General features: G+C 43.2%; 1 protein-coding gene and 1 long non-coding RNA gene across 8 annotated transcripts; one reads left to right on the top strand and one right to left on the bottom strand.

The window, feature by feature from the left end:
- Positions 1-41,320: 41,320 nt before the first annotated feature.
- Positions 41,321-114,462, bottom strand: ST6GAL2 (ST6 beta-galactoside alpha-2,6-sialyltransferase 2). 7 transcript variants are annotated; one of them, XM_044773095.2, is made up of 6 exons: positions 114,321-114,462; positions 75,350-76,345; positions 67,190-67,287; positions 65,683-65,784; positions 60,735-60,909; positions 41,321-47,137 (listed from the first exon to the last, which is right to left on the bottom strand). In XM_044773095.2, exons 2-6 carry the CDS (start codon positions 76,290-76,292, stop codon positions 46,866-46,868), a joined length of 1,590 nt encoding a protein of 529 aa, XP_044629030.2. In that variant the 5' UTR covers positions 76,293-76,345; positions 114,321-114,462; the 3' UTR covers positions 41,321-46,865. The 7 variants fall into 7 exon arrangements, with proteins under 7 accessions (XP_044629030.2, XP_044629031.2, XP_044629032.2 ...); XM_044773096.2 differs by lacking the exon at positions 114,321-114,462 and adding an exon at positions 114,132-114,270; XM_044773097.2 differs by lacking the exon at positions 114,321-114,462 and adding an exon at positions 113,256-113,798.
- Positions 114,463-114,989: 527 nt separating this feature from the next.
- Positions 114,990-123,361, top strand: LOC139045481 (uncharacterized). Its single transcript, XR_011503812.1, has 3 exons — positions 114,990-119,058; positions 119,456-120,042; positions 121,755-123,361. It is a non-coding gene; the product is annotated as an uncharacterized lncRNA (long non-coding RNA).
- The last annotated feature ends 20,818 nt before the right edge of the window (positions 123,362-144,179 follow it).

Raw genomic sequence — 144,179 nt, 5'->3', positions numbered from 1 at the left:
ATACTAGGGGAATGCCATACTGTTTCAAAGTCCTCTATGCGTGTGCTAAACTTCCATGTTTGAAAGGTTCTCCCTTATCTTTTTTAAAAGATCATTCATGCCCTGTATAACACATGGACTTCATTGCCTGGGATGTCATAGGCAGTGACATTCAGGATATTTTGAGCCCTTCCTTCCTCTCAGCTCTTTTGAGACGTAGATTAAAACTGTCATTTTCAATTAACAGAGAAGCCCGCTACAGCAGAAAGAGCGACTTTCTCAAGGTCCCTACATGTTGATGACCAGGACAGCAATCAAGCTCTGATTTCCTGTATTTCCTATCAACCTTTTTGACTTCTGAAGAACCGTATAGTGTATCCATCTTCTAACTGGTATGGTTAGTCTATGGGATGAGTTATATGGAAAAGGAAAATAATAACTGCAATTCAAATTCCATCACTCTTTATTGAGGAATTGGAAACAGATCAAAGGAGACCTGACTCTGAGCTATTGCACGTGCAAACGTGGTTGAAAATTGGTGGTAGCATGGAGCAGCCTGCTGAGACATTTTAGGCAGCTCCTCCTCTTTCCTCTGCCCCAGCCCTTCTATTCCCACCATAATTTTAAAATTTCCGTAGTCCTGAAACGGCAGCATGGGATGTTCAGTGTACCAATTCATAAGTGCCAAATTTACTACTTGTGAATTGCTCTGGATACTGAGAAGATCCTAACCTGCATCTGTTTAATTTGCTAAAAGTTGTTTATCTTTGCTCCATGGGATTGCTTTGGGTTTGTTTCTGTTTTTTCAGAAGTGACAAAGGGCAGAAGCCCCACTCTACTCTGATCCTTAAGAGCTTCGTGCTCCTCCCATCCCTAAATGCCTTGGTGGGCACTGCAGGTGAATTTCCATCACTCATTTGCGCACTCCTCCCTCAGGTCTTCCACTGGCTGCCTTCTGCCTATCCTGGCCTGTTGTCTGTCCAGTGCTGTAGGAGGTTGGAGAGGGAGCTGAGTCTTGCTGGAGAATTTTCACTATAGATTAAGCCACAGTAGTCTCAGGCTATGATGGCAATTGATATTGTCTGTGTCTACCATCCAGAGATATTAAGACACTTAGCCAAGGGTCATAAGATTTTCAGCAGACATTGTAAATAAAATTCAAAGTGCTGCAGCCTCTCTTTATATCTCTGCCCATGGAGGCTGGGGGGAGGGAGCAGGACTGACACACAGTGTGCAAATATACGAAACTCTTAAATTCTTGGTTTAGGGGTTATAGTCTCCTTCTTGGCCAAATGGCCCAGAAGAATTACAAACAAGAAATATATTTGCCTGATTTAATTTTTTTTCAACATTTTATTATGAAAAAGTTTAAATATATAGCAAAGTTGGAAGAATTTTATAGTGAACATCCATTTTATGGGTTGAATGTGTCCCCATAAAATGCATATTTTGAAGTCCTAACCACCCACTATGACAGAATGCAACTGTTTTTGGACACAGTGTCTTTAAAGAGGTAAGTAAGTTAAAATGAGGTCATTAGGGTGGGCCCTAACCTGATCTGACTGGTGTCCTTGTAAGAAGAGGAAGTTTAGACACAGGCAGGTAGAGGGAAGACACATGGAGATGACAAGACGGCCATGTCTAAGTCAAGGGGAGATGCCAGAACAGATCCTTTCCTCCCAGTCCATAGAAGGAACCAACTCTGCTGATAGCTTGATCTTGGACTCCTACTTAGCCTCCGGAACTGTGAGAGAACAAACGTCCGTTCTTTAAGCCTGGTTCTTTAAGCCCCACCATCTGTGCTACTTTGTTACAGCTGCCCTGGGAAATTAACTCCAGTCATATACCCACCATCTGGAGTCTACCATTAACATGTTACTATTTGTGCTTTAATATGCACCTTCTCATCTGTCCATTCCTGTCAGCAATATTCCAGCCTGATTTAACTTTTCTCTCTCATTCATTGGCAGTCTCATGTCCCAAAACGATACAGAAAAAAGTTATGGTTCCCACTTGGGAAGCAATGATCCCTTAGATAATTGAGGGATGTCTGTATTAGCATGATAAAAAGTATAAATTGATTTTTACAATTGTATTCATGAAAATATAAAACTTCACGTGTATTTGGCTTCTTGGTATAAAGCAATTCCTGTAGAAACAATGGTGCATTAGGGCCCGATAGCTTCGGTTTGACCCCTGAGCTCAAGCGTTTCCCTCGGGGGAGAAGCTCAGGAGCCTCCACCGGGCAGGAGAGTGGCAGTGGGGAGCGGGAAGTGGGGGATGGACAGATGCTTCCACAGCATGTGCGGAGCGGCACAATGTCACCCCGAGCCTGGGGCACAGCTGAGCAGTTCCAGGGTGAGGGGCCGACCCTGCCCTCACAGGGAGGACAGGGGCTCCAAGGCCTTGGGAGGGGGGGCATTGAAAACGTCCCCTTGCCTATAGAGAGCACAGTTTTGCACCAAAACCCCAGAGACACGTTAGCTAGAAAAGAGAACCCTGACCCGAGAGTCAGCTCTGGTCAGCATCTCTGTCCCAAGGGGTTCAGGCTAAGCTTCTGGTCACCAAAGCTATTCAAGGTAGGGCCTCGGACAGGACTTTAGATGAAGTGGTAACATTGTGGTGTGTTACCAACGAATTTGTCCTCCCAAACATGGTCGACGGGCTCGCTCCTGAACCTGGGCGCTGGAGAGAAAGTCAATTTGAGAGTCTCCTCCGGTCAGAACAGGGCCTTCCTTAACTGCTGACCTGAACTGCTCACAACTGGCCCTGTCATAATGAGATGCCTCACTGACCTCTCCTTGAAGATCCCTGTGGCCCCCGCATCGGTATCACGTACTTGACCCACTCACACCCTTCCAGTGTTGCCCTACCTTTCGTGTGACCTGACCACTTGGTTGCAAGCTCTCGTAGGACACATGGAGTCTGGTACTTACTACCTGTTCCCACCTGCCCACCCAACGCCTCTCCCCATGCTCTGCGCATAATAGGTGCTTCATAAACACGCTTTGAATGGGAGGATATCTATTTCCCTTTCATGGGAACCACTACCTGGTGCTTCCCTTTGTCTCCTGACAGCCCACCTTTCAGAAGGTATGGGCTCTGGGGTGTCCGGAGGAGACAGACACAGGGCCCACCTCCGTGCCGACAAGTCCGCCGGGCAGGTGGCTGCAGTAAGCAATGCTCCCCTCTGTGACCTGGCGCCTTGGCTTTGCGGACCACCCTCAGAGCAGTTCGGCTAGAAGGCCGTGTCCTAGTCCACTGCCAGCTGTGTGTTCCTTGTCCCCAGACCCAGCCACTGGCACCACAGGGCCTTCTCTGTCCATGGAGGGACTTGCCTTGGTGGCAGAGCCCTGCCCGCTGCCGCGGGTCTGCCAGTGACTCCTCGAGGCTCCACTGAAGTAAACCTCTTGCCTGCCGCGCTGCAGTCACTCAGTAACACCAAGGGCTTAACCCACACTCGCAGCTCTGTAGTTACGAGGTGTCTGCAACACACGCACGCACCCACCCCTGCACACACGCACACACACCCCTCCCCCAGGGAAAGCTCTTACTGTCAGCGTTTCCAACACCACGTGCTGTGAGCAGAATGAGTCTTCCCCCTTCACAGTCTAGGCCCTGAGGTTGAGCCTGGGAACATTCTAGACTTTCATTTCTCCTGTGCTCTAGGTGACTTGCAGGGTCCCTGCCATCCTAGTATGCCAGATTTCTTATACGAAGTCATCTCAGCCCATCAGAGGAATCAGGAACTGAACCTCAAGTGGTGGGCATCCTCTGAAGGGGCCTTCTACGCAGATTCGTGCACCCATTCCAGGGAGCCTGTGAACTGAAGCACAGAGAAGGGGACCTTGCCTAAAAGTAAGAGGAAGCCAGATTACTCTTCTTCCCTGGACAATAGGTGTCAATTTATTCTACAAGTACGTGGAACAGGAATTACACACACACACACACACTCTAAACGCCAGAGGCTGAATTCCTCCAGAATAACTCAGTGGCCGTGGCCATGTGCCAATGAACACTTGAAGTGTGGCTGTCCCGAATTGAGATGAGCTGTAACTGTAAAATACATGCTGGTTTCAAAGACTTAGTAAAACAATAAAATGAATTTTTAAAAGATTGTAGAATATTTCATTAATAATTTTTATGTTGGTTATATGTTGAAGTGACAATATTTTGGATGACACCAGGTTAAATGAAACATATTATGAAAATTGATTTCCCCTGTTTCTCTTTATTTTTTTAAAGCCACTTTATTGAAGTATTGCAAAAAGCTGCACTCATTTAATGTACACAACTTGAAGAATTTGGAGATAAGCGTGTACCCATGAAACCACTGCTACAATCGATGTCATAAACACAACCATCTCCTCCAAAAGTTTCCTCTTCCTAACTTATTTATTTATTTTGTGATAAGAACACTTAACATAAGAACTATCCTCTTAACAAATTTTCAAGTAGACAATACAGGCACTATGCTGTACAGTAGGTTTCTGGGACTTATTCATCTTTTTTTCTTTTTTTTTGGTGAGCAAGATTGTCTCTGAGCTAAAATCTGTGCCAATCTTCCTCTAGTTTTCATATGTGGGACGCCACCACAGCACGGCTTGATGAGCAGTGTGTAGGTCTGCACCTGGGATCTGAACTTAACCACTGCACCACCAGGCCGGCCTGCAGGACTTATTGCTCTTGTGTAACTGGAACTTTGCACCCTTTGACCAACACCTCCTTGTTCCCCCTCCTCTAACCGCTGCTCACCACCTTTCTGCTCTCTGCTTCTGTGAGTTTCACTCATTAGGTTCCTCATATAGGGAGGACCATGTGGTGTGTGTCCTTCTGTGTCTGCTTATTTCACTTGGTGTATTGTGCTGTGGGGTCATCCGTGCTGTCGCAAACGGTGGGATTTCTCTTTATGTTTTTAAGGTGGCTAATGCAAAATTTAAAATTGCTCATGTGGCTCACACTCCATTTCCACTGGGCAGAGCTGCTCTGGGAAAAGAACAGTATTTTTGTTAAGTAAACGATTTTGATGGGGCCTTAGAAATGAGATGATAGGCACTGGGGTAAGGTCTGGAAAGAGGGAGAGTGGGCCAACAGCAGGGGTGGAGGTGGGGGAATTGATATAGCAGAAAGAGGAGAGGACAATTTTTAAGAGCAGGAACTTGTCGCAGTTAATTATGCTGCTCGCAAGTTAGTGATCCAAACCTTCTTTGTCCCTCTAGACTTTCAGTAAAGTCTGCTCAGAGGCTTTCAAGGAAATCAAAGGCAAGGGGCTTGCTCTAGTTCTCTGCAGGTATGGAGTGGAGCACAAAGTGACAGGTTGTGAAGAAGAGAACGGGAATTCATCGGAAGCAGAAACCTCTAGGGACAATGTGAATCTCCAGAAGAATGCAGAATTCTTGGGAAGGCGACTGGACTCATGGAGAAGCTGTGGGATGGGCATGTGGGGCTGGAGAGTGGCACAGCCCTACAGAAGGGGCCCACTCAGACATCACTCCCAGGACAGTGGAGGCCCTACTAATGGATACAGCATAGTTTCTGACACCAATCTGAAAATTTGTGAACATTTGGCAAAGTTAAATAATTTTACAAATTAACACCCATATACCACTACCTAGATTCTACCATTAACATTTTATTATCCTTTAAAAAAAATTACAGAACCAGCCCTGATGGCCCAGCAGTTAAAGTTTGGCACTCTCACTGCTTCGGCAGCCTGGGTTTGGTTTCCGGTTGTGAAACGACACCAGTCGTGGGTCAGTAGCCATGCTGTTATGGTGGTTCACAGAGAAGAACTAGAAGGATTTACAACTAGAATATACAACTACGTCCTGGGGCTTTGGGGAGGAACAAAAAAAAAGAGGAAGGTTGGCAACACATGTTAGCTCAGGGCAAATCTTTCCCCGCAAAAACCAAAAACCAGAAAACCACAACAAAAAATTAGACATCTATTTATCTATCTAATCCTCCAAGTATTTAACAATCCATTTTATTTTTGATACATTTCAAAGTAAATTCCATACATCAGTATGCATCCTTCTAAATACTCTGCTAAATAAGCTATATATACGCTAAATGTATATTTTAGGGCATCAGGATATGTCACCCCAAAATATGCCACTTTGGCATAAGGATTATTCTGAGCTGACAGCAATTGAAAATGAACAGATGCAGGGAGAGTTCTCTCCCCTCCCCTTTTCTGCCTAAAAGCAGGGCATAAATTTCCCTTTCTGAGGGAGTCCGTCTCTCCTGTACCAGGAAGTGGAGAGCAACTCTTACCACCGGAGATGAAGGATCAGCACTGAGATGAGTCTGCATAAATAGACCTTACTAAATATCCCTTAACTTCCATTAGTTTCTCTCATATATTTCCTAGTCACTTTCCCACGGTCCATCATCCCTCAAAGCCTACACTCCCTTTCCTTTGTTGAAAAGACACATAAGTCCCTGAGTCTAACTGCTTCTTTGAGTTTCAGTTCTTCTCTGTGAGCTCTTGTGCATGTCAAATATTAACACAAATTTTATTTCTTTTCTCCTATTAATCTGTCTTTTGTCTGTTAAATTTGCAGGTCCCCAGTCACTGAACTTAAGAGAGTAGAGGAAAATTTTTTTCTCCCTGACAATATCATTAACTAAAGTTCAATATAATGTAAACTTTACGTACAATGAATGTGTGATTTTGACAAAAATGTACACCTCTATTACACAAATCCCTACCAATATATGGAAAATGACCTCTCCCCAAAATGTCCCTCATGCCCTTTCCCTGTCAATCCTCACCCCCATCCTCTAGAAGCAACTACTCTTCTGATGTTTTCCCCACCAAAGATTAGTTTTGTCCTTTCTAGAACTTCATGTAATTAGACTCATACAGAGCGTACTATTTTGGTACGATTTCTTTAACTCAGCAAATTTTTTTGAGATTCATCTAGATTGTTGCAAAACACAGCATTCTAAGGGCAGCTTCTGTCACTAAAACAAGCCAGAATTATGGTATTGCTACCAGACTAAGCATACACTATGGAATCTGACAGAAAGATACAGACATCACCACAGTCCTTCTTATCCAATAGTAGCTTTCTGACATTGATGACAGTACTGAAGGGAGTTAGAACACACTGCCCCAAAATATGCCACTTCGCTGTACTAATTATTTTGAGCTGAAGACAATTAAGAAAAAGCAGCTACAGGAAGGGATCTCTGAGCTGCCCTTTTCCACCTAAAAGCAGGGCACAAATTTTCCACCAGAACGGTGTCCTCTCTGGATCTGGAAGAGGAGAACATTCTTATCACTGGAGATGGAGAGTGGACACAGAGGAGAAAGTGTACAAACAAACCGACTAAAATGATCCTTATCCTCCCTTAGTTTCCCCCATATATTTCCTAGTCACTTTCCTACAATTTGCCACGCCTAGCCTGGGTTTCTTTTTCTTTTGCCTGGTCACATGTCCATAATTTGTCCTTCTTTGTTAAAATGGTCTATAAACTCTCAGGCCTATCTGCTTCTTTGAATCTTCCTTTCTTTCTTATAAGGCCCCCATGTACTTTAAAACTATTAATGCAAAATCAAATTTGTATGCTTTTTCTTCTGTGACTCTGTCTTCTGTCATTTTAAGTCTCAGGTCCAGCCACAGAACCTGAGGATAGAGGAAAAGTCTCTTGCTCTCTACAGTTCCAAGAAGTATCTGTGGCCTCCATAAGCTCATTTCAAAAGGTGCAGAAAGTGCAGTAATACTCAAACATCATGTATTCCTTTTGAGGACATTTTATAAATTTCTCAACCACAAATAGAATGCAATACTTCTTTAATCTTTGTGTTTTCATTTTTATCATATCTTGAAATAGTTTATTTCAGAAGTTTCCCATTCTCTCTGCTGAGCAGAGCTTTATCAAGAGCTGCCCCTTCGTCTAATATTCTGGAACTGGTAATATTCTTTGCCCAAATCCGCCCAACTTACATATATAATGTAGACCCATTATTCTCTCTCAGCTTTCATCTTTCAGAATGGAAACTTTTCAGTCCTCCGTTCCCTTGGTCATTTGGTTGCCCCTATAGATTTTCTAGAGTTTTATTATGCCTTTTATCAATATGGCAGTCAGCTAATGGATATTTATCATGAGCTTCCTATGACTGACATGCTATGGAACTGGTGAATAAGACAAATACAGTCCCTACCTAAGCAAATCTTGATTAACTGTTTTCAGGTGAGCAAAGTGTGTGAAGGGAAAGTTCAGATGCTATGAAAATGTAAGACATGGGTCCTAACTTAGTCTTCCTGAGAAGAGGCATCAAGCAGGGATGAAGGATGATCACAGTTGGGTAGTCAAGGCAGACATTCATCAGGCTGCAGGAAGGTGGCTCCCAGAGTTGCAGGACTGGGGAGCACATGCTTTGTTCACCCTTGATCACATGGCATAAATCAGTCTATTGAGTTTTTGGCTGCCACGATTCTTTGCCACTTCTGGTTTGGTGGCCATTGATTCCTAATTCTTAATATGGTTTCTGGAACATGTTCGGTGTCCACTTATTAAAAGACTTTGAATGTTTTGACACTTGCAAAGACAAAAAATGCTATTTTCTATATCAACAAGGCTTTCATCTGAATGTGCATAAATATGGATGAGTAGTAACTTATGCATATAATGAAAATATGCCTTCTTAGAAATCTATTCCTTTTTTTTTATTCCAGAAGTTTCATCAAAAACAATGGAATGCAGTATATTTTAAGGATATGCATTTTACAAAAGGCATCAAAGTCTTTATTAAACTTCAACTCCTTTCTTGAAGAAATAATGTTGTCAAAAAAATCTCGTGAATTAGCTCCTGGAAAGTTCGTAAATGATTTCTTTCTTTTTCTTTTGTGTGTTTACATAAAGGAGTCAAGTTTTATTCCTACAAGCTGTAAATTCTCAAAGAAAGCAAATCACATGTATTTACTAACTTTCCCAAATTCTCAACATCATTTGTTAATCCCTTAAAAACAGTTTCTTCTTGATATAAAGGTAATGGCAGCAATAAAAACACACATTATAGCGTCATTAGGGACTGTATGTTTTGTCCCAAGTTTCTCCTGAAATTCCTCCACTGAATGAGGTGATAACAACAGCACTCCAAAACATACAGCATGGAGGCAGGGGACGAAAGAATCCCAGGCAAGAAATAGGAGGAGATATTCAGTTGGAACTTAAAATTAAATGGGAGAGTCAATGGGCCAGAAAACAGACAAAGAAGGAGGCTGCTTGTCTGTCTGCAGCTTGGAGCAACACCGGGAGTGAGAATTCATAGGGGAGGGGTCTGAGCTGGGTGGTCTGTGCCTGAGCGCAGGTGACAGCCTGAGATAGGATGCAGCAGCCTCCACATTCTCTGAAGGGGGTGTGGTCACTGCTTGGACCCACTTCCTTTGGAGGGAGGGGACTCACTCACCATTTAAGGAAGGAATACAGTAGATACCGTTAATAAACATAGTAGCGGGGCTCTGCAGAACTTACGTACAAAGCGTGGTGTGATTTTCCTTGCTGAACTATCATATATTGAAGTTCGGGAAAGAAACCATCCCGTTGAAGTAGCACTAGTGTACAAAGCCACATGAAATGCATGTTGGCTGCTAAACTATGAGAGATTTCCAACATTCTTTATTCAATAAGCAAACATTGATTGAACGCTTATCCTGTGCCAGGTTTAGAAAATTTTTTTTAAGTTGTTAAATAGAAGGGAGGCAAGAAAGAAAGCAGGGAGGCCAGTTAGAAGGCTTCTGAAGTGTTCCTCAGGGAAGAGGATAGCGGCTTGGATTTGTGGTGATGGTCAGGATCTAACAAAGGTAGAAGACAAGCAACATCTGCTAACGGATTGGACACGGAACGTGAGAGAAAGAAGAGTCAAGGATGATTTTGTTGTTCTTAGGTTGGGCTAAAAGAAGAAAGGAGATTGCATTTATCACGATGGGGGTCTCTGGGAGTGTTTTGGGGAAAAGGTTATACATGTTGACTTTGAGAACTCCATTAGACGTCCAAGAAGAGATGTCAAGAAAGCATTTGGATACACAAGTCTAGCATCCACGTGCTGAACAATCAGTTTGGGAGTCATTGGTATTTAGATAGTATTACAAACTATGAGAGTAGATATGATCCCCTAAAATGTTTCTCAACTTAGTATTTGAAACTGTTAAGTAGATCCAAGAAAAATGAAAGGATGTATTAACTTAAAAAATCATGACCCAATAAATAATAAAGATAGAACTTATAAATGGGCTCCTGAGAGACGTGGGCAGATTTGTAGAAGACTGCAGCTGGCGAATACCTAGCCCCAAAGACACACGGTGACTGTCTAATTTATGCCTGTGGCCCCAAATTGTGGCAGAGTGCCTAAAACATAGTTGATGAGCATTCATATCTGACCAGTGAATGGACGGCTGAATGAATGAAAGCTTAGGAGAAAGACAGGCAGGCTTCCCAGAGCCGGGGCTGCACTGCCGGGGCACTGCAGCTGTAGCCATTGAGTCCCTGGGTCTCCTCACCCTTCTTCACTGGCTGTTGTCTTGGCTATTTATGACCATTTCTCAGGATATGAACTCCTGGCTTTTCTTAATCCTTTCATGGAAATTAAGCTTCCTGTCCTCCTTTCTTTTATAATAGGACTCCATGGACGAATGCTCAGGAAGCAGCAGGCTGAGAAAGACAAGGGTGAATAAACCAGACAACTCTGGGAAAGCTCGGGGGAAAGACAGTATCGTAGGTCTTCCTTCTACAGTCGGTCACCTCCTTGTGTTTTGCAGCGGACGTTCTCGGCGAGGAATACCAACGAGCTGAGGCAGGCCACTAATTTGCCAGATCAACATAATCTCTAGGGAGAAAAGCAAGATAGCATTCCTATTAACTTCAGCAGTGGGATAATGTGAATCTCTCCTCTAAGATGTATGGTCTCTTTTTTGGTTAATTACTGTGGCAAACCTTATTTTCTCTTTAAATTAAGCCCCAAGATGCCTTTAATTCAACTGGGCTGCTACTGAAGAGCAGTTTTCACGGGAAGGAATCAGGAGTCTTTCATCCGAGGAAAAATAAACCACCGGGGGGGCAGTAGCTCTGCCACTGTAACCTCGGAGAGGACCGCCTATTGTCCACCAGCCCGGCGTGGAGGAGCAACACCCCACCCCCCACCCTGCCACTTACAGCCCTGCTCCCAATAGAAGACAAGGATGCCTGCCATGCACAGAGATGGCCTGCCACTGTTCTTCTTGAAAACCGCTGTCCTTCCTCTGCAACGTGAAGTGAGCACCGTTCAGAAACTTTGTGCCTAGAGTGTTGGCCAGGGCAGGTCCTGTGGGCTCTGGTCAACAGGGAAATCAGAAGACGGCTTCTGCTTGTTGAGCATGCACTGTGTGCTGAGCACCTTCCCCAGGTCCACTCACTGAACACAACAACCTGGAGGGTCGGTATTATTAGTATAGCTGGACTTTACAGAAAAAGGGACCAAAGGTGCTTCAGCAATTTACCAACTGACACGCTGCTCGTGGTGGAGTGGGGTTGGCCTAGGCTGCCGGGATCCAGACCATGAACTCAGAATCATGGTAGTTTGGTCCTTCCATGCTCTCTAACTGGGGATTTTATTCGTTTTGCTGTTCAACTAGACTGTAAGCTTCTAGAGGTCAAGGACCTTTCGTGACACTCATCCTGGGACTGGGGGAGCCACCTGTGCGAAAGCAGAGCCAGACAGCTGGCTGCTGCGGAGCAGGCACTGCCCAGCATTCCGCCCTCTGCCGCATTCGCATTGGAACATGCCTAGACTGTGCTTTCCAATGGAAACTCCCACCGTACTGCAGCCCCCCGCTCTTCTGGAGAGGGTGTTCTCTAAGAGCTGGGAACACAGCTTTCTATCTGCCGGCTTACCTCTTCTCCTAACTGACCTCTGGGTAGTTAACAGAGCGTGTCACTCTCAGAGTGCTCTGTGTACTCTGTCCTCTTTTCCTGGATCACGGTATTGACTACGGTGGGATTCACGGGAGGGGGTGAGAGAACAAGGCTGGTGTTCACCAAACAACAACTATTTGTTTATGCATATTTATATCTCTCCTGGAAGATCTCCAAAGAATTGAGACTTGGCGTTTCTCTTCTTCGAATTCCTATCAGCTAGAATAATACCTGGTACACAGTTACACGCTCAGTGCTATTTTTTTAGACAAATACATCACACAAGAACCTACTTACGAGTTTTTTGGTGTGTTCAATGCTGCTTCTGATTTTCCTTTTCTTTTCTGATATTTTCCCTCTCCATTGTGAGTGATGAAAACCAGTATTCTATTCAAGAACTTTCAAAAGATTATAGTAGGGGTAAAATGATCAAAAATGAATTCAGGACCGATGGTCTTAATTGAGACACATTTCATAAATGGCAGTGAATAGTGTCTCCCTGGAAATTTTAATAGTTTATCACCTATTGTTATAAACTGTGGCATTTCTTAGTAGACATGCATATACTCAGCGCACTTTTGAATGCAAAGCTTGGGCTTATAATTATATATTATTGAGTCACAGCGATTTATGAAATGCACGGAAAGAACACCAAAAACAATGCTATTTCCTAATAGACAATAGTGCTGCCGAATTTTTTCTGCAAAACTTTTGATGAATGATATGAATAGATTTTTACCAATAAACTAAGCTGAGACTCTAGTTTGAGTCTTATTTTAAAACTCAACACACTACAATAAGCACTCATTGTGGTTCTTTTGTGTGCTGGGCACTGAAGATACAGTCAATAAAATACACACACACACACGAACACACGCGCACACATGAGTAAGACCCTCAGGCTGCTTAGACCTTAGACTTTCTAAGATTATTTACAGATTATGTGAAAGAAAACAGATAACTGTTTGAACATTGATCTTTTGGAAACACAACCAGGGTATAAATATTTATATGCAAGTAAAGGAATCAATTTTCATTTCTTTCTGATATGCAGCTTTGTAGGAGCTGGGAGCTACAAGGATCTTCTCAAGTGTCCTTTAGAAGCCTGGAGAAAGAAAAGAGGTATTTATTGAGCATCTACTATTGGGCAAATGGCTCACGAATGTTAGTGATAAGGATCCAATAGAGACTTTTAAACCATACAGATTCCTGGGCTCCACCTCCAGAGACAGTGATCAGAAGGTCTAGGACGGGGGTCCAAGAACGTGTATAATGGTGCCGGTGGCCTGAGAACGACATTATGGAAAGTAATTGAACTGACTTTTGTTTTGCCCCAAGAAACTAGCTCCTGACTCTCTAGGTCCCTTGCCTTAGTTGCTAACTTTTCACATGGGCTCCTCTCACTCCTATCAGACTCCTTTTATTTCAAATCCTAGTTTCCTCAGTCCCTCGGCTGCTAGGGGTTTGCTCTCTGTGAAGATATGCTGTCAGGAGTGACGACTGCCTCACACCTGGCCCAGTCTGCAGTGGGATCCTGACACAGGTGCCCTTGGCTCATGGTGTCCCTGGCCCCTTTGGGAGCTGTATGCTCAGCCCCGGGCCCCCTCCTGTACCCACCCCTCTTCCCACCCAGGCCCTCAGCTAGCGTCAGGTTACCCTGTCCAGGCAGAGGGATTACACCCTCATTTCACACTGTGGAGGTGTTTACCCCTCAGAAATCTGAATATGGTCTCTTTAAGGTAATAATAATAACAACAACGTTGACATGAGCATTAATGTGAACACCTGTGTGTCGGGTACTGCGCTAAGAATGGGCTAGGCGTCATCTCACTCATTCCTCACACAGCATGCGAGGTGTTGTGTCACCATCCCTACATTACAGCGAGGCTTCGAGACCCCAAGATTTTCACTGCTTTGCCCACCATCGGAGCGATGGTAAACTGAAGACAGTGTCTCTAACAGAGCAAGCTAAGGCACTGGAACACAAGGGAGCTATCTGGAGGCAGAGGGAGGCGTTCCAATATCAGTAAAATTGTAATTGACTTCATACTCACAAGTTTGACCTTGGCTGGTAGCCAGGGAATCAGGAAAACATAAGGAGACAATCAATATGTTACCTAGGGTAGTGTTAGTTGGGATAAAAAATAATCAAATTCCCCAAATACAAAATGGCTTAAAACAACCCAAGTTTATTTCTTGTTCATGTTCCAGTTCTGAGTAGTTCAGGTAACTGGGGAGCTTGGATCCATGCAGCTATTCAGGGTCCCAGGCTAAGCGAGGTTCTGCCATCTTCAACTTTCAGAGTTGCCCTGGTTGTCTCTATCCAGCCAGGGGAAGAGGAAAGCATCCAGAGCATCACACTGAGAAGTGACTATGGGCCAGACCAGGAAGTGGTACCCATCACTGCTGGTCATAATCTGTTGGCTGGAACTCAGTCATGTTGCCCCATCTAATTGTAAAGTAAACTGGCAAGTACTATCTAGCTGAGTATCCAAAAGGCAGACTAGAAGAAGTTTGATGTGAAGCTAGTAGTCTTTGTCCAGACCATCTTTCTACTTCCCAAATATCCATTCACATCCTTATCCCCACATAGAACACACCTACTCCCTCCCTCACAGAGACGAGTAAGTCCTATCCAGCTATTGCGTCAAGCTTAAAGTCCCCATTCTCCAGCTGATGCACAGCCTACTCCGCCAGGTCTGAATGTAGTTCCATTTGGCTATCTTCTTCCTACCACTCCCAACCACCCCACCGACTATACTCACTCCTAATGCTGAAGCAGGGACAAGATAACCACAGCAAAAATGTCCCATTTGAAAAAGGAAAGACTTTGACATGCAGAAGTCACTGCAATGATGAAATCCTTTCAGGCAGGCATTGCAAGGCCCCTCTGCTCCTGCACGGGGCAGAATTCCTCGATTTGACCCCAGTTCTCCTCTCTAGTCTAGAAGGAACTGCCCTGCTCAGTGATTTCTGTGATTCTGCCCTCTGGGAGGGTTTTTCTTGCTCGTTATTACACATATTCACAGCAGAAGGAAACTTTAGGATATTAGACAGTGCAGGAGAGAAAAAGCACCTTTTTCCTCTATTCTCTTCTCCATGACTGGGGCCCTGAAGATTAAACTGACAAAAGGCAGATTAACAGGGGAAAAGGTTTATTATGTATACATACGGAAGCCTTCATCGAAAAGAAGACTCAAGAAGCAGTTAGACCCAGGGACTAATGTACCATTTTAACAAAAAATGATAAATTCTGGAAGCGACAAGACAAAGGAAAAGGGGTTTGGGATTCTAGGGGTGGTAAATTGTGGGAAGGTAAATATATGGGGGAAACTAATGGAAAATGAAGATTACTTTAGTAAAGTTTGTTATGCAGACCCAACTCACGGCTGACTTTCTATCTCCAGTGTGGATGGTCATTCTCCTCCTGGAATGGGAGAGGCGGGGAACAGCTTCACAAATGGAGACAGACGCCCACTTTCAGGCCGATAGGGAGGGCAGAGAGCTTTTTCTGCATTTGCTCCTTCTTAATTGCCTTCAGTTCAAAACAATACTTACATCAAAGCAGCATATTTTGGGGTGGTATGTTCTGATCGCCTTCAGCAGGACGGTGAACTTTCCTGGTCCACTTTCTGATGTGCAAGTTGGGAGGGCAAGGCTGCAGTAAGGCTCAAAGGCTTCTGTTTTTGGTTTCGGTCTAGCCTCATTGGCAGGGCAATTCTCTCATACTGCGGTCGAGTTTCTTCTGATTTATGTGAGTCCACTCTGTTCTGCGTTCCAGGAGCCCAAGGACAATTTCTAGGTGTAATTCTCAAGCCTGCATTTTTTTTTCTTCTGGGACTCCATGCCTCCTTCAATGCAATGGCGAGGTGTCTTGAAACAATTGTTTCAGGGAAGGCCACATAGTTGATCCGATACTTGGGGATGAGTCACTTTATTTAACTGAGAAGACAACGACTCTTATGGCTCAAAGTCTTTCAGTCTTTTTTCCTAAAACTTCGGAGTCTAGACATTGTCAGCTGTTCTTAACCCCGTGAGACCCTAAACTGATGCATATTCTCTACTCCCTTTTATTTTTGCTTGCAAACTGGCCAGACTTTCCTACATGCCTCTCTTCTTTCAACACATTAAGTGCGGTGAGGAGCAAGCAGCCCACACCAGTGTTCCAGATCTCTCCCACCACTTTCCGCAGGGTCACAGGCTCTAGAAGTACTCGGCCTACATTCCAAGCCATGTTAGGCAACAATTTTACCAAATGTTTTCTCTGGCTCTAACAGGATCTATACCACTGTGGAGCTTAGGCTGATGGAAGCCCTGCTGTTTTCAACGTGTGGCTTCCTAAGGTCACAGGCCTTCCATCCAGCTGCAGAGGGGAAAGAAAGTGGAGAAGGAGTTGTGGGAGGTTTGTAACTGCCAGGCTGGGATGTGGTGGGCGCAAAGCCTCTCACATTCCACTGGCTCGACTCAGTCCTGTGGCCACATGCAACTGCAAGGGAGGCTAGGAAATGAAGTCCAGCAGTGTGCTCTGTGTCAAGGCCCATGCAAACTTACTCATGCCCCTGACTTTCCATTCACTCAACTCAAATCTGAGTCTGCCTACCTTTTATCCCCAGGAGCACATCCTGCTCCTGTCACAGAATTCTCCCCATTCTTACCCTCCCCGATCTTGATGTCTGATCCTGTCCTACTTGCTCGCCTCACAGATGTGAAGCTCCATATTGGTTGTGACTTCCCACAGCCCTGAGTCCCTAAGCCCCCAGGGAGTCCCCTCCACGCAGCAGGGAGTGGAGCAGTTCCTTGCCCTTAGATGCAACGCCCGCTAATAAAAACAAAATAAATACCAATAAATAAAGATGAAATACATGTGGTTTAGTCTCAGAACAATGTTTTTATGCCTGGAAAAGAGAAGCAGCTGGACTTTGGAGAGCATCTAACAACGCTGGCCACAGCTCGGAAGGAGAGCTTGTTCTCGTCACCTTTGGTTGGGCTTCGAGATATCAGAGGAGGAGCCTCCGGTCTCCTAAGAACTTTGGGGATTTGTTTCTGTTTTTTGCTTTGTGGGGTGACGACTGGGAAGAGGTTTTTCTCTGCTGAAGGCTCCTCACGTGTCTCCAGGTGTTCCTCTGTGCCACTGCATCCTGCCTGCAGCCAAAGCTTGAAGGACTTGATAACCCATCAGCTCACTCCTTTGGGAAAGGAATTTTAACTTGATATTTGGGTTCAAGAATTCTTTAAATCCCAAATGCTGCCTTTGGTAAACTTCTTGTCCTGTTACCTCCTCTGAGAGCTGTGGTAGCACACTCAATTCTTTAACCTTCCCGGAGCTCCCTGCCACTGCCCCAAGCCAGCAAGAGACAAATCACAATGCCAAGGCTTGATCCCACCTGCACATCCCATTAGCACCTCCATCCTTCTTGATACGCATTTAATTGAGCACAGTAAATGTTTCAGCACTGAGTCGTGGCAGATTATGCACTCGGGGGCTCCTGTAAGGTGTCTGGGGAGGGAAGGAACATGGACAGGCACAGGTTGTGGTCACCAAGCCTTGAAGGATTTGCTGTCATTTCTCAGTGATATGCCAGGGCCCTAACCTAAGGACAGGGCATCAAATCCAAACACAGATTTGGTTAAATTGTCTAGGCTTCTTTTGGATATAAAAATAACTTTTCTGTATCAAGAATTTAAATTCTAGCCTTTCTTTTAAAGCAGAATGGCCTTAATCACCAAAGAAACGAGGTTGCAAAAAATGCCTATTTTGGGCATGTGCACATATATTCATGTTCCATGGGTCTAAGTGAGTCACATGACCAAAGCCCACAGTCGATGAGACAGAAAAGGGGATCCAACATTTTGCCAGTGGTTTATGGAAAATTCCTCAGCTCCTGTACACTAGTTATGGGCAAAATGACCACATATATGGGTGGCTGGTCAGAGTGTACGCCACACTGCTGTTACCTTGCTAGTGCTGTAATTTGTAGTGATGGGGCATGTGGTAAAACCAGCGGATTCAATGAGTGCAAGCTCATTGCCACACTTCCTGCCCCAGAAAAGGAGTTACCTGGTCAGAAGCCTTGGGAATTGTGTGACAGTGGATGAGGTCTTTAAAAGTTCATGGATAGAGGCACTGACAGAATATTGCAGGCAAGGAATGCAATTCCATATTTGGGATAAGTGATGATTCCAATGAACAATCATACATTCCTTCCCTCTCCACGATGTAGGGGGGAGGGAGAGTGTCCAATGCATTAAACCAGGTGGTCCATTAGCCACCAAGAAGAATGTTGCTAAACCAGTGTTGCTCCCTGCTGTTGATACGTTCAGCACTCAGCAGAGGCTGTTGCCAGGTAAGCCCTGGCGTGGAGGTCCATGCTGTTGAGCCCATGCATGACCACCAAACTTGCCAGTATGGTCACTTGGCTCACAAGTCTATTGGGCAGGTTTGGGGAAGGTGGCAGGGACAGTGACCGACATGCACAGACCAGCTATCTAATCCCGCTGTGCAGTGAGAGCTCCCTCTGTGGTAATTGCTGCTTGGAGAGAATTCCCAAGGGACCAATGGCCTCATGCTATGTGACTTCAGAAAGGTCCATTTCTTCCCCAGAGTAACTTGTCATTGGGTTTTCATTCTTGTTCCTTCCAAGTCCCTGAGCATCCGGTGAGACCATCAGCCGTGACCTCTCCATCAGTGAAGTTCCATACCTCTAGTGTCTCTCCTTGCAGCCATGGTGAACAAGCCTGGGAGGGTCTCCTTCCCTGCCCTGAAGATCACTCCCACGTGGGGCTGTAGTACTGTAGCTGTCCACTTTTGAGTGTGCCAGTATGACATGTGGAATCATCTAAAAACATGACCCACATTGTTTCCCTCTGTTAACTGGTCGTGGGAACCCCTTATTGGGCCATTGGTGGGGTTTGAGGGAAGGGTATCAGTATAGGAGAAAGTGCACCAGAGTTTGAGCTGCTTATTCAAGCAATTTGCTTGTGTCTCTGCAACTTGCTGGAGCCTAATTTTCCACATACCAGTTTCCATTTGTTAATGGAAGGCAGCTCTCTGTGCCCAGCTTTGTGGCTCAGTAACTTAGAGAACACCCAGCTCTTAATAAGCATCTTGGGTCACATAGGAGCTACCAGGGCCCAGTAGCAATCCAGGAGATATATATATTTTTTAAAGGAGAGAAGTTATCAGAAGAAAAGAGTGTGATCTTGTTCCAAAATCCTAAGGGACCATGCACATGTCATCTCCTATCATGGCCAGCTGAAGACCCCAGGGATCTGCTGGGACACACGGCCCCTGTGCAGAGAATCTTGACCAGCAGCCTGGATCTGCTGCAGAGCCTTCTCTCACTGTGGGATCCACTCACATCTGGCAGCCTGATGGATAACTTGGGAAACAGTTTGGAATAGCATGGTCAAATACATTGCCCCTAGAATCTATTTCCATACATATTCCTCAGATTTAACTCCATATAAACCAGCAGCATTCTGTAATCATTTTGATGCAGATAGCACCTTTGAGATGCCCCTGTGGTCTGCAGTGAATCTATAATTGTTACTAGATTCTAATCACAAGTGTGGAAGCATCGAGAGGGGATGGGGCGGGGACGTGTCTGTGGAAGGAGCAGCATCCCCCTGCAAGGTAACTACCTCAGGTGAAGTGACGACACCGTCTTCAGGTGATGGGAGGCTCGGCTCCCAGCCTAGGGAGGAAGGGCTACTTGTGCTGGCAAGGGAGGCTGCTGGAATATGAGATTCCTCAGAATCACAGGAATCTTCCCTAATGATCCCATTCTAATCTCAGGGACTCTTTCTTTCCTGATCCACACCTTAACTTTACATAAGAGACCTGGAAAGGCTGTGACTTCAATTTGTATTGTAGTTCAGACACCTTCAGGATTCAGCTTTGGGTTGGTTTTCCTAAGCCTAGGCTGTCTGGCCATGAGAAATGAGGCATTTCTGTAGGACACTCACAGAAGCTCCCTTTGCCTATGCATGCCTTGAGATGAGAATTTAAGGGACTAAGCTTGTCATCTCCTTTCTCCCAAATCTCCAGTGCAGTAAAAAGTAAGTATTAGATCTCCTCAAGATGGTGGTGTGAGCAGACTCTGAACTCATCTCCTCCCACGAACACAACCAGGTTACAACTATTTTTGGAAAAAATACCCTGGATAGAAAACTGAAAACTGGATAAAAAGAACCCCCACAACAAGGGACAGTCCTGACTAAGGTGGAAGAGGCATAAATTCCTGCTGGAGAGGAAAAAAGCCACCTTGGGAGCAGTGGAGCTTCTCAGCTGGCCAGGCGGGAGCCACCCTAAGGTCCGCAGCCCTCCCTGGAGGAGTGAGGACCAGAGTGGGGGCTGATACTGCTATAAGCATCCTTCAGACTCAGCCCAATTGAGACGAGGGTCTTACTGTCTGGCTTCTCTGGCTGTTAACTGCAGTGGGGATACCCCCAGAAAAGCTATTGGCTGAAAGCCAGAAAGATCTGGGTCTTAAAGGGCCCACGCACAAACTCATTCATTGCAGCAAACTAAAATCACCAGAGAGAAGGCTGACAGTCCTTTGGTGAAACAAAACTCACCTGGTGGGCTCTGTGGACATCTTGGTGAGAGGAGGGACCTCTTTGGAGACTGAGACATTGGCGGGGGCCATTGTTCTGACCTAGTCCAGGCGTGCTGACACAGACCCTGGTGGGTGCCATTGAGGTTCTTCCCTTGGCCTGTTAGCCCAGGGGGCTGCCACACCCACTAGAGTACAGATTTAATCCAGTTCAGCCAGAGCTGGCAGCCACCGTAGGGACTGGCCCCACCCAACACCAAGCCCTCAGGCTACTTTTCAGCCTACATTGACTGGGTGCCTTGATCCTCTACAGGCAGGCAAGGGTGTCTGCCTCTGTGGGGCAGGGCCTGTGTGAGGACCAGGTGAACTGGGGGGGGCATTGGGGCAGAGGTGGGGGCCTCTGCAGTGTGGTGTCGGGGTACGCTCTAGGGGGTTGAGAAGTTTGCATGGACCAGGACTGTGTTGATGGTATGTGTGGTCCTGTGGAGGGGTGAGGCTTATCAGTGGCAGAAGACCTGTGCTTCACAAATAGCCATAAAAAGGATCAGCCCCACCTTCCAAAGCCTGAAACAATTGAATGCTTCCAAGCCTAGAGCCAGCCCCACTCAGCTGTACCCCTAAGAGAACTGACAACAGCCTTGTAGGCCAGAGGCCTATAGCAACTGTAAGCCCCTGAGCCTAGCAACCAGCTACACTGGGTACCAACCAAATTAAGAGGAAAAATGCAATAGGAGAGTGCTGATAGACTTTGTAGCCAATGGTGCTGAGGCTCCCCAAACCGGATTTACAAACAGCTGGCCAGGGAAGAAAAGATTAGACTCCCTGGGTACCTGCAGTAAGAGCAACCCTGCCACAGCAGAAGAACACAAGTAGCCCACAAAGGGGTCACTCCTGGATCATTTGGACTGGTGACGAGAGGGAAGCACACTGCTGGGCCTCATAAGGCATCTCATATATAAGGCCACTTCTCCAAGATCAGGAGACATAGCTGACTCACCTAATACATAGAAATAATCACAGAGAAAGAGGCATAATGAGGAGACAAAGGAATACGTTCCAAGCAAGGGAATAGGACAAAATCCCAGAAAAAGGACTAAATGAAATAGAAACAAGTGACCTACTCAACAAAGAGTTCAAACAAAATATCATAAGGATGCTCACAGATATTGGGAGAAGAATGGATGAACACAGTGAACTCATCAGCAAAGAACTGGAAGATATAAAAAACAGCCAATCAGAAATGAAAAATGCAATACTGGAAATGAAATATTCACTAGAGGGGCTCAATAGCAGAGTAGAGGAAGCAGAAGAACGGATCAGTGAGCTAGGCAAAAGATTAGAGGAAATCACCCAAGCTGAACATAAGAAAGAAAAAAAAATTAGACAGAATGAGAACAGTCTAAGAGAACTCTGGGACAACATCAAGCATGCTAACATTCAGATTATAGGTGTCCCAGAAGGAGAAGAGAGATACAAAGGGGCAGAAAATTTATTTGAAGAAATAATAGATGAAAATTTTCTTAACCTAAGGAAGGAAACAGACATCCAAGTGCAGGAAGCACAGAGAGCTCCAAACAAGATAAGCCCAAAGAGGCCCACACCAAGACATATTATAATTAAAATGTCCAAAATTAAAGATAAAGAGAGAATCCTAAAAGCAGCAAGAGAAAGGCCACAAGTGACATACAAAGGGAAGCCCATAAGGCTATCAGCGGACTTCTCAGCTGAGACACTACAGGCAAGAAGAGAATGTCACGATGTATTTAAAGTGGTAAAAGGATGGGGCTGGCTCTGTGGCCGAGCGGTTAAGTTCACGTGCTCTGCTGCGGTGGCCCAGGGTTCGGATCCTGGGCGCAGACATGGCACTGCTCGTCAGGTCACGTTGAGATGGCGTCCCACATCCCACAACTAGAAGGACCTGCAACTAAGATACACAACTGTGTACAGGGGGAGTTTGGGGAGATAAAGCAGGAAAAAAAAAAAAAGATTGCCAACAGTTGTTAGCCCAGGTGCCAATCCTTTAAAAAAAAAAAAAAAAAAAAGGAAGATTGGCAACAGTTGTTAGCCCAGGTGCCAATCTAAAAATAAATAAATAAAGTGGTAAAAGGAAAAAACCTGCAGCCAAGAATACTCTATCCATCAAGGTTGTCATTCAGAATGGAAGGAGAGATGAAAAGCTTCCCAGACAAGCAAAAATTACAGGAGTTTATCACCAAGAAACCAGTTCTACAAGAAATGCTGAGGGGTCTTATTTAAGTGGGAAAGCAATGTCCACAAATAGAGATAAAAAAATTATCAAAAAAACAAAAAAAAAACCGGCACTACAATCACTTGTAAAGGTAAAAATATAGTAAAGGTAGCAGGTCAACTACCTGTGAAGAGAATAAGCAGGTTAAAAGACAAATGTACTAAAATCACCTCTGTCAATGATAAGAGGGTAGTGGATAGACACACACTAAACAAGAGACTACATATGATTTCAAAAACATAAAATGTGGGAGGAGGGGAGTGAAAAAGTAGAGCTTTTAGAAAGAGTTCAAGCTAAAGAGTCTATCAATTTGATATAGACTGTCATATACATAGAATATTAAATAGGATCCTCATGGTAATCACAAATCAGAAACCTATAATAAATAAGCAGAAAAGTAAGACGAAAGAAATCAAACATATTACTAAAGATAGCCATCAAACCACAAGGGAAGAGAGCAAGAGAAAAAGAAAGGAACAGAGAAGAACTACCGAAACACCCAGAAAAAGAAAAGTAACAAAATGGCAATAAATACATATTTATCAATAGCTACTTTCAACGTCAATGGCCTAAATGCTCCAAATGCCATAGGGTGGCCAATTGCATAAAAAAATAAGACCCTTGTATATGCTGCATACAAGAGACACACTTCAGACCTAAAGATACTCACAAACTGAAAGTGAAAGGATAGAAAAAGATATTCCATGCAAACAGCAAAGAAAAGAAAGTGGGGGTAGCAATACTTATATCAGACAAAATAGACTTTAAAACAAAAGCTGTAACAAGAGACAAAGACGGGCACTACATAATGATAAAGGGAACAATCCAACAAGAAAATATAACATTTGTAAATATCTATACACCCAACATAGGAGCACCAAAATATAGAAGACAATTATTGACAGACATAAAAGGAGAACAGACAGTAACACAATAATAGTAGGGGACTTTAACACTCCACTTACACCAATGGATAGATCATCCAAACAGAAGATCAATAAAGAAACACTGGCCTTAAAGGACACATTACACCAGATGGACTTAGTAGATATACATAGAACATTCCATCCAAAAACCACAGAATACACATTCTTTTCAAATGCCCATGGAACATTCTCCAGGATTGATCACATAGTAGGCCACAAAACAAGTCTCAATAAATTTAAGAAGATTGAAATAATACCATGCATCTTTTCTGACCACAAAGGTATGAAACTAGAAATCAGCTACAGGAAGAAAACCAGAAAAGCCACAAAATGTGGAGATTAAACAAAATGCTACTGAACAACGATTGGGTCAATGAAGAAATCAAAGGAGACATCAAAAAAATTCCTGGAGACAAATGAAAATGAAAATACGGCATGCCAAAATCTGTGGGATACAACAAAAGGGGTTCTAAGAGGGAAGTTTATAGCAATTCAGGCCTACCTCAACAAAGAAGAAAAATCCCAAACAGACAATCTAAAAGTGCACCTAAAAGTACTGGAAAAAGAACAACAAACAAAGCCCAAAATCAGTAGAAGGAAGGAAATAATAAAAATCAGAGCAGAAATAAATGAAATAGAGACTAACAAAACAATAGAAAAAATTAATGAAACCAAGAGCTGGTTCTTTGAAAAGGTAAACAAAATTGACAAACCCTTAGCTAGACTCACCAAGAAAAAAAGAGAGAAGGCTCAGATAGATAAAATCAGAAATGAAAGAGGAGAGATTACAACGGACAACTCAGAAATACAAAAGATAAAAAGAGAATACTATGAAAAGCTATACCTCAACAAATTGGACAATCTAGAAGAAATGCACAAACTCTTAGAAACATACAACCTTCCAAAACTGGACTGGGAAGAAGTAGAGAATTTGAATAGACCAGTCACCAGTCAGGAGATCAAAACAGCAATCAAAAACCTCCCCAAAAATAAAAGTCCAGGACCAGATGGGTTCCCTGATGAATTCTACCAAACATTCAAAGAAGACTTAATACCTCTCCTTCTCAAAATCTTCCAAAAAATTGAAGAGGAGGGGAGGCTTCCTAACTCATTCTATGAATCCAACACTATCCTGATACCAAAACCAGACAAGGACAACAGAAAAAAAGAAAATTACAGGCCAGTATCACTGATGAACATTGATGCAAAAGTCCTCAACAAAATATTAGCAAATTGAATACAACAATACATTAAAAAGATCATACATCATGATCAAGTGGGTTTCATTCCCGGGATGCAGGGATGGTTCAACATCCGCAAATCTATCAACGTGATACACCACGTTAACAAAATGAAAAATAAAAATCACATGATCATCTCAATAGAAGCAGAGAAAGCATTTGACAAGATACAGCATCCATTTATGATAAAAACTCTAAATAAAATGGGTATAGAAGGAAAATACCTCAATATAATAAAGGCTATATATGACAAACCCACAGCAAATATCATTCTCAATGGAGAAAAACTGAAAGCTATCCCTCTAAGAACAGGAACCAGACAAGGATTCCGACTGTCACCACTCTTATTTAACATAGTATTGGAAGTCCTAGCCAGAGCAATCAGGCAAGAAAAATAAATAAAAGGGATCCACATTGGAAAAGAAGTGAAACTGTCACTCTTTGTAGACGACATGATTTTATATCTAGAAAACCCTAAACAATCCACTAAAAAATTTTAGAAACAATAAAGGAATACAGTCAAGTCGTGGGATATAAAATCAATGTACAAAAATCAGTTGCATTTCTATACACTAACAATGAAGTAGCAGAAAGAGAAATTAAGAATACAATCCCATTTACAATTGCAACAAAAAGAATAAAATACCTAGGAATAAACTTAACCAAAGAGGTGAGGGGGCCGGCCCAATGGCAGTGGTTAAGTGCTCAGGTACCGCTTCGGCGGCCAGGGGTTCACTGCTTTGGATCCTGGGTGTGGACATGGCACCGCTTGGCATGCCACGCTATGGTAGGCGTCCCACATACAAAGTGGAGGAAGATGGGCATAGATGTTAGCTCAGGGCCAGTCTTCCTCAGTGAAGAGAGGAGGATTGGCAGCAGTTAGCTCAGGGCTAATCTTCCTCAAAAAAAAAAAAGTGAAAGATCTGTACACCAAAAACTATAAAACATTGTTGAAAGAAATTGAAGATGACACAAAGAAATGGAAAGATATTTCGTGCCCTTGGATTGAAAGAATTAACATCGTTAAAATGTCCATATTTCCTAAAGCAATCTATAGATTCGATGCAATCCCTATCAAAGTTCCAACAACATTTTTCACAGAGATAGAACAAAGAATCCTAAAATTTATATGGAACAAGAAAAGACCCTGAATAGCCAAAGAATCCTGAGAAAAAAGAATAAAGCTGGAGGTATCACACTCCTGGATTTCAAAATATACTACAAAGCCATAGTAACTAAAACAGCATGGTACTGGCACAAAAACAGACACACAGATCAATGGAACAGAATCAACAGCCCAGAAATAACCCCACACATCTATGGACAGCTACTATTTGACAAGGGAGCCAAGAGCATACGATTGAGAAAGGAGAGTCTCTTCAATAAATGGTGTTGGGAAAACTGGACAGCCACATGCAAAAGAATGAAAGTAGACCATTCCCTTACACCATACACAAAAATCAACTCAAAATGGATTAAAGACTTGAATGTAAGACCCAAAACCATGAAACTTCTAGAAGAAAACATAGGCAGTACACTCTTTGACATCTGTCTTAGCAGCATATTTTCAAGTACCATGTCTGACTGGGCAAGGGAAACAAAAGAAAAAATGAACAAATGGGACTATATCAAACTAAAAAGCTTCTGCACAACAAAGGAAACCATCAACAAAATGAAAAGACAACCTAACAATTGGGAGAAGATGTTTGCAAACCATATATCAGATAAGGGGTTAATATCCAAAATATACAAAGAATTCATACAGCTCAACAATTAAAAAAACCCAACAATCTTATTAAAAAATGGGCAAAAGATCTGAACAGAGATTTATCCAAAGAAGATATATGGATGGCCAACAGGCATATGAAAAGATGCTCAACATCATTAGTTATCAGGGAAATGCAAATCAAAACTACAATGAGGTATCACCTCACTCCGGTCGGAATGGCTATAATGAACAAGACAGGAAACAATAAATGTTGGAGAGGATGCGGAGAGAAGGGAACCCTCGTATACTGCTGGTGGGAGTGCACAGTGGTGCAACCACTATGGAAAGCAGTTTGGAGTATCCTCAGAAAATTAAGAAGGCATCTACCTTATGATCCAGCTATCCCACTGCTGGGTATTTTTCCAAAGAACTTGAAATGCAAAGGCATAAAGATACATGCACCCCAATGTTCATTGCAACATTATACACAATAGCCAAGACTTGGAAGCAACCAAGGTGCCCATCAAGGGACGAATGGATAAAGAAGATGTGGTATACATACACATTGGAATACTACTCAGCCATAAGAAATGATGAAATCCGGCCACTTGAGACAACATGGGTGGACCTTGAGGGTATTATGCTGAGTGAAATTAGTCAGAGGGAGAAAGTCAAATACCATATGATCTCACTCATAAGTAGAAGATAAAAACAATGACAAAAAAACACATAGCAATGAAGATTGGACTGGTGGTTACCACAGGGCAAGTGGGGGAGGGCAAAAGGTGTGATTAGACTCACATGTGAGGGGATGGACTATAATTAGTTTTTGGATGGTGAACATGATGTAATCTACACAGAATTTGAGATATATTATGATGTACATCTGAAAGCTATATAATGTTATAACCCAATGTTCCTGCAATTAAAAAAATTTTTTAAAAAGTAAGTATTAAACCCTTCAGTCTTTGAGCTGGTCATTTCCATAATAACATTCTACGAAGCAGCCACTTGATCTCCCCAAAGCTGGCCTTCTATAGCACTTGTTTCCAGGCAACTACAGTTGAGCACTAAAGGCTTTGCCACAACACGCCATGGACTATGAACAGCCCCTTTCCCCCTGGTGATAGGTCATTACTACCTTGAAACTTGTTCAGACCTGAAAAACAATTTTCTGGTGCCATCAGACTTCAATCAGGTAATACAGAAGCCACTCTTTGTACACAAAGGTTTAGAGGTTTTAACGTAGGGAAATAATGCCTTATACAAACTGCTGGAAGAACTATGTTTGTGAAATTCAGGGAAGCTGCCACCAACTTTCTCTGCTGAAGCAGTGAAGCAGGTAGACCTCAAGAGCTTCCTGGGAAGACGCCATAAGTCACACCTCTGCTCACGGTTCTGCCCCTAACTGCTTCCAGAAACTGAGGACCCTTCATTCTCTTTCACCTTTGAAATCTCCCCTCAGTTCCTCTGATTGACAGAGTCTTGTTCAGAACCATGCGGGAAAGGATTTGGGGAAGTAGAGTGCATGGCTTCTCTTCTAAGGTGTAGAGGAAACCTTAGACTGTGGTGTTGGTGATAGCAAGTTGACCGGAGACACTGCTATGCAGGAATAGCTCTTTGCTCTTCCTATGGGAGGATAAGCTTCGATTCAAAATTTGGACAGATTCATGGGAAAATGAATACACAGCGCTTGGGGCAGGAGTTGTAGAAGAACAAGTGAGGGCTCATACTCAGGCGTGGGGAGTTGTTTAACAGCCGCGCATTTTTCCTCTCACAGGATGCATGTTGCTTTGCAAGTGTGCCTTTGCCACCCCTCCCATCCAGAGGTGGAGCCAACTTTCTACTCTGTTTTTCTTAATTTTATTTTTTAAAGTAGTTTTAGGTCTACAGCTAAATTGAGAAGAAGGTAGAAAGATTTCCTATTACACTGTACCCCAATGCATGCACAAGCTCCCCCACTATAACATTCCCCACCAGAATGGTACATTTGCTATAATCAAAGAACTGACATTGACACATCATTATCATCCAAAGCCCACAGTTTACATTAGAGTTCACTCTTGGTGTTTTACATTCTGTGGGTTTGGACTAATGTATAATGTCATGTATCCACCCTTATAGTATCACACAGAGTAGTTTCACTGCCCTAACAATCCTCTGTGCTCCACCCGTTCATCCCTCTCCCTGCCCTCAATCCCTGGCAACCAGTGATCTTTTTGCCGACTCCATAGTTGAGCCCTTTCCAGAATGTCATATAGTTAGAATCATACGGTATGTAACTTTTCTCAGATTGGCTTCCTTCATTTAGTGATATTCATTCAAGGTTCCTCCATGTCTTTTTATGGCTTGATAGATCATTTCTTTTCAGCACTGGATAATATTCTATTCTCTGGATCTACCACAGTTTATTTATCTATTCACCTACTGAAGGACATCTTGGTTGCTTCCAAGTTTGGGCAATTATGAATAAAGCTGCTGTAAACATCTGTGCGCAGGTTTCTGTGTGGACATAAGTTTTCAATTCCATCACCTTTGGGTAAATGCCAAGGGGCACAATTGCTGGATTGTCTAGTAAGAATATGTTGTTTTGTAAGAGACCACCAAACTGTCTTCCAAAGCGGCTGTGCCATTTGGCATTCCTACCAGCAACGAATGAGAGTTCCTATTGCTCCACATTCTTGCCAGCATTTAGCACTGCCAGGGTTCCAGATTTTGGCCATCCTAATAGGTGTGTGGTGGTATTTCATTGTTGTTTTAATTTGCATTTCTCTGATGACATATGATGTGGGGCAACTTTTCATATGTGTATTTGCTATCTGTATATCTTCTTTGATGAGGTAGCTGTCAAAATCTTCGGCCTGGGGGCTGGCCCCATGGTTGAGTGGTTAAGTTTGTGCACTCTGCTTCAGTAGCCCAGGGTTTGCTAGTTTGGATCCTGTGTGTGGACCTACACACCACTCACCAAGCAGTGCTGTGGTGGCATCCCACACAGAAGAACTAGAATAACTTATAACTAGGATATAAAACCATGTAGTGGGGCTTTGGAGAGAAAAAAAAAAAGAGGAAATTGGTAACAGACGTTAGCTCAGGGCGAATCTTCCTTGCCAAAAAACCCCCCAAATCTTGAGCCCATTTTTAAATCAGGTTGCCATTTTCTTATTGTTGAATTTTAGGAGTTGCCTGTATATTTTCCATAATAGCCCTTTATCAGATGTCTTTTGCAAATATTTTCTCCCAGTCTGTGTCTTGCTGTTTCATTCTCTTGAGATTGTCTTTCACAGGGCAGTTTTTAATTGTAATGAAGTCTAGCTTATTAATTCTCTCTTTCACGGATTACGTCTTTGGTGTCATATTTGAAAAGTCATCCCCGTTCCCAGGTTGTCTAGGTTTTCTCCTATGTTGCCTTCTAGGAGTTTTACAGTTTTGCATTTCATAGTCAGGTCTGTGATCCATTGTGAGGTAATTTTTGTGAAGTTAATCTCTGTTTCTAGATTCATTTGTTTGCAAGTGGATGTCCAGTTGTTCCAGCAGCATTTGTTGAAAAGACTATCTTTGCTCCATTGCACTGCCTTTGCCTTTATGTGGGTCTATTTTGGGCTCTCTATCCTGTTGCAATGATCTGTTTGTCTATTCTTTCACCAATACTACACTGTCTTGATAACTGTAGCCTTAAAGTAAGGAAGCATCAAGTCTCCAACTTTGTTCTTCTCCTTCAATATTGTGTTGACTATTCTGTGTCTTTTGCCTCTCCATGTAAACTTTATAATTAGTTTGCTGATATCCCCAAAATAACTTGCTGGGATTTTGACTGGGATTGTACTGAATCTAGAGATCAAGTTGGGAAGAACTGACATCTTGACAACACTGTCTTCCTATCATAAATATGGAATATCTTTCTTTCTATAGCTCTTCTTTGATTTCATTAGTCAGAGCTCTGTAGTTTTTCTCATATAGATCTTGTACACACTTTGCTAGCTTTATACATATGTATTTCATTTTAGGGAGTGCTAATAAAAATGGTATTCTTTTTAATTTGACATGTCTCTTGTTCATTGCTGGTATATAGGAAAGTGATTGACTTTTGTATATTAACTTTGTATCCTGCAACCTTGCTATAATTGCTTATTTGTTCCAGACATTTTTTTTTTGTTGATCCTTTTGGATTTTCTACATAGACAATCATGTCATCTGTGAGCAAGGGCCATTTTATTTCTTCCTTCCCAATCTGTATACTTTTTATTTCTTTTTCTTGTCTTATTTCAATAGCAGTGACTTCCAGTATGATTTTGAAAAGGGGCAGTGAGAGGAGACAGCCTTGCCTTATTCCTGACCTTAGTGAGAAAGATTCAACTTTCTCACCATTAAGCATCATGTTAGCTGTAGGTTCTTATGGATATTATTTATCAAGTTGAGAAAGTTTCCCTCTCTTCCAAGTTTATTGCCACTTCCTTGTTTTGATAAATTGAATGTGGCAGATACTGTGCTAGCTCTGGAGCCTGGGTCCCAAGGAGCTGGCACCTTCCGCCTTCAACCTCTTAGACCTCTGCCTAAGGGAACCTCTCTGGCTGAATAGAGGAGAAATGAGGAGACTCAACTGACTGCCTGTGCCACTGGTCAGACAGGTGAATGAGACAAACCACCCAGCTTGGGTGACTCTCCAGCTGAACATAGCCCCCCATAGCTCCAGGAGTGCGCCCAGGAGAAACTAGCAGAGGAACTGGCCAACTAACCCTCAGAAATGTGAGGACTAGTATATGGCTCTTTTTTTTTTTAACGTAATCTTTCATTATCATGTTTTGTGTTGCATTTTTTGGTCTTTTTTTTTAAAGATTGGCCCCAAGCCAACATCTGTTGCCAATCTTCCTCTTTTTTTCCTTCTCCCCAAAGCCCCCCAGTACATAGCTGTACATTCCAGCTGTAGGTGCTCCTAGTTCTGCTATGTGGGATGTCGCCTCAGCATGGCTTGATGAGTGGTGCCATGTCTGCACTCAGGATCAGAACTGGTGAAACCCTAGGCCACCGACGCAGAGCACGTGAACTTAATCACTCGGCCACGGGGCCGGCGCCCAGTGTGGCTCTTGGTTTAAGTCATTGCGGTTTGCTATGCAGCAGCAGATACACCAACAGTGGAAAAGCTCAAATGCAGTGAAAAGCTGAGAAGGAGAAAAACAGTAACTGTGCTATTTTCAACACCCCTCTAATTGCTCACTTCATTTTGTTTAGTGAGTGTTTGAGCAGATTCTGACAAGAGTCATTTAAAGATGTTTAACCCTTTCCCTGGGGTAATAAATTGCAGATCTCCTGATAGCAGGTACACATTCTCTAAATGGGAAAAAAGGACAGAAACAAGAAAAAGTTAAAAAAACACGTTTACTTGTGTTTTCTCATTTCGTGAAAGAGGATTCCTGCAGAGCTTTATTTAGAGAGACCTGAAAACAAATCATCACCAGAAAGACTTGGTTTTATTTTACTTTTAAAATTTAAACAGATGAAACTTCTCTGAAAAAGCAACCATCTGCAATGTTTAGCATCCGTCAGTGTTCTCTTCTATTAGTTATTTAGATATATTAGACTGAGGAGATCGAAATATAATAATACCACCAACAATTCATATTCACTAGGTGTCAGCTCTGTGCTAAATAATTTATATTTACTGTCTAAATTAATAATTGCAATAATCCAATGAGTAGATACTGTTATTATCTCTATTTTACACATGAGGAAACTGAACTTCAGAGAGTAGGTAATTTGCACAAGGTCACAAAGCTGATTTAGGAGCTAGGAACTGAATCTTGCCTTTCTAATCAATAAAGTGATCCCAAGTGCTGGCCATGGGGCTTGGCTGCTGTTGGTGGTGACATTGCTAGAAGCCTGGGCACTGTGCTAGCCTTTATTGCTGTGGACATGTAGGGGCTCTGATCTCCATCACACCTGGACCCAATAAATGAATAAACAAGAAGCAGCACGTGGATTTTCTTCTATATGTGTGTGTGTATATATATGAGAAGGAGATTATAACATAAATACAGTTTTCTATCCTATTCGTTTACCTTAACATTATATCATGAACTTACCCATGTCAATAATTTTCTTTATAGCCATGGTTTTCATGGCGGCATGAATTCCCTTAAGGCTTTCATTCAGTCACTCTATGATGTTTCACCAAATTTAGGACATAGAAGAGCCTAGGACAATTTCCTTGGAAATACTATTAATTCACGGTGGATGCCCCCATGTTTTTGACTTAGGGCAAGTCCCAGGGTTTATGCTTGCATTCTTAGACAGAAAGGTCTTGTTCGTTAGACAGAAGGTTGGGTGAAAAAATTACAGACTTTGGGTAAAGAAGACCTGAGCTCAAATCCTGCTCTGTCACAATGACCTCGGTAAAGTAAGAGCATTCTGGAGCCTCAACTCCCTTATATATCAGATGGGGCTGATGATATCTACCTCCCAAGGATGTTGTGAGGATTAATGAGATAATGTTGGTGCAGCATCTGCTACATACTGAATGTTCAGTGTGGGTTTCAGTGTTAACATTTATGTGAATTTCTTTTTCCAGATTATTTTTCTTTGGAAAAGGGAGAGGGCGGCTAGTTTTCAGATACTGATTATTTGTCTCATAATGTCTGTTAAATATGGCTGTGTAGTGTGCCTGGTAGCCAATATGGTGCTGGAGTGGACTCCTTTTAACAGTCAATAACACAGAAGCAGCACAACAAAGTGACTAAGGGTATGGAACCAGCTGCCTGGATTAGATCCTGCCTCTGCCACTCACCGGCTTTCTAATTTTTACTAAGTCACTTTGCCTTGGCTTTCTCATCTGTCAGATGGAAAGACAATGGTACTCCTCTGCAAGATTAAATAATTAATACACGTGATGCGGTTACGATAGGACATTAGAATGGAGTGCTTAACCAATGCTAGCTCTTATTACAAACCTCTTCATCATCACAGGGGTTGTCACTCCCCAGGAGCTGCTTCTCTAGCACTTCACCCTCTGAGCAGCTCCCCAGGGTGTGTCAGTCCATAAAAACAAGCACAAACTCCTCCCGTCCACAGCTCCATTTACTCACCTATTAAGGGAAGAAGACTTCACTTGACTAGAAGAACAGAATATATGGTTCCATTGTTTTTATTGCTTTGCTGATGGTCAAGAAATATTATCATTGGGTTTATCCACATGGCATTTTGGATTACCTGTTTGTATTTCCATCCTCTAAAACTCAGACTACCTTCATCAATAGGAGTTTATTATTATCTCCAAAGGGAAGACTCATAAGAATCTCCATGGATCTTTATTTTCTCTGGCTTACTATTTGACTTTGATTTGGATATACACACACACAGACATACATACACATTTCCATGCAGAACCCCTGAACTGAAACTTGAAGCAATTGCTTGGATTCTCTCGCCCATACGTTCCCATCTCTTGCCTTCAATCTTCTTGTGCAGTGTTTCTCAAACTAGGACCCACAGACTCATCAGCCTGCTGAGATGTATTTCCAAGGTTTGGTAAACTTGCTCTATGTGTATTTTAAGTTGTATGCTTTCATTTCAGGGACAGTCAGTGAACAAGTATGATAGGTTGAAGGTGTCTGCAAATCCTTTGCTGCCCGTCCCCTGGGAGGTGGGATCTCATTTTCCTCCCCTTGAATCTGGGCTGGCTTTAGGGACTTGCTTGACCAATACATGTGGCAGAAGTGACATTCTAAGTCTTCTGGGGATACAGTAACAGAAGTCTTCACCTTCTAACCCTGCCCTCTTGGTAAACTCTCTCTGGGAGTCCTGGGCTGCCTTTTACAAAGTCCGACAACTCTGAGACTGCCACGCTGGAGAGACACATGTAGACCGTCTGGTCGACTGTCCCAGGAGCGTCCAGCCTTCCGACCACCCTTGCGAAGTGACAGACGCTGCATGAAGCCGTCTTGGAGCCCCTAGACCAGCCTGCCCACAAGCTGAGAGCAGAGATCAGAAGAATCACTCGACTAAATGCGGCATGAACATGTGAACAACAAAATTACGAGATTTGATAAAAATGGCTGCTGTTTAACTTTGGGAGTAATTTATTAGGCAGCAATAAATAACTGGCCCAATAGTGTACATTTATTCCAAATCATCTCAATCTGGATCTACAAATGTTTTCTGTAAGCAACCAGACCATAAATATTTCAGGCTCTGGGAGACATATGGCCTCTGACATGATTACTCAATTCTGCTGTTGTACAGTGAACGCAGCCATAGACAATATGTAAATGAATGAGCCTGGCAGTGTACCAATAAAACTTTACAAAAACAGATAGCAAACTGGATTTAGCTGCAGACCATGGTTTGCTGACCACGCATTGTCATGTATCAGTATTTGCTCTTTTTTTTTTCTTTTAATATTCAAGTTGGCACTGTGTGGTACCACTTTAAACATGGGTTATTGAGACAAGAACAAAAATTTAATGCCAAAATGTCAAAATATACTATGTGAATAAATATTGCATAGAACAACATATCAGGAGACAGGTCTATAACAGCATAGATAAAAGAATTTAAAATGAATTTGCCCCAGAACAGTCTATCCCCTATTCATGTGATTCAACTTCAACAGACAATATTATCTGGCACATTAGTGAGGTTAATAGGAGTTTAATTAATTTGACAGCTTATTTCTATTTAGTGTAAAACCATCTTGTTGTCTAGTGGTGTGGAAGCTGTAAGCGCACAGAGCTCTTCCTTAGTGTACGTTGGAACACACCACCCCAATGTTATTATACTAACGATAATCTGAGGTGGCAGTGTGGGTCCAGAGGAATTCTTTTCTTTAAAAGCGCTCTGTACCTTTGTCCTTGTGAAAAATACAAGAAATACTGCCCATAGGACTCATGTCCATGGTGTTAGTCCTGTGGCAATCATTCATTGCTCTCCGGCTGGTGTCCACGTGCTGAGTTTTCAACGTCAGTATGCACTATCTCTACCTGAGGTATTTCCGGAGCCACATTTTGATCCAGAACTTCCTATTTGGTGGCCATTTCAGTCAGCCCCATAGACCCAAGGCGTCTTTCTGGTTTCTTTTCTATCTGGTCTGCTTAGCACTTTTGGTATAAGCAGTGCTTCTCAAACTACATCCCCTACCGTGCTGATACTCAAAGAGCCAGTCGCTCAATTTAAATTAACAGCTGTTGAGACAGAGGCATCGCAAGGCTCCTTTTGTCCTGCCGGCACGCAGCTGGACAACATTTCCCAGAGCCCCGCAATCAGGGAAGGGCATGGGACTGCTTTCGGGCAGGCGACTGTGGGCAGCAGTAACACACACCATCTTGAGGCATGGCCCCTAAATCGTCCTGTGGGATCCTGCAAGCTCTCTCCTCTCATCCTGTGGGTACATGCAGAGGATGCGTGGAGGGCTCTGAAACCCTCAGGGGATGGGAGAGGCTCAGGTCGGAGGAGCCTGTGTCCCTTCTCACCACGTGGAAGGATGTCAGCTTATACAGCCTGTTGAGCTATCACGTAAGCAAAATCCAAATCTGATATTTGGGAATCATTTCAGCAACAACCTGCTTTGCTCATGAAGCAGTCATTCCCTAATTTCCAGGGGGGAATCCATGGTTATTAATGGACTTTCCTCCTCAATATAAAGTACGTCATCACTATTTTTCTCTTAAACCTTTGGTGTCATATATTGCTTGTCTACTAATGATGCCAGCAAATGACAAAACAAACCAACAAGTAGCAAAGGAAGACAAATTGTAAAGTAATAAATTTTCATTCTTAGCTCAGCAATTTGTTCTCTTGTTCTGCAGGTATGTCCATGGTTACGATTTTATATTGAACACATATGAGAGACAGATTTTCTGCTGAAATAAAAAATTTCTAGTATAAGAGATGAATTTAGCATACGATTATTTTAAAGTTTCATGAAAGCCTTCAGACGTTAAAGAATCATTAAGTTAGAGCATGATATGAATAAGGAGCAAGTCCCTGAACCATGACGCTTTCTGATTTGCGCCTCGCCCAGAAGTTGGCCATCTTGCAAATTAGGCATGTGGTGACAATATGATGAAACAGTAATTTAAGGTTCTCCCCCCATAATTCCTAATACCCTTGGCTCTTTCCCCAGCTCAGGGAGCTAAGGCATGTCACCGCCACTCCTTAGGGAAGGAATATGACTATAAAATACAGAGAAATAGAGTTAGATTTTTGGCTTCTTTCACTAGCCATAGTTGGCTTTTAAGACAAAAGACTTGGAAAAATATGCTATCATAAAGAGCTAGTGTTTATCTATGTCCAGATTGGCTAAAGATTCTCCAGACTGAGGGTAAAAGAAAAGCAGGAGAGGAATCAAGAGAGTTAGACATGGATGGACCCAGAACAAACAAGGAGCCGTTCCCTGCCCCTCCCGACCCCTCCCGACCCAGGTGAAATCCAAGGCAGGCGGCGAAAGAATCCCAAGGAGGGTAACAGACCCCCAAACAGGAAACGTAGACTTGCTTGTCCTGGAGAACCGTAGGAGTCAGCACGCTGTGCAGCGCTGCCGCATGCCAGGATGGCCAAGGATAGCAGACGTGACTCCACAAGCAATGAGCCAGACACTCTCTGGTGTCTCAGGGGCCAGCGAGACACAACTGGGAACGTGAGCCTCAAAGGGGAAAAGAAGCAGCTGGCAAGGGGACCAGGCTTCAGAGGCTGTGAGACCGCGGGCGGAGGAGAGGCAGCGGACCTGCTTGACTAGCCTGGAGCTGGACACTGGGCAGCAGCGTGGACAGTTCAGACAGACAGACTTCCTCCTGGTGCTCACACCATAAGCAGCTGCTCCCTCACATAGTCAAGAATGTTATTTTAATAAAACTTTGGTTTTATTTTAGAGTAGAAATAAGTTTGAGTGTAATTCTTATAAATAAAATCGAGTATAAATAAATAAGGTTTATTTATACTTTGTGAAGATATAATTTACACGGCACACAATTCACCCTTTAAACCATACAATTCAGTGGTTTTGAGTATTTTCACAGGCTTGTGCAACCATCACCATTATCTAATTCCAGAACATTTCCATCACCCCCAAAAGAAATCCTACACCCATTTGCAGTCCGCCCTATCTCCCCTCTCACCAGTCTCCAGGAGCCACGAATGCACATTCTGTCTCTGCGGATTTGCCTAGTGCTGGACATGTCATGTAAATGGAAACATACAGTCGTTGTCCTTCTGTGACCGACTTCTTTCACTTATCATGATGTTTTTAAGGTTCATCTAAGTTGTAGTGAACATTACTACTTCATTCCTTTTTACAGCAGAAAAGATTCCATTGCATGAATATATCACATTTTCTTTATCCATTCCTCAATATGGACATTTGGATTATTTCTACTTTTTGGCTATAATAAACAGAGCTGCTATGGACATTCATGTATACAAATTTTTGTGTGGATATATGTTTATAATTACTTAGGGTAGTGTATTAGTTTTTTATGGATGCCAGAACAAATTATAACAAACATGGCTTAAAACAAAAATTTACCATCTTACAGTTTTGTAGTTTAAAAGTCTGAGATGGGTTTCAACAGGCAAAAATCAAGGCGTCAGCAGAGCTTCATTCTTCTCTGGAGTCTCTGCCTTCCTGGTTTCTGGAGGCTGACCACACTCTTTGGCTCATGGTTGTCTTCTTTCACCATCAAAGACACAAACTTTGGGCAGAGATCTTTGCACACTGCCATCTCTCCGGTTCATATTTTGCTCTAATTACTTTAAGAACCTGTATGATTACACTAAGGTCACCTGGATCATCCAGGATAACCTCCCTAGTTTAAGGTCAGCTGACTAGCAACCTTAATGCCCTTCACCATGTGACAGAACAGTCACAGGTTCCAGCGATGAGGATGCAGACATCTTTAGGGGTAATTATTTTGCCTACCACAGGTTTGCACATAGGACGCATTGCTGAGTCTTTTGGTCACCGTATCTTTAATTTTTTGAGGAACTGCCAAACTGTTTTCCTAAGTAGATACATCATTTTACATTCCCACCAGCAATGTATGACAGCTCCAATTTCTCTCCATCCTCACCAATACTCGTCATGTCTGTTGTTTGACTATTGCCCTCCTAGTGGGTGTGAAGTGGTATCACATTGTGGTTTTGATTTACATTTCCCTAGTAACTAATGATCTTGAGCATTTTTTCATGGGCTTAATGTCCATTTGTCTATCTTCTTTGTAGAATCATCTATTCAAATCCTTTTACCATTTAATTGGGCTTCTCGGCTTTTTATTATTTAGTTGCAAAAGTTCTTTATATATTCTGGATACTAGACCTTTATCAGACACATGATTTGCAAATATTTTCTCCCATTTGTGGCTCCTATTTTCACTTTTTTGGTGGTGTCCTTTGAAGCACAAAAGTTTTTAATTTGATGAAGTCTAATTTATATATCTTTAAATTGCAGCTTAGAAGAAAATCCTGGAGACAACAGTACAACAGTCTTTAAAAAGTGGGGTATCACCATTACTTTCGATGATGCAGAGGACAATTCTGGGTGGAAAAAATGGTAGAAATTAAGGACTTACTGAAAAAGTCATTCAGAAGAGAAAGCCTCTGAATATGACTTTTAAGAATACCTTAAATGACTTGTTTCACTTATATTTTGCTTTCCCATATATACAAAGGCGATATGTAATAAAAATTTATGTTGAAATCACCTAAAAGCTTTTTCAACAAATTTAAAAGTTCTAAGTTACTATTGTTTACTGGAAATATAATGTGAGCACAGACATAATTGTAAATCTTCTAGTAAGCATGTTAAAAAAAACGTAAAAAGGAACAGGTGAAATTAATTTTTTTCATTTTCATTGAGATACAGAAATTAATTTTAATAATATATTTTTATTTAAAACAATATATCTAAAATATCACTTCAAGATGTCAGCAATGCAACAAAATTATTGAGGTATTTTACATTCATTTTTTCATACTAAGTCTTAGAAACCCAGGGCACATTTTACACTTCGTGACTCAATTCTGATGAGCCACATTTCAAATATTCAATAGTGACACGTGGCTCATGGCTACTGTGTTCACCAGTGCGGCCCTGAGTTCGCACTAGTTTAATTACAGCATTTTCTCTGCAGGGGTACACAACAGAAAGGCCCACCTTATACTTAATGATGTCTTAGATTAGATGAAATACAGTAGTTTTTACCATGTGTTGGGAAGGGGATTCAAGATAGAAATTGTTTAGTTATGGAAAAAATCGTTATTTCTTACACATACCTGCTAGTAGTATAGGTGGGAGCCGTCAGAGCCCCCTGCTGGCTCCATATTTCCTGAGCTCTGGGTCAGCCTCCCTGGTGCCCACAGTGTGGCAGCAGCAGTCACCGCTCTGCTCTTCCTCTACTGGGGTGCAGCACGGCAGCCAGGCCTCTGAACGTCCTCCCCCAGGTCTCAGGGCCCTCCTGTGCTCCCGCAAAGCTTTCCTAGAGGAGCATCAGAGCAGCTCCAAAGTGCCCTCCGCAAACCCCTCAGGCCAGCATCGCTTTCAAATAGCCAAGGGGCTTCGGCTGCTTGAATCCTTCTTCTCCATCCTTATGAGTGTCAGAAGTCAGCAATGACAGAAGACGTATTTTCCAAAGTTACTGATTTTTCATTTACTTCGACTTCTGCGGTCAGTTTCTCAGCTAGTGTCTCATGATTCAAGGGAAGTCCTGTTTGTTTCTCCAACATGATACAATGTAGTCAGGCTGGTAGCTGGGAATAGTTTCTGGCACTTTAGTCCCCAACGCCTGTGTGCTCTGGACCACGTCAGAGGTCCTCTTTCACTGGGATATGTCAACAGAGAGACCAGCTTTTAATAACAAAAAACTTGTACTTGACTGGCACACGTAGTTCAAATACATTTGAGTGTTCTGGCAATTTAGAGAACTTGAAAAGCCTGGGTCCTCTTAATCTCCATCAATTTCAAAGCACAATTTCTCAAAATATTCAAAGGATGATTATCCTCCAAAGCGAGCGCACGCAGCGTTTCAGGTTGGGCTGTTCGAATGGGAGAGCAGCTCTCAGGGAGGCTGGGCTGCCTTAAGTCTACCACAATGGCTGCGAGCACGGGCTCTGAAGTCAGACAAGCGCTGCAAGCCCAGCTGTCATTTCCTGGCTGTGTGACCGCAGGCTGATGAACCAATCCCTCTGACCCCAACTTTCCTGGGGCTAATATACTATCTACCTTAGAAGCCGTTCTTGTGAGGACCTCACGCACACCATCCACCACAAGGATTGCCTAAATAGTTCTCAGTAAACTGTATTTATCATCCGGGGCCGGCGAACCTTTTCTCTAAAGGGCCAAATAATAAACATTTTAGGCAGGGTGGGCTGTAGGTTCTGCTGCAACGACTCAACTCTGCCTTTGTTTGTAGCAGCCATAGACAACAGGAAACAAGTGAGCGTGGCGGCTGCCCATAAAGCTTTATTTACAGAAATAGGCTGTGGGCCGTAATTTATTGCCCGTCTACAGGCAGTGAGGGGCCAGCAGACGTTTCTGCAGGAGGGCCTTCCTCCAGCCAGATTCTGGGCACCAGGGCTTCTTGAACACAACGCTTCAGTGCATAGGGCTATGTCCAGTGAGGAGCCTTTAGCAGATTTGTTTCTGAATTAATGACTTTGCTATGCAACCAGCGTTGAAGATCCCTGGCACTTGTTACTCCTCTCACCCCAGCCTTCCCTTCCCCTCCCCTCCCCCTCCTTCATGCCCACTCCTTCCCTTGCTCCTCCTCCTCCAGCCCTCCGCCTGCTGCCTGCAGCATAACCTCTTCCTTCCCCTGATCCCTCCGGGGGCTGCTGGTCCCGGGCTGCGGGTCTCCTGCGCATGCGCCTCAGGGTCCCGGGCGGCTCCTCCGCGCTGCCCTGAGTGTGGAGGAGCATCCTTTGATGGTCCACCTCCGGTCCTTCCCCATCAGGGCCCTCGAGGCCAGGCCTGCGTTTTAATCACCAGCAAACAAGCAGCCATCTTGCCAGGAGAGAAAAATGACGATGACACACAGGTGGCAGGCGTCCTGGCGTTCTCAGCTCGACCGTCAGGATGCTCACGCAGTCCTCACGTCAGCACCCTGAGCTCCCCTTCAAGGGGGCCGTGGCGTCCTCACCAGAAAGCGCAGCCGTCTGGGAGTCTCTAGGAGCCTAATTAACTGATTTTCCCTTCACATGGCGAGGATGAAGATACCAAGGCTAATTTGACACTGGGGCGGGTTAAGGTGATTGCACTGTCTCCACGCTTCCTCTAATGACTTACGTATATTTTCTAAGACTTACAGCCTTGTCACACTGGGAAATAAATTAATCAAAAGGCGGGATTCCTAAGTCAACATCAGGATACGGTGGCCTACATAGGCCTTGCTTGACTTTGCGCGGCCATTCTCCCTCGGGGCGGCGACCTCCGAGGAGGGACACCGGGGACCAAGGACCCCGGCCTCGGGCGCTGCGCCCAGCTCAGGGCTGAAGGCAGGCTGCTGTTACGTCTTTACAGTCCGCTAATTAGATTTCTTCGGCTGTGTGCCATTTTTTTCTGGGGACGGCTCGCTATTTTGCCACTCACTCATTTGTATGTGCAACTTCTACAACTTAAAACAGAAACTTCTAGACAAAGGAAAAAACGTTTTATTTACAAGAAAAAAGTCTGTACACTGTGTATACATACAAATATACAAAACCAAAATAGAAAATATCAAAGTGTTAAAATGTGTACAAACACTTTTAAAATGTAACTCCTGGAAAACCTCAAGACTTAATTAGTTTGAAGAGTACACATTTCATTTTAAAAACTATCATACGAAAAAATTCTCAAAGCTGCTAAAAAAGTTCACTGGTTTCCACTGGAAAAATTTCATAAGTAACTCATCTAGAGTAAAACAGAACATGTAGTATTACAAATGTTAGGTTTTAACACTACCAATGCAGTTAATTTGTGTGAAATCTACCTAGTAAAAAGACTATTTTTCATAGAACCAATACATGTTTCTCCCCCTAATCTTGTAGAGCCATGAGCTACAGACAAACTTCTCATCAAAGTTCAGTTCAAACAGGCTCTGAGCAGGAGACAACCTTTAGGTAGCGGTCCTCCCCTCACAGTGTCTTTCAAATGCTTCTGCCATACTTTTTAATGGAGCCAGGATGTGCAGAATATGAGTGTGGGAAGACTGAACGTTTTTTTTAACAGGACATACAACATTTGCTTCCTTCTTTAAAAAAAAAATGGTGTTTGCATAATTAAAATAAAATTTACTGTAAAGATTTCAGAAATAAAGTTTGATGAAAAAAGACAACATAAAACCAACCATGTGTGTAGGTATGTATATATACAATTACATAACTATATCTACATGCATACTTTTTATAACAAGAGTAAGAACTGTATCAATGTCTTTAATTCTTTAAATTCTATTATTCCAAGCTTGTAGAGGAATATGCTAGATTCTTTTTTCTTACTAAAAGGCTTCATTCATTTAATAAAAGAGGAATCAGAACTTACAATTTATTTCCTTGAATTAACAGAGAAATATCTTTCATTTACCAATTGTGTAAATAATGCCTGAGTGACAGAAACATGCAGAATAATTTCACAATGGAAATATCCAGAGTATAAAAAACAAGTTTGAACTCAGGCACATTTTACCTAAGCAATTAATTTCTAAACATAGCTGCCTTCATCAGTTGTGTAACCACTGGGTAGGAGTCCTAATCTATCAGAAAGGGAGAAGTTGCAACAGACAATATGACAGAATTCATTCAGAGACTGTCTGGCCCATATATGATCGTGCACTTCTCCATGGTCCCCTACCTCCTTTTTGTCTCTTCCCACAGCAAGCAGAAACGGAACTAGGTCACTCTGGCCGCCACCCTCAAACACATACTGTACTGGTCTCTAAGAAACCTGGACAGAGAACTCGCATCATGTCATTTGTGTACACAGAATTCTTATATCACATACTATTACTCACGTGAGACTGATCTCACTTAATGCAGCCAAACAGGACCTTAGGAATTCAGTGGTTGTAAGTGTTCCTGCCCGAAGAGTCGGCCAACAGCATAAGGTATTAATCTGCTCCACCAGAATGAACTGGCTCGTAAACGTACAACAGAGTTCCCCGTGGTAGCTTTAAACAGTTGCTTTTATTTCCTAATTTTGAAAATGCTAACGATTATTTCAGCATTGCTTTGTCCAGATGCTATGGCTACAATGACAGATGATCACTGGAGAGTCCAGGATTGATTAAGTGTCTGGCTGAGAGATCGAGGGCACGAGACACGTGGAAAGTACCATTGCTGAAACCGGGTTCCTTGAGCTCTGCGTCCAGGCAGACAAGGAAAGATGTGCAAAAGCCCCTCACTTGGCCCTTTGTAATGCACACCCCTGATGTTGCTTGATGCTTACATGCAACTTTTAACTGTCCACCTCGTGGCCCTGTGCACAAAGATCTGGATATGAGCACCCCTGTAAGGGCATCGTGGGGAGGCTAAGACACACAAGGCCAGTACTGGTGTTCCATGTGGACAGTGAGGATGCTACACCTGTCACACCGCACCCTTGTACCCAGTGGAGGGACTGGGGAAATGAGTTAGGGAGACTCTAGATGAAGGTGAGTTGTCATTCTTGATCAACATTTGTTTTTGTGTGATAACAACCAAAACAAAAAACGGTCAAGTGAAGTTATCCTAAAACACAAAGCAATGTGACTTTGTTAGTCCTGAGAGTGAAAAAAGGGACACCTAATGGCTTCTGGTTGCGCAAGGATTTTATCAGTGTCCCTTCACAAAAGCAGATGGAGGGTTTTGGAAGGACAGGACCTGGGAGAAGTGTAGCGGGACACCATCTACTGTTAATTTCTCCATGGAGGGCTGTGTGTAAATGCAGCATGTAAGGACTTGGTCAAAGCCTGGCAACATACTACCACTTAGGGCCAATTTGGCAATACTAGAAGCAGGCATCATGTTAACGCTAACTGCCTAATGTTTTTGAGAGGCTAAACAATTTAAACTTTTAAATAGAAGAATGCCCAGCCCACGCTATATTAATATGTGTACCACATTTTCTGAATACTTAACAGACCCTGATTCCCAAGAGTCTTTAAGGCCATAATAAATTCAAAAATTTTAATTAAATCTCCTTTATGTTCTTCAGTTTTTCTGAAGACAGAAAGTGCTTTTAAAACGTACATGTGTTACAATAAAATGCTATTTAAAAATCTTTGAAGTGTTTTCTCAGGCTTTTGAACTTGAATATTTACACTGACCCCAATAAATTTTCCTCTAACCAAGTTCTCATGTCACCAAAGGAGGTTGTTCTGGATAATAAGGATGTCAGGAAGGAAATCCACTAGGGACACTGTCAAAGGAATGTCAATGTCTTGGGCACCTGCAGGCAGAGCCTGGAAGGCCCAGGGAGAAACAGGGCTGCGGGAGGACCGCTCACCACGACAGAGCCACCTCTCCAGCGACTTCGCCAGACTCCCAACTCCCTACACACGCCTTCGGGAAGACGAAGCTCTTCCAGGAAATCAGAAAGAAAAGTGGCTTGACCATGTCTGCTCAGAAATGAGCTAATGTGTGAGACAGAATTATCCATCCTTTCTCACAGATCTAGAAACAAAGCTCTCCATTGGGCTTCTAGTGGATACTGCTGGGATTAAAACTTTTCAATTACTCCTGCTTCACTATCACAGTAAGTCAGAGGAGAGGAGAGGTCTGCTACCCACTCTGATTTCTGTGGAGGGGACCGACCAAACGAAGCTGTCTGTTTCTGTAAACCCTTCTTCTCAAGAAAGTGGCCTCGAGAGTGCTCAGGAAAACACCAATCCTGGGACAACAAAACTTTTCCACTAAACTCTCCTGACATTCCCATACTTGCACGGGAGAACATGTTTAATTAAGCTGCTACTGTCACTGCAGGAAGACGTAACCGCAGCACTGAGACGCGTTCTGGTGACATACTGAAACAGCACGTTTAATTACGGTATTCTAGAAAGTTTCTGTTTCACTACTTTCACAGCAAAAAAAATGTTTTTCAATGTATCAGTGACAAAAAGTTGAGGTTTAAAAAAAACAAAACTGAATATAGCTAACACACTGGGATGACAATTTCCCTCTATCTTCCTTTCCTCTGAAGCATACATGTATTTTACTTGTTGTTAAAGAGCAATGCTGTCACACAATTTTATTTACTTACATGGCTTTGTTTTGTTGCTTTTATGTTGTTATGTTTATATAAACATATCTATGAAAACAAGGATGGGATCCCTAAATGTCTGTCTGTAGGAAGAATTAGTGAAAATTTAGTACATTGCTGCTGGGCTCTCAAAGCTGACGTTAATCTATAAGAAATGTGTATAAAGGAGATGGGTGTGCATCCCCAGAAGCACAGGGGGACTGCTCCGCCATCCTTCCTTCCAGAGTGGGAGGAGCCCCCACAGGGCGTCCTAATGTCAGTGGGTGTAACTACGAAAGGAGCTGAGGAGCCTGGCAGGTGAGAGGTGCAAGGTGAGAAAGCTGGAGCCGGGGACATCCTGTCCACTGCCACCCTGGGCCCCGCGCAGCTGCCTTTCCTGGCCAGTGACATTCCTCTCCGTCTAGGTGACACTCCTAGTGGAGTAGGGGACACTGCAGGTAACAAAGAGTCTCCTCGATGATGCTATTCTGGGGCTGGCTTTGCCCTGGACTTTAGGACGGATGCTCTATGGTCCTGACACATGAAGAGCACAGCATTCCATGGGCACTGGGCAGCAGAGAGGGGATGCAGCGGTTTGGAAATGTGCACCTCGTAGCATGTGCTGAGGATTTCTGCCATTAAAATATACACATCTGAGTGATAATTCAGATGTTCGCACGAACGCTAGATCTTTAATGATGAACACATGTACAAGCACACTAGCACACTAGAGACTACAGACGCTGTAGCCCAAGGCGGGTGTTTCCCGGTACAGCCCATTTCATAGGACCAGGTGTATCACTGAAATCTGTAGCTGAAACCAACCCTGGTCAGTGGTGCCCAGGGCCTAAGAAAAGCTTAACATTTTTGGAGGTATACTACCCATTTGCTTTTTTTCTAGACATCTTTTTTTTTTTTGCATCTTTCTTGAGCTTTTTTTTCCTTTTAATTCCATTTCTATATCCAAAGCAGTAATAAATACTCAATGGCTTAGAAAGAGAATTCTCGTGACCACCACTACATTACAGTTTAAAGATGCAAGACTACACTGCCTAAAACCTATCTTCAAGTATTCTTTTATGACTTAGAGTACAACAGTAGTACCTTATTGCACATTGATTCCCAAGAGTCCCTTTTCAAGAGTGTGGAGCGGCGGAGCTGGGCGCCGGGCAGCGCACGGCCTGGAGCCCCGGCAGGACCACCTTGCCCTTGCGGCGCAGGTCCCCCTGGGCACCTGTGTTCAGGCGCTGCACCAGGAGCTTCTCGTAGAGCAGCGGGTGGTAGGCGCCGAGCGTGCAGGCCGCGTCGTAGTACAGCTCGTGGTAGTGGCAGAGCTCCGTCTGCCGGACAGAAGGGATATATTCATAGACATGCACCTCGCTGCACATGGACATCATGAGGAGGATTCCTGCAGCAGAGAGAAAATCAGAAGCGATGAACACCTCCCAGCGGAAGGGATCATGTTTTGGAGGAGTGGTGGCGGGGGAATGACTGTCCAAGAGACACCTGCTCTGCACTCCCTCATTGCCTTTAATGTGGCAGTGCTGTCATTTCCATTAAGTGGCCTGTGTATGGTTCACAGGCTCTGGGGGCATAATAAGATGTAATACTATTAATATTCACTTGTTCCGTTGATTACTGTGGGCCCGGGACCAAGAGAGGAAAAGACAAAATTACTGAACTTGAGGAGAAAACAATCAGTGACAGATTCGTATCCCCAAGTTAGAATATCACATATTACATCCTACACACAGGTCCCATTTGATTTGCGATAGCAGAAGTGTTATGTTCCAAAGAAACACACGCTATAAAAAACTGATTATAAAATAGCTGCTTGATTATAAAACAGTTGTTCGAATGGAAAGAGATGGAGTTGGGGACACAGAGTTTAAGATTCATATTAACAAAATTATTCTCATCACTGGAACTATCAATATTAAACTTGCTTTAATTTCTTTTTTTTTTAATGTTTCAAACAGACAGCTATAAAACCTCATCATCATTGAGCAAATCTAGTTCTTGATCTAGGCTAAAGGGCTTTCTTGTCCTAGAACCACCAACACTTGTGTTAACATCCTTTAAACTTCAAAAAATTATATGCTTATTCTTTTTACAAAAGGGATATTCTTTGTTATGAAAAAACACAATGTCACATAGTTAATTCCTGTTATAGGCAATATCTATCTGCGGAGGACGATCATATTTCTAATTAATCAACCCTGTTTGCATCATGAAAATCCCCACACCTAGAGAAAGTCCTGCATAAGGGACACTGGGAGAGAAGAGAGAAGGGATCCAGAGAGGCTGCCCAGGGAAGGCGAGGCCTCACGGCAGAGGGGCTGCCTGGTTGACCAGGGTGGAAGGGAGACAGGCAGGGGTGCTAGTCCAGAAACCACAGTGGCATCCTGTCTAGAAGACTTTAAAGATGTGACTTGAGAGCCAAGATGCATCGTTGTGGTTGAGAGTAAAACAGCTTCCTAACAAAAAGAAGGAGATTATTCAGCTTAAATTCTATGAAGTAAAGTTGTTCTCAAGAGTACTGTCAAAACTTCCAGTTACTGGTCAGTTCCTCTGCTTTTCCTCCCAGTTCTACCAATTTCATCCTCCTCTTCCATGGATGAAGCTACCGCACAGCTGGGGTCCCTTCTTTGGGCTGGCTGAAAGTGACAGTGATTCAGGTGGAGCCAAGAGACAACAACCCAGGCCCAGGGCCTTCTTCCTGAAGTCCCCAAGGGGGCTGGCCCCAGCACCTAAGCATGAGCACAGGCAACAGAGAAGGCTCCCTCCTCTGATAAGCAATTACTGCTGCATAAACACTTCTCCTCTTCCTCATAAAATCATCTATAAGGAACTGACACGATGACTACGAAAGCTACGTGCCCAGGGAGGAGTAAATTCTCCTTGTATTCCCAGTCACTTTAAACCTCAAACAAACAGGAGCCCCTCTGATGTGTGTGTTCTCTCTTTCGAGTGTCACAGGGCCTGTGGCCGTGGAGCTGAGGATGGCTTCAGCGTTTGCCAACCAGGGGCTGTGGAACAAGCTCTTGCATGTGGCCCCAGCAGTGGCTGCTCTCCCTGCCCTGGGCACGGCACCTGGCTGTGCCAGCTGTGCACGAGAAACCACAGCAAAGGACCCTAGACATCCTCCACATCCTGGACGTCACCCATTCGCATATTTATTGCAACAGTTTTCCTGCAGATGGCAGTGAAGAGGCTTCGAGAGTAACTTTTGCACAAAGGCATCTTACAAACCAGCAGTGGAAGTGTACTCGGAAACCTCAGGTCTCTGCTACCTGGGCTGTACTGTGACACAACAACACAACTTCACCCGTGGGGACCGTGGTCAACTGTGTATGAGTTGTCACCTTTACAACTCTGGTTCTGAAAGCGGATGGCTTTCAAAAGTGAATGTTATACTTAAGAAATATGTTAGTCATGTTGCTGGCCCTCCTAAAAGCAATTCTCAAATTTCAGCATGAAAACCAAAGGCCTGGGCAGTTTGTTACAAGGCTGATTCCTGAGACCTGTCCCCATTACCAGAGATCTGGGTTCCACTGGTTTACATTGGGGTCCTGGAAATGGAATTTATCAACAATCCTAAACTTCTGTGGTGAAGGCCATTTAAAAAAATTCTGATCCATCACAGACCAATACTTGTGTGAAATACAGTAATGATGAATTACTAGAAAAATGATCACATATTTGGATGCCATGCTACATCAAATTGCTATAAAAGTTTCTAAATACTTTCAATTCTACAGTGATCTTGTTGTAGACCAATAACGAATGTTCCTGGACCTCTGCTGGCCTGCTGCCCATGCTGGTCCAACACACATATCCTTTGAACAACTCTGCTGGAGGGGATCCCCAGGCTGTCTCCTGAGCTGGACAGCTAATCTGGAGGTGAAGCCCCCACACCCAAGTAGGGAGAACCTTGGGCAGTCTCCCTAGATGTCCTCGCTATTGTCTTGGGCTCCAAGAGCTACTAGATCCTTGAATCTGATTATTTTTTTCTAGAAAGTTCCCAAGAGATAATTTTTACTCTTGCTGCTAGTTAATTATTACATTTTAAATCACGTATTTGCTAAATATAGAGTACTGATTTTTGTCATAAGACTAGACAAAAAGTTATAGTTTCACTACAATAGTACATTTTAGCATTTTCATATATAAATACTTTATATCTTAAAATAACTTCTGGAGCTTCAGCAATACACAAACCTGTCAGTTAAGACAGTCCAAACTGAAGGCCAACAGAGGTTAAGAAAGCGTGGTTCTTATTTTGAGTTATCTCTATTAATTCCTCCCAACTTTTGCCTATCCAATACACATTCAGCAACAATGGATTCCCACCTCGTTTCGTACTCTCATATGAACTGGTGGCTTCCTGTAACTATGAGCCTTGGCTTAGAGCATCCAAAAATTTAAGGAATAGTAGAATCTGCTCTAAGTGTTTAAATGGCAGGCAGTTGCAGTACTGATACTGGAATTGGTATGGCAGCACCTTCAAAGGGAGGGGAAAAATTAATTTACCACTGGGTACATGTGAAAGGTGGGAAAGGTCTATGGTACCAAAAGTGGAGAATATTTATTACTATTTTAAACTTTTTTCAGACAGCATGGTCAACTCATTTGGCATATGCATCTCTGCTTTTTAGTTTATTAAGGCCTATAGTTTATTAGAATTTATAATTTATGTGTAATAATACATAAATTTGAGTTTAGATTCAGATTCCGTCATATGATAAATACTGAACATCTTTATTGTTAAATGTGGTTAAATCTACACAACAGTTTTCCTAGAGTTAACAGTACTTAGCAACACACAAAATCCCGAAGAGGAAATTTCTTCACGTTTTCCAAAAGGAACTGGGTAGACATCACTGCTGGAGTGACATCACACCTCAGGCACAGATGAGAGTGGGTGTGTTTAGTAACAAAGGGTATGGGGGCAGATACTGCAGGGAGGCAGGGTTGGGACATCCAGAGCCTTCAAGGACTACTGGAGGCCTCTTTTTGATTAAATTCAACAGTTATTAAACTGGGTGCAGCGCTAACTACTGAGGAGTTAGAGAAAGTTTATTGAAGGAAAAAAAAAGCAAATTAAAGAACTAACCTTTAAAAACTGGTGGCAAGCCCATAACCTACAATTCTTAGGTCAACTCGAAGAAAGTGTCTTAAATATTGTACGAGAAAAATATTTACGCGCCACCACCAGCTTCTCTTCTGAAACGCTGTGATGCTGAGCCCTGTTATCCACAAATGAGGTAAGACCAACACCACCAGGCTCTCCGACGTCCTCTGAATCACCAGCAGCAAGGTACCACGTGCAGATTCCCTAACCCATCCTCAGGTTTGACGAATCACTATGAGGACGAACAGGACCCAGCGCACCTGGCTATGATGTATTACGGCTACAGGATACAAGTCAAAAACCAACAAAAGGGAAAGGGCCTCCTCGGGACGAAGTTCCAGAGAACCCTCCCAGAGGAGTCACACAGGATTTGCTTACTCCCCCTAGCAACATATGTGAAATGTTGCCAATCAGGGAAGCTTTTTAGAGACAGTGCTCAAGGTTTTTATTGAAAGCTGGTCATGTAGGCAGAATCTGCCTGGCACACACCAAAATTCCAGACTTCCAGAAGGAAATCGGTGCTCAGCACCAACCACACTGGTTGCACAGAGCAGGTGAGACACAGCGAACCACTCTGATCAGTTAGTGAGGTGGGAACCCTCTGCGATCCAAGTTCCCAGATGTCAGCCAAGGGCCAACCTTGCCAGCAGTCAGGCCTGCCATGTTGAATCTCTTCTGCACAGACACCATATATGTATAATTCCACAGTATCATGTTACTTCGTAATCATTTCCCCATGCCAGACCCACATGAGGAATTCACATCTGGTTATGCTAAAAATGTTATTATTTTTTTCATTTCCTTTCTTAGGACTGCTCAGGATTACCTTAAAAAGCTAGAATACAAAGCTATTCAGTAAAGAATCTTTTAAAAGTCACTTAAGGAACTTTTATGTTAAATAAGTTTGTTTATAGACAACCAAAAAGTAACTGCTTTCATCACTAACAAAATTTTACCGTTCTCACCGTGGAGCTGGACTTTGGATAGACAAATCAATGTGTAGACACTTTTTAATGCATTTCTCTAAGCCAATTGAATGGGCATGTGGTCAGTTTTTTAAAAATCTTTAAACATAATTCAATTAATGTCAAGTTTCTTTGGCCAGTTTTATAAATGAGTCCATACTAGGGATTCATTTGAAGAAAAAAAGTGCAAATGTTTTCCAGGCAATTATGACTCAAGAGGAATTCATCTGACAAGCTATATGTTTTTAAATATTGTATAACGCAATATAATTATCAAACCAATTAAAAAGCATTTCAATTGGTCTTAATAAAATGTCACATTACATGACTCAGCATAATAAGGAGTCTGAACACTTACTTGCTCCAAAATTTGGATAAAAAGCAAACTTCAACCTGTGTTCAGATCATCACAAATTCTAAATGAATGAGCTTTCCCCTATAAACTCTACTTTGCATATATAGATGTATTTGATGTGTTTCCAGAGTCTAGTAGAGTTTAATCATTTAAACTTTACCTTAATTGTGATTACATTAAAATTATCTTGCTTTTCACCTGGAAAAATCCTTAAAGTAACATCCAAAATTATTATGAATAATAGAATTTTCTCCCTGATGAACACATCCTTTCAACATGCGGCAAATAAGCTATGGATATAAACAGAACAGAATGCAACTAACAGGAAAAATACTGGCTTCCATCAATTCCCGCGAACGCCTGGACACAGTTCATGTGTGAGGTGAATGAAGAATTTCTGAGAACTGTCAGCTGAAAGGCACATTTGTGAATGAATGGTGAGGGGAAGGCTAAGCATGGAAAAGACCAGCCTAATGGAAATCTAGCAGCTGTTTCGTGGTTTCTCTACAAATTTATCATACAATGGAAATTATGAGAACTGTACCTTAAGATTATTTAAAGAGCAAAAGTGACTTTTTAAGTGAGATTTCCAGAACATATGTGTAATATTTTATAAATATTAAAAGATGCTTTGGAAATCTAAATTTGATGTAATAAATAACAATAAAAATTTAAGCAGCATCCACCATATTACACAAGAGCATATAATGCAAGAATAAAATTTGAAGGCCAATTTTTAGCTCATTTATACTGCATTATTTGATGGGAACACACAGTCAGGATTCATTATTTATAGCGAAATACAAAAGGTTGCACCTAATCAATATAATTGTGATACACTTTACACAATCGTAAATGTTGATGTTAAGTGGCTTATTATTTCCTATTGTGTTATTATTTTGTCTTAATCACGGATCATATATTGGAAAATAAGACCCCCCGAATGCAATATAAAATAGAAAACAAAGGAAGTTATGACTTGTTTTCAAGCATATTACTCTTGTGCATACATTAAATAGCCTGAAATTATAGTGTTTGCATCCGAATTCCAGAAATATTACTTACTCTATAATCAGTAGTGGCTGCCTTATTTTTATTTAAAAAAAAAACCTTTAAGTTAAGTTATTCTAACTTTTTTAAGTTGGGGGAGGTGTTGCTGGATTCTACAACAAAAATATTGTTAACTGTAGATTATAAGCAAGTCCCATCTCTGGGCTGCTGGTCAGAACCCGTGTTACCAAGCCCGTCTGCCCGCCGGTGCTCAGCCTGAGCCATGGGTGGTGTCTCACGTCTCCTGCTGCACGTCGGTGGAGACCAATCCCGACATGCTTTATGATCCCAGGTCAGCTCGCTGACCTTCTATAAGAATATCTGTCTTTATGAGAGCAAAATGGAAACTGGGATTCCAAGTAAATTATTCCTTATCCTCAGTAAGGCTATGGTACAGTCAAAATGACTGCACAGCACCAAATTACAAGCTAAACCTCTAGTACCCAACTAGGAATGAAAGAAACACTCCAAACGTGAACAAGCAGCTCCCCAGTGGGCTGAGGGTACGGAACCTAATGAGACAAAAAGGTTGTTCCAAACAAACAAGTCTTTATGGATCATCTAAATTACCTTGATCCATGTGACTTCCTTTTAATTTTAAAAATACATGTGCGGTCCAAGAGGAGTAAGAATCTCTTTATTGCTTCTCTGGAGAAGAGGATGGTACATGTAATACATTTCCAATGTATCTACTAGTGTGCCTCTTTCTGTGAACTGTAAGGACAAATATGGACTCTGGTAGAGATTCAAAGAAAACGCTGTATATCAACACTTACCAACAATCATCAAAACATCACACCCTTTGCTCAGCACTAATACTCTCGGGAACTTATTCTAAGCAAACAGTTGAAAGGAAAGAAAAGTCTACACAGTCACGTATAGAATAAACTACAGTATGAGGACATGTAGTGAATTATCAATAACATTGATAGTATCAAATAATTTGAAACAAACTGAATATTCAACAACTAAAGACAGGCATAAATTACGATATACCTATTTGATGTAATGATATGGTGTCTGTGATATCAAAGAATACAAAACCCTATTTTCACCTTGATTATGTATCTTAATGAAAGAATGGTCTTTTTATATTTGGGAACATCGTCTTAATTGACCTAGCATAAAGTTTTAGATGAGGTACATCACAAGAATAGTAAATAGTAAATATTAGCTTTTACGTTGGGCACATGAGAATTCAAAGACAAGGATACCATCAATATCTTCGTTTTCTAGTTGAAAGAATTGATGTTTGGAGACATGAAGTAACTTGCTCAAGGTCACATATTCAGTTGACTGGTGGAGCCAAGATTTGATTCTGGTCTCCACAGAGACCAAGATCTTAACGAAAGTGAACACACAAAGTGATACAGGAGGAGATGGGCATCCTGCTACATGTGAGACCAGCAAATTCAAAGGTGAGAGTCTATAAGGTGACACAAAGCACAAATTCCGACTCATTTTTTCATCCACTCAGTCATAAGCAAACATTTATTATGCACCTGATGTGTGGTGCCATGCACTGAAGGAGGCTCGCTCATTATAACAACATTAAGAATAAGTAAGCCTAGATGTGGTCAAGATTTGGAAGAGCAGAGAGTGAAACAAAATTAGGATGGCAGTACTAGGGGATGGGGGGTTATTTAGTGTTTTAAAAAATGTTTAAATATTTAGTTATAATGCTATTTTCCCTTTTTATAAGGCCAACAAAGGAGATTCTTCAAAAAAAAAATGTTGTAAAGAAAGACACTCTTTTTCCTTAAGGTTTGGTGAAAGCTTTGGGCCAATATCTATGTCAGGATAAATAATACCTCTAAATCTCCTGAGACTTACATATGTTAATAAAATGAGATTTCTTTAAAAGTTAGTCAAGTTTTCACTGATTTCCACATAATGACCTTGTTACCGAAAGTCAAAATATATTTGCACAGTTATAATGTTTTGAAAAACAGTTATTAGTAATCAATGTGCAACTTCAGATTAGGTTTCAGGTTTAACTGCAGTAAATATTCTTCTGTTTAATAATGATTTTTCAAGTATTTTGTTTGGTAAAGTTGTCTGGTAAGAACAGGGATTTAACGTTAAAAAGGTAGAAAATGGTTTAAAGATATTCATTTAGGAATCTGAGAGGACTAACTTCAGTATACATCATAGATATTAAAAGTTTAATAAGCATCTTATTCATATTAAAGTAAGCTTGAAATGAAAGTATAGTTTAATTTATTTAATATTAAAATGTATTTATATCGTCAATATTATAATTGTGCACCTATGTTGTCCAATTCAGTTTTACTATAAAGAAAGCATAATAAATTATTAGCTTTGATAAATTCTTTATGTATGTGAATTTCAAACTTCTGAAATGTTTTTCCAATAATAAGATGAGTTTCAGTGAAGAAGCTCTTAATATTTGCTTTTTTCAATGCTAGGTCAACGTGTTCCTCAAATCCTACAACTTACTGCTCTTTCTCTGTAACCAGAAAAAGCAGTGCTATTATCTGCAGATAAAACAAAAATTTATTTAGTTGCAAACTAAGTGTTTGTGTCAAAATCTGATTTTACTAGGACATCTTGACCAAAAGAAAACTTCTCTATAGGAACTGATAGATCCCACAGAACCCAGGAAAAGGCACAGCCCAGTCCTCTCAGGCATCGTGATCGACGACAACGCTGACACAGAAGCATCTCTGGGCCCGCTCTAACTAAAGAACGCTCAGAATGGTGCACTCAACAAAAACTGCTTCTAGACTTTTCTCCCCTTCAATATTTACTGCTTCCCTTTTCCCAACAGAAGATGTGTACGCGCACACACACACACCAGCCACAGCTCCTATCCAACAAGGTGAGCCCACAAGATCTGTGTGCCATCAAGGAGCCTGCTGGTGCTGGGCTAGGGGTTGCTAATGAAGGTGCCAAAAGGATGCTATGCTTCCTGAAGTGAAGATGTTGGCTGAACCATCTGCCTGAATATCACTGAGAGGATGCTTTCCTGAAATTAATGAGAGTTGGGACATCGCTTGCTGGTACCCAAACTTTCACTCCACCGATCAGTATATCCAAAAATCTAGGTCTCAAGATGATAGAACCAACCAAAGAAACAAAAATCCACTTTTAAGCAGGGCATTTACAGTCAGCTGTTATGTATCATTTCACAATAAGTTTTTAAGACATAAAAAATGATACCACAAGTAATGATGGGAGTACATTTTACAGCTATGTCTTCAAAGAAACAAAAAGAATAGTATATTTACAGTTAAGAATCTAACGCTGGAATATAGGATTTAATGTTACAAAGTTTAAAAGGACAAAGATATAAATAAGCTGTATTTTCAGTAATATATTATTTTAACTAAGCATAAATAAAAATAATTATTCCAACTGTGTTTAAACATTGCCAACAAATAAGGGACTGAGGCAAAGTGAAGTCTTAGAAAGAATCCTGTGTTCCCTACCAAGTCAAATGCATATCACCTTGATGGCATATTTATTAATACAGAACCTGTGGACCAGATTTCTAAAGTTTCCTCCAACTTTAGGATTCTAAGAAGCAAGAAGAGCAGTTTTCAAAGTCATGTTTGTGACATCCTTGTGGCCTCCTGCGCGCTCTCGCTCTTGGATCCCTCTCTCTGGGGAAGCCAGTTGCCTTGTTGTGAGGACACTCAAACAGCCCTATGGAGAGGTCCATGTGGTAAGGCCTCCAGCCAACAGCCAGGGAAGTGAGCCATCCTGGAAGCAGATCAGCCAGCTAGGGTCTAGACAGCTCAGCCGAAACCTCGTGAGACATCGAGCTGAGTCATCCTGCCAATCTGCTCCCAGATTACAGACCCACAGAAGCTGTGTGAGACAATAAATGCTTATTGTTCTTCTCAGTATCTAAGTTTGGGGGTAATTTGCTTCGCAGCACTAGATAACTAATACACAAGCCCTCTGGAGGATTCTGATGCATGCTAAACTTTGAGAAGCACTGAGCCAGAACACTCATTCATTCATCAAGTAATTATTTTTTGTACCTACTATATGCCAGGCTAAGAGCAGGACCACAGTGATGAGCAAATACTTCTCAGCCTTCGATGCATCCTGTTCTTTTCCTCCACTGCAAATATCACGGTTTGCAATTACGTTTTATCTGTGCACACACCTTCATGATCTCTGCCACCCACCACATTGCAAGTTCCAGGTGGGCAGGACCTTTGCCTGGTTTTCTCACCACCACCCCTCGGGGCACAGCCCTGTGCTTGGCACACAAGAGGTGCTCAATTAATATCCATGTTATCCATGTGGTGGATGACTTTTCCCTTCCATCTTCACTGCCTTCTTCCTAAAGGAAGAATTCAGGCCGCAGGAACACGCCTCTGAATAGCACCAATAGCATTACCACTAAGGGGTTCAGGTGTGTTCCACTGGGACTCTAACTGCTGTTTGCTAAATTTACATAAAAAGAAACATCTTTTGTGTTCAAAACAGTCAACTTTTAGAGTCCCTCTACTTTATACATGCAGCTTCATAAATACATATAAGGGAAATGTATGCAGTGGGTTTAGAAATATGAGAAATTAAATGTGAGACTATTTTTCATGTATGGATGAGCATGTCAATAAAGAAAAGGGATTCATCCTGCATCACCTCCAGGTGGAGACCTGTGCTCATCAGGAAAGAACATCAGAGAAACTGCTGCAGTAGCTTCTGCGGTGGAGACTGTCCTCTGACCAGCGCACCTGGGAGAACCCTCGACTGCATCCACTGAGACGTCTAACCCCACTGCACGGCTCAACCATGGGTTCTTTGGTACAGCAACTGACAGGAGAGGTCAGAGTCTGGAAATGATGACGTGGTGCGACAACAGGTCAATAGCTTTCAGTATGACTTCAGAACACGAAGGGGCATTTGGAGAACACTTTTTGATAACAGAAATAAATGCTTATTGATTTTTAAAACTTCTTATGGCAGATAGATTGAGATGTGGATGACATCATTTTAGCGATGTTTAAGAACATCAGATAAATTATAAAACAGACTCTGTCTCAGCATATTTCTGAGCAAGATCAAAGAAGAGGTATAATGATTGCACAACATCAATGAACACCCGCAGGGTATTCATTCGGAGGGTGACTGGGTGCTCGCCTGGGTACAGCTCTCCCAGGCTGTATCTCCTGCCCATTGTAGTGAGGGGCTCAGACTTAAATATGGCAAGGGACAAGAGCAGCAAATAAATTCAATGATGTCAGGCCACGTCTTCTACCACACCTGTATCCCACCCACCGAGCACAGCCCGCCCAGTAGGACATAATGATCCCTCATCGACACGCTCTTTTTCTTTTGTGATAAGCAAAACCAAACAGTGCTGTCCTAGACAACTTTCTGAGACGACAGACATGTTCTGGCTGCACCACCCAATACAGGAGCCACCAAGGAGAACGTGGCTGCTGAGAACTTGAAATGGGGCTAGTGTGACTGAGGAATTGATGTTTCCCTCTGACTTAATCCTAATTAATTTAAATTTAAATAGCCACATATGGCTAATAGCTGCCATACCAGACAGGACAGTGCTGGAAAATAATAACAACTGCAAACTGGCCCACTAACTCATCTTTAGAAAGGTTTTATGATTTTGCCCATTTCTCATATGAGCATATTGAGGCTCACAGGATTAAGTGACTCACCCACAATCAGAAAGCTAGTAAATAGCAAAGAAGAATTCATACTCAGCCAATCCAACCTATGCTCCTGCAATGACATCAAACTACAATCTCCCTTCTTCATGTAAAAGAAGCTTTAAAGGCAACATCAGCCTACAAAAACTCCAAACTCTGAGTATAAGAGCTGTGACAGGAAGCTGGCCACAGGTGGCATGACTTCTTTCGACACAAACACATAGGAAAACATTCTTCTCCAGCTATGAGTGTCTAAGTTGAATCTTTCAAACAACATGTCGATAGTAAGTCTATCTAACAGCCCCCCACGGTATTCTAAAACTTTTGCTCTAATCAAATATCAGCCACATGAATTCACGAGAAGGCAATAATATGAAAAAGACTTTATTAAACTTCTGCCACATCCTATTATGCTAAGCATTATTCTATCCCACTTAACCTTTGCTGACAAACAAGATTATAGTTTCTTTCCTAAACCAACAGGATCCTACAAAACTGCACAAAAGATAAAGAACCTAGGATTTCAAGAGTGATTTTGGAATAAAGAGTATCAATGGTATGACTTTAAAAGGGGGGTGCCTATGCTCAAGGAAAATAATATACAGAGTTGTATTGTAAATTTTGTCTTGAATTCTACGTAAAATATTTCACATTATCACAATATCAGAAACTCACTACAAAATCCGCAAGCCTCAGTTCAGATGCTTGTGTGCCTGGTAGCCATAACCAAACCAGTGTTACCTATGTAAGTTTCTCCTTCATTCACGGTGACCCACTGGGCACCCAAGTTAAGATGCAGGGTTGTAAATTAATTGAAATTAGGGTGGGGGAACATTACAGGTTTTTGTGGACAAAATTAACATCCTTTGGTTCTATTACAGTTTTCCTATTGCCAAAGGGATCTGAGCTATTCCTTAATAATATGCTACTTAGGTAAAATCAAAGAAATAATGGGGTGATAAGCCAAAACACAGGAAAGAAATGGGGTAAGACCACACACTTTGAGTATCAAAGCCTGGCTGCAAAAAAATATAATAAGCCAAGTGTGATGATCCTGTTATATAAAATCCACTTTTGGATTAAAGCTCAGGGACCCTGGTAGAGAAAGCTATACCAGGTCCTAGAATTAGTCTCATCAAAGCCTGGACCTACTGTCTTGCAACATATGGCACTATCCCATGGTCACCAGTTTAGCTCCTCAGTCTGGCACCACGTCAGCAATGTGCATGGGAGTGGGTGCCAGGTCAAAGGCGGTCAAGGTGGGCTCTATGTGGCCTCCCCTTGAGTCTGTGTGCCCTTGACTGCTCTGACCCACAGAACACAGCACAAGTGACACTGTGCAAGTCTCTAGGCTCGACCTTAAGAAACTGGCAGTTCTATTTCTTGTCTTTTGGAAAACTTACCAGGACCCCCCAGCTTCCGTTTAAGAAGTCCAATTACCCTGAGACCACCACACAAAAGACCACATGTGGGCACATGGTCAACAGCCCCAGCTGACCCAGCCTCCCAGTCATCCCTTCCAAGGGGCCAACCATGGGAGCAAAGTGACCTCCACCACCAAGTGACCCCCACTGATGCCTGCGGAACAGAAGGATCACCCAGCCAAGCCTGTCCTGACCCACAAAATCACGAGAAAAAATAAAGTAATTCTTGCTTTACACCTCTAAATTGGGGGTCTGTTATGCAGCAAGAGATAATTGGAACAGTGTTCCTACTTTCTTCAGTTAATCTATTCTCCCTCTAAAACTATTAATTAATTGTACTTGTTACATAACATGACTATATTTATTAAATATTAAGCTTAACCCTGCCTAACCACCTAACCATTCCAATTCTTAATATGTACCTACCAATGAAACCAGAAGATGGTGGGTTGGGCTGAATCTTCTCCTTAGTGTTCTCCTGGATAAAGTCCCAAAGCTGCCATATAAATTTAGGATGAAGGATGTAAAATGGCTGATTTGGGTTTCTCTGACGATGTTGAACATACGGGGTGAACAGGTTGTAATCTGGCTTCCTGTACCACTAAGAGAGAAAAAAAAATGAACACAATCAAGAACAGCGGGCCACACTGTGAAAAGAAAAGACAGCACCCAGGTGGGTGGGGAGCCGATGTAGAGGCTGAGAGGCCAAGGGGTGGACGGCGTGGCAAGGTAATGACTCATCATTTCTACAGCACCTCCTCACTGGATGAGGGAGCTGGGACTCTGGTCCTGAGACACTGATGCTTATTCTTCAGTAAAACGAGGGAGATGGCCGGGCAGGGTCAGTAGACGTCTCTGTAAAGGGCCGCATAGTAACCACGTTAGGCGTTCTGGGCCATACAGTCTCTGCTACAACTGCTGCACTCAACTCCGCCATGCTCTGCGAAAGTGGCCACACATAACGATACACGATGCCCAGGCATAGCTGTGTTCCAATAAAACTTTATTTACAAATATAGGGCCAGATTTGGCCCATGGCTGTGGTTTGCTGACCTCTGGGCTCAGTCAGTCTACTTAAAGTATGTCTTCCAACTCTAATCTATAGTGACAGAAAGCATACTAGTTAGTGCCCAGGTCTGGGGTGGGGCTGGCAGGACTGAGCACAGGGCGCAGGGACTCTCTGGAGTGATGGAAACATTCCATATCTTAATTGTGGTGGTGGAAACATGACTATATAAAATTGCTAATACTCACAAAACGAACACTTACATTGACTGTACATAAATTATATGAAAAAATAAACAATAGGTTGATCTTTCAAAAAAAGTCTTCAGAAGCGTCGCAGGTGCCACCATGAATGGGATTTGGAAAAGGAGTGTGGGGGAGAGGCTTAGCTCATAGGGCTCTGAGGGGCCCACGATCCCTTCAAACAGACAAGGTGGATAAAAGGTGGGTATAGATTAAGATCCGAAGTAAGATTCCATGGTTGAATGAGTTCTATGGGCTTAAAAACTTTGAGAAGGACAGGGCCAGACCACCTTTCGTAAACTATGGTCTCAAGCCATGAGATAGCGGGAGGGAAGCAAGAGGAGCAGGGGACTGTCAGTCAGTTCTTTACCGCTCCTCCTCCAGGTCCTCATGTGACCGTATCAGAGCACAGGCCCCACAGAAAGCAGTTTGTCACCTGGATTTCAGCACTGTTGTTGCCCAGAGCCACCGAGGTGGACAGCTCTGTGCCATGCACTTGGATGTAACCAACAGAGGAAAATAACAGGCCCCACAGCTAGAAGCTGTCAGCCTTTCCACAAACAGCAAGAAAGCTGTCAGACTTAAAACCAGAGGACCTCAGGCTAGGAAAGCAGCTGAAAAGTTCAAACATCCATTTGATGTCTGATTCTCAATAGGCTATACATATGAGAATGGACCAGAGAGCTGTCTCAAAAAACACACGTAGAGGCTATATGGTACACTTCTAGAAACGGGGCCCTGAGAGAGAATTCTGAAAAATACTCTCCAGGTGACTCTGATGTGCACTCTGGTTAAGAACCAGTTAGCAGTCATGCTAGGTATATGTCCAGCCTCAGTCTCAAAGAAGAACACAGACAGAACGCTCCTTCCAGAGGGACCCATTCCACCTTGGGCAGCTCTCTTGGAAAGTTACCTCTCGGTGGAGCCAAGATCTGTTCCCCGACATTCATCCTAAGAAGGGTGCATTCTCTTGAGTCATAGCAGAAGTCGAAAGACACTCACTGGCACAGCTGATAGCATCTTTCATGAGGCTAAATGATCATCCATCTTTCCCAGCCCTCTTTAAAAAGCAGGTACACTGGCTTTTCTTCCAAGGTTTCACCTAAAGTAACTAGCTGCTTGTTCAGAAAGGCAATGATGTGCCAGAATGTCACGATTATAACTTGCTTATATTTTGATGGCTAGTAATAATCTTGTTTATGCTATATCATATATGATATATCACAAAAAGGCTTAGAGGCAGCAGCTAGAGTGGACACTTAAGAAAAGCCTGTAACACATGTCATTTAAATAATAATGAGCTCTGGATTCACAAAGTTTAGATTTCCTTGCCAAGCACTTCCAATATACAGGCATACCTCAGAGATATTGCAGGTTCAGTTCCAGATCACCACAATAAAGCAAATATTGCAATAAAGGGAGTCAAGTAAGTTCTTTGGTTTCCCAGTGCATATAAAAGTTATATTTACTGTATACGTATATCTTATGTTTAATACTGTAGTTGATTGAGTGTCAATAGCATTATGTCTAAAAAACAATGTACATACCTTAATTAAAAAATACTTTATTGCTAAAAAGTGCTGACCATCATCTGAGCCTTCAGCGAGTCATAACCTTTTTGCTGGTGGAGCCTCCTGCCTTGATGTTGATGGTGCTGACTGATCAGGGTGGTGGTTGCTGAAGGTGGGGGTGGCTGCGGCAAGTTCTTAACATAAGACAACAATGAGGTTTGCCACACTGATTGACTCTGCTTCATGAACAATTTCTCTGTAGCATGCGATGCTGTTTGACAGCATTTTACCCACAAATTTCTTTCAAAATTGGAGTCAACCCTCTCAAACCCTGCTGCTGCTTTATCAACTAACTTTATGTAAATTCTAAATCCTTTGTTGTCATTTCAACAATCTTCACAGCATCTTCACCAGGAGTCGATTCCATCTCAGGAAACCACTTTCTTTGCTCACTCCTAAGAAGCAACTCCTTATCCATTAGTTTTCTCATGAGATGGCAGCAATCCAGTCACATCTTCAGGCTCCACTTCGAATTCTAGTTCTCCTGCTGTTTCCATCACATCTGCAGTTACTTCCTCCACTGAAGTCTTGAACCCTCAAAGTCATCCATGAGGGTTGCAATCCACTTCTTCCAAATTTCTGTTAATGTTGATACTTTGACCTCTTTCCATAAATCGCAAATGTTCTTAATAGCATCTAGAATGGTGAAGCCGTTCCAGGAGGTTTTCAATTTACTTTGCTCAGAACCATCAGAGGAATCACTGTCTATGACAGCTATAACTTTATAAAATGTATTTCTTAAATAATAAGACTTGAAAGTTGAAACTACTCCTTGATCCATGTGCTGCAGAATGGATGTTGAGTTAGCAGGCATAAAAACAACATCAATCGCATTGTACATCTCCATCAGAGCTCTTGGTGACCAGGCGCATTGTCAATGAGCAGTAATATTTTGAACGGGATCCTTTTTTTTCCTGAGCAGTAGGTCTCAAGAGTGGGCTTAAAATATTCAGTAATCCACGTTGTAAACAGACGTGCTGTCATCCAGGCTTTGTTGTTCCATTTATAGAGCACAGGCAGAGTAGATTTGGCATAATTCTTAAGGGCCCTAGGATTTTTGGAATGGTAAATGAGCATTGGTTTCAACTTAAAGTCACCTTCAGCATTACCCCTAACAAGAGAGTCAGCCTGTTCTCTGAAGCTTTGAAGCCAGGCACTGACTTTTCCTCCTGAGCTATGAAAGTCCTAGCTGGCATCTCCTTCCAACATAAGGCTGTTTCATCGACATTGAAAATCTGTTGTTTAGTGGAGCCGCCTTCACTGATTCTCTCAGCCAGATCTTCTGGATAACCTGGAGACATCAGCACTTGCTGCTTCTCCTTGCACGTTTATGTTATGGAGGTGGCTTCTTTCCTTCAACCTCATGAACCAACCTCTGCTAGCTTCAGACTTTCCTTCTGCAGCTTCCTCACCTCTCCATCTTCACAGAATTGAAGAGTTAGGGCCTTGCTCTGGATTAGGCTTTGGCTTAAGGGAAGGTTGTGGCTGGTCTGATCTTCTATCCAGACCACTAAAATTTTCTCCATATCAGCAACAAGGCTGTTTCACTTTCTTTGTGTTCATTTGTTTCTTTTTGTTTCATTCGTGTGTTCACTGAAAACAGCACTTTTAATTTTCTTCAGAACTTTTCCTTTGCATTCATAACCTGGCTGTTTGACACAAGAGGCCTAGGTTTCGGACTGTCTCGGCTCTCAACATGCCTTCCTCATGAAGCTTAAGCATTTCTAGCTTTTGATTTAAAGTGGGAGATGTGAGACTCTTCCTTTCACCTGAACACTTAGAGGCTGTTGTAGCGTTATTAATTGGCCTAATTTCAATATTGTTGTGTCTCAGGGAATAGGGTGGTTCAAGGAGAGGGAGAGAGATGGAAAAATGGCCGGTCAGTGGAGCAGTCAGAGCAAACACAACATTTTATCAATTAAGTTGGGTGTCTCATATGGGCATGGTTCGTGGTGCTCCAAAACAATTACAACAGTAACATCAAAGGTCACTGACCACAGATCACCAAATATAGTAATAAAAAAGTTTGAAATATTTTGAGAATTACCAAAATGTGACACAGAAACACGAAGTGAGCAAATGCTGTTGGAAAAATGGCTCCAGTAGACTTGCTTGACGCAGGGTTGCCACAAAACTTCAATTTGTAAAAAACTCAGTATCTGCGAGGCACAATCAAGTGAAGCACAATAAAGTGAAGAAGGCCTGTATCTCAAAAGGTCTTGTAACTGCCTGGAAGGTGACGCATCCGTACCACAAGGAAAATTTCTGAACTTAATCAGCCCAACCTCTAGTGTAACTAGGAATTTCTGAACATTTAGACGTTGCACAACTGTTTTTGTTTTAAAAATCCTTTAGAGCAAAAGCCCTTTTTCTTTAGATGGATAATGTTCACCAAGTATGCTACTGGAGCTGGGTACCACATGGCAGGAACACACATGTATTTAAGTGGCGCCCACTATCAGTTTCATTCTGTCAAAGCTTGATCCCTGACTTGCTCCCACTATTACTCATTCACCTGTCTGACCGTCAGGGTAGAGGCCCAAAGAAACACTTACTAGGTTAAGATTTGCAGAGTAAGGAGCGGGGTCCCAGGCCACCAAAATGACATCTTTATACAATGAACTGTCAATGAAGTGATGGTTGGGGTTGGTCAGAATCTACAAATACACAGAAAAGTCATTTCAAAACAAGTGTTTGGTTCTCCAAAATTATATTTTAAAAACAGATGAAAATTTCAAAAATGAATCATAGCAAGAAAAACAACATCCCTCAAACTTTATATTTCCCTCTAGGGGCGGGAGAGAGGCTGGAATTGCATGCTAAAGCACTCAAAGAAATGTTTGGGGAAATGAGGGGTTTTTTTTAATCTACCAGTTCTTACATTTTCACCAGCACTGTCCTCATCTCTAGTCGTATCGAATCAGCTCCTGGAAGCTGTAACTCCCCAGCTATTCTGGGCCCCCTGGCCTTTCCCACCACGGCCTTCCCAGGTGATCTGGAGAGAGAGTAGCAGGCGGGGATGAACTGAGGCCTGAGGCACCTGCAGAGTGCCAGCCTCAGGACAGACAGCACAGGGAGCCAGCGGACCTGTGTCAGCCCCGGATGACTGTCTCCCTCTGTGGCCCTACCTGCTCTCAGATGAGTCCGTCAATCTCACCTGCCAATCATCTTTTTTTCAACAAGTTTGGGGAAAAAATAATGTATTAATTTTACTGAGTTTTAAGGTGTGATTTTTCAGTTTTTAAGATGCACTTTTTTCCTTCACATAATATTTCTGAAGTTAGGCTATATCTTACAGGTGGCATGTACTTTAATTTGATGGGGGTTATCTCCTCCTCTCTGAAACGCTATTAAAGGAATGGCGAATCTTACAATCAACAGCATCTATGAATTAAGGAAATATGGTAACTGGTTCTTACTTGCTGCAAGCTGCCTGGCTCTGGGTACCACACAGAAAGCTAATCTTTTGTTCTGCAACCAACTTATGATAAATCACACATTGCTTCGTTTTTTCTATATAGTTTGAAACTCTAGAAATTGTTGTGGTTTATTTTGAGAATAATTCTGCTATAAGTTTGGTAAACATTCTTATTAAAGAAAAGAGATATTTTCATTTTCAATTAAACAATCCATTTTCATTTTTTAAATTTTCAAATAACAGACTCAGGTTTCCAAGCTACCCTACTGGCACTTGCATTCTGTCCCTTTGCTTTTCTTCCCTTCATCCCTTGCATTTCTGTCATGATTTCTTCTAAGTTTAACTGTTTTTCCCTCAGTTCTCAAAATGCAACATGCTAAGTCTATGATTATATACATACATATATATATTTTTGTATCTACTTTGAACTTTTCTTTTGATCTTATTTACTCATTTCTTCCTATTCATGTCACACACAAATTCCCATTTTTCTACATTTTTCCACATTAATTCTTTATAATTACAAGACCCAGAGAAATAAGGTAGATTGTGGTCATGGATAACTAGGTAATTTCTCTTCACTTATCCAACTAAACGACTTACCTATAAAAAGCACATCTGTGAAAACACTCCATCCGCCTTACCTGGGAATTAATGATGCGCACGGTGGTTTTATTTCCAACATCCTTCTCATAGCCACGTGTAGGAGCAGAGTTAAATCTCAAAACTGCATCATGAGAATCTAAGGGCACATAAGTGACAAACTTACTTTGTTTTTTTCTCTGTAGAATCAACAAAATTCTGTTTTGCAAATCTTTCAATACCTGAAACCAATCAGATGCCACTCCTAGAGTTAAGATACCCATAACCAGTCTACTGCCTATGTAGAACGAGATCTTAGCTAGGGGGCAAATCAAGATGGGAACATACAAATCCATTACAAGTGGTCCCATCTCATCTAAGTTATATTTAGATACTTATGTGTTCACATTCTTTAAAGGTGACATGCTTTATGCAGCCATTCTCCTAAAGATTCCAAAACATTTTGAAGATGGACTCTGTAGGAGCAGGTAAGGATGCCATAAATAGGGGCTGCTCGTCTGCAGTTTGTTATTGCTTGTAGAGCATGGAGGCTGCTCAAGGTGCCTCTAAGGCTGCTGCCTGCACTAAGATCAAGTGTGACTCTCATACAGTGACAGCCACAACCTTCAACGCAACTTTATCACTTTCGGGTGTTGGTTTGTGCTTAAAAAAGAAAACCAGCCCTGATTTCTGTGCATCTTTACATATTGTTGACGATGCCAAGACCCATATGAGAGCAATCTTAGAACATTCTGCATTCCCAGCAGAATTCCCAGTCTGACTTATTGCCGCAGCCCTGGAGGATGGGAGAGACCACTAACAGTACGGCTACCAAGGCTCCTTATATTCTGCAGTGGCACACTTTGTTCACCAAGCTTCAACTACAACATAAATCTATGTCTCTCTTCATTCAACTTGACAGTCAGACTTTCCTAAGTTCTCTGAGGTCCCGGGGAAAGCAAGGCTCCCACTTCATGGAGGCTGACAAGGAGATGAGCATGAGGTGGAGAAAGATGGGCTCACTTGATTAAGGAATGGGAATGGAAGACATGCTCCCTTTCCACAAAGCAGTCTATACGCACACATGTCTTGAAATTTCCCAAGCCAGCTAATGTGTTTCCCAGAAACCAGCCTGAAAGCAGAGTTAATCAGCAATAAGGAAATTTTTATGGGCTACCTTTAGCTTCAAAAATTCCACGCACATTTCAAGTTTAACTTGGAGCAATGACAATGCCTGTTTGTGAGAGTGAGAGGCGAGAGACGAGATTATGTTTCTTATTTGCCAAAGAGCCTGTGGATACACCCTGCATTCACCACGACCACGTCCCACACAAGTCCCTACAGCAGCTCGCCTCCTTCACTTGCGTCCTGCTAGCCCCTCCTGAGCAGACTCCTTGGGAGAGAGCTCCCCACCCTCTAAGTAGTGGAAACTCTGCACGAGCGCCGCCATTAATGCCAGGTCACAAAAGATGACTTTTCTGACAAGCCCTGAACTCAGAATTCAGATTCCAGTTTTGACTATCAAAATCAATACACTTTCAGAACACAAAGAATGCATAAAGGGTACCTGGCTACATCATCAAAAAACCCCATAATGTTCTTTTAGAGGAAATTTTGCTATGAGCTGCCACCTGTTTCAGTAAATAAAGCACTGCCACACAGACACTCTCATTTGTGAGTCTATTGTCTGGAAGGGCGGACTTGGGTTGTGACAGACACTGTGTCTGACAGACCCTACAATATTTACTATTTGGCTCTTAACAAAACAAAAAGGCTTGCTAGTCTCTAGATTGTAGGTGATCTACGCTTTGCATAAATGATGCCAAAAATCCTGAACACTTTCGATTTTCTTTACTTCACAATTTAAGCACTTGCTCACCCCTTTTGGGTAATGAATTGCTTTATTATTTTTATTGAATAGTATTTTGTCATAAAAATTCAAATGACATTTGAGCCAGACAAATTAGATTATCCAGAGCAGTGGCTCTCACTTTTCGGTCTCAGGACCTCTTTATACTCTCAAAAATTACTGACAACCTGAAGACCTTCTGTTTATTTGGAATACAATTTTCAATATATACCGTATCAGAAAGCACAGTAGAAAACTTTAAAATGTTTATTAATTTAAAATAACATGTTTATGAAAACTAACTGCATTTTCAAAAAAATAGTGAGAAGACTGGCAATGTTTTAAATGTTTTCAAATGTCTGGGCCGTCCAGCTTCTGAGAGGACAGCTGGCTTCTGGGACCTGCTCCGACATTCAAGCTGTGCACGACGTCACTTTAGCTGAAGCCTGCGAAGGCGCGGACGGATCGCTGAGAACGGGAAGAATACTGTCAGTCTTCCCAGGTTACTGGGAAGATTCTTCCTTGATACTTCATCAAAACTTGACAAGTGCTGGCTGCTTAAGAGTTAGTTACAAGGTGGAATGTGAAATAATATCAATGAAATTTCATGCTCTGTTACACTAAAATCTATTAGTTTATCTTGCTCTTATAATGGATGATTCACACGTGCATAATTTTATCACATCATGCAATGATCGTTTAGAACTATTAGTTCAATAAGTTACTCAGATCTTTCAAATACTGATGTATTTCATTATACACTATCCAAAAAAATCACACTAGTTAATATCACTACGGATCTCATCAGTTTTTAAGCATGAGCAGCTTCCAAACTCATGGTTGAAAGCTTGAATTTTGTCACTGGCAACAAATACTGCCAGTTATTTTCCTAAAAGTGACAGCCTCACTTAATTCCTTTTTGAGAAAATATCTGCCAAATACCCAAATATGAATAAAGTATGACTGTCTGTCATTTGTTTCGAGTAAAAATTGTGTTTCATGACAAAGTGGCTAGTTCTGCTCACAAGTCAGTCACACCGTGCCTTCCACTGCACCAACGGTGGCATGCAGAAGTGCATTTCACAGTATCGCCCACCTTGCCTCAAAAACACGCGTACTCAAAGGCTGAGATTCAGTGAAACCAATAATTTTACTGCTTCATTGAGGACATCCATAAGGAAACTGGCACTCTCTTCTTTTACTGCTATGCTGGCAGAGAAAAATACCAGGACACTTAGCATCAGTGGGTATCACTGCCTTGATTTGTATTAAACAGCAGTTTTATCCAACAATGCATTTGCACCATCAGTGCAAAGGTCAACAGTTATAAAGACCTCTGAGTATTATCATAAAAATAGTTTTCACTTGTGACCCCCCAACAGGGTCTTGGGGACCCCAAGCATAAGCATAAGCAGACCATACTATGTGAACTGCTGACCCCCTGACAAGGCAGAGAGTGAGAGGAGGCTCCAGACAGTGAGGTGACGGCCAGGGCCTCAGAGGTCATGAAGACAACAGCAGGGCAGGAAGCGTGAGGCTTGCACTCCTAAAGCCCGGCTCTCCCACTACACCCTGCGGCCCTTAGGCACAGCCTGTCTAAACGGAACGCGGACATGCCAGGGATGCCAAGCAGTGATGCATTTCAAGTCAATCAGGCAGTAATTCCAAACTAACTGTATCTCTCCTGAAAATGTTCCAGATTTTAAATGCCAGTGTTCTACACTGAGGTGTGTTTCAAGCCTTCGAACAACTTCACAAGGCACAGGGCACAGAAATGCTGCCTGGCTTATCTCCTTTGGAAGTGGCACAAGTCTGCAGAATTCAAAGGCCAATTTCGTGGAGGAGCCAGGGAGGTAGAGGCGGAGGCTGTGGATGGAGATTGAACCTCCTTCAAGCTGCCAGTGAGCAGAACTGGATCAGGACAGGGGGTGAGGGGCGTGCGGGGGAGGACGAGCTGAGAGCGTGTCTATCATGCAGACTTGTTTTGTAAATGTATGTCTGGCTGTGCATCTCCTTGATAATGTGCCTTAAAAAACTAAGCTGTCCATTCGCATTTAGAAAAGGAGGAATGATCAGACAGCAAGCACAAGGGGAATAAGGTAAAGCATCATTTCTGCAGAAGGCATTTCCAGGCTAGAGCGGATTCACAATGACCTTGAGAACAGAGCCAGGGTACGTTCACTCACTGAAGGAAGATGAACACCCTTCAAAGAGCAGCCAGCCAGGAGGTGCACCAGCACTAAGTCCCCGCCTGCCTTGGGCACTACACTCCACCACCTCCTCCTCTTCTCCTGCACTCCTCCAGAAAACGAGATCTGAACAGCCAGGAGCAAGCACCTCTAGTCTTTAGGGAAAGGCCTGCCTGCCGAAGAGATGATTCATCTCTCTCCAGCCTCTGCCGCCCCATCTGGCTCACCTCCCACCCGGACTTCTGCAACCTGACTTACCTCACCGGTGCCCTCAATTCTAGGCTCTGGAGCAATCTCTCTAAAATGAAAGCTCAGCCATCCACCCCTCTGCTTCATAGATCTCACTGCCTCTGCACCACCAGCCCAGGACTCAGAGCTGAGTTTCTGGAGACCCAGAAGGAGGTCTGAACCCAGGTTCCACCCACTGTAGCTCTGCATGCCTCCATTTCCTTATCGGTAAAACAGGAATAATCCTGTCCATTGCTTAGGGCTGCAAAGCTTACAGCAGTTAACCCACGAAAGCATTTAGAAAAGGACCTTGTCTGCAGTAAGCATGCTATAAGTGGCTCCTATTATTACAATTATTCAGTAAAGTCTAATTTCTGTAGAATAATGCACAAGAACATCCATCAGCTGACATCCTGCCCACCTGTCAGGTTTTTCTGTCTCCTCTCCCCGTCCCAGTGCCTAGTGCTCTCCATAGCTCTGATCACACACACCGCACACTGTGCTGTTTCTCACCTCCCCGTTATGCTGGCCTTTGGCCCGGATTCCCCTCTTCTGAGCAGTCTTTGATAACCCCTCCCCCGATGAATCAGCCCCCATGGTGGGTTAGGATTCCATTGTCATTTCTTCCCCGTCAGACTACATATCTCCCGTCCTTCTAACCACAATATTGGAACTGTCTGTTTACGATCTGTCTTCCCACTAGACTGCAGAGGATTTGAGGTTTAGGTCTGTGTCTTATTCATCTTTGTGTCACTAGTGGCTAGTATAGTATCAGGCCTCAGAGAGATGGGAATCGATAAATAATCAACGCTTGTTAAATGACTGTATGATCTGCTTTCCTGCTTTTTTTAGGTAAGATATCAGGATACGCCAAATCCCAAGCACTTACCACCAAGTACTCTGCGCCCCACTCCCTGCACACTCGTCTCCCCACTCTCCCATTTCCCACACTCTCCCAGCTACACAGCTCCTGATCTGCCACCTCCAGGCTACTATTGTTCAGAGTAGACATTTCTCTTCTGTAGCCTGTGTCCACAGGACTGTCGCTCGCTGATCTCACTACCAAATTATTGTTTATACATATGGGTGAAAAAACATCATCTCCTGACTCTAGGAAACACTGTTCCAAGTTTCCAAAGCCGTTCAGTTTGCTCTTCAATGTCATACTGGAAGTGGAGGTGTTTACAACTGCCACACCATTGTTCTCAGAAACATCCCATGGTCTAACTGCCTGGGAACAGGGGAGACAGGACCCCACTGCCAACGTAGCAACCAGCAGAGGGAGCCAGAGGGCAGCCAGGAAGCAAACCTGAGGCGCAGGGGGGTCTCCCTGTCCCAGAGGGATTTGCTGAGCGTTGAGGGACAGTTCAGCCCGCAGGAGGCCTCCGGCAGGGCTGACTGGGGCTAGTCGCAGGTACCCTTCTAACTCTGCCCTCAGTTTTTCATAAGACCATGACCTTTTGTAAGTCATTTGATCTTCATTTAGTCAACTCACAAGTAGATATTCAGGGGCCAAGATAAATTTGGCTGACTAGCAGTACAGCATGCCCCATTATTCCCAGAGGCCTGAAGGAAGCGGCTATACGAGAATTTATTTTTATTAAGAAAGCCGTTAACAACTATGCGGTAATAAGCCCGTGTAAATTCAGGTGAGCAGGAAGGAGAAATGTCAGCACCTGGCCCGCAGGAGCACTGATGCTAAGAGACACCAGCTAACAAAAATGAAAGACTTTTCATTTTCACAAACTGAATTATGCTAAGGCTACATATGCTTAAAATGGAAGGTACAAAATTAGATTCAAAGGAATCTAGGCAAAACAACAAAGAATTTTTAAAAAACTTCTGTGCATTCTTCAGCTCTGACTCTACAATTCTAATCATGAAGCTGTGTGTAAGTGCATACAATGTAAATTAAATCTAGATACTAGAAACTAACAAAGATATAACTGACATTGCATGTTCCCCAGAAACAGGTAATTCCCAGTGTCTTTCACACTCTTCCAAATTCTGAATGGAGTAGAGTTTACAAGGCTCTGGTCAGGAATATTTACGCCAGAATAAAGAGCAAGGGAATTCTCTCTGACATAGCAATCCAAATACGCAGCTCCGATGCAGCGGTGTTTAAACAAAACAAAACAAAACCAGAAGCAAGCTACTGCCCTTAGAGCATAATACTTAATTCCTTCTTACATTATTAATAACGGTCCTGGGAAACGAGGAAGAACTGTGGTGTTACTTCGCCCCAGGGACCTCTAAACCACTACTCTTTCCTAATCAATTGCAGGCTGCTTGGCTCTCGCTTTGGCCACATGTGACACGTGGACAGTGTTACTACGAGCCTGCTATAATGTCAGCACAGGGACACTGGGACCCAGACCTCAGGCCCAGACTTGTGCCTTGCTTTTTTAGCTTTTTAAAAATTTCACATTCAGGTTCATGCTCAAGAACATCTGAGATGAGGTCCAGGCTGTGGAACCTGATTATAATGGCACCACCCTATTTCAAGACAGCTCTGAACATCAGCCACCCTTCAAGGACACAGAACAATGAACGGGTCCAAGAAACAACAGTTACTCCTTTCTCACATGTGCACAATGCCTCCTGAAAGGCCCTTCTGGATTAGTTAGGAGTTAACTGTCTAATATGAGGATGTATTAGACACCATTGTTTTACCTCTAGACTGGAGGCCAACACAGTGTCTGAGTCACTTTTGTTTTCTTGGCATCTAGCACAGAAGCTGCCACATGGGAGGGGCTGAACACATTTGTAAAATGACTGAATGAGTGTAAAGGGCCAAACTGCCTGCTCACAGGTACAGCAATGGAATCAGCCTGGGCATAGAGGGAAGTCTAAGGTCTTAAGGCATCCAGAGGAAGAAGGAATTCTGCACTCAGACTGCATTTCCCACCTGCCCTCCTGCCCACAGATTTCCAGCTCCAGACTGCAGTAGCAGCTCCGACCTGAATTCTCAGCCTCGCCAGTCCCCACAACCACAGGAGCAAGGCCTTAAAATAAACCTCTCTCGGGTAGCCTGCTGGCACAGTGGTCAAGTGAGCACTTTCCGCTTCGGTGGCCCAGTAGTTGCGGTTGGGATCTCGGGTGCGGACATGGCACTGCTTGGCAAGCCATGCTGTGGTAGGCGTCCCACATATAAAACAAAGAAAGATGGGCACCGATGTGAGCTCCGGGCCAGTCTTCCTCAGCAAAAAGGAGGGTTGGCAGCAGTTAGCTGAGGGCTAATTTTCCTCAAAATAAATAAATAAACCTCTCTCTCTCTCTCCATATATATCCCATCGCTCTGTTTCTCCGGAGAGGCCTAATACAGGAACTATGAAACAGAAGCGTTCCTGAGCTCTTGACGTGGATTTGAAGGGAAGCTGCCAGCCCAGGGTGTGGTGGCGCTATCTGCCATCTTGGAGAAGGTCTCTACCAGGCGCACTGGCCATGACCCAAAGGCTGGGTTGGTGCCAACGGGTGGGACGTGAGAACCCCCTGTTCCGACAGGAGCGACGTTCTCAACGGTAGCCGGGCGCCCTCAGAGCCCTAACATCGGTTTAGCCCCTAAAGTAACTAAAATCGTCGTCACGTCTGCTTCTCTTTGGAGCCGACACCCGGACCGCCGCTGCCCTCCTCTCGTTTCTCCCCCGTAACTCTACCGCAGGGCGGGCTCAGCATGCAGCCGGGGGCCAGGCAGTAGCGGAGGACCGAGACTCGGGCGGCGCGGGGGCGCGGCGGCCACGGGCGCTGGCCTTGCCCTCCCCTGGCTCCCGCGCCGGGACCACCTCTGCTCTAAGGCCGCCCCAAAGAGCACCGCTGCTGGGACGCCAACCGGCTCCGTCCCAGCGAGGGACAAGCACCCTAGGGCTCTGGCTGACGTCGGGAACTCCCCGGCCTGCCCCGGGAGCTCCAGACCGCCCGCGCCCAGCACGCCGCCGGGGGCCCGCGCCGAGACCCACCTATCTCCTCGCCCAGGGAGGAGTTGAGGATGGCGCCGGCCGACATGACCACGGCGCAGGAGCGCAGGCCGCGCGGGTGCAGGCGGCCGAGCGGCACGCGGGGCACCAGGTGGCGCCAGCCCAGCGCCGCGAAAGGCGCCTCGGAGCCGTCGAGCGTGCGCACGCGCACACGGCGCCGCAGCGCGCACAGAAGCTGGGCCCGGCTGCGGCCGGCCGCGCGCCGCCCGCGGAAGCGCACGCCGTGCCTGTTGGCGCCCAGGTAGTCCTTCATGGCGCGCTGCAGGCGCGGGCTGAGCATGCGCGAGGACACGTTGCCCTGCCACAGCCGCTGCAGGAAGGCCCGGGACATGGAGGCGGCCCGCCGGGCCCCGCCGCCCTCCTGCACCGCCCGGCTCCCGGCTTGCGGGCCGGGCCCCTTGCTCGCTCGCCGCCGCTGCGCCGGGCCTGCCGGCAGCACCGCCTCCCGCCGGCCGCGGTCCCCGGGCGCTAGGGGCCCCGGCGTGCCCTGAGCGTGGCTGTGCGCCCCTGGCTGACCGGCAGCAAAGAAGTAGTCGTCGTCCTCCTGGTAGAAAGCACTCTGAGATTTTCTCCCGATCTGGGATGCCAAGAACTCTTCTGTACTTTCAAACCCATCTTGCCCCTCGGCCCCTTTCTGCAGGTCGCCGGGACCCGCGAGAAAGGGGCCAGACGGGCGTCCCCGGAGCAGCGCGCTGTCGGCGTCCACGCCTTCCGGCAGGGAGGGCTCCTGCGCGGCGCCCATGATGGCCCTCTGCTTCCCCTGCAGGGGCAGCAGCCTCCGGGTCTCCAGGACTGAGAAGGAGCTGGGCGCGGGCTCGGCAGGGCTGCTGTCGGTGAAGTAGATGAAAATCACCACGAAGAGGAGCCCCCACGCAAATATCCCGCAGAGCATTCGTTGTCTCCATTGCTTCAAGTGTGGTTTCATGGCAGGTCTCTGGGGTCGGCCCCTTGTGTCCTAAAGCGGTGGGAGGAACGAACCTGAAAAACAGCGAGGTCTGCAGTTAGCCAACGTGGGACACCCGCTCAGACATCGCTGGGGACAGTCTATCTGAGCAGTGATTCTGCAGGGAACGGATAGAAGAGACATCAGACACCAGCATTATCTGGGAACTTTGGCTAAATTCAGGTGTCATATTCTCCCCACTTCAGACCGCTGGAAGACGGACGCTCCCGCATCTCAGCCACCCATCCCAACAAACCCTCCCGGCAACTGAGTTTCCATAATTCCAGTTTGGAAAAGCAAACCAGGAGAGTCAAGCAGAGTTTGCCCACTTCTACCTGCTTATCAGACCACCAAAAGGCTCAAAGCTTATATATTGTACAGCGGCACTGCTGTGCATTTCTAAGGGGTGACAACCGTATCTGATTCTTCATGGTCTCCCCCAGGCCCAGGAGGCTGCCTGGAACATACCAGAAGTCCACTTATGGTCCTAAATAAGCAACGCTTCAGTGACTATGGCTGTGGGCAGATGTTATGCCAGTGTGTCTGTGGACTCAACAATAAATGCTCTCAAATAATGCCTTCCTACTTCATTCTCACCATGAGTCTCTGATGGAGTAAGTGGGAAGTGTGTTCAAATTTTAAATAAGGAAGGCCATGAGGAGAGAGCTTGCTCATTCTAGATAAGCCTCAAACGAGAAAGGCTGAGAAAGGAGGCAGAGAGGAAAAGTATAAGATCAAATGTAAGAGACAAGGAACCTCTCCTTCATACAGTATTGCAACCCATGTTTACTGCTCTGCTGCTATGTGGGGAGCACAGTGCTTGGTACTAGGGGAAACAATAAAACATTAATAAGAAATGCACCTAACCTTCAGGAATGTAAGCAAAATCCCAGAAGGGAAAAACATGAGGCATTTGTGTGGAATAATAATTGAGCTTGCTGGAGCTTAAAGCTGAGCACTGTGCCCGAGACAGGCGGACACTGAATAAATACTGGTTGAAAGAAGCACCTGAATCTGTGTGTGTGTGCGCGTGTTGGGGGTGGGGGCTGTGTGTCTGCAGGAGTGCATGGTTGTGTGTCTGGATGATGGGGTTGGAAGAAGTAGGGAGGCCACTCAGGGAGAACTTAACTGGAAAGCAACACCCTTCCAGCCATGGGGGCCTGGAGGGCCTGCTTGGATGTGTGGGCCACACACTGTGTGGAGAATGGGGAGGAGGAACGTGCTGGTTGCATGGGCTTTCAGGAGGTTTCTTTGTGGCAGGGAAGGCAGGGGCAGGGAGGAGTGCAGGGAGGCAACCGGGGGAAGAGGAGATCATGGGTAGAAATCGGACACTCAGAAAGTCCAGTGTGATGGGAGCAGCTCGCAGGGGGAAATCAGCGAGTCATCCAATCCTTCCCAGCCTGGGGGTGGCCATAATGCCACGGCTGGGGTTTTCACTCACATAAGACTGAAATGAAGATGAGTGATACCTACGTCAGTGTAGTCATGTGGGAAGCTATACACTGTCTTTGGTGGAAAAAAGGATATACCAAAGTAAGAAAACCACATTTGCTTTGTGGATCTGCAGCTGATGAACAATGTACACAGATTCTTTGACTCTCATCCCATGGAGAGATGGAGTCGGTGTCTCCTCCCCTTCAATGAGAGGAGGGATGTGTGACTGCTTTGATCAGTTACCAGGCCCAGGTCCAGTGGCTTCCACTTCCTGCCTCTTAAAACGTTCCCTTTGGGGGAGGCCAGGCACCAACAAAGACGCCTCTCTAACTGGAATCCGCCATGCAGTGAGGAAGCCCAAGCTAGCCGTGTGGAAAGGCCACATGGACTGAGAGATGCCCGGCCACCCCTGAGCTGTCCCAGCTGTCGCAGCCCCGGTACCTAACGTGAAGAGTGAAGAGGCCACCTGGGATGTCCAGCCCAGTTGAGCTTTCAGACGATTCCAGCCCTGGCCAGCCTCGGACTGTGACCACACCAAAGACCCCAAGTGAGAAGCCAGCTGAGCCCAGGCAATCCACAGAACCGTGAGTGATAATGACAGACCGTTGTTCTAAGCCACTAAGTTTTGAGGTGATTAGTCACATCAGAATATCACTGGAACAGGCTCTCCTAGAAAGGCCAAACAGGAGATGCCAAAGTGCCTCCACCATTGTGGACTCCTGGAGATGAGAGTCTAGCCTCTTGGAGTGATTACAGAAAGCAACATTTCCTTATATGTATAATTTGTGGCTTTTTACAAAGTGTTTGCTTTACCTTGTATTCACATGAAAGCAAGGCTGTAGATTTCATTTACAGTCATAAATCAAACATGTGTATACAGAACATGCTTTTGTCAAGTCAGAAGCACTGATGCCAAGAAATGAACATCAAAGAAATAATACCTACAGTTAACTTGCCATGTGCCAGACCCTGTACTTACCACTTTCCCAAGGTTATCTCCTTGGTCTTCCCACCACCTAATAAGGTAGGAGGTACTCCTATAACCATTTTGTAGATAAGGCAACTGAAGCCCAGAGAGGTTAAGTAACTTGCCCAAAGCCAGAGAGATAGCAAGCAGCAGATATTGCATACAAACCCATCTGCTTGATTCTAGGGCTCACACTTTTAACACTAAGTTCTGATTCCATCTGATCATACCAACCAAGCCTATATATTCTAAATAAGGCTTCTTAAACTATCTGTGGCAAAGGATCATCTTTTTTCCCCAAATTATCACAATTTGCTACTTTTATATTTGCATTCCTGAATGTCTTGGCAATGTCCAATTGTTGTAAAAGTTTCTAAATGCTTACTGTCAAGTTCTGCACAGATCTCATTAGGACCTGCTAATGAATGGGCCCACACTTTGAGTAGAATCTGCTAAATGATCTTTCTTAACCTGTCCGCTCAGGAGACAGTGCTTCAAGCTGTAATGCCCAACCTGAAGACCTAGAAGCTGTTTCCAGTGTTTCAACATTTCTATTAGAAATCAGAAAATTACCCTCAATAACAGTCATTCTGCTTCCACCCCTACTGAGTACACCGCAACAACTCTCACACTAACCGCTGGAGCTAGCACAGCCCCACGCGTTACAGCCTCTCAAAGGACTGCCCCCACCTCAGACAGCAGCCTTCAGTGGGGTCCCCAGACCACCTGCACTTCTGACTGTTTGGGTACCAATCTGGGAGGGTCCCATGACACCCTGCAGGTTTTGATAATTTGCTAGAATGACTAACAAAACTCAGGAAAGCACTGTAACGATCATAGTTTTTTTGTAAGGGATACACAGAGTTCAGTGTCTGGGTCTAGAGAGTCCCAAAGGCAGAGATTCCATGCCCTCTCCCCAGGGTGTCAGGGAATGTCACCCTCTTGGGACATCAATGTGTTCACCAACCACAAAGCTCCATGGAGCCTTGGCATCCAGAGTTTTTATTGGAGTTTCATTAAATAGACATGATTGATTGAATCATTAGCCACGTGACTGAATTCAATCTCCAGTCCCTTTCCTCTCTCCAGAGGTCAGGCTGGCCCGCGTCCCCCAGCCTCTAACACCAGGGTTGGTCTTTCTGGTGACCAGCTCCCATCCTGAAGCTGGAGGGGCCCACCAAGAGTCACGTCATTAGCATACTAAAGCCACTCCTATCGCTCAGAAAATTCCAAGGGTTTTAGAAGCTCCATGCCAGGACCCCAGAACAAAGATCAGACAAATCATTATTCCACCACAAGGCTGTAGTAGGTAATTTGAAAGGCAGTCTTTCTGCTTCTGGCTGGAAAGCCTCATTAGCTGGTTGCTCTGCCCTCAGCAACAGCTCTGGGACTTATTCTGGTGGATTCCTAAAGATGGGAGGTTTCTTACTTCAGCATTTGCCTGAGAGACTATTTTTAAAACAAAAAGTCAAAAGGTGAGGTGTGTGCAGAGTTGCAGGAGGTGAAACAGTGGAAAGGAAGCTTTGTCTGTTGCGAGGAACTGAAAACCTCTGGCCTCGGGGCTTGGAGCTGGGGGCCAGGGTCCCCCAAGCCAGATAAGCCTTCCTTCCTGAGATCAGCAGAGTCAGGAAGCCTTGGGAAGTGGAGCTGAGAAAGTGAACCTGCTGTATCTCCTGGCAGCATCCAGAGTATCATGCTTACAGACGTCACTACACGGAAACGCTCCTTCCCAGCCGAAGGCACGCGGAGTCTTTCTCTTCACGCGGAGATGACGGACACGAAAGGGAGGGAGAACAGTGAGAGGAAGCCTGGGGGCGCAGAGAAAGTACAGGAAAAGCCTAGCGGGACACAGGGGCTGCTGTGGGGTCAGGCCCTGCGACGGTGTTCTCTCCGACCAGCACGCAGGGAGGTGGGAAAGGTGGCATTTGTGAAGCTCTCTGAGCACCGTGAAAGGAGTATTATCACAAAGCAAAGAATGATGATTTTTCACTAGGAAAGACTGACGTGGCTCCTAACGCACGGGGATAACAGAAGGGACGGGCTAGCTGTCTTGCTCAGGATTAGGCTCCAACTCTGAATAATCCAAAAGCCTTCCCTGAAAGCTCTGTCGCTGCAAACCTTCTGCTGCCAATTCAAGCAACATTCTCCAGAATGGGCAAATCTCAGGGCAACAGCAGATCCTCTGCTGGCAAAACGCTACGGAAATCATGACACGCACCATAGGTCCCAGTCATCAGGAATTTGGTAAAAATCCAGGTTAGAGTGAGGTGAAGGACATCATCAGTTTTATAGCCATTCTTTTCCTTAAAATGACCATACTGTCCAATAGGAAGAAATGTTTGGCTAAGCAAGAGAAAAACAACAACATTTTTTCTCTAATATAGCACATCTGAATATTACAATGATAGAGCTTAGACAAAGACGTGTCTGTGATACTGTTGCTGTATCCCTTTATTAGCTGGAGTGATATCAACCCCATCAGGGAGATGTAAGAGGCCCCTCCACCACATCATCTGTCCCCAGGCACCAGCGAAGACGTGCTCCCTAATCATATGCTCAGGTAGCTGTCGAGGACGGTTTACGTGGCTGAGGATGTTGAGTTCTTGCCAGTTTTCCCCTGGGAAGAACTGGTGAGATTATGTGCATAGTTTGTATGGTGTGGCTTTCTCTTCTTTCCCATAGCGATTCTAACGTTAAGCTAAGGTTTAAATTCTGTGGATATGTTCTGCCTATTTGACCTGCTTTTCTCCATTCCCACCTTTCTCGCACTTTCTGTTGCCTGTCTAGCCAGGGAACTCTGTACGGTAACACCACAGCAATGATTACAGACAAAATAAAAAATGACCCCTACTAGAAGTTATTCTGATTTTTCCACCTGCTGGAACTTCGGTGCCCATATCTTAGACATTAAGTCTCAAAGAAATGAGCCACATTTTTGCATAGATATTCAAAACAGGACAAAAGAGTTTAAATTCTCCTTCAAATCATTCAGAAGGAAATCACATTTTCCAAAAGGCACAAGTTGTCAGATGAAATTATGAAATGTAAGCACTGCCACAGATGAACATTACAATGAGCTCAGGGTTAACACAGCCGCTTCTTATTTTGTTGAAGGGTAAAAAGAAGTTACTTCTGGGCTTTGCCACTTCAGTGACGTCCCTTTTAAGTCCTGAGGTTGACAGGCTTGATCCCCAGTTTTCTTGAACGGAGAGTCCTTTTTAACACACTTTAACTGATGTGCCTGCTACTGCTGCCATCTGGCCAGGTTTTCATTGGTCGGAGAAACGGTGTCTTTTTTCGTGTAGAAGTTGTCTGAACTGATCTTAAACCTAAGCCTTTATTTTCACATTGAAATAATAAAGAAGATTTAGCGTGTAGCGAGAGTGAGACAGTCATTTATCTTAATAGCCTTCAGGACTCATTTTCTTTCAAGAATCATTTTTCTAAAATTAGCTATCGTCACATACCCAAGAAAACACTCAGTCTGCAGAAAAGGGGAAGGTACCACCTCCAGTGGGCATTCTTCTCTATTCACAACCTCATCGGCTCCTTTTAAAAATGACCCCTTTTCTCATCTTACCTTTTCTTATCTTCTATTTTGTAAGAAAGCCTCCAGATTGTTAAATGCATAACACTAAGGGTCCGCCCCTCAGTTCAGTCCTTCTCTGGTCCCAGCCCACTCTTAAGCTAATGTCCTGAAGAACACAAAGAAAAAGGTCAGCCTGGTCCAGTAGAGCTCGTGGCGGGAGGGATGCGACCCCGCAGAACTGCCAATTCACTGTCCCAGAGGGGCAGCCCCACTGCCGGAGGGGAGGTGAGAGCCCTGAGGGTGGGCGAGGCAGCTTCTTCAGGCCCAGGCCAAGTCTCCTCGTGCCCGGGGGCCGCTGCTATCTTGTGGGGGGCGTCCCTGCCAGGGCTGGTGGGCTGGGCAGCTCTCCTGGCGAAGGCACAGTTTAGAACATTGGTGCAGGGCCTCGAGGGAGGGGGGACACGCGGCCTGTCCTTGCCAGGCCAGCAGGAACGTTGGGGAGGCTCCAGGCAGACGCAACCAGTTGTCGCATGGCTAGGTTAGGATCACGAGCAGCAGTCTGGTGGTAGTCAGGGTGGCAGGTGAACTAGCAGCAGCGGTTACCCGACGCGCCTTGACCACACGTCCACCGTGTGCCAGCCCTGGACGGAGCACCTCGTACGCACTGTCTCATTTCAAGTCTTCATTCTCAGTTTAATCTGTACAACAAACCCCTTAGTAAATGTTGTTATTCTCATTTGGTATATACAGAAACCAAAGCTCTAAGTGGTTCCCTTCTTGTACGTTGTTCCAGAACCCGTCGTTTTGCTCTATATCACGAAGCCAGGGCAAGCGGCACCATGCTTAAAATTTTAATGAGATTTTTTTTCTCTCTGCCACAAAGTGCTGTGCTGCTGGATTTCAGGCTAGCTCCCTAAATTGACTGGAGGGCCATGTGATTCCCTGACATCCCTGGTTTTGTTCGCTGAATCTTCCCAGTTAGACCTCAGAACCCACACCTCCCCGTGCTCGGCATTCACCAGAGAGCTTAGCCTTGGCGTGCCAGCCAGCTAGATTCCTCCCAGTCAGAAAGGGATGCCAATTCACCAACGTTTTCAGAGAGGAAGCAGGTGTGAAGGCCCATGATCTCAAGGAGTTCATTATCCAGGTAGGAAGACAAATGATTCTGATGGCTTAGTTTCTGTCCCAGAACCAGTGAATGCTCAGAAGAGTGATATGAATTAAAGTAATCCTGGAGTGCTTCCAAGAGGAGGGGGACTAAAGCTGGACATTGAAAGACACATCAGTATAGAAGGGAGTCAGCCATGTCCAGCCAGTGGAATACCTGAGCCAAGTGTGCCTGCGATGAGAACATGCATGGTGCACAGCCTGGTGACCAGGAGTGATGGGCTAAGGCTGGACACAAGTGGGCCACCCTTATTATGATGATAGTATTATCTTCCTAGGCAAATAATCTCAGCAGTACAAGTTTTTCCTCGAGTGGCAGGGCAGATGGGAAATAGTTTAAAGGCAAAGACTCACATATGTGAGCCACTCTGGGCAGCTTTTAGCTTTCAGAACTTTCTGCAATGAGGTGGCAGGTGCTGTGGGGCCAGGAGGGGGTGGAAATGATTCCAGACATCTATTATTGGTTATGCAGAGACAACACAAGCTGCCTACTAGCTAGGGTCTGCTAGCTTCCTGAAACAGCATTCATCTGCTTTAGACCTGGTGGCCTGTTTGTTTTATAAAAATTAGCACTCAAATATTTACACTTTGTACCAATAACATGCCAAGGCTTATGACTGAAAATGAAATTAGCTTCAGCACTGATGTTTTCTAGTTAATAAGATGGAAGGTTGTGTACCTGCCATTGAGATTTGAAAGTTTGGCTCTGATTCCTCAAATGTAAGTATGCTTCAGGTAAGTGTTCATGGCCAGCAGGTGGCTCTTACAAAGAAGCCTCTGTACCAGCAGCAGAAGCCACTTTTTCTTAGGAAAAGCAAGTCCTCTGCCCTGGTTGGAGAGAGGTCCGGAGCGTCACTGTGGGCTGGCAGTGGATGGGTTTGCTGGCACACCTCAGATGACAAGTCAGGGCACCATCCTTGGTCTACCCACTGGGTGTGGAGAGTGAGAAAGACGACTTCACCTCTTGGGAGGAGCAAAGGCAATGTGCAGTTGACCGGAAAGCCCTATGGTCAGACAGCCTGTTCAGACCCTTGCCAGCTGTGTCGTTTTGGATAACTCCTTTGAGCTGCAGTGTCTTCATGGAATGTGAGCCATAACGCTGCCTGGATCACCGTTGCTCTGTGAGGCAAGCATATGCCATGCTCAGCACGGTACCCAGTGCAAAGCGAGAGTTCAGTCAGTATTATTTCAGTCCATCTTTTGAAATCCTGTCAAAGTGAAAACGTGGTATAACAAGCATGCATTTCACAGGATGAGTTATAGGTCCTGTTAACCAGTAGGCATACCTCTCTTTAAATGACCCCAAACTGATGTGCCCTCCTTTAGATAAACACTAGCACCTAAGTCAGGCTCATAAGCACTAGCTAAAGCCTGCCCGAACTGAAACCTCTGCTTCAGTCCTAAAAGGTAACCCTTTCATGGACTGGATGTCAGATAAATGTCTTCTGATGGGTTCACTGTGCTGATCAGCTTATTATAATTTATGCTGCTATAAATCAACCAACACTTATTAAGCCTAAAGTAAGGCTGAATATACTTCATATGACGCTTTGCTCTTGGGGAACTGAATTAAGCTCTTGGGCAAATTAAGATTTAAATTCTTGAATAACAAAAGAATGAACGAAAAGTACACTAAAGATTCAAATTCCAAAGTCTCTCTTCAGTCCGGACAATAAGGCCTCTCACAAGGACTCAAAGAAAGGGTGCTCGGAAGCACCAGGGCCTTCCAAGGCCCCAGAGGGCGCTCGTTCCTCCCATCAGAAAGAAGCTGTTTCATGTGACAAGAGCCACATGTTAGAAAGAAGCTAAACGCGTTAGCTCCATCTCCACAGATCTGCGCAGGGAAATCTCAAGTGTAACGCAAAGGGAAAAACAAGCTGGAAAAGCAAACACACAGAACCGTGCCATTTATGTCAGATTTTAAAACACCAAGACAAACATCTGCCTGCAGCTGCCTGGAGGAGAGAGGAAGGAGACTGGTGCGGGGATGGGAGGGACGATGCTCGCATCATTGCTAAAGTGTTTCCTTTCTTATAAAGGAAAGATCTGAAGCCACGAGGCAGAATAATGACGTATTAAATATGGGTACGTATACTCAGTACATCATTTTCTCTATTTACACAGATTTAAATTATTTATGATTTTAGACATAAAGTTGTAAAAATAAAAGTTGTAATGAAAGTTGTAAAAACAAGAAAGAGAAATCATTAATTGTGTTTATAATATACGTCTCTATTTCCTAATCTCTTTGGGTGATAATTCCTGCTAATACATTAGAACAAAATATAAATCTAATATTTTACACTGGATTCCAGCTTTGCTTAAAACTTTCACATGAAGAGCTGGCCCGGTTAAGTTTGCATGCTCCATGTCAGTGGCCCGGGGTTCATGAGTTTGGATCCCTGGCATGGACCTACACATCATTCATCAAGCCATGCTGTGGCAGCTTCCCACATACAAAATAGAGAAAGACTGGCACAGATGGTAGCTCAGGGCCAAAGAAAAACATAAAACCTTTCATGCGACAACATTATCGGTCTAGAAAAGACTAAGACTAACTTCAAGCTACAGTGATTTCAGAAAGCTCAGATGCACACTGAGCTTACAGTGAAACGAGGATTCCAGCCCTGACTCTTACTATCCATGTGATTTTGGGCAAGTTACCTTACCTCTTGCAGCCTCAGTTTCATCTTCTGTAAAATGAAGATAATCCTGACCTTAAAGGGTTGCTACGGAATAACATATTTTAAATGAGAAAAAGCGAATAAAGCACTTATTGTTACTATCATAAAAAATAAGCCTCTAAAACTATCAGCTGTGCTGTGTGGTCGCAGGCTCCGTGCTGAGCGCTGTGCAAGGGCGGTCCCTGGTGTAACTGTAGGCACTCAGAATGAGGACAACGACAATGCTGGCTCTCCTCACTTCCTAGGGTTGTTGAAAACAGCCAGGAGAAAATGTAGTTAAGAACATCTCAAATGTGGACGTCCTACAAATTCATTCAGTTGTCATGATATGAAGAATTGTCAATATTTAGATTTAATTATTGTGTCAAAGTAATCTTAGGTGATTTTTTGTTTCATAAAACAAGTGTAAATAAAAAGAGGATCCTGGCATACATTAAAAAAATCACCTTTGCAGATGTAGAGGTGCCAGTGAAAATTGTGGGCAAGTGAACACTTCTCGGCAAGTGGTGATGGTAGTAGATTGCTGCAAGGATATTCAGTGGCTTTAGCACTGCAGTCTTCACCCTCCTGAGATTTTCTTTTAAGGACAGAACTTTTGAAACCTTATTAAGAGAAAACACCAAGTTGCCAAATGACCTAACACCATGCTCCTTATGATAGGACACGTTTTCCACAGAAATAACAGGATAAGCCAGCATCCTCCTGGGGTGGTAATTCTAACAGAAGATGTGAAATGGGAGACATACATTAACTTTTATATTAAAATACATATACACACATATATGGAGACAAATATAAAATCAACTTGAAGATTTAATATAAAACATGAGAGCTCAAAGAAATCTCTTAGTGCAGAGCTTTCAACTCAGCCTCTGATTTTCCCAAGCTGAATGTTCTTCTCCTCCACCCAGAGTTCCCCAGTGGGAAAGCTGAGAAGCTGGGGCGAGACTCACATACAAGGCTCCCCAGCAGACTTAGGAATAACCGAGACATAGCTCAGATGCTTTCTCTCTAGTCTGCTTCTCTAGTTGTCATTTTTCAAAGCCAATAAAAAGTTGCCAGATTATGAAATAATTTCTCAAGTTTCTAACTCTGAGGATTAGCTCGCACTTATAATATGCTCTAATTGCCAACAAACCCCAGTCATGGCCAGTCACTGAGTCACAGTTCCCATGTGAACAGCAGCACAGACTGTTTTTGTATCTGTGTGTGTACATGCGAGCACAGTGCAGATCTTCCATTACACATTCACTCATTACTTTATTCATAAATTCTACAGGTATGGGGATACCTACTACACACTGGATTTACGTATACAACGTTGAGCAAATCAAATATAACTTCTCCCTTACTGAGCTTACAGTGACATGAGAAAGACAGAAATTAAGCACACAAATCTTGCAGGATCCTGCGCAGCCTTAACTGATTTTTTTTCACCACATTCCCTTTTGCCCCATGGCCTTCCTCCGTTCACAGGGATAAACATAAACTCCCATGCCCAAAGGAGAACTGTTACAAAGGAACTGGGAGAGGATTATGTCTATTCTTGGCTTTTAAGTTCAAAAACTGTATTTCAAGGCGTGGGGAAGGGGAGGACAAAAATTTGGAAGAATACTTACTGAGCCAGTTTTCTCTTCCCCAAGGGGAGATAAAAACTATCCTGGACTGATAGAAAAGGAGAATGGGAACTGAAACAGAAGAATTAGATACTCAAAATCTAAGAAGCTGAATTTAGATAAAGTTGCATTTCTTGAACACTCGTGGATGCGGATTGAAAAAAACCACCTGCTACATGAGTGGACGCTACGATTGTGCTACGTTTTCTGTCTATTAGATACTGGCAAGGGTCTCTGAATATGGTTCTAACATCCTGCAAACCCCAAACCCACCGGGTTAACACCAAGAGGAAGAGAACACCGGGACCCTGGGTAAGTGTGGAGACTGGATGTAGAGAGGATGCTGTCCCACTCTGCACCTCGAACCTTGGGATGGGGAGGTCTTGCAGGGATTCTCTACCCCACTGGAAATGCTAGCACAGCGATGAGTGTGTGAGCCAGGGTTTTCTGTGCCCAAAAATGCATGGAAGAAAAACCAAATGCAGCCCCGAAAGTAGAGAGAAGCTACAGACATAAAGAGGATTTTGCAGGCATGGGCGTTGGGGGGATGGCACTAGGGAGCAGCAAGTACTGTATGTAACGCACCACAAGGCAGGGGACCAGGAGACCCAGTGCTCAGACAGCAAGTGGATGCTGACTAAGGACAGACAATTCCCCTGATGTCATGAGACTGTCTAAGTTCCAGGAGTTAGAGGGGAAACAAAGAGCTAAATCACCTATGCTTATGGCGACTTCATTTAATTTAATCAACTAACAAACATTGCCTGGATTGGCAGTTAGATTTTCCAATACTGAGTGGAATGGGGTCTCAAAATACAGCTCAAGTTGAATTCACATAAAGTTGCATTTCTTGAACATTTGTGGGTATGGACTGAAAATATACACCTGCTGCTACATACACGTATGGCTAGAACTGTGTCCTGGTGGGGCCGTGAAAACTCCGTGACTAGCAGCAGAGCATTGTCTGATAAAGCGCCAGGAGAGGGGAGGATGGCACAAAAAGAAACGCTGGGTTCTGTTCTGCCCTCCACAGGGTCGCTAGCAGTCGGAATCCACTCGATGACACTAACAAATAATTGTGCTATATTTTCTATCTAATGACGATTCCCACGTTTAAACCCATAGCCTTGGTTTCTCCCCTGAACCACAGAGCCATATAACCAACTGCTTAAATGTTTTCTAGGAATCTTAACCTTCATGCCCAAACAAAACATGTGTCACTCTCTTTTCCTTCCTTATTCTTGCCATCCAGTAAATAGGATGGCCATTCGCCCAACTGCCCAGGTCAAAAACTTTGGTTTTGTTCTTGATTCTTCTTTCCAGTTAAACCCATATCCAATCCCAGCCACCAGCAAACCTTGACAGCCGTAGCTCTAAAATATGTCTGGACTTGCACAACTGGTTGCCTTTTCCCCTGCCCCAGTGTGGTCCTAGCTGCCTCTTCCCTGCTCTGGCTATCAGCCTGGGAACAGGTCTCCCTGCTGCCTCTCTTCTGTGAACGCGCCAGGCAGCAGAGTGAAACTTTTAAAACGGAAATTTAATGTAGCTGGTTGCTTGCTCTCAACCCTCCTTCTTCCCTCCGATAAGACACATTTGGTACATGGTGTGTCCCCCCGTCTCTCTGACCTCATTTCCCACCACTGCCCCCACCCTCGATGCCTCTCTTCCGGCCCCTGCTGCTTCTTGCACACACTCAACTCCCACCTGCTGCAGGACCTTTGCACAGGCCATTCCTTCTGTCTGGAGCAACCCTCCTCTAGAAACTGGCCTGGCTTCCCCCTTGCTTTGGTGAACTCTCTGCTCTATTCCGAAAGGCTTACGTGCAACACTCTCTCATCCTCTCTAACCCACTTGGCTGGCTTTATTGTCATTTCTGGTCCTGATCACCACCTGACATGTTCATTTGTTTTCTGCTTTTCTTCGCCAGCGGGCCGTGAGCTGCAGGAGGGAGACCTGTCTTTCCTCAGTGCCCAGACCAGAGCCTGGCCCAGACTAAGTGCTCAGCCACTCGGGCAAGGAGACCGGGAAGGAAATGAGGGAGGGGCCACAAGACAAATGACTTCAGGGCAGACTGGAGATTGGGGGAACCTGGGAAGGTCATGTGGAGGCAGTAAAATTTAAGCTGAGAACAAACGGATGATGAGGAGTTAGGTACTCTGGGGTGGGGTGTATTACAAGTAGCAGAATAAGAGCTGTGACGGGGAAGGCCGGCAGGAATCGCAGGCCGTGTACTGGAATTTGGGTTATGTGCATGGTTATATAAGAAATCCTCTTTATAAAGATCAATCCACTTGTTAATCTACAAACACACCGTGATATGGAAACATTGGCTTCTATGAAATATACGGACAAGAACTTGTGAGAAACACTGTAATTTTAATGTCTTTATCACATCTAATGACAAACAAAATGGAATGGGTTTCAGCCTCCCCATTAGAGCTCAGTAAAAATTTTCCCTCACAAATAGTTTTAGCTAAAACTCAACCACATACAATTGAGCTATGGCAACTCAGAAGTATGACTTCTGGAAGTTAATTTTTGTGACACAGGGAACTAGGAAGAAGAGGGAAAGTGAAAATAATGATTTATCCGCATCCACCCAGCCTTGATCGATTGCACGGAACTTTCGCTGCTCCAGCAGGACCGAACATTTCCAGTCATCACCAACTGAGGAGGCACCAGTGCCACAGGGTGGAGACCCAGACCTGCTCCAGAGAGGCGGGCCAACTCTTAAGATGTCAGGGACAGAGACTGAAGGAGGGAGAGAAGGGTGAGACCACAGTCACGGCTAAATCAGCAGAATTCGAACTTACAGCTAACCAGGATGACATAGGAAAATACACATCAAAGGAGCGGAAAGATGCTGTCTGAAATTGGGTCTCTCTGAGATGACACCATGAATCGTAAAATGTTCTGATGAATTCTAGTTCAATCTCTCTGCTAAACAAGGACTCTGGTTATCTCCCCAGCCCAGTCTAGCCCAGCCCAGGCCCTTTTCTTACTGCTATAATTTCTGTATGGCCTGCAAAAACACTCTTTCTTCTAATTTGTAAATAAGTCATGGTATACAAGCTGCCCGCCTACCCTTGATGGGAATATATACACACAAAATGTATGTAATAAGCATTTGTTATATGTCCAGGCACAGTGCTAGATGACAGGGATTAAAAGGATAATACAACCTGGTCTTATCCTTTATGATTCGTTAATTCAGGGGCAATAACTGCTAAAGTTGTCTTCACGGTACCTGTGTCAGCCAAGAATATTTCATTATTAAATGGAATTGATGTTCACTTATTCTTACTTCTTACTCTTCTGTAAATATACAAATAGTAATTACAATTAGGGTATTTGTATCTAATTTCCATGCTGAGTAAATGAAAGGTCTCTGCAGAAAAGAAAACCTCATTGATCCACCATGCACCAACTCAACAAACATCTCTTCTAAGGCACACACTCAGACATAAAATTATTAGTGACCATACTATATATTTCATGCAGCTTAAATGAGATGCTAGTACAGCCGCACCACAGTTATCAAGCAGCGCGGATCTCTCTGTTGCCTCTCCCTCCAGTGTGCATTTGCTCATTTTATTTCTGCTCTTGGCAAGATTTAAATAAAGGCGTTTTTTTCCTTTGCTCTACAAATGTTTACAGCAGCTATATTGCACTGACTTACCAGAGCATTAACCACAGTACAAATGAACGCTCCCCAGATTGCTTTTTGAAAAAAGAAAATGTTTGTGATCATTCCATCACAGAAACACTCAATTCATCTGTCTAAAATTTATTTAAAATGTCAGTTGAGTTTGATAAAGATCTATATCTGAATTCATTTCTGAACAGTGTAGTTATTACTCTGAATTCAAAGGAAAAGAATATACCCTAAAATGTGTTCTGGCTCTCTCAGAATGTAAAGTTCAGGTTAAGCCATGTGTGGCTACTGTGGGTGTGCACTGCGTTATGTGCTAAAAATGCAGTTCTGACTTGGTTGTCCTTCTCATTTTAGTAAAATTTTTAGTCCTATTCTACAATGAAACAAAATATCAGTTCTAAGTGAAAGCAACTAAGAAGCCTGGGTGGAGATGAAGGTAATCTTATTATGCTTTATGTTTTGATCTAGGCACTAAGCAAAGGCTGGTTATTTGGGAAAACCAGGTTTCGAAATGGAGGCAGGGCAGCAGAGCAGGCAAGAAAATGGACACAACTTTAGAGAAAACGGATAAGAGAACTATTTTAACATAATTAATTTCATAGGTAAAATACATTTCTATTTTCCCAACCCCCAAATAAATAAACACAATAATACAATCACGAGTGCATTGCTCAGAATGCAAACGTGCTACCTGTCTTGGAAAAGCCAAAGAACGTGAAATCAGTGGTGATATTTTCTCCCTCCGTCCTGGAGACTCGGGAGATTGAACAAAAGCTTGGATACAAAGACTCCAGCTTCCTCTGAGGAAGCCAGGGTCTGGGGAAACGAAGCATGCGACCTGTGGTTACAAAGCCAGCTGGAGGCAGGCACAGAATGAGCACACAGGTTTCCTGGTTCAAGCTCACTCTCTTGTTCTGTCTGTTCTCCACATTAACTGATGGAAAGAGACTGAAATACTCAAAACCTATGGAAATCTACCCTACTATCAATATGCTCCTCGTCATTGAACGATACTAAATAGGTGGGATCATGGATTTTACTTCCAGAGTTTTCTCAAGTTCTGTAGCTGACCAGAATGCTGCAGAAATTGAGAGAGGAACCTCAAGAATAAAATCCCTACATTGTAAAGTCTGTAGAGTCATTCCACCGGAGTGCAAATTATTTGGGGCAGTATAGATGGTCCCTTGTTTAAGGCACAATGCTACTGAGGTTGGCCTCAGAGCACAGATCACCACAAGGTGGCATCCTGGGCACCAGGGCCGAGCCCCTCATGGGCAATGTGCACCCGAGGAAAATACACTGGCAAATACAGAGAAGTCTGGGTCCGCCATTTGCTAACGGTGGGACCTGGAGCTCCGTAATTAACCTCTGCCACCCTCATTTCTCTCAACTGTAAAATAAGAAGAGTAATTAATTGCTCTGAACATCTCACAGGGTAACTGTGGGGAGAGACAGAGACTGGGTACGAAAGTGACGTGAAGCTGGGAAGAGCTCAGGTTATTATTATGTGCGTGTCCTTTCTTCTTCTTGGTGAAGACAGCACAGAAGCTACAGAACAATACTATTTCTCAGTGTGTGGTGCCTGGTGCTCGGAATCCCTAAGGATGTAAGATAAAAATGAAACGTCCTGGGTTCTACCCTAGACTTGCTCAACCAAAATCTGAGGTTAGGGCCCACGAGCCTGCACTGTAGAAGCTTCTCTTTCAACAGCATGCCCTCAACAGCCAGAGAGGCCGGTAAGAATGGGCGATGCCGTCCAAGTGTGCCACAGGTGGTGGTCGGGCAGGAAGCCCCAAACCACCCACAGATGCCTCTCTGACCACAATCTCATAATTCCGGTTCCCTCTACCTAGACCAACCTCCACCACAACACCTGAAACCCTGGAGGCCACACACGATGCCAGGCACACCTCTACATGCCTTTGCAAGGGCTGTTTTCTCTACACGAAAACTGGAGTTGTCACCTTTTAATAAACAGCTTAAGCATCCTTCTCTGACATTCCCTGGTCATTTCCTGTGCCACTCCAGCACTTCGCACCTATTTCTCCCTCAGGCAGAACCTCTAAATGACCAGTGGCTGGCACATATCTGACTTTCAATGCTTGCTGAACAAATAAACGAATGAAAGAAAAAGTACAGTATTAATTATACTTACAAAAATTTTACCATAGCATTTAACACTACTTTCCTTTGCAAAATGTATTCAAATTTCCATTCCATAGGGAAAAGATAACAAGGAGTTGAGTCACAAACACCTACATTCAAATGCTTTTCCAAAAGAAATGTCTTCACTTAATAGTTGTATCAACATGGGCAAGTTATTAAACCACAGATCAGTTTCTTCAACTGCAAGACTGAAGTAATACCACACAGCTTAGCCAGCCTTTAAGAGGATTTTAATTGAACTCTATACGAAAGGCAATGAATGTGTTGCCAGGCACAGATGCTTGAAGAATGTTCACTCCCTCTTTTCTTTTCCCTTTTTCACACTTTCTAAAGGGTCTGTAACGGTCTACAATAGCTACGGCTTGTAACAAATCTTGCAAAAGGAACTTGTGCACTAAATTTCATCTCTACTCAGTAACGTGCTGACAAATGTTTAACAACTGGCTCTCGGGGCAGGGGGTTCAGAAAGGAAACCTGATTTTTAGCATTTGCCCATTTCCATGGTGTAAATACTTCTACCACAGCCAACTCCAAACTAGCAATGTGACGTCACCCAACACAGGGCTGGGAAGAGATGCGCAGGAGTTCATCATGGTCTGGTACTGGCACCACACAGATACATTAGGTGTAAACAACCCCAAGAGAAGAGGCGATAGCAAATGTAATAAAATAATTAGGATGTCATGAGTTTTGAGTACTTACTACCTTTGTTTTTAATATAATTTAATAATTGGCTCACAGAATTCCTGAAAACTTACAAGCCAGCTCCACACACCACTATCTCACCCTATCAAGAAGATGCTGACTACACGGGGGTATTAATTCTAGGGCATGAGGTTTTTCATCCTACCTAGATGAAAATAGACACAGGAAGTACATGCTTAGATTTTGTACAAGGATGAAATACAGCTATGAACAGCACGAATCTGTACGGAACAAACGGAGTGCACACAAGCATTAGTCCTGCTGGGCACGAGCCTTGGATGGTGGGAGAGAAAGCTCAGTAGTACCTAACACACTGCCAGCACCCAGTCAACAGGAGGGGCGAGAATAAACCTGATTATTGTGGCTCTTGTCTCCATCACGTCCTCCTTACATCCATTTATGTCTGTGTTTTCATTCCGGTCCACCCTAGTTGTGAGACATCTTGCCATGATGCGACAATTTGTAGTATCGATGTCAGACACCTGACCCTCTCACTTGACAGATGAGGAAACTGAGGTACAGGGAGCAAAGCAAGCTGCCCACACGTAGAGATGTGGAACTGGAAGCCACGTCTCATGTTTTTATAAAACCACTGTGCTCTGCAAAGCCCTTAAGGCACTATATTTTATTTGCTTATTCATTTATACGGACACTGACTCATTTCAAAAAAGATAATAAAATATATTTGTGCCTTATAAAAATTTTTTTACAGCCTGTTTAATTCTAGAAGTGACATTTAATGACTCTGGCTTGCATTTGCATTAGGTTGTCTTTCCAACAAGAAAACGGTCTCGTTTAAAGACTTGCTCGGTAGTGGGAGTGGTAAGAATGAACTTTCAGTAAAGGCTTCCTAGGCACCAGGTGTGGTGCTGCATAAATGACACACAGGGCATCCTGTAAACACAAGAACAGCCTGGGAGTTAGGCAGTATTACTGCCTCAAGTTTATGGTGAGGAAACAGACGCTCATTGAAGCTGAGTCCATTAGACATCACTAGGGCCTGGGACTGGTGCAGTCCCACAGGACCCCACATTCTGAAGGGCCACGCTTGGTTTAATGCTCTCCTCTCACTGTCTTGAAGTTCTTAACTAACTTTCCCTTTGAGTCTGTGTTTGTAAGTGAAGTCTGATGGGGGAACGGGGCCATGAAGCATGCACGGGAGCAGACCAGACATGTAATGAGGGTGCAGTATCTGTGTCCACCATTCCTTGCCATGTGCAGCATCCGTGATGTCCCATGAGCATAGAATTCCAGTAAGCCCACACTGCACGGGGGAGTTCAGTAAGACTCAAAGGGAGTCCATGGTAGCATGTCACCTCTGTGACTAAGTGGGGGGATCCAACAGCCCTGAGAGGCTGCGCTTTCTGTTAGAACCAGAACTTGCTTCAAAAGCGAAAAGAAGCAAGGGTGTCCCAAGAAACACAATCGGCCAAGGGCCCCTATCATGTCCTTTCCTTTTCCCTGTATTAGCCATCCATGTGTGCTGAAAATGATGACACAGAGGGAAAGCCCTGCCTTCCTCAACAGAAATCTGCAGACAGACTGTTGGAAGAATGTGCATGTGTCACGAGGTGAAATAAAAACAGCTGAGTTAGTATCGAGCTGTGTTCCCACTGTTCTGGTAAGAACGAAACACATACACACGTGCCAGCTATGAAGTACAAATCGTGCAACCTCAGTGCTTTTGCATAGGAGTAAATGGTCTTAGATTTGCATTTAAAGCTGGTATTGCACAATATAAAGATGAATGGTAAAAGTCATGCTAATAATTGAATTTTAATTTTTCTTTGCTTAGAAAATCAAAAACACCATGACAAGTCAAGAAAGGGAAAGGCAGGAAAAAGCATAAAACAGTCCATTAAGGGCATTTTTCCCCTGCTTTTTGAATAAGGGGCCCCAGATTGTAACTTTGCAATGGGGCCCCTCTGCCTGCCTGGATGTCACACAGGTTGTAGAGTCAGATCTGAGCCCAGGCTGACTCCAAAGCACCTTTGTTTAGACACCATCTTATTCAGCCTCCAGGAAAGCAGCCGGCTTCCTATAGTTTCAGAAAAATTTTGTCGTTATTGTACTGTTAGCACAGTACAATAGCACTGTTAGCACTGTTAGTACAGATCTGGACATCTGACAATTAATTGTTTATTTCCTTTGGCTTTTCTTTCTTTTTTTTGGTTATTTTCTCTGAATCATTTAAGCTATATTTTCTCTCTTCACTGAGCAAGTATTCACTTTGAGCCAGTAACGTGTAAATGTTATCCAACGCAGTATCAGAAAAGCATATAATTTTGGAGACAAAGATGGCTAAGTCATTTCTAAGAACCTTAATAAAAACAAATAAATGAGGATTTTTATGTAACTTCAAAGTCTTTCTGCTCCTTTGCCCAGTACTTAATTACCTCTGTAACCAGAGTCTGTATTTTATGGCAGGTGTAATCTTTTAGAGGTCTGGGCTGCTTAGGAAGGAGCAGGGACTAAAATGAGCATTTGGCTGCTAAGCAGGCATTCTGTTTCAAAGAGAGCTTGTTCAGTTGAACAGCAAATGTGGACTAGAAGCAGCAGATTAAAATTCTGTGTGCTGAGTCCCACAGAGGACTCAGAGTCAGGGAATTTCCAGGTCATGACCTTTCTGCATCCTCCAGTCCCCCAAACCACTTACTGGGTTATAAGTTTCACAAACCATAAGTAACTTCAAAGAATAAGGTATTATATAAGAAGGTAATGCAATACAAAACAACAGAACAACCAAAACCTTTAGGAGAGCTGCTTAAGAGCCAAAACAATTTGCTACACAAGCAGCCAGTTTCATTTCCCTTGACTACCGCACTGCACTCTAAAAGTAATAGTACAAATGCCACCCTTGCGCCCATTACAGATGTGTTGGTTGGCACTTAAAAATACTGTCTGTCAAAAAAGACCCAGATCATTTACTCTCATCTTACAGAGGAGGAAACTGAAGCCTGGAATATGGTTAACTTTTTTGTTAGAACAAAAAGTCGGAGAAATCACAGACCTAAATGTAAAATGCAAAACTATAAAACTCCTAGATGATAACACTGGAGAAAATTTAGATGACCTTGAGTATGACAATGACCTTTTAGATGTAACACCAAAGGCACAATCCATGAAAGGAATAATTGATAAGGTGCACTTCATTAAAATTAAAAACTTCTGCTCTCTGAAAGACAATGTCAAGAGAATGATAAGACAAGCCACAGACTGGGAGAAAATATTTGCAAAAGACACATCTGACAAAGGACAGTTATTGAAATTATACATAGAACTCTTAAAACTCAACAATAAGAAAATAAACAATCTGATTAAAAAACCTCATCAAAAAAGACATACAATTGGCAAGTAAGTGTATGAAAAGATGCTCCACATCATAAGTCCTCAGGGAAACGCAAATTAAAACAACCAAGAGATACCACAACATACCTATTAGAATGGCCAACACCAAAGGCTGGCCAAGATGCGGAACGACAGGGACTCTCATTCATCGCTGGTGCGAATACCAAATGGTACAGCCCCTTGCGAAGACAGTGTGTCTGTTTCTTACAAAAGTACATGTAGTCTTACTATATGATCCAGCAATCATGCTTATTGGCATTTATTAAAAGGAGTTGAAAACTTATGTCCAGACAAAAACCTGCACACGGATGTTTATAGCAGCTTTATTCATAACCGTCAAAACTTAGAACGACCAAGATGTCCTTCAGTAGGTGAGTGGATAAATAAACTGTGGTAACAACCAGACAATGGAATGCTATTCAGCACTAAAAAGAAATGAGCTATCAAGCTATGAAAAGACACTGAAGAAACTTAAATGCATATAACTAAGTGAAAGAAGCCAGTCTGAAAGGTTACATACTATATGATTCCAACTATATGACATTCTGGAAAAGGATACAATTATGAAGACAGTAAAAGATCAGCAGTTGCAGGAGAAGGGTGGAGGAGGAAACAGGCAGAGCACAGAGGACTCTTAGGGCAGTGAAAATACTCTGTGTGATCCTATAATGATGGGTACATGTTGTTATACATTTGTCCAAACCCACAGAATGTACACCACCAAGAGTGAGCCCTAATGTCAACTGTGGACTTTGGGTGATGAGGATGTGTGAATACAGGTTCATCGATTGTAACAAGTGTATCACCTGGTGGGGGACGCTGATAGTGGGGGAGACTGTGCATGTGTGGGGGCCGAGGGGATATGGGAAATCTCTGTATATTCTGCTCAATTTTGCTGTGAATCTTACACTGCTCTAAAAGTTTTAATTTTAAAAACAGTAGGAAAAAAAGAAGACAATAAAAAGAATAACTCACAGAAATGCCCCCAAAGTGAAGGCCCTGGAATTTGAGACTTAGACTGTTGACTCCAAAGCCCGTCTCTCTGCTCAGGCTGCCCTCTACAGTTTACAAAGAGCTTTCACATACTGTGCAAATCAGTGCCATATGGATTTCAGATTAAATGTCCAATTCTGACCTCAGTTATGCTGAAAATAAACTTTTCACAGGTCATAAATTTTTAGAACCTGCCATAATAAACTAAATATCTGTGTACAAGTCCCAAAGCAAGATAACTGTCCTGCAAACCTCAAGTAGTGCCCCAACAGAGCTTGTTAATGCAGAAGTACTGACAGGACGCATCAGAGAAGGAGACGAGAGACTGGAAGCCGAAGAAAGGCAATGAGAATCCAATATAAAAAACTGTCATCAGTCTACCAACAACGCAGAGTTTGGGGGCTTAAGAGACACTTGGAATAAGCCAACTTGTTTTTCTTCTTAAGAAGGAAATTTCTAACCCCAGAACATGCCTTCCTTCTATAAATCTCTGTTCCCACACATGTTAATTACGGTTGAAGAGCATGAAATCAGGGAGTGCAATTAAAAAACACCTATTAAATACATTATTCATTGAAGGAGTGCCAGTACATTCTGCGTTAAATTACTAGTCAGATAAAAAGTAGACGGGTGGCAATCCATTGCTAGATTGCAACCAACCCCTGTCTACCACAAAAGAAGTTTCTTGTACTCAACAAGTATCTATCAAGGTATTTGCTAGGCCCTGGCCAATCAGATAATGTGGCATATCTAAGAATTTTTGGAGGATTTGGGGGTGGTGACAAGAATATCCCAAAGCAGGGACTCCAGGAGATACCAGCAGCACTGAGAAGTCCTGAGGAAGATGCTCTGACTCCCTGGAATTTGCCATCTGGAAGGACACCTTTCCCGCAGGTGGAGCCAGCGGGCAAGGGGCTGCGCATCTGGACCTCTGGCAGCTTCCCCTGTGCATGGAGCCTTGCCTCTTCCCACTCAGATATTCCGGGAAATACCAAACTCAGACAACTCCGTTAATTTCCTTCAGCAAACAGAAAACACATTTCATCTCATCTTTTCATCTTTTCCTCCAGAAGCCCCAAACAACAACGGCCCTTCGAACTCAATGATTTAACTGTTCTGTCCTATAAAGCCTGCTGAGATTGGGCCGGGGGTAGACCCCAGTTCCTGCCGCAGCCAGGGGAGAGGCTGACAGTTTACATAGTGCAGAAGCCCCCTCCCGCTGCCTCAGCTCTCTGGGAAGGAAGGGAGCCTTCAAAGCTGTCAGTCAGACCCTTCCAGAACGCTGAAGAACCCTGTAGAGGGAAGAAAGGATTCATCTGCTTTTCAGCCCTTCTCATTAACTTGACTGATGGCCGAGGCCTCCCTCTTGCATTCCGCATAGCAGGGATCCCAGGCTCAAGCTGAAGATCCCCACGCCCCCTCCCACCCACACCCACCCCTTCCTGACAGGAAGCAGGAGTGCACAGAGGGCCCAGCCCAGGGGGCACCTGACCTTTGAGCCAGGAGACAGATTACCCTTTAGGTATTTATTTGGGAAGACTGCAATCAGGCCGACCTCTGTGATGAGCCATGTTCCACTATGCCTGGTGTGGCCGACCAACACAGGGAACATGCCTGGGTCGACTGCTAGGTGGCCTTCTGCAAAACGGCCAGTGAGGAGAGGGCAGGAGAGGCAGCTCTGTGCAGGCAGTCACCTGCACTCAGCCACTGTTGAGACAAGGAATTCTTCCAAACAAAGCAGAGCGAGATCTTCCCCACCTCTCATTTGGCAGAGAGAGCTGAAGGCATTATGCATTTCACCCTGCAGGATGCTAGTCTTCCCTTCCTGGGAGAAGGCCTTTCAAAAAAAGAATAAAGACAGGGATTTTGGTGTGCAAACTGAATGTTTAATAGTAATTCAGTAAGAGGACCTGTAAAGTTGAAATTCCCAGTTACTTCAGATATTCATGAAATGTAAACACAGTAAATGCAGGACTTCTGGTTAGATCCATATTATTCATTACCAGTTTCTAGGAAGCCACAAAATTGTGCTTACTTTGAAAGTAAGGCTCACTGCCTGAGAGTAAACCTTCTCAAGGAGTCTACAGCAGTGGAAAAAAAAGAAAACCAAACCAATAAACAAGCAAAACACAAACGCATTACTGAAGCCTTGGCCCAGTTCTCTCCCACTCCCAACAGCTTGGGATCCATTTGAAACTAGTTCCAATATCCAATGGTTATGAGTGTCCTGAAGAGGACAACGTAAGTTGGTGGGTTGGTTTTATCAGAGGGTTGGGCATTCCCGGCTGGCACCAGAATTCCAGGACACAGTATCAGAATTTTCTAACCACATCCAGTCATCAAAAACTATGTCCAGGACAACAACATAATTGAAACCCAACTGGCAATGCAAGCCTTAGGAAACTGGCATAGCAGGACTCACGAGGAAAATGAAAAGAGCTGGGGGGTAGTGCGGACATCGAAGGTCATTAAGAAAAATGAAATAATTTTCACAGATTTTCAAAATTTAATATGTTACTTTAAATAACAGCAACACTCGGATGCTCTGGGACCAACCCAGACTTCTAAGTGGATTGAGTTTTCTTACTTGAAGAGCTCCCGTTGCCTGGTGCGTGACTCCAAGCACAGACACGAGTCTGTGCTGATGCTACGCAGTCACCCACAGCCGGGGTGGTGGGGTCACCAGACTGAAGGGCCAGAGTACCACAGTCCACAGCGCAAATGCAATAGCCAACACACACCAAGTCATTAAACTCCACTCAACTTGGTTACGAAAGTGCTTAACACAATTTCCACGGGTGCGAGGAAATCTACACTTCGGTTCTTTTTACTCCCAAGCAGTCCCTTGTATCCTATCACATGCAAACAGAGCAATGAACTCGTTTATTCAGTGTTCCATGTATTTTTTTTTCTTTTTGAGGAAGATTAGCTCTGAGCTAACATCTGCCGCCAATCCTCCTCTTTTTGCTGAGGAAGACTGTCCCTGAGCTAACATCTGTGCCCATCTTCCCCTACCTTATATGTAGGATGCCTGCCACAGCATGGCTTGACAAGCAGTGTGAAGGTCTGCACCTGGGATCCGAACCAGCGAACCCCAGGTTGCCGAAGCAGAATGTGCGAACTTAACTGCCCCCATGTATTTTTTTTAACTCCCTGTGCCTTTGTTAAATTCCTGCAATGTTCTACTTACCACTGAGAATCACTAACGGTCCCTAACTTCCAACACTTCCACCACTAGTAACATTTTTTATTTTAATTCTACTGTGTGTTCAGAGTAAGGGAAAGACTCCTTTAATTAACTGACTCATCCCAGGCATGCTCCTAGCCCCGACTCCACCTTTTGAGAGATTGCAAAATTCAAAACAAAACTCTCTTAAACAGATAGTGGGGAAAGAAATGCACAGCACTTAGCACTCAAGGGGATATGTGTCTGGGAAGATACTTTGAAAATACACTCTAATGACACAAATGCACACAGAGTCTCTATCCATGGAAGGTGCCCTGGGAGCTGTCTCCTGCAGGGAGCACTGGCAGAAGGAGGTCATGGGCACGCTCTGACACACGGGAAGGCGCAGCACACCGCCTTCCCCACGCCATCAGCTAAAGGTGTGTGTTAGTTTCCCCACCTGCACCCAGTTGGCCTGAACTCAGGGTCAAGGCATTGCATTTATAATTCTTCATAGACGGCTGATATTTTATACTCTCCCAGGTCTAGAAGTACTTTTTCCAAATTTTAATATCTATTCATAGATGATTCATGGGCAGGCAGAAAAAATCGCAGCACAACAGCCAAACGCTGTTGAGCCCACTGGCTCAGGAGCAGCCTGTTATCACACCAGGTGCTGATAATGTACGTAGCTCTCGTTGGAACCTGAAACAATATTTATGAATCCAAGACAAAGTGCTTTTATAAAATCTCCCTGGACAGAACCTGATTTATTTACTAATTACTTACCAATTACACGTGTCCCTCACTTCTGAATGCTTTGTTAAAGAAAAAGCAAAGATGCCCAACCACATATGTAATAATCACGAAAAGAAATGTGAATTTCAGGTTTTCCCTGTGAAATTCACAAGGGGCATAAAAATGATAAGGCTGATGGTTAACTCTGATTTCCTAACACTGCTAGTAAATGTGTTTCTCCAAAGTGATGAACTGCAACTCTAATCTATGTACAGAATGGTTCACCTGACCCATGGACCCACGTCTATAGAATGTCCTGTTCATAAATGGATCACTGGAATTGGGGAAGCTATATAAATGGGGATTCAACTTTAAAAGAGACAGAAAAGATCCCATCCTGTCCCTTTTTAGAAATCATGTAGGAGTAGACAATAGGCCTCCCAATCTGACAGGACTCTTAGCTCCATTCATTCAACAAACAGTGATCAAGCATCTACTGAGCCCAGTACCTCAAGATGTGCCAATTAGCTGAGACAGAGTCCCAGGGGCTGCCTACTGTAAGGACCTTACAGTTAAGCAGGGGTGAGAGAGAAGTAAACAGCCAAAGATAACACAGAGGAGTAAGTGCATCACAGGGGGATGATGCTATAGCAAAGAAGGGGAGCGTTATGCATGTGCCCGTGTGTGTATGTGAGAGAAAGAGAGAGGAGGGAGAGAGAGACAGACCAAAAGCTTGCTGAAAGAGGAAGAAAGAACAAGCTCCATCCTTAGCTTTGCCCTAATATGGTCAGAGGAAATAGCCAATGGGAAAGTGGAGACAAAAAACTGGGGCCCAATCCAGAAGCACACAATGTTCTAAAAATTCTACACTGTGGCCTTTATGCAAGCGAGCAACAAGAGCATCTAAGGAGAGGAGAAGGTCCCACGATCAAGCTTCGAGTTTAGAAAGTGACTCTGCCAATCTGGACAATGCATGGGGTGCAGGAGGTGAGCAAGAGTGGATGGAGACATTGTAAAACAAATTCCTAACATAAAATGCTCTTTTTGCTACTAACAGTGGAGAGCTTCCCTCCATTCTTCCTGTAAAGAATATGATAAACACTAGAAGCTGGAGTCCAAGAAACGCTTGCCCTCCAGAAACTGCAAATGTCAGTCTCCATCAGGAGAGAGACTCTGGACAGGCCCAGGAAGCATCATCACGTATCTTCAAGCCTCTTAAACAGCACACGCCCAAGGGCACGTTGTGGAAAAGCCGGCATTTTCAGCAGCAGGTAAGACAACACAGCTTCACCTTCAGGAGACAGAAACCGGATCCTGAGACTCGCCGGCCTGTGAGCTCTGGCTGCCAGAGGCTGCTCCCGACCAACTGGTTCCACTGGCGTGTGGCTTTGGGTTTAAGCCAATCTCTCTAGCCTCAGGGAAATCCCAAATTTACGCAATAGAATCTGAGTACATTAGATCTTTATTAAGGAATCTGTCAGTCTTTTTACTTTTTAAATTGCATTTCCATTTCTTATTCTCTTCCTTTCTACTAAATTTTAAGATATCATTCTACCTTTTCTTTAGATCCCTTTGAACTTTAGTTTTTGGTAATAAGTTGGTCAACGTGTTCCAAGTACAGGCCAGGCAACTGATAGGCTGCGCTGAGCTTTTAGATTTTTTAATTTTTAGATTTTTATTTATTACTTCCAAACTGCAATGCAGACTGTCTCTGTGAGGACAAAACCTCTGAAGGCTCTATATGACTTTAATCTTCCATGTCCTGCTGAATTTTTCTATGAGCTAGTTTCCTAAAAACATCTCCTAAGAGTGTCACTATATTACATAAAATATCTCACAGAACTATTCATCTGTCAGTGTCCACTGGCAATATTAAAGGATTCCAAATTCACAATGCAGAGGCTACAAGTTGCCAAATGAAATGAAATTCAGTTAGTAAAGAAAATTTTGTTTTTCAAGTGTTTTTTCCATAGAAATGCTATACGTTCAGCTTTATTTTTAATCAACTGAAATATATTAAAATATATCTTTAAGATTTAGAGCATAATGTATTAGTTTTTAATACATTTTAAAACTTATTTTTGATCCTGTGGTTGGAGAGAACTGAAAGGATGATCTATAGCATCGAACAAATAGCAAAGCCCAGCTATGCACTTCATACAGTGTGAAGGTTTCCAGCAGAAATAAAACTTTTCTACTTTAAGAGGACAACCTATATTTCATTGCTGGTTAACTCTGCCTTAACACTAGAAAAATACACTAAATTGTTAAAAAGTTATTTGTTTAAACTTGAATGTAAGCAGGTGACACAAAGCTAATCTATTCTATTAGAAATCAGGATAGTGGTTATGTCTTGGGGGACAGTGGCCAGAGGGGGCATGAGGAGGCTTCTGCGATGTTGGTAGTATTTGTTTCTTCATCTAGCCGGTTACACAGGTATGTTCAGTTGATGCATACTCATCAAGCTTCCCCCCTAGGATGTGTGCACAGCTGGCAATGGCATGAGATTTAATAATTAACCTTCCTCTGCGGTGATCCGCTGGTTGAGGAACACAGCTGAAGAAAACAGGACAGGTAAACCAGTTGCCCAAAAACCAGCGTAAAACCAAACCTTGGAGAGAGTGACACAGTTTCCTCCCTACATGCATTGACACAAGAAGCACACGACCAATACAGACACGCTTGGACGAAATGAAGAAGAAAATGAGAGTTCTGAACTCGCTGGTGGAAAGAAGCAAGTGGCAGCTGGCATGGGGTGGGGGATGCAGGAAGATGACACGTTTCCACAGACTTCTTTTCCTCTCACGAGTTCCATTTGACATTATCCGCTTCTGGTTTGAGGACTAGCAGGGAAACAGACACAACAAAGGCCACTTCTTACTGACTAGAGCCCTGATTCCAGGGTTCAGCACATCCTCCTAGGGCCTATTTGATCTGCAAGCTGGGCAGAGCCACACTTGCTCTTCTGTGTCCCTCAGAGATCCCAGAAGGTGGTTTGGGAGCACTGTTTCACCTTTATCTTTTGTATTCGAGGTTGATGAAATCTGATATGTGAGCATACATGTAGCTGACAAGAATAATGCGACATGAAGGGCCAGCCCTGTGGCATAGTGGTTAAGTTTGGTGTGCTCTGCTTGGGTGGCCTAGGTTCGTAGGTTTGGATCCCGGGTGTGGACCTACACCACTCATCAACCATGCTGTGGCGGTGACCCACATAAAAATAGAGTAAGACTGGCACAGATGTTAGTGCAGGGCTAATGTTCCTCAAGCCAAAAAAAAAAAAAAAGAGAAAGATTGGTATGGATGTTATATCTGAGCGAATCTTCCTCAGCAAAAAAAAAAAAAAGAGAGAGAGAGAGAGACTAATGTCACGTGAAAGTAAATGCAGTTCTGTGAATGAAAAAAAAGTTAAAAAAAAGAAAGACATGCTCTAGACTTGTGTTGTTCAATGATGTCACTACTCCAGGCACCCTGAGTTCAACACCTGCTTGTAGCGTCAGTTTCTCTGGTAAACGCTCCATCCATCTCCCATCCCACTAACATGAGCTCGGAGGCCACGACTCAGTTCCTGCTTTTCCTCCATCCACAAGCCATCAGCACCAATGAGGGAAATTTCATCTGAAGGACACAGTGAACGCACACTCCAGGGGACTTTACCTGATCTCTGAAAAAAAAGATGTGCTTAGCAACTACACAAGATAAACAAGGGGAACCTTTAAATACCTCATTGCCATCACCAATCCTTGTTTTCTACCCACAATATGAAAAAGCAATATAAAGCAAAGAAATAAAAACACACGTGACCTCCCTCCAATAACCCTGTCCTCTATCTCCCTCACACAGAACTTGAACTTGTACTTGAGAAAAAAGAATATGTGGGTTCACAGGAAATGTATATCCTGGAAAGCAAATTAATCAATCAGTCCAGCAAGGATGGGTCTAAGGAGCAGCCCTGCTGGAAGCTGAGCAGGGACCGGGCGGACAGCACCCCGGCACCTGGCCGTGTGCTGCAAAGGCCCACGTGGACACAGTAATTCCCAGACCAAATGTGCTGGCCATTATGCAGGGTCACTCTCCATATTTTTACATTATAAACTCACCTCTCACTTGCAATACTATGTGATAAGTTTAAGAAAGATCTAATTTGGGCAACTGAGAGGCAGGGATCCATGTGCAGATTTGGGCTTTAAGGTGAGTTTAATTTTGCCAGAAAGACATGCACACCATGCATCTGATTGTGTTCACAGAGTTCCACATTCTAACTGGGTTATATATAAGCCAAACAACAAAGGTTCCTTGTCTAGGATTCTTTTGAGTACCCCTTACAGGGCACATTATTAAAAACCATCTGCTTTTATTTTACCCACTTCTGGTTTTACATCTAACATGATGCTTACCAGTCATGGAATACTGAAACAACTCCAAGCCAAAAATTAATTCTTCCCTTTCTGTGTATGTATCCAACTGTGACACGTGGGGTATTACTGCGGTATTATTATAATACAGCATGATATGTTTTAACTGTGTGGCGGAAAGTATAGTAAGGCAAGTATAGAAATGTTTGCGTTTAACTTATGGAAGCAATCACATTATTTTAAAGTCACACCTTACAGACATTTTCCTATTACTATCAAAGTCAATTTCTGAAACTCTGCCACCTCAAATAGTTAATACGGTAATCTATTTAACGATGTTCTTTGAATGTTGTTATAAAGTACCAAGAACTGAGCCAGGCAAATTACTTAATTAGTTTGACTCTTCCAGCTATGAATTTTGAACATAGGGCAGAGGAATATAGTTTGTAACTACACTGTGACTCAAAGGGGGAAAACTGCCCCTTGAAAAATGGAAATTATATACCTACATACACATTATATACATAAATACACACATATTTATTAATATAAAGTAAACAATGTTGCCCTTGTTAGCTTCCCATTTATTCATAAATTGCTCAAAAAATGCCTCGAGAATTAGACAGTATAGTATTTTTTTTAAAAATAAAACACTTGGGCTTATTGCCTTAATTCTCTTACCTAAAGTCTACAGTGATGAGAGGACATTACTATTCAGGGCAATTTCAAACACTTCTCTCTTCTCCAGGTGGCTGAGTCACCTACATTATCTGGCCAACTTCAGGTTGACCTGAAACACCTAAGATGTCCCATCTCTTCGATCCCAGCCAACAGCTGACTGACACACAGGCCGCAGGCAGCAGCCCCGGCCGGCTCTCTTGGACGCCCTGCCCAGCAGCCTCCCTCAGGGGCTAGTCTCCACCGCCAAAAACACCCTGCACGCCACGAGAGCCACCTGAAGACAAAGAACACTCACAGAGACACGCACTCACACAGGCACACGCACACATCTCCTCCTCATAAGAAATTACGGGTGCAGTTTAAACGCTAAACATTTTTGATATCTTCCCACAAGCCTCTGATAACCTGGAACATACCCTTCCCACAGAGATAAGTAACCGGAGAAAGAACGCTCTGCTCTCAGCCTGAAGGCCAGGGTCCTACACCCGATTTTGTTACGCGGCAACAGAATGCTGACAGTTGATGCTTAAGATTTCTACTTCAAGTTCCCACTCTTAATCGCTCATGTGAAAACATATTAATGCAGGGACTTAGTCCCTCGGTATTTGTGACTGTGTGTGTGTGCACGTGTTCTTTTTAAGGACAGTCCTCTTTATTCATATTGGGATTACTCGTAGGATGCAGTTTTCCCAATTTTAAAGTATAATTTACATAGCAAGGTCCCTCTTCTAATAGTAAAAATGAATTCATTCATCTAATCACGTACCTATAGGTCCATATTATATTTGGGTTAACTGTATCATTTGAAAACAAATCCTATATTAATTGTACTTTTTGGTATCCATTTGTGGTCACAGGTACAAATATAGGTTTTTAGCACACAATTATAAATTTATATTTCAGAAAAATCATCGCTACACTTTCGAGGAAGTTACTTTTCAAATTTGTTTTTGAATAATGGAAGCTAGTGGGTTATTGGTGAGATTTACCCTTTCCCAAATTTAATTTATAGTTAAGTCACTTTAGAAACCACAACAATTACCAACATGCAAGGACCTCTCTACTTGAAAAAACTGTATAATTTGAACATGGAAAACCAATTATTTTAAATTTAATAAAGCATTTTCCTCTCAGGCTTACATACTAGAAGCAGCCTACAGTAGAACTTAATGTGTGAATTATAAACTCTGAAAACAGAGGCTTAGAATCAAGATATTGCAGGACTTTGCTTTCCAGCGTATTCTCTAACGCTTTAGCTGATATATTTCTAAATGTCCTAGAAGACTACTTTCTGAGCTTGCTCTCTTCACCAACCCAATACCTCAAAGCATAGGAATAATTTTCTCAAATCCTAGCCTAAATTTTTCCTTGGGAATTTCACTTGCTCTTCCAGCCTTCCCACAAGCCCAAATTTCACTCTAGTGCAGTCCTGACCGCCTGGACATTCCACACGGCAGGGCCAGCAGGCTTGAGCCTCCTTCTGCTTCCAGCTTCTGGTGGATACACGGGCTGTCTGTCTGCCTGGCTCCCCTGCCAGCCCCTCCCACCCTACACAATCTTCCTGACCCAGCAAGCTCCGCCGTGGGGTGAAGACCTGAAGCTCAGTTAGTCCTTCTCTGGCCCTGACCCCACAACTGGGGGAGGCATTCCTGTTCCTCTGCGGTAGGCTCTCCGTCTAACAGCATGGACTCTGGAGACACATGGATCCACGTCCAAATCCCAGCTCTCCATCTTCTCACTAAGGGACTTCTGAGGAAGGCACTGCACTTTTCTGAGGCTCAGTCTCCATGCCCGTAAAATGGGGATGATGATGGTACGTCCCTGGGCTGTGGCTAAGGTGTACTTTAACAACCTCTCCCAAGTTCATTATCAGCTGCTCTCATTATTCTTTGAATTACTCCTCCCCTGGGGCTACATGGTGTTTGAAGGGAGGTTCAGCACGTTGACTAAAGGGTAATTTTCTTTTGAACGTGGGAATTAGCTTTTAAGTGTGCCAGAATACACAAAGATCAATTTCGTGGAATCTCAGCACAAGACGACACCTTGGAGAGGACTGAATCTAAGCCTTCATTTTACAGCCCTGGAAACTGAGCTCTGGGAGGCTCAGACCGCCTCCAGTGCGGGTCCCCGCAGGGGCAGCCCTCCCTAGGACTCAGGTCTGAGGGCGCCGGGCAAGAGCTCTCCTTGCTGCTCCGCTCTGTGAGAAAGTCCAGTGCGAAACTGCAAACCCCACCCTCCAGCCTTCTGGCTTGTTAGAGCCAATGTCAGCCTTGAATTCCGAGTTCTTTCCCAGAGAAGACCACAGGGGGCAGCAAAAACCAGGAGGGGGGGCACAGAACAGCTCAGCGCAGAGAGAGCTCCCAGAGGGTGGGTGGCATTTCTCTGATGTCATCTCTCCTCCACAGAGCAATTCCTCGCCCAAAGCAGGAGGGACTTTGCATTGTGGGACAGCCCGGAACCTGCAGGTGCCAAGTGAAGACAAGACAGTAGTGGGGCAACTGCTGAGACCCAGCTTTTACCAAGTGGCAGGTCTAAGACCCACACTAGTGCTTGACCAATCCACCGGCGACTGCAAAGCCTTAGGACTGCCCAGTTCATACCTCACACCCTTCAAACATACAGCCACCATTCTGCCCACAGGCTAGGTGGGTTCCAAGCATTCTAAATTGCACCTGTTCCCCAACAATTCTGCGGGGGGGAGGGGGCTTGGGATTTCATATCAGGATGGACTTGGTAAGGGCACAATAAAGCCAGGTTTCTCTGACAGCTCTGTCTGTGCCCTGTATACTTAACAATGTTTACAAACAAATCTCTCAGAAGCAGGAAGGAGGGCTTCCAGGAAAATGGCAGATCTATGGACTTGAAAGTCCGACGTTTATCCGCTAATGGTAGCTGGGCATCTTCCACAGCACGCTCAGCCCTTGGCCTTGACAGCAACCTGTCAAGAACAGTGGAAAACTTCTGTGTAAATGTTCACCTGCACTTTCCTGATCACAAAATTAGTTATCTACTCTATGTAATTATTTCTCGTACAGTCAGTTGTGAATTTCACCCCATAGGTCTTTTTAAAAAGAGGAGCTTTCAATGCTTAAAAACTCAAAACTTGACATACACCTACCATGAGGGCACTATCTTTCACTTAGAAAGTTAAGCAAGCTAAATAAAATACTTCATGTAATTTAAACAATTAAAATGTAACATCATATAACAGAACATCCAAGAGGGGGGAAAATACAACATACTTAAAGGGAATGTGAATATTAAAAATAGACTGTCCGGGGCCTGCCTGGTGGTGCAGCGGTTAAGTGCACACATTCTGCTTCGGCGGCCCAGGGTTTGCTGATTTGGATCCTGGGTGCGGACATGGCACCGTTTGGCAAGCCATGCTGTGGTGGGCATCCCACATATAAAACAGAGGAAGATGGGCACAGATGTTAGCTCAGGGCCAGCCTTCCTCAGGAAAAAGAGGAGGATTGGCAGCAGATGTTAGCTCAGGGCTAATCGTCCTCAAAAAAATAAATAAATAAAATAAAAAATGAAAAAAGACTGTCCTTATCAATGCATAAGATACTTTTATTCAGAAGTAAAAAGAATGAGGCACCAAATCTGAAAATTAATTGAAAGTTTCTCAAAGAGCACATATCTCCAAGTTTTTGGAAAGGAAGCCATCGTTTATTTACCTAAGCAGTAGGTGCAGAAGCCTAGGACTGAGTTTGTCATTTTAGGGAAGACTTAAGCACTTGAGAAATGCTTGGATAAACTGTAGAACCAGAGTATAAAATTTCGGTTAGTATAAGCAACAGATCAGAGACTCACACACTTAAATCATCTCAGAAGGAGGAGAATCTCAAAAAAACCTCCCGAAACAATCATCTACAGGAATTCTCAGGACCCACTTCACTGTTTAACCAATCTCTCTGGCTGGCCGTGATTCCTCCCCCAGACCCAACGTAAGTCTTCACTCCACAGAGTAAAGCCTTTCTCTCTTAATTATCTTCATCAGAAACTGAGCACAGTTGATTGCCCTTCTCTGCATAATAAATCCACCCATGTATTTTCAAATATTAAATTATTCGAAATCCTTGAATCCTCCAGGCTAAACATCCTCATTTCTTAATCTTTACTTCCCAGATCACATGGGCCACATAATAAACTCACCAAACGCTGGTCTTGGCTCCGAACTCTCTCCAGGAGTCTCCACGTCCTCTCTAAATTGTGAGGCTCAAAACTTCACTAAGAGCTTAGGCTCATATCACAATCTCTACAAGAGATTTAGCTCAAAATTCCAGAAGCTTCAAGTGCACTAAGCAAAAATGTAAAATGCTACAATTTATATCAATCACAATAAAAACTGGATCAAAATTCCAACACATTTGAGTGCCTTCTTTTAACCTGGCTGTAAATGTCAAGGCAATTCCCTATTATTTTAGGTTGTTCTTCACTTTGATCAAAATATCCATTCACCATTGTCAACAGTTTTTCTAATGCATTCGTAGGAAATACAGGCCTTCAAGAGTACAAATTTTGGTTGTTAGTCTCAGAAAAATAATGGCGGAAGGAGAGTGGGTAAAAAGTTCAAGGCCACATATCATTTTTCCTTTTAAAAGAAGTGTGAACCCTAAATTTGCAACAGCAAGATGACATAAGATTTCAAGTTTTGAAATTTTTCGTTAGTCACAAATTTTATTTCAAAATGGCAAAATATATTGACCAAAATTATTTAAAAATTTAAATGTCAAGTAACCCGCATGAGGCTTTTGAAATGTGCAGAAAGTACTTAAAATGTGCTGCAAGCCCGCCCACAAAACCCTCACCCCAGCAGACAGTCCGAGGCGCTGAAGACGCCCTGCCCCTCCGCGGTCTGAACGCCAACGGCACAGAAACAAAGATTTCGACCAAATATGGTTTGCCTCTCGCTAAATTTTCAGCATGACCAGTAAAAATAAGTTCACAAAAATCCAGCCAATCATTACTTTTCTCCCAAAGTGCTTCTCGGATTATAAAACAGCTTTGAAAGTTCAGCCTGCAAAAACAAATATGGTACTAAGAGGAGAGACCTGGAAGGCAGTCACAAAAAGTCTCATTTAAATTCCTGGAAAGCACGGCTTCTCCAAACAGCGATTCAGCTCGCTTTCCAAGGCATCACTTACTGCGAGCCACGAGTTCAGCTGCACTCCGTCCCCCAGCGCGGTCCAACCCGACCGAGACGGATGTTACACCCCGGACTCAGAGGAATGCATCAAACATCCTCTCCGCACACGGCCAAAAGTCAAACGACTCAAAAGCTGGAGTTTTCCCCGTGCAAACGCATAAGAATTAATACCAGGGTATTTAGGATTCTAAAGATCCCTTCCACCCCTAAATATTATGGCTCCAGAAAACTAGAAATCAATAGAACACACTTTTAGCGTTAAGAAGTCCAGTTTTGCATGGGGGTGGGATCAAGAAAGACAATTAAAAATCTCAGTTTCCTTCTACCGCCAAAATAAAATAAAAGATCACCATTAACTGAGCCACAGGAGCACAACTGTGTCCTCCCGTCCCCAAAGCTCAAGCCCTCCTGTTCGCTCACCCTCTCCAAGAATTTCCTGCTTCACCCCCAAAACCACCCTCGACGTCCTGCAGACAGAGGTCTGGCTCCTGCCGCCGAGTCCAACTCCGTCCTGAGCAGTGCACAGGCTGCGGCGACAGAGAGGAAGACGTCGCCCCAACGTCCGAGCCCCCTGCCCGCCCTTACCAACCTTCCCCAGACGTCGTGCCTCGCAGCACCCGATACCACCGTGCTCGGCGCTCCTTGGCCTCGCGGCGATGGAGTCGGCGACTTGCGTGTCACATTTTATTCCCCGGTACCGCTCGGGCACGCGCGCCACGCGCTCCCACACTCGCACGGACGCCAGCTGGAGCGGGGACCTGGGCCGGGGGCGCCCAACGCGCGCCGCGGAACTTGGGGGCTGCGGACGCCGAGCGCGCGGCTCCGATCCTCCTGCTCGTGGCCGCCCCCGCCCCCGCCTAGCAGCCTGCTAGTACCATCTCGGGAGCGACCCGCGTTCGCGTCCCGGGCGGCCTGTGGGATCACCTCCCCGGGGCCAGAGCTGCTCGGCGCCGGGCGGCAGCAGCGGGCGCGGCGGGCGGCTCGGCCTCGGGGCCGGCGCGGGGCTGCGCTCAGCTCCTCGCCGCGCGCCTCATTGTTCCCGGCAGCGCGGCGGCGGCGCGGGCGGCGGGAGGGACCGCGACCGGGAGCCCCGGGGCTAGGCGGAGGGTCCGGGCCCCTGAGCGAGGCTGCGCCGCGCCCCACCCCCGAGCTTCGCGCGCCCCCTCTGCTCGCTCCGGCCCCCTCTCCCTCCGCCATCGCCTCCATCCTCCCCGCGCCCGGCCTGGGCTCACCTAGCGGGCAGGCGCCGGGCCCCGGGAAGTTGCGCTGTCCGCTCCCCATGCCCCCGGCCCGGCGGCCCCGCCGCCGGCCAGCGCAGGCGGGATGCAAGGCGGGGCGCTCCCCGGCTGCGCGCCGAGCCCTGATTCTGGCGGAGAGTGACTGGAAGCGCGGGCGGCGCAGCTGCCTAAAAAGGCGTGCCTTCCCGGCCGCCGCCTCCAGCCAGCCCGGTTCCGCTGAGGGTTACCTGCACAGCTCTGCCGGGCGCCGCGCTCGGCACTCGGCGGGCACTCAGGTCCCCGTCGGCGGCAGGGATGCAGGAATGTGACCGGCTGTGAGTGACGGGGAGGGGAGTCCGGGTGCCTGGCCCCGCGGAAGTGAGTCTTTGTGTACCCCGCTCGAACACACCCTCCTGCGGCGCCAAAGGCCGGGCTACCTGCGCGCGAAGCAGCGCCCGCGAGCCGGCCGGGTTCGGCGCGGGGGAGCGCAGCATCCTCCCGGGCCCGCCGGCTCCCTTTGTTCCTCCCGTTCGGCCCGGCTCTGCGCTGCCGCCTGGCCGTCGCTCCCGGGAGCTTCTCCAAGGCGCCCGAGAACTGCTGTGGACTTGGGAGCGGGCACCTTCCACTTGGGAAGGGCCGCCCACCGAGTCCGGCGCAGGAATCCCTAGAGGCCCCCGCCCCTCCCCGCCGCCGACCCCTAGCCCGGGGAGGATGGAAAGTTCTCGGGACGGTGGCGCCCAAGGCTGCTCGCTGGGCGCGGGTGGAACCGGCCGCGGGGCGGGCGGCGACCGGGGGCCGGGCAGCTGGAGCCGGCGGGTGGGGCCGCCGGGAGCCGAGGATCCGGTGTCCGTCTGCTCGCGCGCGGAATGTCCATTTGTCACCGCGGCCCTCTTGCTCTTCCGAGGCGGCCGCAGCTGGTCCCGGGACCCGAGACCGCGCCGCCCTTTGTTTGCCTGTAACACGCTCCTTTGAACTTCAAGGTGGCGCCCCGCGAGCGCGCAGCGGCAGCGGGCCCCGCTCCCCACCCAGTGGTCCTCGCGGACCAAGAGGGCTGTTCAGGTGTGGGGAGCCTCCAGGTGGAGCAAGGTTGAATGGGGTGATAGTACCTGGCGGTGCCCTTCTCTAAGGGACAGCAAGTGGCTCGCCGTGCCCTCCATCCCAGGTCCCTGCTGGGCTAACATTTTAGAGACACAAATCCTTCACTAAATCACTATTTTAAAATTCGTGTGTACACTCATCTGACTTTTTACAAGAAAGTAATTAACTAGGTAACCAGTTCATTCAGTGTGTATTGAGTGCCTACGTGCTGGGGACTCTGGGTTGGGCAGCAGACAGGCAAAAATCTCTTTCCTACCCTCAATAAGCTTGCAGAAATTTTTAAACATCCCGGGGTTGAACTAAAACTGGGCAAACTGCATTGTACTCAATCAAAAATGAGGACCGAAAACGGTTTGTCAGTATTTCTCCGATTGTGGTAAAGGTTTCGGATACCTGGAATTCTGCGGACCTGCATTAAGGGACCATGTGTCACACGGATTTAAAAACAACAACTCTGTTACATAAATATACGTACAGTGTGGCTAAAAGAAAGTAAAAAAAAAAAAGAAATTGACGTGATAGAGTCTCGCAGCTAGCGGGGGTGGGAGAGGGAGTCATGGAGAAAACTCCATCGCTGTTGTCTGAGGGGCCCTGAGCAGGTGGCGGACGCTGGGCCTGGGTTTTCCCGTCCGTAGAGAGCATGTGATAGTACCTACCTTCACGGTTTGTTGTAAGAAGTAGAGAGTATGTGTTAAAGGGTCACCCCGAGTGCCCGGAATGTGATACTTAATATATTGTAGACATTAATAAATTACAGTAACCGTTATTAAAACACTTTAACCATGACGTAGAAAAATAATTTGTGTTCATTTCTTATAGTGTATTTGTATTGTATACGCTTCCTGTTCCTTTGCATAAATACTGCAAAAGTTAATGTCCTGACTACCTTAAAGAAATCTTAATAAGTTAAATAAGAGTGGCCAAATAACAATTATGTTGTAGAAAAGTTACCGCCTGAGGGCAAATATGCAAATCACTGTTGTAAAATTTTAAGTAGACTGAGTTTCTTATTTATGGTTAGGGCAGTAAACAAAGTGGGACTAAACTGACAATCCATGGCTTCCTAAAGAAATCAGAAAGCCGGTTGATAGACATAAAACTATCAACTTGTGATTGTTTCTGTCAAAGTATAGTGATAAATAAAATATTTTGACATCCTTTAGTTTAATTCTTAGAGACACCCCAAATAGGAGCAGATTATTTAATTTTTTTTTTTTTTTAGGCTGTAGATTCGTAAGAAATTCCTGAGCTCTTCTGGCACTTTAATATTCATTTCCTTAAACAAAACAAACCAGGGGCCAGCCCATGGCCTAGTGGTTAAGTTTGCACACACTGCTTCAGGGGCCTGGGCTTCACTGATTCGTGACCCTGGGCACGGACCTATTGCACCCCTCATCAAGCCATGCTGTGGTGGCATCCCACAAAGAAGAACTAGAGTGACCTGCAACTCAGATATACAACTATGTATTGGGGCTTTGGGAAAAAAATAAAAAGAGGAAGATTGGCAGCAGATGTTAGCTCAGGGCCAATCTCCTTACAAAAAAAACAAAAAAACAAAAAAACCCCACCTTATTCCTACAAATAGAAAGCATCAGAAACCTGCTTGGTATTATCAATTTGCTCATAAAAACCTGAAATTCCTTTTTTGTTTTTAAACTCAGAGTTCCTCCACTTTGTATCCACTGTTGCCCAATGAGGGCTGTGTTTCACAGGAACGTGCCTCCCATTGTCAGGAACTGGTCCTTGGTTAGCGGTCAAATTGGGAAGCTCAGGGAGTCTCCCAACTGAGAGGTGTTTGAGTTTGGGTAGGAAGTGAGAGCACCTATTTTCAGACTGTCCCACTGCTGAATCTGGGGTATTTGTTTTCACTTAACTACTATTCCTACAAAATACATATTTCTCTTCTGTTTATTTTACCATTCGATTCTTCACAATAAACCCATAGATTATTTTACAGATGGGGAGACTGAGGCTGACAGATATGTTTAGGACCATTTTCTCTAAGCATAACGGCTTCAGTTCTGATTTACCCGAGATTGCTATTCTGTAAGTGAGATTAGTACCTTAGGGAGGAAAATCACCTTTGGATGTTTTCTTTATTCTTAATCAGTGAAACAAAATGTCAGTGTGAAAAATGAATTTCCGATACTCATTTGTTCAGAACCCATTATACATTGCTAAAATCAGGAAGAGACATTTTTTCCGCAGCCTAGCCAACCCACAGATTTTTTTTAAAATTTATTCATTTAGTCTTTAGAAATGTTAAAAGGAAATGGACCACTATTAGGAAGAAACAGCCTGAGCTATTTGGATGTGTGGAGGCCAGGATCCTAGGCCTGCAGGAGCTTTCTCCCACCATCCCTTCAATATTTTCAGATGGAGAGAAAAAAAATCTTTGTTGGCATCAGCCATGAAAAAGGAGCCTTTTCAGCATCAGATCCGGAAGAGAGGACACTAAAATGCAGTTGCTGCCCTTAGGCTTGCTGGGGTCCACGGTCTGCGCCACCTCCATCCTGGTCCCTGGGCTCCAGTCAAGTAAATGCAGCCATCTTCAGGGTGGGGCGGGGGTCACAACCTGACCTCCGATTGGCAACAAGCACCTTCCCAACAGAGCAGGATAAAAACATGACAGGGTGTGAAAGAAATTTTCTTTTCCTAAACTTTTCCTTGGAGTCCACCATCTAATATTAAAAGGTCAGGACTGAAAGCTAGGAGATCTCGGTTTTAGTTCTGACCTTGTCACCTTGGTGAAGTTATTCAAGCTTTGTGTGCCTCAAGTACTGCATTGGCAATAGGGATTAAACCCATTTTATAGTTCCCTACAAGAATCTGAGCTTCTATTGCAAGCTTATAAATATTCAGAAGGGCACAGCACTTCACAGTTTATGTATAGACTTTCTTGTCCATTATCTCATTGGACTTTCCACAGCTGAATTGTAAGTGAAGGTGTGAGGGGATTGGGGCCATCTAGAGTTGGCCCTGCCACTTCTTAATTGTATGGTAATAATAATGAGAATACCTAATCAGTAATATTTTAAGGCCTATGCTCTAAATCCTTTGTAAGTATTAACTCATTTAACCTTTATAACAGGGGTTTTGTAAACTTTTTTGTTTCTAAATTTTATTTTGAAATAATTTCAGACTTACAGAAAAATTGGATAGATAATACCTTCTTCCAAAATTCCCCAAACATTGACATGTTACTGTGTTTGCTTTTTCATTTCTTTACCTCTGATTTATATTTCTCCCTGAACTTTGGAGAGTAAGCAACTATCATAATTAGGAAAATAACATGGATGATACTATTGTCTAATCTCAGACTTTATTCACATTTCACCAATTCTCCCACTAAAGTCCTTTATAGCAAATAAGAAATAATGATAGTAAGGCCCAAGATCCAACCAAAGATCATCTATTATATTTAGTTGTCCTGTCTCTTTGGTCTCTTTAATCTGGAACATTTCCTCAGTTTCTCTAACCTTAACATTTTTGTTGAGTTTAGACTGTTTATTTTGTTAAATGCCCTCAATTTGGACTTGTCTGTTGTTTCCTCACAATTCAATTCAGATTCCATTCAGGTTATGCTTTTTTTCTTTTTTCTTTTTGGCCAGGAATACCAGAGCGGTACGTCCTTCTCAGAGCATCATTTCAAAATTAGGCATTATGCTCATTTGTTCCAATAGTAGTGAGCTTAACTTTTATCACCTGGTTAAGGTGGTGTCTGCCAGTTTTCTCCACACTGAAGTTGCTGTTTCTTCCTTTATAGTTTAAAAAGTAATTTCTGTGGAAATTCTTTGAGGCCACTTAAATATTGTTCCTCCTCCAACTCGTATCACTAGTTTTAGCCTCAATTCGTGATTCTTACCTGCAACAATGATGATTTTCTAGTTCCATGATTCCTTGACACGTAGTGGTTGGCATTTTGTCACAAGGAAGCGATTTTTCTTTTTCCCCATTTATTGATTTCATAATAATCGTTTGATGTAAGCGTTTTTGTCACCCTCTTTCTCAAGAAGAAGAAACTGAAGGGTCCCAGAGAAAGGAAGCAAATTGTCCTGGATCACACATCTACTAATTGTGAGTACCTCAGGCAAGATAACAACTCTCAACCTATTTCCTCATCTGTGTAATGAGAATAATAATCCATGTCGTAGAGCTGGTAGATGGATTAAAAGAAATAGTGACTTCAAATTGCCCCTTCCAGTTGAACATATGGTAATTGTTCGATATGCAATAGCTGTTAGTGAAAGCATGAGGGTATGCCCATTTTGTAGATAAGAAAATCTGATTATAGAGGGTAAGAGAGATGCATAAGATTATTTGTAACCAAACAATGGTCTGACCCTGAATCCATTTCTTCAGCAACTATTTGTTGAGTGCCAGCTGTCTGCCAGGTTCAGTTCTAGCATCTACAAATACAAAAGTCAATGGCAGAACAGGTGCTTGCTCTCACTACCTCCTATTTTTTTTCCAGGTGAGACTGACTATACAAACCGAGAACATCCAGACCATGTATAAAACTCTGACCCCAAATTGGCAGCAACCAGACGAGGAAGCCAAACCTCAGCCTTTGTACAATTGGCCCCAATTAATCAGAGCTTAATAACTGCCAGCTTCTCAAATTTTTGTCCCTACTTCTCAAAATTTTGTCCCAACTTAGGACCATACACAGAAAGCCAAATATGTTCCCCTAGCAATCACATAGGATGTCCCATTTCTGGTTAGCCCATGGTTCTGAGCTGAGTTATGTCTCCCTAAAATTCAGACGTTGAAGCGCTAAACCCTGTGTCTCAGAATATGACCATGTTTGGAGACAGGGCCTTTCAAGAGGTGACTGAGTTAAAATGAAGTCGTTAGCGTGAGCCCTGATCCACTATGACTGGTGTTCTTGTGAGAAGAGGAGCTTAGGACACACAGGGAGACACCAGGGACAGCCTCTCACAGAGAAAAGACCACATGAGGACACAGCCAGAAGATGGCCATCTGCAAGCCAAGGAGAGAGGCCTCAGAAAGAAGGAACTTTGGTGACACCTTGATCTTGGATTTACATCCTCCAGAACTGTGAGAAAATTAATTGCTGTTGTTTAAACTACCCACTCTTTGGTACTTTGTCATGGCAGCCCTAACAAATTAATATCCTCACCTACAGGCCAACAGTCTCAATCAGGGCACCCCTGAAACCTTCCTTTTTCCACTGTAGAAGCTTTCCCACTCCCCTGCCAGCCTTTGAGTCTCTGGCAAATGTGAATGATGATGCTGACTCCTTTGCTCGAGAAAGCTCTGAATAGCCTTTGCTTGTTCTCATTTAGGTGGTCTTCATTTATTTCCACACAAGGAGAGGGGGAACCCAGGGAAAAGTTGCCAGAAGGACAACTAATTGCATCCCCAGTGCTTGGGAGGATGTGGAGATGGGCTGAAGACTAGTCAGGACATTTCCTTTTTAAAAATAGTCCTACAAGAACAAACAGCCCATATGTGATGTTTCTTTGATTACCTTTTCAAAGACCTCTCTCTAACAGCTAGCAATATAATTAATTAAAACCTACCTCAAGTGCTGGATAATTTTCGCATTGATTAGCCCTGCAATTTGTTATACATCTCTCACAAAACACTAATCATTTTAAGGTGAAGCAGCCTGTACTGACACACAGTTACACCAGAGTTGAAAACACCATTCGATTTCAGAAGTCTAAATGCTACAGCAATTTAAATTTTTTTCAGTCAGTGATAGAAATGATACAAAATAGCTTTAGCTATAGAAACTAATGAATAATAATAGCACTAATTTAAGAGACATCAGAAGCATGAATATAAAGTGGAAACTTTGGACAAATTTTTTTTAAAACCTACACATTAGTCTTTTAAAAGAAGCACTAAGCTGTCTAGCTATTCTCCCCAACATATTTCTAGGTCTTGTCTAACACAGTTTAAAATCAATGCGTGCTTCCCAAGAGAATTCTTTCGTGACTAGGATTGATTTTAAGTTATATATTAAATAGCACAATTTAGATAGCCATAAATTTCTTAATTCAAAAATCAACAAAAGTAAAAAAGAATTGCCAAACTAACCTGTGTTATATTACATGCAAGTGTAGGGGAGGCAAAAACTTTTCCTCTACCCTTCTAGGTTCTTTTGGCTGGTTTAAGAATTAAATTGAAACAAGACAGATTAATGAGAGAAAAAACAATTTAATTTCATACAGACGGGAGCCTCATACAGACATGAGACAAGTGAGGCAGCTTTTATGTTTTTTTAAGACAAAGAAACAATAAATTGTATGAATAAGTGAACTGACAGGACAAAGAAACTTAGGTTTGGGTACTTACCTAAGTGGAGACTTAGAGTAGAGTTTGTTTGCACAGCCTTCCCAGCCCTCAATTCCCCATCTCTGCTGATAAGGATGTCCCCTCACCTTCGGGTGCAGCAAGAGTACCTTTTGTATTGGAGATTCATGTCCTCCTTTCAGAGTGTCCTTCTTGTACCAGCTGTTTCTCAAGTAATTTTAACTCAAAATAATCAGTATACCACTTTGGCATGTTTTGTGGCAGACTGCCCTGAACCCCAATGCAAGAAATAATTTTTAAATTTCGAGTGATTTGACTAAGAGGAACCAATTATCCCGTGAAATGTAAAAATATTAGAGGACAGATTGATCTCTTCTGCTCTCTTAGTTCACCTGCACTGATGGTGGCAGCATTGTTGAGATACAATGAATAATTAGTTCATCTGAAAAGTTTAGCATTTTAAAAATGTGATCTTTTTTTCTTTCTAGTTTACATAGGTTGCGGAGGATGAGTCATTGAGAAATGATACAAGCAAAAGAGCATTCATGTTCATGATTTTACTTTTTTGGAAAATAACAGTATCCACGTAAGAACACTCTTGAAGGAAGAGTTCAAAGACGTCAGCAAGGTTGTCCTCGTGCAAATGGGCTATATTCCATAGGCTTCTTCTCTTCCTGGGAGAGGAGACAACCTCTGCGTGTGGCCCGCGGCCTCCAGGCCTCTCAGAAACGGCTCCTGAAGTCCAAATCATTTTATAATAATGCTAGATATTATTTTCCTTTTTACTCTCACTCTCTCATGAGCATACAGTGGAGTTTTCTAGAGGCTGTGTGATTGATATGCAGATTAACTGCAGAAGCAGTATGAGAATTCACCCGTATTTTAAGTCAGACATGAAAGCAATTTGCAAAAAATGTGAAGCAGTGTGATTCTTCTGGGATTTTATTTTCTTTTGTTTTGGAAAATATAGTTACTTTTTCACAAAAATATGTCACTTATGTTAAAATGTAATAGCTTCTTATTGTTGTTATTTTTAAATAATGAAATAATTAAAATTTCTCAGTATTGATTTTGGTAAATATGCAATAGATACAACTGAGATAAATAAAAGCTCTTTGAGGTCCTCAATAGTTTTTGAGTTGAAAGAAGTCCCAAGATGAAAAAGTTTGAGAACCACTATACCAGAGAGTTGGAGTACAGTTGACCATGAGAATGTTCTAGAATGTGGTGAGGTTCCCTGGCTCGTTGACAGTAGCCTGAGCTCCACCAGTCTGGCTTCTGCTTAAGCTCCCTCAGTAATTGCCTAGAACCCTGGCCACTGTCCCCCAGGGCTGCATGGCCTGGTTTCCTGCTGCGTCCCTCTCCCCAGCACCACCACCTCCCCTGACTCCCTGTGCGCAGGGCCACCCTGCCTCAGCCTCGGCTTCCTCTTCTTTTCGCTGCCTGCTCCAGCTCATTTCTTTTCATCCTTCACACCTCAACTTATATCTCATTATCTCAGAGAAAACATACTGATACCCCAGACCATGTTAAGTCCTTTTAAAATATAACTTTATGGCACATAGTACTTTTGTTGCATGTAACAAAACTATAGTGATGTTCAACAAATATTTATGGACTGTCTTCTCTATGCCAGGACCTGTTCTAGGTGCTGGGAAATATCAGTGCAAATACAATAAAGGAGCCCAAGGCCTTGTGGAGCTTGTGTTCTGGTGCAGAGTGGGGAAGAGACAGACAGTAAGCAAATAAATACATAAATTATATAGTATGCCAGATGATAATAAGAGCTATAGAGAAAAATAAAACAAGAAAGGGAGATAGAAAATGCTGGGAGTGGGAGAGTTGCTGTTTTGAAAAGTCTGATCAGGGAAAGCCTCATTGAGAAGGTGATGGAGCAAAACTCATTGCAGCGGGCCCAGGAGAGAAGGAGAGCAGAGAACAGTAAACAGCAATGATAATGGATGCTATTTATTTATAAAATATTATACAGAAGTATACACTTTTAAAGTATAATTATATCCTTTTAAAGTATGATTATATATTTTCTGTGGCTTCTCTTTCCCCTGCTTGAATCAATAAAAGCAAGGATGTCGTCTGTTCGAGTCAGTGCTGCATTAATGTGCGGTAGATGAATCTGAATGAACACACAAGCTCTGCCTCCACTTCACCTCCCATTCACTCCTCCGCCCGGCGCCATGTGGCTTCCCCCTAACGACGCGGTCCTCTTTCTCCTAAAGTCTGGCTGCTGTTCCTGTAATCTCCATGGGTTCTTTCCCTCGACTTGTCCCATAAATGGAGGCTCTCCTTGGGAGTGGGCTCAGCCTCTCGAGCATTCATCCTCGGGGCACTAGAGGCACCTGTAAGACCATGTCCCCTGCATGAAGCACCCACTGACCTCTTCCCCAGGCCAGTGCCAGGCATGCATCTGCCTGCTGGGCATTGAGAACTCCTCAGGCCTACAGTTAAACTCGTTATCCTTGTCTTAGTCACCTCGGACTGCCATGACAAAAATGCTATAGACTGGGTGGCTTAGACAGCAGAAATCCATTTCTCACAGTTCTGGAGAATGGAAGTCTAAGATCAGGGAGCTGGCAGAGTCAGTTCCCAGTAAGGGCCCTTTTCCTGTCTTGTAGCTGGCAGCCTTCTTGCTGTGTCCTCACGTGGTGGAGAGAGGAAGCTCTGATCTCTCTTCCTCTTCTTGTAAAGACACTAATTCCATCATGAGGCTCCACCCATATGACCACATCTAAACCTAATTGCCTCCCAGAGATCTCACCTGCAAACACTGTCACACTGGGGATTAGGGCTTCAATGTAGGAGTTTGGGGGGACACAAGCATTCAGTCCATAGCAAGGCCCCCACCGTAAACTTGCTTCTTCCCCAAGGAGTCCCATTTCTGTTTTTAATGGGCAGAGTTTGTGGTCCCAAGGGAATGTGGGTAATAACTGTTACCCTGATGTGCTAATCTTAGAAAAATTGCCTGGGTGTGTACACCAAGGAGCATAGATTTGACTTAGTAAGGCTTGACTTAAAAACAAAATCTGGGGGCCGGCCCCGTGGCCGAGAGGTTGGGTTCGCGCGCTCTGCTTTCATGGCCCAGGGTTTCGCTGGTTCGGATCATGGGCACCAACATGGCACCACTTGTCAGGCCATGCTGAGGTGGCGTCCCACATAGCACAGCCAGGGGCACTCACAACTAGAATATACAACTATGTACTGGGGGGCTTTGGGGAGAAGAATTAAAAAAAAAAGAGAGAACATTGGCAGCAGATGTTAGCTCAGGTGCCAATCTTCACACAAAAAAAACGCCCCAAAATCTGAAAATAGCCTGGAAGGTACAGGCTTAGCCTCTCAAACTCTAAAAGGAGCGATGTTTTTGGCTATCAGTACTAAATGTGGTTTAGCGTTGACAGAGAAATGAAACAGTGTTGGATACCAGCAGTGTGTGTTAAAGATTAACTGGACGTGGACTAAAACAGAGCTTTACTTTATCCTTGTCCCCTAACACTAATGAAAAGAATTCTAAACTCAAGTCACGATATGGCTTGGTTAATAGCATCACCCTCCACCCAGTGACCCAAGCTAAGAAGCTGGAAGTCAAACACACTCATCCCTTTATCTCTAATATCTAATTGAATTCTTTAACTCCTGTGTTTGCACCATCTCTTAAAAATATTCCTTTTCACTTCTATTGCTTTAGGTCAGATTCTCATCATCTTGCACCCAACAGTGCAGTCTGGTCTTCCTACCTCTAATTTCTCCCCAGTTCAGTCCATTCTTCATGGCCACTATATTGGATTCCTAAAAATATATATATATTTTAATATTAGTTAATAATATGTGTATATATAAAATATGTGTATATTTAAAAATGTTTTATAATTATATAGTTTTATATAATCACATATTTATATACATAAATATATATTATTCATATATAATGTATACATAACATATAAACATATGTGAGTTTATCTATCTTTATGTGTAGATATGTCTACATATCTTAGAAACATATCTATACACAGATTTGCCAGTCTGTCCTCCTCTCTGTAAAATCTTTGGCTCTCTAATGCCTTCAGAATAAAAGCTAAATGTTTTTAAAGTGGTATTCAAGGTCTTCTGCTAGTTCAAACCTCACTTTCCAGTCTTATTTTCCTGCCATTTCTCATATGTATGCAATTTTTTTTCATGTTGGAAAAATAACCAAATTGATTTTCTTTAAACAAAATATTCAATTTCACTGTGTCTTCATTCTTTCTTTAATTAGGCCCCTTGTTCACAAACTGTGTGCAGAGGTGTCCAGGATACCATAGCAAACTCACTGAGATGCTACAGGATATTTTAAATTTTTGAAGGAAACTCCGTTATACTTGATACCTGTGGGATAATGTAGTTTGATAGTCTTGACATTAGATTGCGCTACATTGGTATTGATGATATCATATCTCTTTAAAATTGTGTTTCTGACAGTTGTTGTGATTAAAAGTAAGTGTCATATGAAAATCAAAGTGGAACCAGAAATGAAGGCAGCAGTGTTCAATCTGATTCCAAGTTTGAGATGTTGTGCAGTATTCAGTAGGCACACATATTATTAAATAATTTTAGATATTTAAGAAAAGAGTAAAAGTACTTTTTTTCTTCAATTTATATGTAATGTTTTCAAATAGCTACAGTCGGTTTTTGTTATTTGTAGTAGTTATGTTCTGGAACGTTCCTGCAAATGTGAATTAGTGAATACTGAATCATTGCTCCTAGGCGAAATATAGAATTGGTTTCTACAAGCTCCTGACCCCAACATTTTCATTAACTAATCAATTCATAAATGTGTTTTGTTTGTGTTTCTGTTTCAAGACGTCTTATTTAATATGTATTCCTGACTCAGTAACGCTGAACTCGCAGCTGACAGCATTATAACACGTGCTGGACGGAAGCTCATCTAACACACATGTTTTCTTTGTAAGGCACCTCACAGCTTTCTTGTGCGTAGGAACGTAGACAGTACTTCAGCGCTACACTTGGGGGCATTTTAAACAGTGAAATCATCATCAAAAAGCCTAAAAATGTGACAGATACGGCACTTAATAGACCATGAAAAGGACACATGTTTACAGTATGAGAGCTGAAACAAGAAGGCAGAGCATCCCCTTGCTTGACCTCAACTGGAAATGTATTCGTTACCTGACTCAAAATTTTCAACACTCTGTGTATGTCTGTAGATGACCATGAAAGTGCCATGGGCATTGACTTTGGGTTTACAAATATATGTTAGCAAATAAGTGAATTTGCATACACAGAATCTGTAAATAATGAGGACTGGCTGTACTAAGATCTTAAAATATATATACTTTTTAAGTTGTTTAGACCTAACTAATTAATAAATGGAACTGGCAACTTGAAAATTTTCTGAAACACTGATGGCATTGTAAACTAAGAAAGTTTGAGAATCTTTGGTTTCTACTCATCTTCTCTCCTCCCCAGTTTATTGGCATCTTAGTCTTCTTTCCTAACCCAACTTGGCAAGCCCTTCTTATCTGATGCCTTCTCCATGTCTTGAGTTAACATTAGCCACTTCCTCTTTTGGCTCCCGTATCCACAGTATGAAGATCCATCTCTATCATGAGATTAGTAACTCTGAAATCCAGTGAAATATTTCATTCTTTTCCCACCTTTGTTTCCCCTCAGGCCATAATATCCTAGTTCCACCAACATTCTTCTGCTATGTGAGAAAATGACCTAATATGATAACCTCCTATAGGCAAGAAAAACAAATAGAAAGTGTAATTCACAGAATGACAGAAGACATTTGCAGCACTTATGAATCAGTAAGAAATAGACAGCAACTCTATGGAAAATAAACAAGATAATCCAACAGGTGCTTCATACAAGAGGATGTACAAGTGACCCATAAATCTGGAAAGATGTTCAACCTCCTCTGTAATCAGAGAAATGCAAATTAACTCTGTGATTATTCTCTATAACAGAATGACTGAAATTTAGTAAAAGACTGACAATGCCAACAATAAAAAAATAAGAATGTTTGTAGCAGTATCATTTTTGTTTTGTTTTGTTTTGTTTTGTTTGAGGAAGATTAGCCCTGAGCTAACTACTGCTAGTCCTCCTCTTTGTGCTGAGGAAGCCTGGCTCTGAGCTAACATCCGTGCCCATCTTCCTCTACTTTATACGTGGGACGCCTACCACAGCATGGCTGCCAAGCAGTGCCATGTCCGCACCGAGATCCGAACCAGCGAACCCCGGGCCGCCGAGAAGCGGAACGTGCGACCTTAACCGCTGCGCCACCGGGCCAGCCCCCTGTAGCAGTATCATTTTATTACCCGAATCTGAAAGCATTCCAGAGTCCTCCAACCGTAAAACTTAAATGAGATGAAATATTCATGCATGGAATATTATACAATAATAAAATGAATAAACTATAGCTACTTGCAACAACCTGGGTGAGTCTCACATACAGAGTGTTAAGCAAAATAGTTCAGACACAAAAGAATACATATTATTGGAGGGTTTCGCATTAGGACATTGAAGCCTTTTCGTAATGGCTAGCTTAGATGCTTGTCAGGTAACTCCAACATCAGTGACAGGTTGACGTCTATCGATTGTCTCTTGTCTTGCCTCATTTAGTTTGATATCTTCCTGATGTTTCGTATGGCAGTGATTTTTTACTGAAACCTGGATATTTTGGATACTATAAGATTCAGGGTCTTATTTACATCCTGTGTTTTAGTAGGGCTCCTCTGACACCACTCCAGGGAGGGGAGAAGGGACGGTACTTTGTCACTCCCAAGCAGTGGTAAAAGTCTCCACTTGGCCTCGCGGGGGCAGCTGGGACTCCCTGGAATTGCTGGGTGGGGGTGGGCTTTAGGTGCCCTGTAGCCCTCTACTTGATACTGCCTTGGCTCCCAGCATATTTTCTTTCTTGGGGTGTTAAAAATGATGGATCTAAAAGCATTTCTCTGTCAATAATCAAATCATAGCTGAGAAGAAAATAATGTATTTACACCAGATAACTATTCTGGCTGATTCTTTCTTGAGAGGATAAGATAGCACTACTGACAGAGAAAGGCTTTGTGAATGTACAGCCAGCAGTCATTTAGGCAAAGAAAAGGTTCTGGTTACAGGTAACTTTGCCAATTGTTTTATTTTGGTTTCCCCAGAAGCAAACCTTGAGACAAGTGCAAGTTTGTTTGGAGGTGATCCCAGGAAACATCAGTAGGAGGGGGTGTGGGGAAGGAAGGCCTGGCAGGGAAGGCAGCCAATGAAGAGTGCTTGTGAAGCAAATAACCAGTGTGGACACTCTGAGCTCAATCCTGTGGGGTACTGTGGGCACCAGTGTGGTACACACAGCTTGGAGTGTGAAGGAGCCAGGGGTTTTACACATTAGCTCCTGTCAGTCTCTGTTCAAGGGCTGCCTAGGTGGGGGAGGTGGTGAGAGTGGTGTCAATTCTTTGTTGCTGACCAAGAGGACTATAGCTGTCAGAGAATGTCCCCAGGCACAGAGCTGACATGATGGCAGCTGGAAGTCAGCCTGGTGCGCTACAATGGCAAGGCCTGATGGAGTATGGCAGAACACCAATAGCATCAGCAACACTAACCAAGTGGGTATCTAGAAGGTACCCCTAATGCTGCATTGGCGCATTCGGTACACAATCTAAAATACCGGGATGAAAAATTGCTCCCTTTAGCTCTAGCCCTCCCTCCATGATTTTTTCTTCTCTATATGTTGCAGGAATACTGTTTAGGAGGGGTGCTTATCTTCCCCGTGTCTTGTTGCAGCATCTTCACTACCCTTTTTGAGAACTTTTGCTATTCCAGTCTTCTTCAAGAGCAGCCCCTAGTGCTCTCTGGCAACCCAACGTCTCATCTCTCTAAGATAGTTTCAGACAAATCCTCAATGAGATGTTAGCAGTTGAGTGCGGTACCACTTCAGGCTGAGTTACATTCTAAGAGGGGAATGAAAGGGTGTCGAATGGGCCATTTCAGGCATACGAGCCTCGAAGAGTGGCTGCCCGTCGTAGGACGGGAGGGGAGTGCCAGCTTCGCTTTTCTCAGGCCGTGCTAACACATAACAATTACAAATGGGTCAGCACCACCTACAGCTGTTCTGGAACTAGTCTACCTCTGGTTTTGGGTTAAGGACAAGCAGTGTCCCGCTGAAGATTGGATTCAGCAGGTGAGCCATGTGGATGAGTAAATTAACACTGGAGCCTGGGGCTCTAATCAGGGACCTGGGAGGGAGAGGGCTGTCCTTTCCTGAGCCACTGAATGCTTTGGGGGAAAAGAATGTAACACCTCGGTTCTTCATCTGTCAGGAGATTGGAAATAATATTGAACTACCACACTGGGACATTGTAAGAATCAATTGAAAATATAATTGTTTAATTTCCCCTACGATCACATAGGTGCTTTCCTTGCTGGTGACAATATGATGCTTTATAAGAGGGAAGTGCCATTTCTACTTCTTGGATGCTGCAAGCCTTAGAAAAATGTGAAAGTATGAAGAAACCAATGTAAATGTATGGAGGACACTGTGGTCCCTATTTCCTGAAGGGTAGTAGCAATATTACCCTTTCTTCATGTTTTATCATGGCGTAAAATTTAAGAATATGGAACCAAACAATGAAAACTCTGTTAAAGGCCTTAAGTGTATCTGTCAAAATACTCACATAGTTAGAAGCACCCCACCCCGAAAAAGAAATCTGAAATTCATTTGAAGATACTAATCCCTTTTAAACTGTCCTTCTCTGCCACCTCTAGTGGTAGTCAAAAAGTAATGTACTTTTTGACTTAAGAAACAGGATTCAAAGCCAGTCTGTAAAAACAGGCTAGGACTTTTCCCCAATTTGGCTTAGCTTGAAAGTAAATATTTTTGGGTAAACACGCAGCATTTTGTTTAGTATTCTTTTAATGTTAGATGAAGAATTAAAATGAACAAGAAATTGGTTTTAGGAATTTACCTCCTATAGCCAAAATTTGGGATCAGTCAGCAAACTGGTTTTTATTTAGCATTTGTATTAATTTCCTAGGGCTGCTGTAACAAATTACAACACACGCAGTGGCTTAAAACAGTGGAAATTTATTCTCAGCTGGTTCTGGAGGCCAGAAGCCCTAACTCAGGGTTTTGGCAGGGCTGCCCTGCCGCCAAAGGCTCTGGGGAGAATCCTTCTTCACTTCTTTCAGCTTCTGGTGGCTCCCAGCATTCCCTGGTTTGTGGCTGCATCACTCCAATCTCTGCTTCCATCTTCACTCGGCTGCTCTTCTGTGTGTCTTCTTCGTGACACTGGTCATTGATTTAGGGCCCACTCAGATAATCCAGGATGACCTCATCTTGAGATCTTTAACTTAATTACTTCTGCAAGGACCCTTTCTCCAAATAAGGTCACATTTGTATATTCTGGGGTTTAGGACTTGCACATATCATTTTAGGGACCATTATTCAATCCACTATAGCATCTCTTTTTTCAAATTAAAAAAAATTGTGTGATTAATTCAAAGTATTGTAACTTTTTAAAAAAAATAAGGTGTAATAGACATATAACGCAATATTAGTTTCAGGTATACAACATAATGATTTAATATTTGTATATATTGTGAAATGATCACCACAGTAAGTCTCAATAACATCCATCACCATATATAATTACAAATTTTTTTTCTTGTGATGAGAATTTTTAAGATTTACTCTTAGCAAATATGCAAACAGTATTATTAACTATAACTACCATGCTGTACATTGCATCTCCGTGGTTTATTTATTTTATAACTGGAAGTTTGTACCTTTGACCCTCTTCACTCTTTCCATCTGCCCACCCGCCCCCCCACCTCTGTAAACCATCAATCTGTTTTCTGCATCTATGAATTCATTGTTGTTATTGTTTCTTAGATTCCATATATAAGTGAAATAAAATGGTATTTTTCTCTCTTTGTCTGACTTATTTCACTAGCATCACTTTTTTTAAAAGATGTATTTCATAGGGTTAAAATTGTAGTAAAATTATGGTTATATCAGAAAAGCAAGCTGTTTCATTTTTATTTATATTTTCCCTTTCCAGCATTTCTGCTCTTTGAGAAGACAACATTACTTAAAGGTTTACAAATCCATTAAAGGTTTACAACTCCTTCTAAAGGTTTCCCAATGCCTGCCATTCTCTGTTGGTGCAGGAAGCGTTCTCCACAGGCAGGGAACTGGGCACCAAGGACTGAAGGACTCTTCATTCAGTCAGCTCCGTGACCTCAGAGGTTAGAGGCCTCAGTCACCTCCCTCAGACCAGTCAGGAGGAAGGATTCTGATCGGCAGGTCATGCGACCACGCCCTCAGCCTCCTAATGGGAGCGTAGGCAGCGCTGTGAGCCAGGACGCCCAGCAGGCAAAAGCAGGAGCTCTCAAGGTTTCTGCAAACAGGCCTCCGATGGGGGTTCTAGGGGAAGGGGGAGGGTCTGTTACCACGGAGAGTGAGGGAGCAGGATAGTTCCCCAGCTGATCCTAAACCACACTTTACAAGTTGATCTGCTCTCCTTTCCATGTGTTGAAGCTCTCTCTCCTTGGCACGTCTAGACAGCCTGATAAGGAATTCCTTTTTGTGACCATAGACACCCCAGGCCACCCTGGGTTGCCACTACTTCACCCTCAAATAGAATAACTCTGATGCTGCGTGCGCAAGTGAACTTTTGGCCACTGAGCTTCCCACGTGGCTTCCTCACTGGGAAAGAATTGCCCAGCAAGGCTGAAACAATTTTCTGATCTGCTTGACTGTAAATAGAATAGTTGGCATTCTGTTTGCATATTTCCGTGTCGTGTGAGCTTTCTAAGGGCGAACCAACATCCCCAGTTCTGGTTGAATTTCAGGATTCATGCTTCTCACTTCTATTTACAGTTCAGAGGGCTAATTTAATTTGAGTCCTTCCTGGTCCTATCAACAATGGCCAAAAGGTTGGGGTCACACATTACAGACATGGCTGTTCTACGTCAACTCCCATACTTGGTGACAGTGGTGGTGGGGGTCATTTTTTGTGGGATGGGCGAGTACCTTAAAAGGTGTCTCTTTTACCCCAATGCCCCTGTTACCTATGCTTTACACACATTCTCTCTTCTTTAAAGTATATGGAAGTACTGTTTTAATACCTAAGGGAAAAAAATGGGTCTGAAATATTTTTAAAAATGAAAGTTAATTGTGATATCTTTTACCTCCAAAACGTTTGTGAAATTAATATGTTATGATTGTTAATATCACATTTTATTATAATTGTGTATTCATATACTGTGTGTCCACAGCTGCACAGTAGACTTCGTGAGGTCAGGATGGTATCTTCAAAATCTCTGTCTTCCTTTTCTGGCACAGAGCGAACTGGACTCTGATAAGTTTGTTATTCTAGCTCAGCACCAGTCAATAGGACTTTCTGTGAAGATGGAAATAAGCTACATGTATGTTGCCTGACACAGTAGACACTAGCCAGAGGTGGCTATTGAATACTTGGAAAGTGGCTAGTGTGATTAAGGAACTGAATTTTTAATTTTATTAGTTTTTAATTAATATAAATTTAAACTTAAATGACCACAGGTAAAGCAAGCAGGATAGAAGGTGTTAATGAAAAATAAAAACGATTAGGAAAAGAATTCATTTTAAAACCTTGTGACAGAAACGACAGGTTCCTAATCTTGAACTAGTCACTTTGGTACCCCTCATCTACTTCTTTCTTGCTAACCCCAATTTTGTTCAGGCCCCGGGAGGTCCTCTGCTTCCTGAGCTTTCCTCCAGCCTCAAGGCTGTAAATCTTAATTGATCAAATCCAGAGGTTCTTAACCTTGGCAGTGCAATAGAATCATTTGGGAAGACTTTTAAACATCTGGATGCTTAGAATGTATGTTAGACTAATGAAATCAAAATCACTGGAGATGACACTCAGCATCAGCACTTTGCACAGCTCCCTAGATGTGATGGTTAACCTCATGTGTCAACCTGGAGGGTGTTTTTGGATGAGATTAACATTTAAATTGTGACCTTGGAATAAACGGATTGCCCTCCACCATGTGGGTGGGCCTCATCCGATCACTTGAAGGTCTGAATAGAACAAAAAACCTGGCCTCCTTGGGGAACTTTTCAGAAGACTGCTTTTAGACTGGAACTGCATCATTGGCTCTCTTGAGTCTCCAGTCCACCAACCCACACTGCAGATTGTGAACTTGCCAGCCTCTATAATCACGTGAGCCAATTCCCTATAATAAATCTCCATCTGACCTGTGGATATTAAAAAGTCACACACATCCTCTTGGTTTTGTTTTTCTGGCAACCCTGACTAATACAGATTTTGGTACTGAGAGTGGTTCTAGAAGAAGAGAATCTTAAGGATTAATCTTCAGAATTGATTCTGGGGTTTCTGGAATTAGCTTTCTAATCTGATTAGATTTAAAGACACTAATGACTCAATTTCCAGTAGTAAAGAGAACAGAGATAGTCCATGGCAGGACTTGGCAATAGAGATACCCAAAATATCACCACTGGATACTCCTAACCAAACACTTACAAGAAGCAAGGATCTGGGTGACCATGCACATGTTACATTCAAACATTTTTGTCAAACAAACAGGTATAATGATATTGACTGCTGCTCCCAATGTTGCTGGACAAAGTAGGGAAGAAGTTGAGCTCTGGGATTTTAATTCCCAGCTCAAGCGCTGCATAAATTACCTAAAAGCTTCTATGTTTGCCCTCAAAGAGGCCCTTCTTTCCTGTAACTGCAGGGCTGAAATTGCTGAAAACCAAACCCAGAATCTCCTCCTGCAAGTTGCTGAGTTACAAAGCCTCACGGAGGGTCTACAGCTAGGGTGAGGACGTCGACTGGGGATCCTGAAAGTTGGAATGGGGATGTGTGGGAACACCCTGATGAAACCAGGAGCACTAAGTGCCTAAAGTCTGTTGACTTTTCTTTGCCATTAGAAGTGACCTCCTCACCTGCAGTAGAACTGGCCTCTCCACCTCCTTCTGAGGGAATTAACTCTGCATTCCCTAAGGAAACTGTGCTGGCCTCCCTTGAGGCAGTTGCTGTGTAAGGCACTACTGATTCTCCTTAGGACCCACCCACCACTTGAAGTGGGTCCAGTGGGTTCCTGAATCCATTCCGTGATTATTTCCCCAGTTCTGGAATGCACAATTGCAATAGACATACTCAACAGCTGATAGAATCTCCATTTTGGTTCCCTGACCTATGGAGTGAGGGCTCTTATTGTGGGAAAGGTCAAATGGAAGCCACTAGAACTGTCTTTACCTAGGAAAGTAAACCAAATGCAAAACCACATTCCTGGAGGGATTTCAGAGATTGGTGCCACCATGAAGGACTTGACATAAGCAAGAGTGGTGATTCCCACCACTTCCTCATTCAACTCACCTCTTTGGCCTGTGCTAGGGCCAGCTGCATCTTGGAGAAAGACAATGGGCTATCATAAACTTAACCAGCTGTTGACTCCAATTGCAGCTGCCCCATCAGATTTGGTTTCCTTGCTTGAGCAAATGAACACATCCCCTGGTACCTGATGTGCAGCTGTTGACCTGGCAAATGCCTTTTTCTCCATCCCTGTCAATAAGAGCCACCAGAAGCAACTGGCTTTTACCTGGGGTCCAGAACAAAAGAAGGCTGTGTAACAGGTCCAGGCCACTGTGCAAGCTGCTTGGCCACTTGGGCCATATGATTCAGCAGATTCAATTGTGCTTCAAGTGTCAGTGGCAGACAGGACTTGAAGCCTTTGGCAGGCCCTATAGATGAATTGCAGAGCAGGCCTTTAGGATTTTGGAGCAAAGTCCTGCCGTCCCCTGCAGATAACTACTCTCCTTTTGAGAGACAGCTCTTGGCCTGCTACTGGGCGTTAGTAGAGACTGAATGCTTAACCACTGGATGCCAAGTTACCATGTGACCTGAGACGCCTATTTTGAGCTGGGTTTTATCTGACTCACCATGCCTTAAAAGTTGGGAGTGCGTGCCAGAACTCCATCATCAAATGGAAGTGATATATACAAGATTGGGCCCAAGCAGGTCTGAAGGCACAAGTAAGTTACATGAAGAAGTGGCCCAATGCCCTTGCTCCCCACTCGGGCCTTCTCTCGCACACTGCCTTCTCTCTCCCACCCTAAACCATCCAAAAGTGGACAGTTGCGGCATGACAGCCCCTTTCTGAGACATTCTTGAAAACCAGTGGTGAAGGGAAATCCTCCTAGTGAGCAGAACTTCAAGCAGTGAGCCTGGTTGTTCACTTTGCCTGGAAGGAGAAATGGCCAGATATGCAATTACATACTGATTCATGGGCTCTGGCCAATGAGTTAGGATGGTCAAAGACTTGGAAGGCACACTATTGGAAAACTGGTGCAAAGATATTTGGGGACGAGGTATGTGTATAGAATTCTCTGAATGGGCAAAAAAACATGAAGATATTTATGTTCCATAAGAATGCTCACTCAAGGGTGACCTCAACAGTGGAGGATTTTAATAACCAAATGGACAGGATGACCTCTTCTGTGGATACCACTCAGCCTCTTTCCCGACCCACTCTTGTCATTGCCAATGGGCTCATGAACCCAGTGGCCATGGTGTCATGGTGGAGGTTATGCATAAGCTCTGCAACATAGATTTCCATTCACCAAGTCCAACCTAGCTGTGGTCACTGCTTGAGTGCCTAATCCGCCAGCAGCAGAGACCAACACTAAGTCCTGGATACGGCTCTATTCCTCAGGATGATCAGGTTGATTACCCACCTGGTGGCAGGTTGATTACATCGGACCACTTCTATCAAGGAAGGGGCAGCATTGTCTTCTTACTCGAATAGACACTTACTCTGGATATGGATTTGCTTTCCACGCATGGACTTAAAGAATGTTTTATCCACCATCATAGTATTCCATATAGCATGGCTTTTGGTCAAGGAACTCCACAACAAATGAAGCATGGTAACGGGCCCGTTATCATAGAATTCACTGGTTACCGTGGCCTCCACCATCCTGAAGCAGCAGGCTTGATAGGATGGTGGAATGGCCTTTTGAAGATTTGGTTCAGTACCCGTGAAGGGGCAATACCTCGCAGGACTGGGCAAGGTTCTCCAGGAGGCTGTATATGCTCTAAATAATCATCAAACAAATGGTGCTATTTCTCCCATAGCCAGAAGTCACAGGTCCAGGAATCAAGGGTGGAAATGGGAGTGGCAGCACTCACTGTTACTCCTGGTGATCCACCAGCAAAATTTTTGCCTCCTTTCCCTGTGACCTTATGCTCTGCTGGCCTAGAGGGCTTATTTCCAAAGGGAGGAGTGCTTTCACCCGGAGACACAATGAAGATTCCACTGAACTGGAAGTTAAGACTGTTGCCGGCCCACTTTGGACTCCTCATGCCTCTGAATCAAAAAGCAAAGCAGGAATTTATGGTGCTTGCTGGAGTGACTGATCTTGCTTACCAGGGGGATATTGTACTGCCACTCCATAATAAAGGTAAAGAAAAGTATGCCTGGGATACAGGACATTCCTTAAGGCATCTCTTAGTATTACCATGCCTTGTGACTAAAGTCAGTGGAAAACTACAACAACACAATTCAGGCAGGAGTGATGATCGCCAAGACTTTTAAGAATTAAGGTTTGGGTCACCTTACCAGGTAAAGAATCATGACCGGCTAAAGTGATTGATGAAGGCAACGAGAATACAGAATGGGTAGTGGAAGAAGGGGGTTATGAATATCAGCTATGAACACATGACCAGTTACAGAAATAAAGGCTGAAATTGTCATGAGTATTTCCTCTTATTTTGCTACAAATGTGTGTTTGTGTGTGTGTGCATTAAGCAAGGATCTTTGTTTTCTTCCCTCTGTTATCTTCTTATTATGTAACATAGGTTATATTGGGTTTATATCATAGTTTTTAAGTATTGCTAACTTTACACCATAATATTTAAGCTATGGGATATCAAAGAGAAGAGTAAACATCACCCAAGGATTTTGTATCCTTTTCTAGGGGAAGGATTGAGTGAGTTTTCAGTTGTTTGCAGGTGTGTTAGGTGGAAGTCTGACCTTGTAATTATGTGTATATGGTTTGAGTAGATGCGTATGGGTGCCAAGGTGAGGAAGGGTAATCTTGTGAGGGTTAATTTTATGTGTCAACTTGGAGGGTGTTTTTGGATGAGATTAACATTTAACTTTGAATACGCAGATTGCTCTCCATAATGTGAATGGGTCTCATAAATCAGTTAAAGGCCTGAATGGAACAAAAGAACCCGCCTCCCAAAACAAGGTGAAATTCTCCATAAAACAGCTTTTAGACTTTCTGAAGAAGCCTGATCTCAAATAATACACTAGGTGATTTCAATGTGGGAAGAAGTTTGAAAATCAAAGGTTGAAACCAGTTACGGTTATTCCATTTCTCTCACCAGAGATCGCTGTAGGAATGCAGATGTGTTTCCACAGCAATCACGGTAAGAGGCATGGAATACCATAATTGTAAAATGTAAAACTATAAAGTTTCTAAAAGATAACATAGAAGAAATTCTAGATGGCCTCGGATTTGGTCATGACTTTTTAGCTAAAATTCCCAAAACATGATTCATGAAAGAAAAAAATTAATAAGTTGGACTTCTTTAAAATTAAAAACTTTGGCTCTAGGAAAGAAGAGAATGTAGACAGCCTCCATCTGGGAGAAAATCTTCACAACGTGTATCTGATAAAAGGGCTGGTATCCAAAATATTCGAAGAACTTTTGAAATGGAAAAATAAAGAATCCAATTTAATAAAGAACCAAATATTTGAACAGAATTTGTATTGGTAATGGCGGTGGGTCTCTAAAAATGTTTACTTCTTTTCTAAAAAGTGGTGTAAGGAAGGCCCATTCTCTCCCTAGTCTTGGATATTTCTATGTGAAGAGGGGATGCTCAGACCTGCTTCAGCCTTCCCACAGCCAGCGGGGACAAGCTTGAGGGTAAAAGGCAACCAAAGAGCAAAACAAAAGCTGGAAAGAACAGTGGTCTTTGGGAGAAGTTGTCGTGACTCTCAGTTTTTCGATTGTCAATCCTCCCGGCAGCTGGCTTCTCATTGCGTGGCATAACAAATCCATTCATAGTTTAAGCCAAGCAGCTCAAAGCATTCTGATTCAAACTATTTTTTAAAAATTGCTTGAGTTGCTTTGGTTTTAACATTTAAGTTAGAAAAACATTGCAGTCATACACTATCTGGTTCAGAGCTGTTAAATGTCAAAGTAGCGGCTGGCCTAGGTCTTACTTCCAACCCCTCCTCTAGTTTATGAGATGATTCTGAGCACCACCTCTCTCCTTATCCTCCTACGTTATTTACAAATGGGGAGGTTGGACAGTCTTAAAGTTTCGTGATTCTAACCAAAGTCCTTTGCGTTGCTTTCACTGTCTAACTGATGATAGTGAGCTGGAATATTCTCCCTTCTCCATGTCAATCAACTCCTGTCCTCAAGTTTTGCATGCACTGTGAAAATCTGAGGATGCTCTCAATACTCAAAAGACTTTTGCCCTTTGTGTTAATCTGAAAAGTTGGATGGTTAAGGCGTTATAATGAAATATTATTCTTTTCTCTAAAAGGTCAAACTGGAAGTTCTCATCCTTAGAATGAAGGAGCTTGAACTAATGTATTATAGGGTGAAACACATAAACAGTAAATAGTAGAGCATTGCATACTAGCATTTAAAAATGTGTAAGCTGCCAGGATCATGATGAATAAAGTAAATACCAGAATCTCTCTCTTCTCTTCATTTTTCTGTTTTCAGTTTATTCACTACTGCTAATAATTAATAACTAAGTAATGGGATTATGACTTCTGAGATATACGAGGACAGAGAGCACGGGAAGAGAACAGCTGAAAATAGTCACTGTCATTGGATGGTTTGTATGTGCATTAATGTATAGGAGCCATGAAAAAATCCAAGACCAACATCCTAAAGAGAATTTGAGAAATTTCTCCTACTTTTTTTTTTTTTTAAAGATAGGCCCTGAGCTGACATCTGTTGCCAATCTTCCTCTTTCCCTTTCCTCTCCCCAAAGCCCTCCAGTACATAGTTGCATATTCTAGTTGTAGGTCCTTCTAATTCTGCCATGTGGGATGCTGCCACAGCATGGCCTGATAAGCAGTGCCAGGTCCGTGCCCAGGATCAGAAACAGCAAACCCTGGGCCACTGAAGTGGAACATACAAACTTAACCACTTGGCCATTGGGCTGGCCCCAGAAATTTCCCCTATTAACATTTTGCTTTAGTGTAGTATATTTGTTACAATTAATGAGCAAATATTGATACAATGCTATTAACCAAATTAACATAGTGTACATTAGAGATCACTCTTTATATTATATAATCTATGGGTCTTGCCACATGTATAGCATTGTGTATCCACCATTTCATTGCCCTGAAGATCCCTTAAGATCCAACTACTCATTCCTCTCCAACTCTCTCCCAAGCCCTGCCAACCACTAATTTGTTTAAAAAAATTTTTTTCTACAGTGATAAAATATGTATGACATAAAATTTACCACCGTAATCATTTTTAAGTGCACAGTTCAGTAGTATGTATATTCATATTGTTGTAAAACAGATATCCAGAACTTTTTCATCTTGCAGCTGAAACTCTATACCCATTGCACAGCTCATTCCCCCCCACCACCCCTGGCAACCACCATTCCACCTGCTGTTTCTATGAATTTACTGCTTTAAATACTTTGTTAAGTGGAATTGCACAGTAATTTGTATTTTTATTGACTGGTTTATTTAACTTAGCATAATGTTCTCAAAGTTCATGCATATCGTACTATGTGATAGGAGTATTTTCCTTTTTAAGGCTGAATAATATTCTTTTGTATGCATATAACACATTTTGATTATCCATTCATTCCTCCATGGACATTTGGGTTGTTCCCACCTCTTGGCTCATTTGAGTGGTACTGGGGTGTGAACACAGCTGTGAAAATATCTCTTTGAGACTCAGCTTTCAATTCTTTAGGATGTATACCCAGAAGTGGGATCACTGGATCACATAGTAGTTCTTTTTCTATTTTTTGAGGAACTGTCATGCTGTTGACCAAGTTGTTGCACCAGTTGATAATCTCCTAGCAGTGCACGAGAGTTCCACCTTCTTCACAACCCCATAAGCCTTGTTATTATTTTTTTTATGGCAGCCTTCCTAATAAGTGTGGTAGCTCAGTATGGTTTTGATTTGTATTTCTCTGGCAGTTAGTGATGTTGGACATCTTTCATATGCTTGTTGGCTATTTTATATCATCTTTGTAGAAATATCTGTTCAATTCCTTTGCCCATTTTTAAAATCAGGTTATTTGATTCATTTGTTACTGGATTGTAGGAGTTTTACATATATTCTGGATATTAACCCCTTATCAGATATAAGATTTGCAAATATTCTCCCTTTCATAGGTTGACTTTTCAATTTGTTGATGGTGTCCTTTGATGCACAAAAGTTTTTGTTTTATGTAATTCCCATTTGTCTATTTTTGCTTTTATTGCTTATGCTTTTGGTGTCATAAACAAGAACTCACTGCTAAATACCATATCATGACCCTTTTCCCCTATGTTTTCTTTTGGGCTTTAATCCATTTTGCGTTAATTTTTGTATATGGAGTAAGATAAGGGTGCAACTTCATTCTTTTGCATGTGGATATCCAGTTTTCTCAACACCACTTGTTGAAGAGACTGTCTTTCCCCCATTTTGTGGTTTGGCAGCCTTGCTGAAGATCATTTGACTGTATTTGAAAGGGTTTGTTTTTGGGATCTCTATCCCATGGTCTGCATCTCCACCTTTAGATACATGTGTGCCAGTACCATACTGTTTTGATTACTAAAGTTTTGTAATGTTTTTTGAATTCAGGAAGTATGAGGCTTCCAGCTTTGTTTTCCCTCCTCAAGATTATTTTGTTTATTTTGGGTCTCTTGAGGTTCCATATGAATTTTAGGATAATTCTTTCTATTTCTGAAAGAATATCAAGATTTTAATGGGCGTTTCATTGAACCTGTAGATCAGTTTGGGTAGTATTGATACGTTAAAAATATTGTCTTCCAATTCATGTACACAGGATGTCTTTCAATTTATTTGCATCTTCGTTAATTCATTTCAGCCCTATTTTGTAGTTTTCAGTGTACAAATCTTTTACCTCCTTTGCTTGGTTTATTCCCAAGCATTTTATTCTTTTTGCTGTAATTGTAAGTGGGATTGTTTTCTTAATTTCTGTTTTAGATTGTTCATTGTTAGTGTACAGCAATGCAATTAATTTTGTAGGTTGATTATGCATCCTGCAACTTTCCTGAATTCATTAGCTCCAACAAATCTGTTTTTTTCCTTTGTCATGGAATCTTTAGTGTTTTCTACATGTAAAATCATATCATCTGTGAACAGAGATAATTTAGCTTCATCTTTTCTGATTTGAATGCCTTTTATTGCTTTTTCTTGCCTAATGTGCTCTGGCTAGGACTTCCAGTACAATGTTGAATAGAAATGGTGAGACTAGGTATCCTTGTCTTCTTTCTGATCTTAGAGGAAAGATTTTCAGTCATTCACCATTAAGTAGATTATTAGCACTGAGATTTTCATATATGTCCTTTATTATATTGGGGTAGTTTCCTTCTATCCCTAGTTTGCTGTTTTTTACCAGGAAAGAGTGTTGAATTTTGTTAAACGAGTTTTCTGCATTAATTGAGATGATCACCTGATTTCATCTTTCATTCCGTTAATGTAGTGTATTATGTTGACTTTCTTATGTTGAACCACTCTTGCATCGCAGGAATAAATACTACTTGATCACACAATCTTTTTAAGGTTGTGTTAAATTCAGTTTGCTAGTATTTTTTTTAAGGATTTTTGCATTAATATTCATCAGGAATATTGGCTTGTCATTTTTTTTTTCTTGTAGTTTCCTTGTCTGGCTTTGGTATTAGGGTAATGCTGGTCTCACAGAATGAATTTTGAAGCATTCCCTTTTCTTCATTTTTTGGATGAGTTTGAGGAGGATTGATGTTGGTCTTTCTTTAAATGTTTGGTGGAATTCTTCCATGAAGCTCTCTGATCCTGGGCTTTTCTTTATTGGGAGGTTTTCGATTACTGACTCAATCTCCTTACTAGTTATAGATCTTTTCAGATTTTCCATTTCTTCATGAGCCAGTCTTCGTAGGTTAAGTGTTTCTAAGAATTTATCTATTTCTTCTAGATTATCCAGTTTGTTGCTGTACAATTATTCATAGCATTCTTTTACAGTCTATTTTATTTCTGTGGCATTGGTTGTAATGTCCCTTCTATCACTTTTGACTTTAGTTATCTGTCTTCTCATTTTTTTTCTGTGTTAATCCAACTAAGTGTGTGTTGATTTTGTTGATCTTTTCAAAAAACAAATTCTTAGTTTCATTGATGTTTACTATTGTTTTTCTTTTCTTTATTTCATTTGTTTCTGTTCTAGTCTTTATAATTTCCTTCCAACTGCTAGTTTGGTATTTAGTTGTTTGTTTCCCCCTAGTTCCTTGAAGTGTAAGGTTATGCTGTTGATTTCAGATCTTTCTGCTTTTTTAGTGTATGCTTTTGTAGCTATAAACTTCCCTCGTAGCATTATTCATTCAGTCAATCTGTCTTTTGATAGGGAGTTCAATCCATTTATTTGTAAAGTAATTATGAAGGACTTACTGTTAATAGTAAGAAAGGTCTTACTATTGCCATTTTGTTAATTGTTTTCTCTATGTCTGGTATCTTTTCTGTTCTTACTGTCTTTCATTTCTACTTCATTGATATTTTTTGGTAGTGACAAGCTTTGATTCTCTTCACATTTCCTTTTAGGTATGTTCTGTATATATTTTCTTTCTGATTGCCATTGCAAGTAAATAAAATACCCTAAAGTTATAACATTTTATTTTAAACTGTTAACAACTTCACTTCCACCATGTACGAAATCTCTACTTTATGATTCCACTTTCCACTTTCTGTTATTGATTTCACAAATTATATTTTTACATATTGTTTACCTATCAACATAGATTTATAGTTTTAAATGTTTTAATTTAAATTCTATAGAAGAATTAAAAGTGGATTTCTGCACCAAAATTACAATAATACAGGTTACTATATTTGCCTATGTATTTACCATTACCAGGGAACTTCATATTTTTGTATGGCTTTGTGTTGCTGTCTAGTGTCCTTTCATTACACCTTGAAGGACTCTTTTTAGCATTTCTTGTAGAGAAAGGGTAGTGGTAATGAACACACTCAGCTTTTGTTTATCTGTGAAAGTTTTATTTATGTTTTTACACTCCAACCAGCAATGAATGAGAGTTGCTGCTTCTCCACATCCTCACCAACATTTGATGTTCTTAGTGTTTTGGATTTCAGCTGTTCTAATAGGAGTGTAGTGGTATCTCATTGTTGTTTTAGTTTGCAATTTCCTAATGGCATTCAGTGTTTAACATTTTTTCATATGCCTATTTGCCATCTGTATGTATTCTTGGGTGAGGAGTCTGTTGAAATATTTTGTCCATTTTTAAATTGAGTTCTTTATTTTCTTATTGTTGAAGGGTTCTTTGTATATTTTGGATACAGGTCTTTATCAGGTATATATTTTGCAGAGAGTTTCTCTAAGTCTGTGGCTTGTGTTTTCACTCTCTTTAACAGTGTCTTTTATAGTAGAAGCAATGTTTTTTAATTTTAATAAAGTCCAGTTTATCAATGTTTTCTTTCATAGATTGTCCTTTTGGTGTTGTACCTAAAACATCATTGCCAAACCTAAGGTCACCTAGATTTACTTGTATGTTAATTTCTATAGCTTTGAATTTTACAGTCAGGTCTAGGACTCATTTTGAGTTAATTTTTGTGACAGCTGTAAGGCCACTGTCAAGAATTACCTTTTTCCTTTTCTTTTCCTTTTTTTTTTTTTTTG

This window comes from Equus asinus, chromosome 6, assembly GCF_041296235.1.
Source record: "Equus asinus isolate D_3611 breed Donkey chromosome 6, EquAss-T2T_v2, whole genome shotgun sequence".
Lineage (NCBI taxonomy): Eukaryota > Metazoa > Chordata > Mammalia > Perissodactyla > Equidae > Equus > Equus asinus.
This window is presented reverse-complemented; position numbering and strand designations above follow the sequence as displayed.

Excerpts from the sequence above, each read along its gene's own strand:
- ST6GAL2 (XM_044773095.2), bottom strand. The coding sequence starts at position 76,292 with ATGAAACCACACTTGAAGCAATGGAGACAACGAATGCTCTGCGGGATA. Across the intron at positions 67,288-75,349 it reads CTCCCTGGGCGAGGAGATAG|ATTCTCATGATGCAGTTTTG; the intron begins GTGGGTCTCGGC and ends ATGTGCCCTTAG. Across the intron at positions 60,910-65,682 it reads ACTCTGCAAATCTTAACCTA|TGGTACAGGAAGCCAGATTA; the intron begins GTAAGTGTTTCT and ends TTTCTCTCTTAG.